The following is a 144,179-nucleotide window of genomic DNA, read 5'->3' on the forward strand; positions in this document are numbered from 1 at the left end:
TGCCTATTGGAGGGTTCTGGGTGTCACCTAAGCCTATCAAGCCACCTGCTTTATAAAGAGTTTGCTTTACTGCCAGTGTGCTGTGATTGTGAAGTTTTCCCTGCAGCTGCCAGCCACCAAACAGTAAGTGCATGTTTAAGTGATGAATATATGCAAGCAATCAGTGGTTACATGTGTGTGTGTGTGTGCGCGCTTTATTGCTTGCACAAGGTGGGGAGTAGATATGTGAACCTATATCCCCCCCCCTTTTTTTTTTTTTTTGTGGTGATGTCTTTTTGTGGAAAAACAAATGCACCCATATAAACAAAGGGAAAACTGATTGTGTGAGTGTCCTCCTAAAAATCAACTCTCCTCTTCCCCATTTGGATCAGCAAAGCATTGCAACTGTGATCAGATTCAATGTTCTGGCTTGTGCAGATTATTCCTGCAGGTCTGTACAGGTGTATGGGCCTTTTAGTTGCAGAGCTGGTGGAAGTGCGGTGATGTCTTTACACTTGTCATCCAAAAAAAGTCTTTCTGTTGTGGATATGCATTGCTGTGCCAAATTCAAATCCTGGCAGGAGCCAGTAGAGAGAAGTATTTGTTAAAAGGAGGGGGGACATTTGGCGATGGAGAGCCGCATAGTGACCAAGTTTTTGTTACACCTTTAAAAAAATATATATGCTTGCCATAAAGACAGCCTTGCCTTTTTTTTAATGACGGTGGAACAGTTAAGTGGGAAAATTCAAGTTTCTCTCCGGAAGGCCTTTAGTGGAAAATGGGCTCTGTGTCTTTTCTGCACTAAGCTTCTTGCTGTCCCGTTTCACACTAAGGCACCTGAAAACTGCTTCTTATTCATTTCAATGGATGCTTTTACACTGGGGCGGTGCACAGGGGGGAAAAAAGTCCTGCAAGCAGCACCTTTGGCGCACTTAAAGGCCCTCAAAGAGCCCCTCCCCATTGCACTTCAAACAAACACAAAATGTTTTAAAAGCGCTGCAACAATTATTTATTTATTTTTTTTGGACAGGTTGAGTGCTTCAATGTGAAAGGGGTCTTCTTGGTGAGTCTCCAAAGATTGTACATCCAGCCAAGCTTGAGCATTTCAATGTACAATCAATGGCTTGGCATTGTAATACAATAACTCTAATGAACATGTGTTGTATGGCTGAAGATGCCAACCCTGGAAGGAAATGGGGTGAAGATAATAGTGCCACTGGTGCCTGTGTATGTTGATTTTAAAAGCCCAAACTTCAGGAATGATCTATATTTAAAACTTACATTGGTCTAGCTTGGTGCAGTGTAGGTATACATCTCATACCTGAGTGTAAGCAGCAAATCACTGTAGCATTAGGGCACTTTCACACTGAGCAGCGCCGGGTGTCCGCTGTAAAGCGCCACTATTTTTTTTGCCGCTTTTAACCCTCGCTAGTGGCTGAAAAAGGGTTCAAAGCAGTGCTTTGCTGGCGCTGTCCATTGATTTTAATGGGCAAGAGTGCTTTAAAGCGCCTCATAGATGCTGCCTGAAGGACTTATTTGAGTGTCCTGCCAGTCCACCGCTCCAGTGTGAAAGCACTCCGGCTTTCACACTGGAGTGAAAGGAGAGGCGCTATTTATAGCGCTATAGAGCTTGCGAAAGTGCTCTTACTATAGTGACTGCCACAATCTTCAGCTGGGCACCCCACTGCATCCAGGGGGTCTTCACTCACAGAACCCCCCCCCCCTTAAAAAAAAAAAAAAAACTGTATGAAAAAGCTTTCTTTGATTAGACAGGAGGGGCAGTCTCATCACTATCTCCTCCTCCTCCTCCAATTGGAGAATGGGGTTCGTGTGTGTGTGTGTGTGTGTTTTTTTGTTTCTCAAATCGCCGTTCAGGGCAACCCTGGAGAGAGCGCAGTTCTGCCCCTTTTTTTTTTTTTTCAGGAAACCCTTGCAGACCTTTAAATCCCTCCTTCCACCATGGCTTCAGTTATTGTTTGTTCCGCCATGGTGGAAGCACTTGTGGGAACCATAGGGCTGCGTTCTCTCCAGGGTGGAGTTGAAAGACCTTACCTCGGTGAGGTGCTGTGTAACAGCGTACGACCATCCCAGCTCCCTCCCGGTACGATCGAAGGGCGCTTCGGAGCCCCCAGCCTTTTCCAGCTCAGGGAGCAGTGGCCGACAGGAGGTCGAGGCGTCTGGTGTCTTCTCAAGGATGCAATGGACAAAAGGGCAGCACCCCTCTTGAAAAAGGCGTGAGATTCCGTGTCGGCTAGCCTCAAACCAGCTATGGCATCCACAGTTAGGGAGGATCTTCTGGAGTCTTTTCCGTTTTATTTTGAAGGCTGTAAAGTACATGGCCGACGCTTCAGCCAAGTCTGATAAGATGGCAGCCAGGTCTTCGGCCCTAGTAAATTCTGCTAGATGGGCTGTCTGGTTAAAAACTTGGTCGGGCGATACAGCCTTCAAAATTAGGCTGTGTGGCTTATCCTTCTCGGGATCTCCTTTTCGGTCCAGATCCAGAAACCATTCTGGATAGAACAGCGGACAAAGGCTTTCCCTGCCAAAAAGCGGGCAGCTAGGAAAAATTTTCGTGCTTTTCAGCAGCCCTGAAAGGGTAGGGAGGACAGCAAAAGCCGTTGGGTCCCCCAAAAGGATAAGGGTAGAGGGGTTCTTTTTAGATCCCCTGCTGATCCCCCCCCCCCCCCCACCAAAAACCAAATGACAGTCCAGTTCCAGTAGGAGGGAGGTTGTCTGCCTTCCTCCTGAAGTGGAGCAAAACCTCTTCGAGCCAGTTTGTGAGGAAAATTATTGCTCAGGGTTACAGTTTGGAGTTCCTGGAGCCCCCTCCAAACAGGTTTTACGTTACGGCCCTCCCAAAGGACCTGGACAAAGCCTCCAACGACCATCTGATCCAGCAGGAGGTAGTGGTCCAGGTCCCGAAACATCAGGAGGGCAAGGTTTTTATTCACACATTTTCCTGGTGAAAAAACCCTCAGGAAAGCATTGATTGATTCTAAACCTAAAGGTCTTTGAACAGGTCAATCTGCTACAAACATTTTCGCATGGACACAGTCCAGTCAATAACAAAGCTGTTAGTCCCAAACCTATCTACATGTCCCGATTGCTCAGGCCTCCCTTTTCGGTTGGTAGCCAACCTGGGGACATCGACCTGGCACCTTCAGTTCAGGGCCCTGCCTTTCGGGCTCTCGTCTTCCTCCAGGATCTTTACAAAGATCATGGTGGAAGCTCTGGAGCTGCTGAGGTTGAGAAGGATTCCTGTGATTCTGTATTTAGACAACCTGCGGGGGTGTTTTTTTTTTTTTTTTTTTTTTTTTAGATCTGAAAGTAGCTCATGTACACCTAAGACTTAGGATGGCTCCTCAACTTGGAGAAGTCGAACCTAGATCTAAGTCAGGAAGTGACCTTTCTGGGCTATATAAGCCATTCTGTCCTCCAGAAGGTCTTCTTACCGTTGGCAAAAGTCCAGATGGTGTTAAAGCAAATTCAAACGAATTATGTAGTTTCAGTCCACTCAGCCATGGCAGTGTTGGGGCTTCTCACGGCCTCGATCCCAGCGGTACAGTGGGCCAGGTTCAACTCCAGACCACTTCAGTTGTGTATCTTACAAACTTGGTCTCATCAGGTTTCGTTGGAGAAAGAGATCAGGCTTGCCTCAAAGGTAAGACGAGCTCTGTGGAGGGATTCAGCCAATCTAACAAGAGGCCTCCCTTGGGTGTTTCCGGTAGACAAACATCTAACAACGGATGCGAGTGCCTGGGGTTGAGGCGCCCATCTGGATGGACTAATGGCCCAGGGGATTTGGTCCAAGGCAGAGTCCCGGAGATTGGCAAACTCTGGGCCATTTTCCTAGCCCTCCTAGCTTTTCACCATACGGTGAAGGGACATGTCCAGATCCTTTTCAGACAATATGACTGCGGTAGCATATGTCCTGAAGCAGGGGGGAACCAGGAGCAAGGGTCTTATGGATCTAGCCAATCAACTTTTTCTGTCGGCAGATCACCTAAAGGGCTCCCAAAATCTGTTAACCCATCTGCTCAGCAGAAGACTGATAGAGGCAGAGTGGTGCTTGAATCAGGAGGTTTTTCTGATGGTTACCAGAAGGTGGGGGTTCCCTCAGATACTTATTTGCCAGTCAACAGAACACCAAGGTCCACAAGTTCTTTTCTCTTTACTGAGAGGACCAGGCCTTAGGGATAGATGCTCTAGCGCATCCATGGCACTACCACCTGTTATGCCCCCCCTTCCCTCTAATTCTGATGGTCTTAAAATTCAGGGAGGAGGGGGACCAGTTTGATCCTAATCATGCCGTTCTGGCCAAAAAGGCCTTGGTTTGCAACACTTCTAAACCTGGCCACAGAGCCTCCATGGAAACTATCATTCAGGGAGGGCCTTCTAACACAAGGATGAGTGGTTCATCCAGAGACAGACCGTCTACACCTAACTGCTTGGTTTCTGAGGAAGATCTTCTAAAGGTTTATCTGACAAGCTAGTAAAAACCCTACTCCCCCCAGCAGAAAAGATTTGACTAGGGCCATATGACCAGAAGGTATGGAAGAAATTGAATTCCTATTGTACCTCCAAAAGCTTTCAGGTGAAAAGTGTAATTTCAGTCCTTCGAATTTCTTCATGACGGAATGGAGAAAGGACTGGCAGCCAGCACCTTAAAAACTCAGGTGGCGGCTCTTTCCGCTTACTTCAAAAAGACTCTAGACTCTAGATTCTAGACTTTGGGCATTGGCACGAAATAGGCCAGTGCCCCTCAAGTTTTCCCAGTTGGGATTTATCTATTGTTTTGCAGGGTTTCATGGGGGTTCCGTTTGAACCCTTAACCACTTCGCGCCTGCGCTATAGCCAAAAGACGGCTGCAGTGCGGACACTATCTGCCAGGAGGCTGTCCCTGGATGTCCTCCCTTGAACTTCCCCTTGGCGCACATTGGAAGTTCTGTGCTGGCCGTGTCCCCTGGACACAGCCAGTCGCAGATCGCTGTAAACGGCCAATCACAGCGGCCATTTACAGCGTGATCGGTGTGCCCAATGAGAGATGATCTCCATATGTAAACATATGAGATCATCTCTCAGACTCAGAGCTGTTCTCCCTCCTCATGCAGACAGCATGTGAGAAGGGAGAGATGAACCGCTGCAGAGGTGTGTGTGAAGTCATTGTCCTGGTGCTCCAGGGCCTTCAAAAGTGTAATGGGTAGTCAACAAGTTAGATGTGTTCTAGTAACATAAAATTACACATGATGGCGCTCCCTGCATGTTGGGCCTCTCTAGGTCGCCAGGCTGTGGAAAAGTCCCACACGTGGTATCGTAATAGTCAGGAGGAGTAGCAGAATTGTATTTTGGGACATTATTACACATGCCACGTGAGAGAAATAACCTATTACAGTGACAATTTTGTGGAAAAAATTTAAATAAAATCTTAATTTTGCAAAGAATTGTGGGGAAAAAATGACAACTTTAAAAAGCTCACCATTCCTCTTACTAAATACTTTGGAATGCCTGCTTTCAAAAAAGGGGTCATTTGTGGGGTATTTGTACTTTCCTGGCTTGTTTATGTCACAAGAAATGAGGCCACCAGTACATCAGATGTGATCAATTTTGTGTGATTCCCACCACATCTTGTAGACTCTCTAACTTTCACAAAGACCAAATAATATACACTAATTTGGGTTATTTTTACCAAAGATATGTTGCAGTATAAATTGTGGCCAAAATTTATGAAGAAAAATTAAAATTTTGCTAATTATTATCACAGAAACAAAGAAAAATGTGTGTATTTTTATTTTTCAAAATTTTTTTTGTTTTTTTTTTCATTTATAGGGCAAAAAATAAACCCAGAGGTGATCAAATACCACCAAAAGAAAGCTCTATTTGTGGGGGGAAAAAAGTACAAAAAATTCATTTGGGTACAGTGTTGCATGACTGAGTAATTATCATTCAAAGTGTGAGAGCACTGAAAGCTGAAAATTGGTCTGGGCAGGAGGGGTGTTTAAGTGCCCAGTAGGCAAGTGGTTAAAAGATGCTTGTTTGAAAAATTTAGTTTTAAGACAATATTTTTGGTGGCCATTACGTCGGTAAGGCAAATCGGTGAACTTCAGGCCTTGGCAATTACGGAGCCTTTTCTCAAAATCTTTCCAGACTGGGTAGTTCTCCAAACAGACCCAGCGTTCCTACCCAAAGTCTCCTCAAACTTTCACCGCTCTCAACAAATAGTGTTGCCTACGTTCTCCACGGCTCCTGCTAATGCAGGTGAGGCAGCTTTGCATACCTTGGATGTAAGGCGGTGCCTTCTTCAATTCTTGTCGATTACTAAGAAAATTGAGTACTGTCCGTGATATTTTTTTTATTTGCACTAACATACAATTTTTCAGGACAAGCTTTCGGGGTATGTCCCCTTCTTCAAGGTCCAAGCAGTACTGATTTACAAATTTTTAAAGCAGAATGTAAAAACAAACCGAAAACAACAAAAAAAAAACACATACAAATCAATGGCAATAAAGATAACAGAAGAGTTAGTGAGCTAAGACAGAGGGGGAGCTATGGAATGGAGGGGGGGGGGGGGGTGCTAGTCACAGAAGGGGTTGTAAAACTTTAGTATAATGGGTAAGGAAACCTATATCTAAATTCAGGCCATTATTTTTTGTCAAAAAGAATTCATTCTTAGTTCAAAGGTTTTCTTTTCCTGGATAGTTCTGAAATTCCCTTTTTAAGAACTAAAACATTGAGGTCTTCTATAGTGTGGTCTGGTTGTGAGAAGTGATGTCCCACAGGTGTGCATAGACTGTCTTCTTTATGTTCCTTGATATGTCTGTGTAAATTCATCCTCGTTTGCAACTTCTGTCCGGTTTCACCAACATAAGATCCTTTGCTGCACCTTTTGCATTGGATGAGGTACACAACATTACTGGAGGTACAGTTGTAAGATCCCATGATATTGAAGGTCCCGTTTGTGTTTGTGTGTGTGTGTGACACTTTTGGATAGATTGATCTGGTTGCATAGTTTGCAGCACTTTTTATTGCAGGGTTTGCTTCCATTATTTGTGACTTCATAATCAGAGTGAAGTTTCCTGCTGATTAGTTTGTGTCTGAGGTTGGGTGGTTGTCTGAAAGCCAGTAATGGGGGTTGTTGGAATATTCCTTTCAGAGTGTCATCCTCTGTTATAATGGGTTGTAAATCTTTGATTATCTTTTTGATCCCTTCTAGTGCTGGGTTGTATGTGGTGACTAGAGGTACTCGGTTATTTTTTTTTTTTTTTCTCTTTGGGTTTTCAAGGCTGTGTTTACGCTGTTGATGGATTTTCTCTTTGTAACCTTTCTTGTGGAAGGAGTCTGCCAGTGTTCTGAAAAATTGTATGTTAGTGCAAAAAAAAAAAAGTATCACGGACAGTACTCAATTTTCTCTGTCACAATTGCACTAATACGGCTACAATCACATTAAGTATGTCAGTTACTAAGGAATTCAGAAAGTCAAATGCCCTCTTCGTAATCTCTTCAGGCCCTCATAAGGGAGAGAAAGCTTCTAAAAGCACTCTGGGTAGGTGGCTCAGAGGGGCAATTAGAGGCCTATGGAGCTAAAGGAGAAATGCCTCCCTCAGGGATCGTGGCTCATTCCACAAGAGCAATGGCATTGTCCTGGGCCAAAAGGGCTGGAGATGCACCTGATCAGATTTGCAAGGTGGCCACATGCTCAAGCTAGTCGACCTTTCTCCGACACTACAGGTTGGACTTGTTGTCCAGCTGCGGATCAGGCTTTCGGAAGGAAGGTGCTGCAGGCAGTAGTCCCACCCTAGGGTAAGCTTCTCGGTTGTCCTGAAAGGCGATTTGAGAACGACTCAGTTAGACTTAACGGTGATGGTATTTCTAAGAGCCTTTCAGGACAACCCTTAGTTTCCCTCCCTTCTTCTAGAATTGGTATAAGTATCTATCATGGTGGTTTGTGGTTTTTCTGTTCTTTGTTTTCCAGTATGCCGGAGGCCACAATAACTGAAGCCATGGTGGAAGAGGAGGGATTTAAGGGTCTACAAGTGTTTCCTGAAAAAAAAGGAGCGGAGCCGTGCTCTCTCCAGTGTTGTCCTGAAATGGTGACGTCATTTTTAAGAGCCTAAGTCTCTAAGGGTGTTTTTTTAACCAGCAGGTTAAATTGGGGGGTGGGGGGGGGGAGAATGACCCAATTTTCCCCATCTACACACTTTATGTGGATAGAGGAATCAGAGTGTAGGTTTCCCCAACATCAGAATAAACTGATCAGTGCTGCTAGCTTTAACTGATCGATAGTTGTTTCAATCTAGTTGTTGTATGGAAGTCTATTGGGACAACAGGCTTAGCCATACATGGCTCTGGTATCTTGTATAGAGTGATACTGAGGGGAACAAAAGGTTGCTATGGTCTGCTGCTAGCTTATTGTATTGCTTCCCCTCTGGGCCTCATAACTGTACTGGAATGTATAAGGAAGGCCAGCTAGCCCCCCCTCCTGGCAGAGACACCAGTGAGTATCTTGACTAGTGAGACACTGAGGTGAACAGAAAACATTCTGACTAAGAATGTTGTTCAAGAACACTGCTACTGTACTGCTACTTTGAAGCCATATTGTTTTACTGTGCCTGCAAAATTTTTTTTTTTTTTTCAGTGCCTGAATACATTATCATGTATTTCAATGTCAGAGGTAAGTAGAAGTTCTTTAACCCTTTCATGACTAAGCCTATTTTTGGCATTTGGTGTTTACAAGTTAAAATCCATATTTTTTGCTAGAAAATTACTTGGAACCCCCAAACATTATATATATTTTTTTAGCAGAGACTCTAGAGAATAAAACCGCGATTGTTGCAATATTTTATGTCACGCGGTATTTGCGCAGCGGTGTTTTAAATGCAACTTTTTGTGAAAAGGGACACTTTCATGAATTATAAAAAACAGTAAAATATCCCTTTTTTATTTATTTATTTTTTTTATTTTTTTCATAATGTGAAAGATAATGTTACGCTGAGTAAATAGATACCAAACATGTCACACTTTATAATTGCACGCACTTGTGGATTGACGACAAAGTACGGTACCTAAAAAATCTCAATAGGTGACGCTTTAAACATTTTTTACGGTTACCAGATTAGCGCTACAGAGGAGGTCTAGTGGTAGAATTATTGCTCTCGCTCTGATGATCGTGGCAATACCTCACCGTTTACATACGCGGGTGCGACTTCCGTATGCGTTTTTTTTGCTTCGCGGGGACGGCGGGCGCTTTAAAAAAAAAAAAATATTTTAAAATTACTAAATTTGTTAAAAAATTGTGATCACTTTTATTGCTGTCACAAGAAATGTAAACATCCCTTGTGACAGTAATAGGCGGTGACAGGTCTTTATGGAGGGATCTGGGGTCTAAAAGACCCTCCACCCCTCCTTTACACTTCAATGTATTCAGATCGCCGAAAACGGCGATTCTGAATACCGGATATTTTTTTTAAACCGGTGTCATTGGCAGCCGAGTAAACGGGAAGTGACGTCATGACGTCGCTTCCGTGTTTACTATGAGGAGACTGAAACGAAGCCGATTACAGCTTCGTTCCAGTTCCTCCCCAGCAGCCGGAGGCAGCGGAACGTGAATCGGTGCTCCCGCTCGATCGGGAACAGCGGCGGGAGGGGGGACGTCCCCTCCCGCTCCTCCGGCATAACAGCCGAGTGGCTTTTGGCCGCACCGGTTGTTATGGCTGGATAGCCAATCGCCTGCTGAAAAAAAAAAGGGTACCGGGATGATGCCTGCAGGTGCGGGCATCATCCCGGTATACCCCCCCCGGAAGCCGAGTACGCACATCTGCGTACGCTCGGCGGGAAGGGGTTAATGGAGCTGGTTCTCAAACAAAATCTCTCTCATCTCTTGTGTAGCTGTCCTGGAAGATGACTTGGGAAATGGCTTATTGCATCACAGAATTTGTTTTTGCCATGCTACTTCAACCTTAAAGGATAGGGTCACCTTTTTGTTGCATAGTAGGTGAGGTCGAAAAAAGACTCAAGTCCAATCTATGTGAGGACTGTCGGTAAAATTCCATTCTCTCACTGATCAGTCAACTCCGGTCATGTTGATTAGAAGACAGATTTATTACAAATGTGCCAGTACAAAGGGGTTATAGAACTCTTACAGCAAGGAGTTCCACAGCAGAATTGCACAGGGAATCTGTACACAGTTATTTTATAGCAGTATTTGGGAACTTGGCTAAGGCACACAAGCCAATTTTGGGAATGGATCATTAATACCAAAGTTTTCTGCTAATTCAGTTGATAAAGCTGTCAATCCTTCACGGGCTCTAGTCACAGTTCCTCCAGGAGCTGTATTGTTAGGAATAAAGGTGCAACACATACCGCCAAATATTTTAGACCCCTCCTCTTTCTGCTAGGACCATATCTAATGCCATCTAATTCTGCCATGCCATTAGAGAGGTAGGGGCTATTTGTTCTGCCAATCCCTTAACTGCATCCCTGGTGTAGTTTACAAACCTTTGTTGGTTATAGCGTGTAGATATATAGTTAATCCAGTCAACCTCCTTTTTTTTTTTTGTTTACTGTCGCCCACCAGAGAAGAGATTCAAATCCAGCTGCCACTTGGTTCCTAGCCTTAAACTCGCTCGGCACTCCATGCGGAACCCCAATCTTATCTATGTAGATCTGGGGGTCAAAAGACCATGCAGGAGAGATGTCCCTTCTGCTCCTCCAGTGACCCTTCTTCAAGGGGACTCTGACAGTAAGCGCAGAGGCATTGCCAGCTGTACCAGGGCCCAATCTCCTCGGAATTGGCTGTGATTCTCGCTCTAAGCCTCTTATCTCCACATAACCCAGACGTCCGCCCTCTGGGTGTCTCAACCCAGTCGTCACCCTCTCCCTTTACAATTTTGCTAATCCTGTCCATGCAGTCATCCAGTGAAGACCCCAAATCTGTGCCACTCTCATTCCCCGGAAGTGCAAAACAAGTAAAGTTGCCAGGGTATGCCATGACAGCAGGGGGTATCTGAGGTCTCTGAACCCAGGGAAACAACAAACTTAACGTGTGTGTGTCAGCTTTAGCATACACCCTAAACCATCTGGATCTGTATCCTTGTTTAAGGGAAAAGGCACTGTAGCCAGCTGGGGTCTGGCCCCTGCATAGACCAAGGAGTTAATCTATTCTTTAAATCTCCTGTTGCTGGATTCTCATATCCCAAATCCTGGGCTGCAGTTGTGCACCCGGTAGTTCCAGCCAGGTAGCGCAGGTATTTGTCTGCCAAGGTCAGCTTACTTGCTTCTACCTTATCTCCACAATCATTGATCAACCGGGGTCATCGGTTGATGTCACATGGTGACAGTCCCAGTATCCTCCGGGACTGTGACATCGTAAGGGGGCAGAGTCACCACATGACATTAACCAATGACCCCGCCCCTTGTCCCTATATAAGTCGCCACGCGTCCCTGGCATTGCGGCCGGAGAGAGCTTTGAGTCAACATCTCCAGGAGAAGAACGGAAGGTGGTGGCGACAGAAGACGGGGCCACCGCTAGTAAAAGAGCTGGAAGAAAAGACCCCCAAAGTCGGAAGAAGAGGGCGGCGACTAAGAAGAATGCCGGGCTCCTCCGCATATGGTCAGACCTTCTCGCACAAGGTCTAGTATTCCATCCTACCTTACGGATGCTAAATTTAACAGTTTGGCTATTGAAACCCACTTTCTAAAGGATCGTGGCTTAACGCCAGAAAACCGGCTTCCAGAATCCTTTACTATAGGGTCTGGAAGGCATATGTTTCTTGGTGTGGATCCAGGGGTTGGCACCCCCCCCCCCCCCTCCACCTCTAAATCCTTGATCTAAATTTGGTCTTATTGGCTTTGCAGAGTCAGCCTTTTGAGCCTTTGTGGGAAATTCCCTTGGCTCTTTTGACGAGAGAATTTTATTTTATTTTTTATTTTTTTGCCAGTATCAGAACTAGCGGCTCTATCTCGTGAAGAGCCATATTTGATCATGCATCAGTGTGGATGGACAATACCTCGTTGCTGTCAGAAGAATGAGCAAGGTACCAAGGTATATGCACTATCCATCTCTGAATGCCCAACACATCAAACCTTGAAGCAGATGGGCTACAGCAACAGAAGACCACACCAGGTAACACTCCTGTCAGCTAAGAACAGGAACCTGAGGCTACAATTCACACAGGCTCACTGAAATTGGACAATAGAAAGATTGGAAAAAACAATGCAGAGTCTCACTTTCAGATGGTAGGGTCAGAATGTGGCATAAAAATGAAGGCATAGATCCAGCCTGCCTTGTATCAACAAGTTAGGGCACACTTTTGGGCCCCTTAGTACCAATTGAGCATCATTTACATGCCACAGCCTACCTGAGCATTGTTGCTGACCATGCCCATCCTTTTTATGACTACAGTGTTCCCATCTTCTGATGGATGCTTCCAGCAGAATAATGCACCTTGTTGCTAAGCTCAAATCCTCTCAAACTGGTTTCTTGAACATGACAGTGGAGTTCGCTGTACTCCCAATGGCCTCCAGTCACTAAAGCGCAATCCAATAGAGTACCTTTTGGAATGTGGTGAAATGGTAGATTTGCATCATGGACGTTCAGCAGACAAATCTGCAGTAACTGCGTGATGCTATCGTGTCAATATGGCCCAAAATCTGAGAAATGTTTCCAATGCCTTGTTAAGGCAGTTCTGATGGCAAAAGGGGTCCAACCCAGTACTGGCAAGGTTTATATAATAAAGTGACCAGTATATTGTGCCTTACTCCTGCATGGTGTGTATTCCCAACTTGTATACAGACTAATAAAACTTGCGTTTGGCAGGGGGTTGTGTCCGGATATGAACAGAGGCGGACGTCTCAGTGAAGAGCTCCAAGAATCCTAGGCTCTCTCCTCGGCCATCCTTGTACACAATCAAAACTAGCCAGTCTACGTGTCTTTTTGTTCTCCCTTCACTAACTGCTGCAGCCGGTGTGATTTATTGTGAAGGATTTGGCCCGGGAACCAGCGATTTGCACACCCGAGGCCGCCGCCATCTTCTCAGCCTGTGCCTTATGGGTGCAAGCCTCTCCTGGACTGGTATTGAGGTAAGGGGCCCCTCTCTATTCAGTGTGCCCTCTCATATTCCTGGTGGTCCGTGGGGCCGCTGATGCCACACGTTGAGGCTGCAGTCTAGTGAGGCCACCAGCCCAGTGCTTTCCTATGCTGGTGGACGAGCAACGTGGCTGGCTTAGACTCGGGAGCGCGGACGCTGTCACTTCTGGCCACCTTGCCAGCACCCCATCCTCCTGCTAGAACAGCTGAACAGACAGGCAGAGGCTCTGTCCCTGTTCCCAGAGCGGCGGCCATCTTGGTCCTCCCGATGGCAGCTCTGGTGCTCACTCCCGGCCTTTCTGATCACCCTGGGGCCTGTTTCCTCCTCAGGCAGTGACCCAACTCCACAACTGGCCAGCCGCTGCCTGCCGTCCACACTGACTCTCTGCACAATAGAAAAAGGGAATGTGGCTGGAAGAACCTCCAATGTATATGGCACCTCATCCCTATTGGCTAAACAATTTTATATATGGAAGAAAAAGATGAGGAAAGGGATTATAGCGGTGCCAAGAACTACAGGGACACAATTATGTAAAAAAATTTAAAAAAAATTACACAATATTTTATTTGGATACACATTACAAAAACAACTAAAAGGACAATGACCCACAGACAAGGGTTGGTACAATTGGGTACTTGGCAGATAAATTACGATTTTGTTAAACAAGAAAACACAGGGGGCACATATCTTGTATAAGCACGTGATTTGAGATATCGGCTCCTACATGTTTCGCCAAACCATTGGCTTTTTCAGGGAAATGATATCTGCTTGCATTGGAAATGAGTAACAAACAGTGTGAAATTCGAATACATACTACTTCAATTTAAACAGAAAACATAAGTTTAATTTAAATATCAATTCAGAATGCATTGAACTTTTTTTTTTTTTTTTTTTTTCCCTTCAGCTAATTGACAACACAATTGCCTCTGCGGTTGCGCAAATTTCACATTTGGTCCCTGATTGTGCATGCACAATTGTCAGTTTGCTTTTTTGCAAAACTAGGTGAGCTTTTTGGTGATTTTTTTTTTTTTTTTTTTTTTTTTTTTTTTTTCTGTTACATTTTATAACTTAAAAAAAAAATAAGATGGCATAGTCGCCTTACGGAGATTTATAATCCCCTTCCTCATCGATTTGTTTGTTTTTCTTCCCTATATAAATTGTTTCTCCTGCACAATATTCTGGAGGACAAGTCACGGATCTGGCCTGGTGAGTAGCGGACATCTTGCTGCACCCAGACGCTCACCCGATCCTCCCCTGCACCTGCTCCAAGCCCCTGCCCACAGTGCAGGGCGACCATCCCCATCTGCAAACAAGCTGCGGTCCTAACCCCTGACTCCTGTCCCACATGTGGCGGCCATCTTGCGCCACCCAGCTGCAGTGCACACACTCAACTTTGGTTCCCCTGACCCCTTTACACCTAGCTCACTGCCACTAGAGCTGCCTGGCCGGACTGTCACCTGCAGCCTTCATATCAGTACTCCCCTATTTTCTGTGGCCACCTGAAAGGCATTGCATATAGCAGCCATCTTGCTACACCACAGCACTCGCTCCTGGCCCCCTGTCTCCGCTGTCCCTGACTCTTGCTCTACCCCAGCTCCAGAGTTTTCTTGCCTGACAAGGAGTCGTCCGATGCCTTCAAAGAAGCAACCCAAGGCTAAGCGACAGTCCAGCGCGCACGCTGCAACACCACCCACACCTTACTCCAGAAACTGCAGGCCTTGTTGGTGGATATGGAGGACAGCTCCCCTGCTGACATCCCTGCATCTTGGCAGCGAAGCAAAGCAGCAGGACATCTCTATTGTTACGGATTGATCATCTGGCAGAGGAGTGAAATCTTATCTGTAATGATCTGGACAAAATGTGGGGGCGCCTCTTGGAGTCCGAACACCGGATCTCAGGGGGAGGACCCCCCCCCCCACATATGTGGTAGAACGCGCTCAGTGTTCTGATGGGTCCATTCCTGGTATGTTTTCTAAACTGAGATCGTATACTCTCAGACCAGGAAGCACCCGAATCTGAAATTGGGTAATGCACATATCATGCTGTTCCCTGATTTTTCTCGAACTTTAGAAGAAATGGCTGACCTTCACTGGGATGCTCTAGTCACCTGCAAGTTCAGCATGAGGGTACTGTCAAATTTGTAACGGCTCCCCTAATATAAAGGGGGTTAACGCCGTTTACGATGTTCCCTCTCCGAGACACACATCCACTCGGTACCAATATCCACAGCTAAACGACCCTTTCCTATAGGAGCCGATCCCTCTGGCAAAAAGACGAGACGCACTCTGTCTCTGCTGTAGTAGGAATGACTTTATTAAAAACCAACATTGAACTTTATACACAATTCAAGGCACATGCTTTAACATGAACAAGAGCCCAGCTCCACCCACACATCCCAAGATGTCTGCTAGGCTTCAAACGATCCCACCCAATACACATCTTTTCACAAAGGGTTAGCAGCCAGTCTGTCTGGCACTTTACAATACACACAAGGACAGGCTTAAATGAACAATAGAAATGCAAAACAACTTAATTCCTCACAGCAATGACACTTAACCCCCACATACAGTATACAATGTATTATACCGCCTTGAATATGGCTATCACAGACCATATCGGGGGTTTCTTTTATTCACCCTGTGTCCAAAGTGACCCCACTGTCACAAAATATAATCATTTTTTTTTCACACTGGCTGGGGCGGATGCCTGGCTTACTGGGCTGTGTTTAAAGATGCATGTTCTACTCTACCATGTGGGCTTCAGGGGCAGCTGAGGTTCACCAGGGGGGGAAAAAAACAAAGAAAAAAACTCCCATGTTTATTGCAGGCCTAAGTACTGGCTTATCCTTCCATGTCTGAGAGATCCTACGTTAAGTGATCGATTTACACAGAGATAACTTCCTTGCTCCCTCCCTTTGGCTTGTCGTGGTGCCTAGGATGTAACTCTTCATCCCGGCTGGAATCACTCTGTGGCCTGCCTCTCCATCTCCTCTTCAGTCTATCATGAATGCTGCTGCCAGACCTTACCAACCGCTCAGTGTCTGCCAAGCCTCTCCTCCAATCCCTACACTGGCTCCCAATCACCCAGCGAATTAAATTCAAAATGCTAACCACAACATACAAAGCCATTCACAACTCTGCCCCGAGCTACATCACCAATCTTGTCTCCAAATATCACCCAAATAGTCCCCTCCGTTCTTCTCAAGACCTCCTACTCTCAAGCTTGCTCGTCTCCAGAACCTCTCCAATCCTCTGGAACTCGCTACCTACACTGGTCCGGCTATCCCCTACTCTGGCTACCTTCAGGCGATCCCTGAAAACTCATCTATTCAGGGAAGCCTATCATGTCCCAAACTAATCTCCTACTACTTCCATCAGCTCATTCCCGACAGTTATAACCTTTTTGTACCACCTGCCCCACCCTATTAGATTGTAAGCTCTTCTGAGCAGGGCCCTCTTAATCCTCTTGTATTTTATTGTATTGTCTCCTTTTTATATTGTAAATTGCTGGCGCTATATAAATCCTGAATAATAACTTGGTATAGCACGGCGTGTTATTGCTAATTTGCACCTGCTTGCCCCCTGGAGAACTTCCACAAGTTCATTGAACTGTTGCTGAGAAAAGTTTAAGGGGTTAAATTGTTTTCTGGGTATAAGCCCAATCTGATCGCTCCTAAGTTCCCAGGGATGCCATCAGATAAGGGCAGGGTTGACACCTTGCTGTCAACAAAGGTGTGTGTGTGTGTGTGTGTGTGGGGTGGTTTTTTTTTTTTTTTTTTTTTTTTTTTTTTTTTAGGCCTTCACTAGGAGTCAATCCATCTCCTCAATACTGGGACCTGTAGAGAACAAGCCGCTACCGTGACTGAGCTAATCTCTTCCTCCATCTAACAGAACTTACTAGACTAGATCTCTACCATGAGCAAAGATTTTTCGAACTGGGGAACCGGGACGGTTGCCTCCTGGCAATGTTGGCACAACATGACCTGCCCCTGACAGTGATACCCAGCATAGTGTCTCCTTCGGGTGAATCGGTCTCTTCTCTCCCAGACACATTAGACGTATTTCGGCAATACTATAGCTCCCTTTACACCTCCGTGTTGCCCCCGGATTTCAGGCCACAAGACCTGGAGCCTTGGCTGAACCCCCTGGCACTCGGCTGGCTCTCAGATGCTGAGGGGGAAAACTTGGTGAGACCCATTCCCCCGGAGGAGGTTTTGAAGGCCATTGGCTCCTTTCCTGCCGGAAAATACCCAGGCCCAGATGTTCTCCCTATAGAGTTCTACAAAACCCACGGGGACCTGCTTGCCCCCAAACTGGCCCAGCTCTAGTCCAACTGTCTGACAGAGGGCGCCCTTCCCACCTCCCCATGATTCATGCACATATAATACTAATCCACAAAGCCCCGAAGGACCCCACATCCTGTCTATCGCCCTAATTAACAGACTTCAAAATTCTTACCAAACTGCTCACTATGAGACTGCAGCCCCTACTGCTGTCTGTGATGGAGACTGACCAAACTGGTTTTATGGCTAACAGAGCCTCTGATGTCAACCTGCGACTCTTATTTACCAACATACATAACGCCTTAATGAGGGTTCCTTAGACATAGAGAAGGCCTTCGACATTGTGGAATGGCCTTTTTTCTGTGGGAGGTCCTCCGTATGATGGGGTTCCCCTTGGTATTACATGGTTACAGATACTCTACAAGCACCCCACATCAGCTATCAAGTTTGGGGGGGGGGGGGTGTCTGTCACAGCCCTTCCCTCTGCCTAGAGGCACGCGCCAGGGCTGCCCTTTTTGCCATCACAATGGAACCGCTGGCGGAGGCCCTGCACAAGGGCCTGCGCGTTGGCTGGTTGGAGAAGAGGGCTGCCCTGTATGCGGATGACCTCCTTCTCTTCAGTGATGCAGCTCAAAGGGGCACTATAGATTCTGAATTTAATTATCCATTATCCACTGTCACAGGCCTCAAGGTTAACTGGTCAAAGTCTCTTTTGTTCCCTATAGACCCTGCAGCTCGTACCACCGCCCCCTCCGATATATCCCTATAGTGGGTTGAGAGCTTCAGGTACCTTGGGGTGGTGGTCTCAAGGCAGGCTTCAGATTTCTTGCTCCTGAATCTATCCCCAGTGGTTCAGGAGACATGTCTGAGACTGAAGGCATGGGAATCGCTACCCTTATTGCTAGGTCGGATAAATCTGATCAATGAAAATCCTACCCAAACTTACCAACTTACTTCGCCAATCTTCACAAAGTATTCCCAAATCCTTTTTCTCCTAAATATATTATATTTTATATATATCTATCTCTATATATCTCTATATATCTCTATATCTATAATCTCTCTCTCTTATTTATATTTTTATATATATATATATATATATATATATATATATATATATATATAGATCTTTTTTTTTTTGGGTAACTACACCTCTCCCATGCCTTCACTCTTAATTATTTAATCCCTAAACATCTGAGTACCCCAACATTTTATACACTACCTAAAACTCACAAAAATCTTGCTAAACCACCAGGGAGACCAATTGTTTCTGGCATTGGTTCCTTGACGGACACAGTAAATTTGTGGATAGTTTCCTATTTCCTCAAGTTTCAAGCTTGCCATCATATATTCACGACACATCGGGACTTCCCAGACATCTCGAGGGAATCCGAGTCGCAGCGGCTAGACAGTTCCTGATGGTGCAGGAGCACACTTCATGGCCCCTCTATGAGTTTATTTTACAACTTTCCAAAACGACTTTCAGGACAGCCACCCAAGAGAGATCATGGCTCCACCTCCCACAGGAAACTCCTCCATCAGAGCTTTTTAAGGGAAGTCTCCACGCAGCCTCAGTTTTTGTTTCCTCCAACCTGGAGGAACACCTCCGATGGGAGCCATGATCTCTGAGGTGGTCCTGGAGGTCATAGTTCTCTCACCTGAATTTTCTTTTTCAGGAGCTGGTCCTCCCGGTGTGGATGGTTACATGGGCTCTCTCTCCTACTTCCGTGCTCGGAGAGCCAGCACGTCTTGGTTTTCTGTCCCCTGGTCAGTGGCGGCCGCATCTATTTTTGAATCCTCCGCGTGCAGCACCCGCTGCATCGCGGGAGAGCCGTCGTTTGGCTCAGATGGCCAAGAGAGCTCGGCCGTGTCTGGGAGTGGAGGCGGGACTTCTGGCGGTGTTCCGCGTCATTTCCTGGCATTGGAACGCAGAAGGAGAGGGGAGGACCAACTGGCGCCTTATTTCTGGTCGGTGCAGCGGCGTTTCTGAATCCGGGACCAGCGGCGTTGGTTTATGTGCGATGGAAAGTGATACAGACAAGGGGGCAAGGAGCCAGCAAGGTGAAGGTAGGAGCGGTGCTCTGATGCTCTGGATCCTATGCTCCTGTGGGGGGGGGGGGGTTTACCCTTTCTTTTCCCCCGCACACCCCTCCCTCCCTTTCCAGGTGTTGCAATGGTGGAAGTTCTGGGGGTGTCGGCTTGCTAAGGGCACTGGGGAATGGTTGTTACTCCCTTAGCTGCACCTGGGTGGCTTTTTTTTTGGTCTTTGTTTGTTAGGCGAAGAGCTCTGCCCAACCTGTTAAGAGAAGATGTCCTGTCTGCAAGGAAAAACTTAGCAAAACCTGGGCCAAGACGCTTTGTGCAACTTGTATCGCAAGCCTAGTCAGGGAGGAGTCCCCGTCATTATGTGGTGACTTGGTATCGTCCATTAAGGATGAGCTTAAAGCTACCTTTCAGGTCTAAGCCCTTGTACACACGGTTGGACAATCCGACGGATTTTACCCACACGGTCGGACAAAGTTGTCTGGAAATCCGATCGTACATAACGTTATGACGGGACTACGTTAAGGCTAGTAGCCAATAGCTTTGGTCTAGGAATTTGATCTGAGCATGTGTGGCCCTTTGTCCAATCGGAATTCTCTACACACAATCGGACAAAGTCCGATCGGATCATGTTGTCGGAAAGTTTTATAGGCCAGCTCCTAAACTTTGTCCGTTGGAATATCCGGTTGCTCCCGCAAGTAATGTTGCCATATAATTACCTGTGGCAGCTCCACCCCCTCTAGCGGCATTCCTATTGGTTTATCCGGCCCATTTCATTCCTGCCAAACATTTAAAAAAAAATAAAAAGCACACACCACACATTCTGTAAGGGAAATATGTGAATCTGGCCTCACTGTTAGTCTCTGTGACATCCTGTGAAGCCAAGTCTTGGCTCTTGTACACGCGGTCGGACATTCTGACGACAAAATCCATTGGATTTTGTCCGACACTTGTGTTGCATACACACGGTCGGACAAAGTTGTCGGAAAATCTGATCGTTTGAGACGGGATGACGTTATTTCATTATGACGGGACTACATTCAGGCTAGTAGCCAATAGCTTTGGTCTAGAAATTTGATCTGAGCATGCGTGGCACTTTGTCCGATCGGAATTCTCTACACACAATTGGACCAAGTCCGATCGGATAATGGTGGCGGAAAGTTTTATAGCCCAACTCTAAAACTTTGTCCGTCAGATATTCTGACTGAAACAGTCCGATGGAGCCCACACAGTCAGATTATCCGACAGCACGGTCCGATCGGACATTATACGTCGGAATGTCTGACCATGTGTACAAGGGCTTAGAGGAGCCTGGAACATCAGGGGAGTCTAGAGCCCAGCAGTTTCCCCTGGAACCGGGAGGTTCTCAGTTGCAGATGGGGGAGGTTTGTCCCAGGATGCCTCACAGGATTCCTTTTTCACTAGTCCTAGAGGATTTGGACTCTGAGGAAGAAGACGCAGCTTCCAAATACAAGTTATCATTGGCAGAAGTGTGGGGGGGGGGGGGGCTCCTTAAAGTGATATACGCCACTTTGGGGATTGAAAAGGAGCTCTCCTTGCACGATTGAATGTATGCGGGCTTAGGAGATTCCAGATCTTGCACCTTCCTGGTGCATTCCCCGGTGTTTGACATGGTTAAAAGAGAATGGTTGGTTGGAGCCGGAGAAAAAAAAAAAAATATATATATATATATATATATCTATATATATATATCTCTATAATCTCTATTATATTATATCATATTATATTTATACATTTTTTTTTTTTCTTTCTTACCCAGGTCACACAGGAGAAGGTTTCCTTTTGAAGACAGCCCAGACCTAGTTTGGAACAAGGTTCCAAAGCTGGACTCGGCCTTTTTGCAGGTATCAAAATCAATGGATCTAGCTTTTGAGGATATGGGCACACTAAAGGAACCTATGTATAAGAAGATGGATTTGCTTCTGAAAAGGTCCTGGCAGTCGGTGATGATGAATTTTGAAGCCAGCCATGGCAACAACCTGTGTGGCAAGAAATCTGGACCATTGGGTTAACCAATTAAAATCTCATATTGTGCTGATTCTCCTAAAACAGGAGATCCTGGATTCCTTTGCTACTCTGTCTGTTGCTGATGCCTCGGCGGAGTCTGTCCGCATGTCGGCCAGGTCAGCCACCCTGACCAATTCGGTTAGAAGGGCTTTGTGCCTGAAGACCTGGCCAGGGGATGCAGCCTCGAAAAATAGGTTATGCGACATATCCTTTTTTTCGGGGGATTTATTGTTTGGTTCAGAGTTAGACTAAATTTTGGACCGAATGGCGGATAGGAAGAAATCCTTTCCCATAAAGAAAAAGCCGGCACAGGCACATAAATGGTTTTTTTTTCGGGGGCCTAGTGGACAGGCTGAGGATAGGACACAAAACGGGAGGAAGTCTTGGGTGCAGAAGCCCAAGGCTAAAGGGGAGTCCTCCTCAATCATCCTGCATCCACCACCAAGCCGCAATGACTCTCTAGTCAGAGTAGGGGGGAGACATTCAGGAGTTTCTCTCTCAGTGGGAGGCCATTACTTAGAATCAATTTGTTTTGAGGATGGTTTCCCAGGGTTACAGGCTCGAGTTTATAAAGTTTCCCCCTCAAAGGTTCCTGGTCACCAATGTTCCCAGGGACCCAGTCAAGACCCTTGCTATGAAGTCCTTAATTCAGGATCTGATGATTTAAGGGGTCGTTTGGCCGGTCCCAGCAGAGGAACTAGGCCAAGGTTTTTACTCCCATGTGTTCCTGGTCAGGAAACCTTCGGGAAAGTTCCGTCTAATTTTGAACCTCAAGGGTCTAAACACGTCGGTGCGGTATGAGAGGTTTTCGGATGGATTCTATTTTTTTCAGTAAGAAACCTCCTGAGCCCGGGATGCTATATGGCATCCATAGATTTACAAGATGCGTATCTGCATGTCCTGATTTGGAGCGGGTCTCAGATATTTTGGGTTGGCACTAAAGGAAGGGGGCAGGATCATTCATCTTCAGTTCAGGGCCCTTCCTTTTTGGTCTGTCGTCATCCCCGAGGGTGTTCACCAAAATTATGGCAGAAGCATTAGCTCCCCTTCGCCTGGAGGGAATCTCGGTGATCCCCTATCTGGACGATTTGTTGTTTTTCGCCCAGACCAGGGAGGGGTTGCAGAGGGATCTTGACAGTGCTTGCGTTCACCTAAGGGAGTAGGGTTGGATCATAAACCTTCAGAAGTCAAATTTGGTGCCCGCTCAGGAAGTGACATTCCTGGGGTATCCAATCCGTTCCATAGACCAAAAGATCTTCCTGCCAGAAGAAAAGGAGAAACTGGTTCAGAGGGTAGCTCCTTTACAATGCAATCGGCCCCGGCCCATCAGGAAGTTTGTCGGTACTGGGGACATTGACTTCCTCCATTCCGGTGGTCCAATGGGCAAGGCACCACTTCAGGCCTTCCTTCTAGAGGTCTGGGACCATCAACAGCTCTCTAGACAATCTGGTGAGGGTCCCCGCCTCGGTAAGAAGTCTGTGGTGGTGAAGAAACCTAGAAATGCTTTCGGAAGGCCTGTTGTGGTGCTTCCCGGTCCAGGTGCAGCTGACAACCAACGCCAGTGGTTGGGGGGGGGGGGGGCGCGGCGGCCCCATGTGGACACCCAGTGGGTCCAGGGCGCATGGTCCATAGAGGCGCAGAGATCCTCAAATTGAAGGGCACTGAAGGCAGTAGAGAAGGCAATGTTTGCCTTCGCAGACGTGGAAGAAGCAGCACGTCCAGATCCTGTCACACAATGCTACGGTTGTGGCATACGTGAACAAACGGAGGAACCAGAAGCAGGGCGCTTCAGGTTCTAGCAAAAGGCATCCTGGACTGGGCAGAGCGTTTTATTCGATCCTTGCCAGCGATCCACCTAAAAGGGTCCCTGAATGAAAAGGCAGACTGCTTCTAAGACCTGGTTCCTGCTGAGGAAGAGTGGCAGTTGAATCCGGAAGTCTTCAGACTGATCGGGGAGAGATGGGGGTCAGCCAGAAGTAGATCTCTTTGCCACTTAGGAAAATGCCCAGGTCCCTCTATTTTTCTCACTGAACAGGCACGAGAGGTCATTGGGAGTGGATGCCTTAGCACACAGCTGGAATTTTCGTCTATGCTATGCCTTTCCCCCGTTTCAGTTGATTCCTTGGGTGTTAGGAAAAATCAGAGAAGAGGAAGTAGGGGTAATTCTGATCACCCATGGGCGTCCGCAAATACGGGCAAGGTGGGGCAGTTGCCCCCCCGGGAATCATTAGGTGTTGTTGGCTACTTGGCTGTGTCACCTGGCTGTGTTGTGTTTAATGTCCGCCGCGCCCGAGCTGCAATCGCGGCCGCCACTGACTTTTTTCCTACATCTGTCACGGTTTCTCTGCTGGCTGCTCCCTGCTGTTTTCACTGTCGAGTGTACACTGCTCCGCAGGGCAGCCTTTCCTCCTCTTCATTGATTGACTGCCTGTGTAGTGTAGGTGTGTCACTCTCACTCACATCGTGTTGTGGATCCGCCCACTCAAGCTGCAGACGAGCCGAGTGATATGCTGGCCAGACACTGGCATTCTGTGAGCCGCCCAGCCCAGTTATATTCTGCTACCTGCTGTGCCTGTGCATGCCTAGGCAACAAGAACAGCAAGAAACCACAGGTAACATCAGTTAGCATGATCCCAGTGCTCTCCACTCTCCCAGTGCTCTCCTCCACCACACTCTCCCGCCTGCTCTCCCCATCCTTCTCTAGCCACCATCCCAGTGCTCTCCACTCCTCCCAGTGCTACCCCCCCCCCCGTTCTCCCCACCACAGTGATGTGCTCTCACCCCCCCCCCCAGTGCTCTCCACTCCCTCCAGTACTCTCCCCCTTGTTCTCCCCCCAGTTCTCTCCCCCCTGTTTCTCCCCCCCCCCAGTGCTCTTCAGCTCTCCCATCACTCTCCAGCCCCCCCAGTGCTCTCTAGCCTCCGTGCTCTCCACCCCTGTTCTTTTTGGCTCCCCCCAGCACTCTATGCTCTCCACCCCTGTTTTTCTGCCCCCCCCCCCCAGTGCTCTTCACCACCCCACACTCTTAGCCCCCCCAGTGCTCTCAGCCAACTGTGCTCTCTACCCCTGTTCTTATTGGCCCACCCAGTGCTCTCAAGTTCCCCAACCCCCCCCCCCCCAGCGCTCTCCGCTCCCCACCCCTGTGATCTCCACTCCCCCTCGCTCTTTGCCCCCACCCATGTGTTCTCCAACCCTGCTAGTACCCTTTGCTCCCCCTTCTCTCCAACTCCTACCCAGTGCTCTCCACTTCCCCAGGACCAGAGGGCAGGCTGACTGGGGCCGGAAAATGAGGACGGCTGAAGGTGCTGGTGGCCAGGGACCACTTCATCTCACAGCAAACAGATCCTCTGGAAGGAGCACCCTCCCCATCCAAAACGAGAACAGACCCTGCCTGCTGCTGGCCGTCATGGATATCCTGCTGGCATGCAAGCTACCATACCGAGCATCAACACACCTTCCCACAGACAGGGACTGCAGACTGGGACATGGGGCACAGGAGGGGCTGCATTTGGTGGACACAGTGAGGCTGCATTTGGTGGACACAGTGAGGCTGCATTTGGTGGACACAGTGAGGCTGCATTGAACTCTTGCATCAAGTCTGCAGTCTCTGACCATCTCCTGTAGCATGTCTGCAGTCTCTGAGGGAGTCTAGAGAGGAGTCAAGAGTGGGAACACCGCCGGGATGGGGTTCATGGGAGAAGTCAGACTTGTGTGGACTGTGCACAGGAGACTATAGGATAAAACCAGAGCCACCAAGCTGGAGCCAACTGACTGAGCCCTGCACAGTGCACCTGAGAGGAGGTCGGTGAAAGCACCGCCAGGCCAGTCGGGGGTCACTGATGTAAGGGGGGAGTGAATACGATAATGTAAGGGGCACTGATATAAAGGGTTTCCTCCTTATATTAATAACCCACCCCCCTTTACCTTAGAGTATTCTTTCTGCAGAAGGTGCCCCCCACGTTCTGAGTTTCTGGGGTCCTCCTTGATGATTGATCACTTACCACTATTAACTGGAATTTGTATGTATGTCCGTCCCTACGTGATTTAATATCTATATCTAATACTCTCTCCATCAAATGTGCTTTAAAATGTATGGGGTTTTCCCTTTCATGAACAAGAAAATAATGACGTTATGCTGTTGGGCTGGTATAATAATGTTGTGAGGCTGGTATGAAATGTTTTCCAGGGCTGGTTTTTGAAAGCATGGGCATCCGCAAGGTTACTCAGGTGGCTGCGTACCATGCCCATATAGCCTAGAGAATGTACATCTTTTTACATTGCAATACATCTGTTGCCATATTTTTATCTTGATGAAAACAGCCTATACAGTGACAGTATGAGATCAAAATATGGCCACAACAGATGTATTGCAATGTAAAAAGATGTACATTCTCTAGGCTATGTGGGCATGGAACACAGCCGCCAGAGTAACTTCCAATACAAAGTGAAGATGAATTATCTGTTATAACACATATGTATTACCAGTGGAAAGATTTTCATGAGATTGTCGAAAAGGGGCGGAGCATGAGTGGCCTTAAAATGGTGCCCCCCCCTGGAAAAAGTTCTGCGGACGCCCATGTGATCACCCCCTTTTGGCCCAAACGACCATGGTTCTCGGCCCTCCTACAGATGCAGCAAAGACCATTCTGGCATCTCCCTCTAAGATGGGATCTCCTCCGGCAGGGCCCTCTCGGCCATCAAGACCTAGCAAAGTTAAGGCTTACAGCTTGGTTTCTGAGGAGCAGCTCTTGAAGGGTTTCTCAGATAGGTTGATTGCTACCTTGTTGTCCAATAGGAGGAAAGTCACCAGGGCAATATATTTCAAATACTGGAAAGTGTTTTAACTCCTGGTGCAGGACTTCAGCTAGATCACGAGACAAATTGCTTTGGTTCTGGAATTCCTACAGGAAGGAGCAGATAATTTAGCAGTCAGCACTCTAAAGGTACAGGTAGCCGCTCTAGGGGTCTTTTGGGAAAAACCTTTGGCATCAGACCCTCTAGTAGTCAGATTCTTTAGAGCTCTTTCTTGCACTAGGCCTGTCGTATCTAAAAACTGCCTGGGCTGGGACCTGTCTACTGTCCTACAGGCCCTGACCAGGAGTCCATTTGAACCTCTTTTCAGCTTCCCTGAGATGGATTACGCTGAACCCCCCCCCTTTTTTTTTTTTTTTTTTTTTTTTTTTTTTTGAGTAGCCATTATTTCAGCTCGCAGGGTCAGTGAGTTGCGGGCATTATCATTCAGGGAGCTGTTCTGAGTTTGTTTTTGTTTTTCCGGACAGGTTAGTCCTTGAAACAGACCCTAATTTTTTGCCCAAAGTGGCATCATTTCAAAATCGTTCTCAGGAGATAATTCTCCCTACAGTCTGCTCTGATTCTTCGGGTAAGAAAGAGGATTTCCATACCTTGGATATTAAGAGGGCAGTTCTAAGTTATTTAGAAGCCACTAAAGACTTTAGACGGATGCTCTTTATTTCTTTTTCCGGTACTAAGAAAGGAAAGCAGGCGTCCAAAGGACCATAGCCAGATGGCTGAGAATGGCAATTTCGGAAGCACATTCCTGTACTGGTCAGAGGAGCCCAGTGAACGTCCGGGCTCATTCAACAAGGGCTACAGCGGTGAGTTGGGCAGAGAAGGCTGGTGCCACCCCCGAATAGATATGTCAGGCTGCTACCTGGTCAAGTCTAACGACATTTGCCTGCCATTATGGACAATCTTTTATCGGCTGGGGATCAGGCTTTTGGAAGGAAAGTCTTACCCGCCCTGAATGGAGTAAGTCTCGGTAATCCTCTCGGGTGGCTGTCCTGAAAGTAGTTTTGGAAAATTCAAGTTAGACTTACCGGTAACTTGTTTTCCAGTAGACTTTCAGGACAGCAATAATCCGCCCTGTGGTGTATGTGATTGGCTGTAATACTATGATATAACTGTCACTTATGTGTTGCAGCAGGGGTTGGAGCATCTCTACAAACTGAGGCTGCATGGAGACTTCCCTTAAAAAGCGCTGCTGGAGGTGTTTCCTGTGGGAGGTGGAGCCATGATCTCGCTCGGGTGGCTGTCCTGAAAGTCTACTGGAAAACAAGTTACCGGTAAGTCTAACTTGAATTTTCATACTTGCTCGCAATATTTTTGTGTTTGGGGATCTGCAAACCCAAGGCATTGCCATGGGCGCATCATGTGCGCCATGTTACGCTAATTTGTTTCTTGGTGCATGAAAGAGAGTGAAAATTATATATAATTATAATTTTTTATTTAATGACCGGTACTCTCCCCATTTTAGTGTCTATACTCTGTTGGTTCAGATTTATCGATGACTGACTTTTGATCTGGACTGGGTCTATGAATTTATTAAATCAATTCATTGATGCCATCAATCATAATTCCATGAATCTGCATTTTACCATTATATTCGATCAAACGCAGATTCCCTTCTTGGACATATTGATTGTTTAAAAACCTGGATGGCACCCTAGAAACTAATCTTTACCAAAAATCAACAGCAGGTAATGCGTTGTTGCATGCTTCAAGTGCCCATCCAATACATCTTGTCCGCAGTATCCCTTATGCACAGTACTTGCGACTGCTCGAACTGTGCACAAGAGGAGGATTTCTATACACAATCAGCCACTTTATGCGACCGATTGCTTTTGAAAGGTTATACTAAAACCACCCTGCGTAGGGCTTTCAATAAAGCCCTAGCCCGTACAAGAATGTCTCTACTTTCTCCCTCCCCACGGCATCCAGCACCAATACTGTTAAAATTATTACCCAATATTCAGCACGCCACAGCCAACTTGGGAATATACTTTCGAAGCATTGGCGCGTTCTTACCGGCCATCATATACTTAATCAGTAGTACACCTGAATTGGTTTTCCGTAGGGCGAAATCCCTAAGGGATCGTCTAACAAGCAGTCACTATTGTCCCGACGCAGGTGGCACATTGAATCACAGGGGTACCTTCCCCTGTGGTCAATGCCCCTGGATCATGACCGACAGTTTGTTTTTGAGCTCCCAAATGGAGAGCAGCACACCCCTCATACTTTGGCCCATTGTGGCACCACTGGTATTGTATACTTGATGGTATGCATTTGCAGAGCTTTTTATGTTGGCAAAACGGTTATGGAGTTCAGAGTTGGAGATCATGTGTTACCATTCTACCAATGGTAAACTTGCCACCATTGGCCGACACATAGGTCTGCATCACAAGTTTTGACCTCCAAGCAGTTAAATTTATGGCATTTGAGGTGGTACCCCCAGATGTCAGGGGAGGAAACCGTGACAAAACGATACTTCAGAGGCAAGCCATGGTACCACCAGGCTTGAATGAGGTCCAATTCATTTTTTTAACTCCGTATTGACCCTCTGTCTGGACTCGCTCACCGATTTGCTGACAAGTTCTATCTGTAAATTGTTGTATAATGTTTATTTTCATGAATCAATGAGTACTAACATCAACCTTTAATCATTCTTCCTGTAATGGTCATTTTTGGCTCATGACGTTTGTCCTATTGCTATAGCTCGTTGTCTGAGGAATGTATTATACATATCCTCCATGTTATGTATTTAACAATTTCTGCTTTTAATATTCAACTTTTGTATAATGTAGTTCACGATAGTTTATTGTATATGTTTGCGGTGGGTTTCTTTCCCCTATTCTGGTAAGTATCGTGGCCTTGGGTATCCAGGGTCACTTTCACATGGCGACTGGTTGGGTCCCTGGGGGTTAAAGGGGATCTTGCGCCCCCCCCCCCCCCCCCCCTGCACATGTTTCCAGCTCGTATTTAGAGACGTTGACGTTGGAGTGGCGTTGAGCGTATTGTGGGACCTATGACCCTGTGACGATCTTGCCGGCGTTTTGGCGCCAATTCGAGTCACAGGGTTGGAAGGCACACATAAAAGCAGGCATATCCCACTGTTCAGGAGGTTGATGGCAACCTTAGTCACTGTACTGTCTGTTGTGGACGGTAAGATATATTTCCCAAGGCGTCTTTCAGGACAGCACCTGAGAGATAGCGACTCCTCCCTCCTCGTTAGGAAACACCTTCTTCCTCCAGACTTTAAAGGGAGGCACCTCCCTACCACACCTCAGTTATTGTTTCCTCCGGCCCGGAGGGAACATCTTTTGGGAGGGAGTCAGATCTCTTGGGTGTTCCTAAGGGACCATGCGTCCTTCCCTTTTTTTTTTTTTCCCCTCCTTAAAAGGGACCCGCTGTCCTCCCGACCTACCCAGGCCTCGGCAGCGGTAGCAAGCGGGCTCCTCTTCCCCCCTCTTGGTGCTCGGAGAGAGCCAAAGATTCAGTGGCCCGCACGTCCGTAGGCGGCGCGTGTGCCGCCGCCATGTTTTTTTTTTTTTTTTTTTTTTTTCAGCGCCGGAAATGACAGAGCGGGTCACTGGGTCGGCTGAAACGTTGTTTCCGGCGTGGACGCAGGGGCTGGAGGGAGGACAGGAGCTGGTGCCTATTTCCGCTTCCGGTCCAGTGCAGATGCATTATGGGAGTCCGGAGGCGGCGTGTAGCCACAAGTGGAATTCTGCACACCTGTTATGGAAGATTCAGCGCCTGCAGCGGTGGGGACAGGCACAGGCACCAGCAAAGCCCAGGTAGGAGGCAGCGGTTAAAGTCAGCCTTTTTTTTTTTTTTTTTTTTTTTTTTGCCTTTCTTCATAGGCTAAGAGCTCTGACCCAAAGAAGAGATGTCCTTCTTGCAGGGCCAAGCTGGGAGAAAATTGGAAGAAAACCCTATGCAGTGCCTGCATTACTACTTTAGTTAAAGAGGAATTAGCCTCTGTATGCGAGGATCTGGTTGTCTCTGTAAAGGAGCTATATGCCACGATTCAGAATTTTCGTGACTCACTAGTAAACCCGGCTGCTAGTCAGCCTTCCACTTCAGAGTCTTCCCAGGGGTCATTCTCTATCCCGGTATTGGAATCTCTGCCTGAACACCCTTCAGCTAGGGAAAAGCAGTCCACTGCTCTTTCCGTTAAAGATTCAGAAGAGGAGTTTGAGGCGTCTGAGGTAGCCCCCTCTAAATTCCAACTGTCCCTTGAAGAGGTAGATGGGCTCCTTAAAGCCATTCATGCTACGCTTGGCTTAAGTGAGGAGAGAAAGGAATTATCACTCCATGACCGCATGTATGCTGGGTTGGATGAGCCTAAGGGCCGAACGTTCCCAGTTCATCCGGTCATCTCTGAGGCCATTAGGAAAGCATGGCAGGATCCAGAGAAAAAGCCATTTTTCTCCAAAGCCCACAAAAGGCGTTTTCCTTTCGAGGAGGACCCTGCAGCAGTGTGGAACAAGGTGCCCAGACTGGATGCCGCCTTCTCCCAGGTCTCAAGGTCCACGGATCTGTCCTTTGAAGACATGGGAGTTTTGAAGCATCCGATGGACAAACGCATGGATCTTTTTGCTCAAGAGATCATGGCAATCAGTTGTGGCCATTGCTGGTTTTAAATTGCTCATAACGTGTGTAGCCAGAAATTTAGAATACTGGATCAACCAGTTAAAGTCGCATATAGCTGCAGATTCCCCCAAACAGGAAATCTTAGATTCTTTTCCTACCCTGACTGCGGCAGTTGCTTATATTGCAGATGCCTCAGCTGAGGCAATTAAGATGTCAGCCAGGTCAGCAGCTCTAACTATTGCTGCAAGAAGGGCCTAATGGCTTAAAACCTGGCCCGGTGATTCGGCATCAAAGAACAAGCTGTGTGGGTTACCCTTTTCGGGTGACCTTCTCTTCGGCCCTGACCTCGGTAATATTCTTGACAGGACAGCCGATTAAAAAGATGCTTCCCGGTCAAAAAGAGAAAACGGGTAGCAAAACGTCTTTTTCGACCTCAAAAAACTCAGGATCATGACAGCAAGTTGCAGGGGAGAAGGAAAAATTGGTCCGCCCCGAAGCCGAAAGGTAGAAGCGGAATTCTCTTGCGTCCTCCTACACAGGCCGAAAAAAATCACAATGACTCGTCTCTGTAGGTGGGCGGAAGACTACAAGAATTTCTTGCGCAGTGGTCAGGGATAACTTCAAATCAGTTTATTCTGACCACTCTCTCACAGGGTTACACACTCGAGTTTGCCAACAACCCCCCCAAAAAGGTTCCTGATTACAAACACCCCGTGGGACTCGGTAAGGGCCCTGGCCATGAAGTCCTCTCTAGAGGAACTGATGCAGCAGGGTGTAGTGGTACAGGTGCCCCTGCAAGAACAGCAGGAGGGGTTTTATTCCCATGTTTTCCTAGTAAAAAAACCGACAGGAAAATTTCGGTTGATTCTCAACCTAAAACCTTTAAACGAGTCCATCAGGTACAGAGGGTTCAAGATGGACTCAATTTTTTTCAGTCAGGAATCTGTTGATGCCAGGATGTTTTATGGCGTCAGTGGATTTAAAGGATGCATACCTACATGTTCCGATCTCTCCCCAGTCTCAGAGGTTCCTCAGGCTGGCGGTGAGGTTGGGGGGTGTGGTTCATCATCTCCAGTTCAGGGCCTTACCCTTCGGTCTGTCATCATCATCTCCACAAATTTTTACCAAAGTAATGGCAGAAGCTTTAGCTCCGCTGCGACTTCAGGGAATCGCAGTTATTCCTTATTTAGACGATCCAGCGAGGAATTGCAGATCAATCTAGGCAAAGTTCGCAGCCATCTGGAGGCTCTGGGGTGGATTTTGAACCTCCAAAAGTCGTCCCTAAACCCATCCCAGGAGATTCGGTTTTTAGGGTATCTAATAAATTCGGTGGATCAAAAGATCTGGATTTCCGGTGCAGGGTCTCTACTGCAGACCAGTAAAATCTGACAGTAAGACAGGTTATGTCAGCTTTGGGGGTTCTAACCTCAACAATGCCGGAAGTCCAGTGGGCAAGAATGCATTTCAGGTGTCTGCAGGCTTTTCTTCTAAAATCTTGGGATCACACAGAGGTAAGAGTGCCAACCCAGGTAAAAAGGTCCCTATGGTGGTGGAAAAGACAGGATGTCTTATCAGAGGGGTTAGTCTGGGCTTTTCCAGTCGAGAAAAGACTAACAACCGACGCCAGTTCCTGGGGGTGGGAGCCCACCTAGGAACACGTTTTACTCAGGGATCCTGGGCCAAAGAGGAGGCAGTAAGGTCCTCAAACTGGAGGGTGCTCAAGGCGATTGCTTTTGCTCTGGAATTGTTTGTTCAGGAGCTTCAGTCCCATCATGTTCAGGTCCTAACAGACAATGCCACGGCGGTGGCTTATTTAAACAGGCAGGGGGGTACAAGAAGCAGGTCACTTCAAGTACTGGCCATGGAGATCCTTCGGGGGGCGGAAATGCATTTGTTGTCTCTATCAGCAGTCCACCTAAAAGGGATCTAAACAGGTTAGCAGACTTCCTAAGCCGAAACCCTATTCGGGAAGCGGAATGGTCTCTAAACCCGGAAGTCTTCGCAATGGTTGCCGGGAAATGGGGGGCTACCAGAGGTGGACCTGTTCGCCTCAAAGGAGAGCGCCCAGGTTCCCCAGTTCTTTTCCCTGGACAGTCGCGATGGGTCGCTGGGCACAGATGCGCTAGCATATCCATGGGAATTCCGTCTTTGCTACGCTTTCTCCCCATTTCAGTTAATCCCGTTAATTCTAAGGAAAATTCAGAAGGAAAAGGTACCAGTTATTCTAATCACGCCCTTTTGGCCAAAGAGGGCCTGGTTTTCGACAATTCTAGGTCTGGCAATCAAGCCTTGTTGGCATCTGCCCCTCAGGCATGATCTGTTGTTGCAGGGCCCAGTAAACCATCCAAGAGTGGCCAGCTTGGCCCTCACAGCCTAGTTTCTGAAAGGCAGCTCCTTAGGAGCAAGGGGTTTTCCAGCCGTTTGATCTCTACCCTTTTGGCAAGTAGGAAAAGGGTTACAGGGGCCATTTATTCTAAGGTTTGGAAGCGTTATAAAACGTGGTGTTTTTCAGCCGCCCAGGTGCCAGGGAGCCTTGTCTCCATCTTGGAGTTTTTACAAGATGGAGCAGACAAGGGACTAGCAGTTAGAACCCTGAAAGTGCAGGTAGCAGCTCTGACAGTGTTCTTAGAAAGATCTGTGGCCTCAGATCCGCTGGTGATCAGATCATTTAGAGCCCTTAAAAGGTCTAGGCCAGCACCTATTAAGGTTTTTCCTAGATGGGATTTGTCGGTAGTCCTACAGTCTCTAACAAGGGGTCCTTTTGAGCCCCTTGAGGAGGCGCCCCTTAGGTTTCTCACATTAAAGACCGTTTTTCTGATTGCCATTGTCTCTGCACGCAGGATCAGTGAGCTAAATTCTGTCAGTTAAAGAACCGTATCTATCCATTTTTCCTGACAGTTATTCTTAGAACAGATGCAAAGTTATTACCGAAGGTAGCTTCAGTTCAGAACCGTATACAGGACATAGTACTTCCAACCTTTTGCATTAACCCAAAAGGAGATAAGGAGACTCTTTTCCACATGTTGGACGTCAGGAGGACTCTGAGTTATCTAGAAAGGACGGAGTCCTTCAGACGTTCAGATTCACTGTTTGTACTTTTCTCAGGAAGTAAAAAGGGTTTCCAAGCTTCTAAAGTTACTTTAGCTAGATGCCTGAAATTATCTATCTCAGAGGCATATTCCCAGGCAGGATTATCCCCTCCAGCAGGAATTTGTGCACACTCAACCAGGGCTCTGGCGTCTACATGGGCAGAGAGAGCTGGTGCCACCCCTGAGCAGATCTGCAAGGCGGCGACATGGTCGAGTTTTCACACATTTGTGAAACATTATAGACTGGACCTCACTTCGGCCAGCGATCAAGCGTTTGGCAGAAAGGTCCTGCAAGCTGTTGTCCCGCCCTAAGGGGTAAGTCTCTGTTATCCTCTCAGGTGCTGTCCTTAAAGACGCCTTGGGAAAGACCAAGTTAGACTTACCGGTAACTTGTTTTCCAGAAGTCTTTCAGGACAGCAACATCCCGCCCTATGGTATTGTATTATGCTACACTGTGACTAACGTATATGTTTGTGTTCCAGCCGGGGCCGGAGGTTCTCTTCTACAACTGTGGTGTGGTAGGGAGGTGCCTTCCTTTAAAGTCTGGACGAAGAAGGTGTTTCTTAACGAGGAGGGAGGAGTCGCGATCTCTCAGGTGCTGTCCTGAAAGACTTCTGGAAAACAAGTTACCGGTAAGTCTAACTTGGTCTTTTTACCCTTGATTGAGATGGTTGTCCTTCAACCCTTTTTGCCATACCCTAGGTTCTATATTTATATAGCACCTTATGTTTTGTCACTCTAGGTATATCTCCTATTGACTTCATTGCAATGGGTTTGCTTAAAGCGGTAGTAAACCCGCTTTTTATTTTTATTTTTTTCCATACCTGCAAGGGAAAAGGCATAATGAGCGAGTATGCACCGCATACTCGCTCATTATGAAATACTTACCTTAGAACGAGGCCCCGACATCTCGCCCGATAAAAGCAGAGGGAGCTGACATGTTCCCTCGGCGTGTCTTCCGGATGCTGCGGCGATATCATCACTCCTGCGGATGCACGCAGGAGATTTATTTCGGGCAGGGTCTGACGTCTACTGGACTTCCAGCCGAGAAACCCCTGTGCGCATGCGCCGCTGCAATCAGCGGCTCGCTGCCAGGGGAATATCTCCTAAACCATACAGGTTTAGAATAATAATAATAATAATAATAACTTGCCTGTAAGTTAGAGACTATACAACCGCTTTAATTGCCCTGCTTGTCCACCATGAGATGCAGACCCCTTTATCTATCATCAGTAACGTTGTACCCCCAACCACCATGCCCTCCTGGTCCTGTATACTTTATTTATACCTTGCTAGGTGGGTTTTCTATGTTTTTTATGTTTGTGTTTATTGCATGATGGGATGGTTTTTATTCACCATATTATGATGATCAAATTTAAATTTTTTTTGCACTTCCACAATCACCTCTTAGCCCTTGTACACACGGTCAGATTCCGACGGAATGTTTCCGATCGGAGCGTTTTGACGGATATTCCGACTGTGCTTGGTTCGCATCGGACTGTTTCCGTCGGAGTATCGACAGACCAACTTTTCCAACTTGCCGGTAAAATTTTCTGACAATGCTCCGATCGGACATACTCCGATCATGTGTAGCCTACTCCGGACAAGGTGCCACGCATGCTCACAATAAAATTCGGACACGGAAGCGCTCGCTCAGGTAAAACTACTGCTCGTAATCGATATAGCACATTCGTCACGTTGCAATGTTAATTCTTTAATGAAGCGCATTCTCTTGTTCTTTACAATGCTGCAAGAAGGAACTTTTTTTTTGATGCTCATAGTCACACACTTCTCCCAAACATATTTCCTGAGTCTTATTTTACTCATTTCAGCAATACATTTTTTTTTTTTTTTTTTTTTTTTTTTTTACTCGTCACATCTACACAATTTTTTATTTTTTTTCATAAATATCTCCTTTTTTGACAGTTTGCTCATCTTTGCATTTTTTGGGGTGTATTTTGTGTCAACTTACCACAACATCTTTTTTTATATTTTCTTTTTCAATCTACAGGAGGTTGTTTAGTGTTGGTGCCCCTTGTTCATTTCACTTTGTATTTTTGAAATGTACCTGCCTGCTCACAAACTGGCCTTTTTGAAGTAAAACACGTACGCAAGTATTTCTTCAAACAAAAAAAAACCTTTCTTTAGGTGTCAGTAACAGATAAAGAGGGAGGCAGCGATGGAGAAACTGGGGAGATTAGCTAAGCCTTTGGCCCCCAGGGCACATATCAACTATTTAAATGCAAAACTTGGTGGCCTGAGGAGTACATGTCTGAGGGAGAGAAGTCTGGTCCTGAAGTCCAAGAAACCCGGAACAGCAGCAGATGACATCTATGTTCCCAGGCTGTGGTACTACAAGAGGCTGCATCTTCTGTCAGACTGAACCCAGGTCATCGCACTCTGGTCTTCCTTCCACGCTTCCTTCCAGGCTGTGGTGCTGGGGGTGTGGCAGAAGGAGGGGCATGGGCCAAATCACACAAGTGTGGTGTTTGTGTCATTTGGCCCAACAGACCCTTGTTGAGGGTGTGTATAATTATCTCCTCACACAAGAGCTGTTGCCCCCTCCTCCATTTTCTCCAGTTTGCACGCAGCAAAGGCCTCTTGATAGGTGGGTTTAGCTTTAAGGGCCGCGGAAGCCTCCCCGATCAGCCTCAGAGCCGATTCCTCCACATTTCCCCCCCCCCCCCCTTCTCGCCCTTTTGCGTGGAAGGCGGAGGGAAGGGACCTGGCATTCTGTCAGGCTCCTTTGCCCACCTGGCTGACGCTTACCCCTGGCTGCCACTTTCCACAGCCACCTCCTGGCTGCTGCATTCCACACCCTCCACCTGGCTGATGTCTTCCTGTGTATGAAAAAGGGACTTAGTTTTTGGTTCATCAAACATGCACAATTTTCACATCAAGACTGTTGCAAATTGTTAAGCAATACAAAAGACTATCATTCTGAGCCCAGCATTTTTCTTGTCCCAAAGGTTTTGGCCACTACGGTCTATTGATATGTGAAACACTTTCTAAAATCAGCAATTAGTGAGCAAAAATCAGTTTTTACTCCCAAAATATGTACAACAATACTACACCTGGCTAAAGTTGGGCTCCCGCAGTTCTTCCTAAGTGGAAGGCACAGGTTGGGCGTCAGACTCGGCAGGTGTGGAATGTAGCATAGGACGCGTGGAAGGAAGGGTAGAGAGTGATTCTCTGACCTCAGCTTGGTCTGACAGAAACTGCATCCTGTTATAATACCACAGCCTGGGGACATAAACCTCATCTGCTGAAGCACTAGATTGCATGGACTGCAGCACCATCTTCCTCTCCTTCAGATATGTACTCCTCAGGCCACCGATTTTCACTTTTAAATAGTGGATTTCTGCCTTGGGGACCACCGGCTTTACAAACTCCACCAGTTTCTCCATTGCTGCCTGCCTCTTTTGTCTGTTACTATAATGGGGGTGTGTCGGTTGGCACAGGCAGGGCAGCTCCCTGTATTTATCGATGAACAGAGGGAGGAAACTATGATCGTTGAAACCGTCCATAATCTCTGCAAGACACAACACAAGACCAACCCTAATGTCAGGCTAAACTGCACTAATGCAGGTCTCAATCTAGAAACAGTATAGCCTAGTGATGTACCAAGTTCAAAATGTTACCTTCGTTTGCACGATTGTCGCGTCAGCTTTTTGCTCTGTTCACAGATCGTATGGATGACACACACGTGTTGCGTTTTTATATACAGTGCGCTTGCGTGAAACTCCGCCCACCCCTGACGTTCTTTCTAGACTATTCCCCTTCGATTTTGGCGCAGTGGGGAGAGCACATGGCGGAGAGAACGCAGGTGTGCAATCATAGTTCCACTAATGAGGAGGAGGGTGAGGAAAGCCCGGAGCCTGAAGCGTCCCGATCCAGAAAGAGAAGATTTAAGGCCTCAAATATGTCTTTTGGAGAGATGTTGGAGATGGTGGACATATTGAACAAGACCGACTATGATGGGATGTATGGACCTTACCCAAACCCAAATATCAGAAAGGCCAAGATCATGACTAAAGTTGTGAAGAGTCTTCAGAAGAATTTTGGGGTATGCCGATCCATGGCCCAACTGAGAAAACGCTGGTCAGACCTGAAACTGAGGGAGCACAATCGGTACAGAAAGATCAAGCGTGTTCTTCAAAAAAGTAGTTGTCGTGTGTTCATATGATTATTCTTGCTTGCATACTGCTCCATGTGCTCTGATTTCATGTTGTGCAGTTTAAAATGGCCACTTTCAAGTTCATGGTTTCATTCGTTCGTATAATGTTCTCACTGTTGAACTCTGCCAAAAAACACAATTGTACAACACTTCCAAGCAATGTTTCATATTCCTATTTCTGCCCTCTGTGTGCTAATTTATTCCTTTTTTACATTCTCATAGGGGACAGAAGACTCGGGAAGTCTGAGGACACCAGGGACCCCACCCCTCACAAAGAAGGCGAAATTCCAACACCAGAACCAGAAACAGAGGAGCAGCAGCAGGAGGAGGAAGGAGAGATTGTTGAAGTTGGACAAATTGTCACCACAACAGGTGAGTGTCGGAAACTCATCAATGTATGTCGTCATATATAATACATGGTGTGGGTGAATTATTTTTTTTTTTTTTGCTTTGTAGGTGATGTGGAAGAAGAATCCCATTTTACCAGTAAAGGTGCCCAGATCCTGATTGGGGAAATAATGGGGTGCAATCCGGATTTAGAAAATGTACAGCAAAACATCAATGATGTTAAAAATAAAATGAAGAACATCATTGATTTGGGGAGAGTGTGAAACGCCACAAACTAGCTCGTGTTTTTTTTTTTTTTTTTTTGCTTTTAAACAAAAACTTTTGTCTTTTTATAAAAATTTGGAAGATGCACACAGTGTCAACATGCACTATCTCACATCATGGGGGATCAATGCACGTGTTTTGTGGAAAGTGGCTGAGATGAAGGGGTTGCAGCCCCAAAACATGTACATTGATCCCCATGATGGGAGATGGCACATGTTGACACACTGTGTGCATCTTCCAAATTTGGCTTTTCCGGGGGGTGACACCCCATGTGATGAAGGCAAGATTAGCCCAGTTTGTACATGCTCATGTCTGATATTGTCTTCACTTTTCAAAGTTGAACTTTGTAAGTTCCTGTGTTCTGTATGTTACGCTTTGATACATGCCTGTTTACACAAAAACACCAAGTTACAAAAAAAATTACCTGAAATAATGTTTTTGATACACCCAATTTGTTGGTTTGTTGTAAAACCCTTTTCTAAACACACATGTGAATGTGCTTTGATTAAAAGGTTGTTGTGAATTTAATGTGTGGCTTCCTTTTTCAATGCGCAAAAGCAGTATTTGTAGTAAAATTGTTATGGGTGATATTTACTAAAAGTGTTTCAGGTGTACTTTTGCAGTGCACTTGTAGTGCATAGTGGATGTGCCTTTAGTAAATAACACCTACAGTGATGTGTTAATTTTCACAATCATTCCATTTTCCTGAGCCCACATATTTCTGTCATGGTGCTGAAAATGAGCAAGTTTTTGGTCAGTTATGCGTAGTGCATAACTGACCAAAAAAATACATTAGTTAACAAAAACGAGGTGTGTGTGTGTGGCAGACCTACAACATAAGATTATCTGAAGACTGTCTCCTCATCTCGCTCAGAACTTGGGTTTGCACTGTTGTAGAAAAAGGCACAACAAGAAAAAAACATAAATTTACCTAGGAGACACCTAAAGCCAAGCAGTAAATGAAAACAAATATTGGAGTTTCAAGGAAAAATCTATTCCAAAAATGCCGCTCATTGTCTGGCATATCAATGGCCCCCCTACCCACAAAGTATTCCATGTATTGGTTTCTAACCTCATGGGTGCTTTGGGGGGGGCAAGCCAGGACGAGCAGCTTCAAGGCCTGCGAGGTTCTCATTTTCAAGCAAGTCTGCTTCTTGGCCAACTGAGACCGCATAGTTTGCAGAATGTCTTTTTAGGAAATTGTGAAGAACACAGCAGGCCAGCACAATGTGATTTATTTTGTATTCCGCCATGTGGATAGGCGTTAAAAAAAGGCGGAACCGGCTGGCCAGTATTCCAAAAGTGTTCTCCACCACTCTTCTGGCTCTGGACAGCCGGAAATTAAAAATCCTCTGGTCCAGGATGATGGTCCTCATCGGGAAAGGCCGCATCAGATGGTTTGCCTGGGCAAACTCCTCATCCGTGACGAAGACTAACGGGAGTCCTTCCTGATTCTCTTCTGGGGGTGGCAAGCCCAGACTGCCACTCTGGAGACGCCAGTAGAACTCCGTCCGTGTGAACACTCCACCATCTGGCCATTTTGCCCCACGTCCACATACAAGAAGTCATAGGTCGCAGACACCACCGCCAACATCACGATACTATTAAACCCCTTGTAGTTAAAATAGTACGACCCCGAGTTGGGTGGTGGGACGATGCAGACGTGTTTCCCATCAATTGCACCTCCACAATTCGGAAAGTCCCAACGACTGGTAAAGTGGGAGGCCACAGTCTGCCATTCCTGTGGCGTTGAAGGACGCTGGAGTGAAACCAGACAAAAAATTAGTAATTTTGCAAATCAACATTGCAAGCAGATTAGGCAAACATTTTTGGCCAAGATCAGTGTAACATTTTGGGAACTGAGTATTTAAAGCCTAAAGTATAAGGTCCCCTTATGAGTCATCACCCCCCCCCCCCCCCATCTGATGGGCCCTTGCTAAAAATGAGGGGGGGGATGTTTTGGACAGGTAACCCTCTCCAATTGATTGAGAGCTGAATGCCTAAATGTGTGATACTTTGGGAAGCCCCTCCTTACTTACACTATTGGCAGCCCACTGGACAGGTAAGAAGTGTCATAATACCAAAAATAAAACAAAATGGAAGTGCATTTTCACATTCTGCTATTGCATATCAAGATAATAGGGGAAAAACGAAAACAAAATGATAGCATTTGAAAGTATTGAGGCAGGCCCTTGCACTACATGCTTTGGTGAATTCATCCATAAATGTGACCATCAAAAAGGTAGATATAGTGTGTATTGGGTTTGGTAAAGTCAGCAGATAGAGGATTGCTATCAGCTGACCTAGCAGTTGGGGGGGGGGGGGGGGGGGGGAGGGGGGTTCTTAATGAATTTGGCACAACCAAAAAAAGTCACTCTGCATGAATTGAAGCACACACATAACATTTGTAGACATTTTAGGGGGTGTTTAGGGGAAAGCAATACTATGGAGCTGACAAAAGACATTGCTAAGTGACTAGACTATAGTTTTATGGGCCAAGAAGAGCATGATGGGGAAGTTAGTGAGGCAAATATGCATGAGGACAAAGGGGCAGAGCATATAAATTAGAGCATATTGCAATAATGGTAATTGTGGAAGGAGGAAAGAAATGCAATACATTAGCAATCATTACATAGAATGTGATGTTAAAGGATAAAACTTGCCTTCATATAGTCCTTTTGCAGGACCTGAATGATGGCAGAACAGGTCTCTGGAATAATGATCCCCAGAGCCTGGGGGGAGATGCCTGTAGAGAACTTTAGTTCCTGAAGGCTTCTCCCTGTCGCCAAATAGCGCAAATAGCCTCTGCTCCGGAGTGATGGCTTGCCGCATGCAGGTATCCTGCCTGGTGATATAAGGGGACAGCAAAGCCACCAGACGGTTAAAAACGGGGTCTTTCATCTGGAGATAATTCCTGAAATCATCAGGATTATTCTCGCGGAGCAAAGGCATGTGCGAGAACTGGTCACGCTGGCGCAACCAATTCTTGGTCCACAAACGCCTCCCCTCCCTGTTCATGGACTGGGCTTGTGTCAAAGTAAGAACCCCAACACGAAGCCCCTGCACAGCACAAACTCTACGACGAGTACGTAGATGAAACAAGGTTTGAAAACGGTCAGCTGGTCAGAACGGACAACAGAAAGCACCGATGAACAGCAATGCCTGAAAGAACGACCTGAATAGCAGAAGCAAGCAGACAATAAGCAATGCAAATCAAAGCATACTATACCAAGATCTAGTCCACAATGAGAAACAAATACTGACTGCACGCACTGATTATCAGATACGCAAAGACGAGCAGAAACGGAAGAGCAGTAGCGAACTGAATCACAAATCTGAAAAGCGCGAATCGTCTCTCACCAAACTTCTACTAACACGCGATACACACGAGATCAGCAGAAGGAGCCCAAAGGGTGCCGGACGTGGTGCTGAACTTCCCTTTTCTAGGCCCATTGTACGAGGCATACGTCACCGCGTTCTTGGCAACCCGAAATTCCGACAACTTAGTCCGACCGCGTATATGCAACATCACTTCCGGACCTCGCCCGGAATTAATCCATCGGAGTAACTCCGGATTTGGTTGTCGGAATCTCCGACCGTGTGTACAAGGGCTTAGTATTGATACATCCTGTATCATGTTCAATTTGGAGGCCTCTTCCAAGCATTACAGTCACTAGGACTATTGCCTTTATTCAAACTCATCAGTTAGTATATTTTGATTAGTCATTTCTTGTGGGTGGTTTGTATTCACATTCTGTTTTTGTAGTCACACAATTTCCATTCTTCAATCACATTTTTGTCTTTATATTTTTATTTTCTCTCCATAAATGGTGTGTGTGTGTTTGGGGGGTTTACAACTGGTGGATATCATATTTTCCCATTGTCTCAATACGGATCAACTACCTGGGGGGCCTTTGCTCTTGGTTATTGGGTTTTTCATTTTTCTGCCCACTTAGCATATTTATTTATTCCATCCAGACACCAGCCTCCTTGTGTTTGTGTGGTGTGTGGTTTGGTTTTTTTTTTTTTTTTTTCTCTTCCCCAGTCTCTGTGGGAGGCTTTGCTGGATGGCCTTTGTACCCTGATGCCGGATCGGGGGGGAAGCGACCTACTGTGGTAAAAATATTTTGTTCCCCATTTATATTGTTAATATATTTTAAGTAAGTTGTTTTTGTCTTAGCGGCCAACGTGAGGAGCGCAGGACCGGAGATCCGTCTGTAAGCAGCAGATCCTGACTTAATCCTAGGCATGCAGTGATCAGATTGTGCTTAATTCTGCTGGGGATGTGTGCAGAGACCCCCTCCCTGAGAACCTCCGGGGATGGTGAAATATGGTCCCACCCCCCCCCCCCCCCCCCGGCCTAAATCTACCAGAGAGCGGCTGGCAAAGTATGCCTGGGGCTCCCAAAATGGCGCCGGTACACAGCATGAGGCAGAGGAGGAGGAATTGCCACCGCTACTGAGAGCTGAAGACCTTCAGAAGCAAGCGTCCCCCTCTCCAGACTGGGTGAGTCCCAAACCACAGAGGCCTGACATGCTGAGAAGGGGGAGATCCCTAGACGGGCTCTGTTTCCCTGTCCAGTCTGGCCCTGGAGTCTGAGGGGGAAGAGGAGCCATCTTTGACTCGGTTTACAGCTGAGTCAAAGGTGGAATTTTCCTTTATGAAACATGACATGCAGAAGCTGAGGGAGAGAATCCACACTACAGACCGCAGGGTTGCCTCTTTGGAGGACACTGTCAGACTGTTAACTACAGCTGCACAGGTGATGAGACCCTGTCTGAGCACACTTTAAAGATGGCCGACATGGACGATCGCATGAAAAGGAACAACATCAGACTGGTGGGGTTCCCAGAGGGAGTGGAAGGCAGACACCCGGAGGAATGCTTGGAAAAGTGGCTGATCACATGGCGCCAGATACTTTCACAAACCTATTTGCCATCCAACAGGTGCAAGGTATCCCTGGCCAGCCACCACCTAAGGGAGCCCCCCTAGATCCATGATGGCTAAAGTGTTGCACTTCCAGGACCAGGAGAACCTACTGAGAGGGGCTAGGACGGGCCCTGAGCTAATGATCAATGGAAGTCTCATATCGATATACCCTGATATTTCTGCTACCACACAAAAACAGAGGGCTTCCTTTCATCCCATAAAGAAGCGATTGAGGGATTCATCCTTGATGTACAGTATGATATATCCCGCCAAGCTACATGTAGTGGAAAATGGGAAATCATTCTTCTTCCCTAACCCCACCGAAGCTTCTGAATGGCTTGACACCAGAGAAACAGGGCCTCGCCCCGTCCACCCTGACAAAGCTCTGTGAAGGAAATTAGGAGGGTGTGTGCCTGTACAGATAAGAGATGAAATTATGAGTACTATCTTCTTCTTCCTTTTTTTTTTTTTTTTTTTTTTTTTTTTTTACTACCTGAGACTGTTTGCTGACATTTGCCACTAACATAGCCTGAGGCTGTAGATGACTCCAGGCTATCTTCAGGAAAGAGGGAGACGTATTTTTGCTGACTTTTTTTTTTTTTTTTTCCAGTACTTGGCATGTTGAGGCTTGGTGCAGGGAGGGTGGGGGGCAGCCCTTCTGTTTGGGATCACATCTGTTTTGGATTGGGAATGTCTGCGTTTGGTGTATCTGCAAGGGGATGTCTGCATTGACACGGGAGCTGACCTCTATATGTATGTGGGGGAACCCTGGGGCCCGTTTCTAGCCCTAGATACTTTTCAAAGGGGGGAGGGGGACTCCCTATCGTACAACATGCTGTGATGGGGGGGGTCTCAACATTTTGACCTGGAATGTAAGGTCCTCAATTCAAAATTGAAGCTTTCTTCCCCCTCTCCCCCCCTCTTCTTCATAAGAGTCATTAGTGTTTGTCACTCTTTGGTAGTTGACAAAAACTAGGTATATCTTGAGACCGGATGGCCAAAGGTTACATCAACATAAGCATTGTATTGTCAGATAATAAAACAGATCTATAGGAATGGACGTAATGAGACATATAAGATTGGACAAACCAAAAACGTCAGAAGAATAAACAAAGACTGAACATCTTGAAAGCCTGAGGGGTACCTCAGGAAACCCAGGGTGTGAACCTAGGTCAGGAGGGTCGTGACCGAATGCTCACCAGAGGAAACCGTATGGAAAGGTCCATCTGCTCACCTTATGAACTTGTAAACCTTCAAAATGCATTAACATATAGTCATTGGTAGGAGAAAAGCCCCATGGGGCGGGGAAGTAGTCCTACCTAATATAACCAGTGCAACAGGTTCATTTATTTTAATTTTCAAAAGAAACTGGAATGCAAACAGCGTTAAGGACTGGACCACGTGGGGGGTTGCTTGGAGAACCGTGGATGTTGTGGTGTGGAGAGGTGCTTCCTAGGTTTGTTCCTCATTGGTGTCCAGATGTGGCTTGGTGTTGGGAAGCGGGCGAGACTGGACATCGGCAGAGTGTTTGTCATCTTCAGGGAGGGGAGGCAGTCCAAGGGTTTTTTTAGGAACGATTCACACTCTGGAAGATCTTGTAGGGTGCACTGGGCTCCATTTTTAGACACTAGAAGACGAAAAGGAAACCCCCAGTAGTATGGAACCTTATGATGATGTAAGTAGGAGGTGATTGGACGCAGGTTCCTGCGATTGGCCAGGGTGATGGGAGAAAGATCACTAAAAATATGCAACTTCGCCCCTTTGTATACAATTTGGGCTTTATTGCGCATTGGACTGGATCAGTGCCTCTTTGCTTTCAAAGAAATGAAACCGCACAATAACATCTCTGGGACTGCCTCCAGCAGGAGGCTTGGGGGGGGGGGGGGGGGGCAGTGATCGTAGGCACTATTAAGGCGCCAGTCTATGTCCACTACCGTGAGAGCAAGGGTGTTGAAGAGGCCTAACAGGCACGTAAATCAGGGTCTCCACTGTCTCAGGGATACCCCTAAAGCATAGGTTCTGGCGTCTCTCTCTCTCTATTTTCCAAGTCCTCCCGTTGTAGCTGTAGTTGAGACACTGAAAGGCGCAAGTTGTGGTTTTCCTCCTCCATGGTCTGGACATAGCTGACTATCTCGTCAAATTTATTTTTTCAAGTGTATCTGTGCGCTCTCCAAGTTAGTTAATTTTCTTTTTTAGTTCCACAGCTAATTTGTTCACCTCAGCCGAGACATTGCCGTGATTTGTTGGAGCAATAGATGTAATTTAGCATCTAGTTTAGCGTTTAAAATATCCGGGGTGAGGATCTCCCGTGGGGAGAATGGTTCTGTGTCAGGGGCTTGAGAAGCAGTAGCTGGAGGATTACCAAAATTCTCCATTCCCAGGGGTAGGTCCATACTGGAGAAAGGGTCTGGGGGAGAATGAGGATGGAAGCTGAGATCTGGTAACCACAAAGCGGTCCATATTCTTTGATTTTAGTCGTTCAGGCAGGGGTTTATAGTATTGGCCAATTTTGCCCATTGGGTGGTTTAGTAATGAACAAGGAAGCTTTAACAGGCTAGTATAGCCTTGCAGAGCTGATAGGACCTTGAGCTCATTTAAGTGTCATGTTTGGTATTGTTAATGGGGCTCATAGCGTTTTTGTATTACTATTGTACTCCCCTTTGCTCAAATAAGCTGTGGTGGTGAAGTATGGGGAGTACTGGGAGTAGCAAGATGGCCTCCGGGGTGGGCTGAAGGCAGGGCCTATCCTAAAAAACTGCGGCCGTGTGATCCCGGTTTTGTTTTTTATATTTTCAGGGCCCACCTAGCCGATGGACCGCCCGGGGATATAGCACTCTCCCAATGGGGAGAAAGACCAGAGGGTAGACCAGAGCACAGCCCCTCAGAACTCACCGGGGGTGTAGTGGGGCCTGGATGGCAGACCGGGAGGTGGCACTTTATCCCGGAGTCTGCCGATCGAGTGCCTGTCCTCTGCCGCTGTATCCCCAAGGTCTCTGGCAGGATAGGTGGAGAGTGGCAGGCTCCGCCGGATCCCAGGCCTCAAGATGGCGCCAGCAGCTCCGGCCGGGATGCAGGCCTCAGGCTGACACGAATGGCCAAAATGCAGCTCCTTTTTTTTTTTTTTTTTTGACCGGGATGCACCAGGGAGAGCCCTGATGCTGGTGCCAGGTGAAGCTGGGTCTCGCCGGGTCGAAGATGGGAGCGGATTCAGTTGCCAGATCGGAGCTCAGTTCCCATGCGTCCTTCTCTGTGGACGTCCGGACACTCCAACTTGTTACATTTTACATGAAGTTCACATCTGGGTAATATATAATCTCCCATGTGTTATACAATATAATTGTGCAAAAAAAAAAAAAGATTCCAAATGTGTCAAGAGCTTGGCAATTATGTTTGCGTGTCTCCCCCTCCCCACCCTTCTAACCAGTACACCTCATCCTGGGTGAGAAACCTGGAGTACTCAAACTTTTCATATTGCCCCCTTAAAGGGACCATAACCCAAATAATGGGGCCTGTAAACAATGAATTTTTGATGTTGTAAAAATTGGTGTGTGTGTGTGTGCATTAGATCCACCTTTTTAACACCACATTTCCGGTTTGGAAAGAATGCAATAGCTACCGACTACTGGGAACTATGACACACCACTCCCAGGAGGTGCCGCAGGAAATGCCCTACGTTGCTATGGCCCTAAAAAGACACGGACATCCTAGCAACAAGCCACACACAGAAATCCAAAATTAATTTTTACCAAACGTTTTACTGGCAATGCACTGATTCATATAAAGATTTAATTATTGGTGGAACTCCGCCCGCTTTAAATTTTGGGCAAATGTATTTTCAACAATTCCTTAATGTCTTTGTGTCTCAGGTCGCTGTGAATCCATTCGTATGCTAATGGATGACCAGTGTGTGGATTGAAAAGAAGAGATGGTGCTGTCTGATACTTGGATGAAAGGATGAAAGGAGACCTCAAAAAAAAAGCTGTAAGTTTTTTTTTTTTTTTTTTTTTTTTTTTTTTTTCAGGATTTGTGTAGTGCAGTGCTTTGCATCTGAGGGCCCTGCTTGTAATCTCTAATGCCACGTATACACGACCAGACTTTTTGAGGGACTAGGTCCGACGGTCTTTCCGACGGACTTTCAGCAGAGTTCCGACAGACTTTCCGAATGAACGGACTTGGCCACACACAAGCACACAAGTCCGACGGATTCAAACGTTATGACGTATGACCGGATTAGAATAAGGAAGTTCATAGCCAGTAGTCAATAGCTGCCCTAGCGTCATTTTCTCCGCCGGACTAGCATACACACAAATGGATTTCTCGGTTCGGCGGAGTTGGCAAGCAAAGGTCTGGTGGAGCCCACACATGCTCGAATTGTCCAGACTCGTTGCGTCAGACCTTTGCTATCAAAGTCCGGTCGTGTGTACGCGGCATAAGAATTCCTATTCCTATTTTCATGGTGAGGCAACGAGGAAATATGGGTTCGGCACAAAACAACTTTGTACACCTTCACACTCCATAAATAAAAGCTATTTCGCCATTGTATCCAGCTCACCGATTTGCCTCAAAGCGCACAGCTACTTTTGGAGACAGATTTTGCATAACCTCACCCTTATCCTCAAAAAAAAAAAAAAATGGTCTTGTGAAAACTAAAAAAAAGTGCTTTCTTTGAATACCAAATGGTGCAATGGGAAATTAAGATTTATTGCAGTTTAACACTGCACTAGTCATTTCTTTAGCAGCCTGATCAGATCAATTGTGTCCTTTCTATAATCCCTCAGATCAGTGTCCACCATGCATTGTATGGCAGCAACTTTTAAATTCCAGAACTGGTAATTCTCTTCCTCCTCCTTCGGGAGATGTCTATATGGCCAAATGCCACCCCAGACCAGTTTTGAATTTTACTTGTTCAGGTGTTAAAGTATTAAAGCCAACTACCAGGGGTGTGTTTGTGTGTGTGTGTGGGGGGTGGGTTTTGGTTTTTTCCCACCCCACCCCCCAAATGAACATATATTAATTGGTTTGCGCAAAAGTTGTAGAATCTACAAAATGGGGGATCATTTTATGGCATTTGTATTATTGGGTTTTTTATCGGGACTGTGACATTATTTACTTTTTTTTTTTTTTTTTTTTTTTTTGTGGCACTTTAGGAAGCCAGCTGTTTTTATAATGGTGGGAATCTGTAAGTGAAGCAATGCTGGAGCTGAAAAGGGACAGTCTATTCCCTTGTCTACAGCTATCAAGTCCTATATTGATAGCAATTTAACCTCCTACCCTTCTAAATGTTTGTATGGCCAACATCCCTTTAAGTAGGAAAAAACAACATGGTTTCCCGTTTATCAGTTTGACTTTACAGGCATGTGTGTGTGCGTGTGTGTGTGTGTCACGTACCTGGTGTTGGGAGCGGCCTCTTGTAAGCCTCTGGCTCGAGAACCCCTGGTAGTGGAGACAGGGACTCAAGAGTTCAGAGGGGCACAAGTGCCTGATGGCAGGTGTGGGACTAGGCCAGATCTCTGAAGTAGCTGAAGAAAGGCAAGCAGGAACAGCGAGCTGGAACACTGCAGACTACTGGGAGGAGTTCTGTAGCACGGAGGTGTTCTGTAGTGCAGCAGGATCTGCAGGCTGCGAAGAGGTGCACAGGAACAAAGGCACAGCAGTCGTACAGAGGTGTTTGCGCTTGGCAGGAACTCCGGAACAGCTGATAGCGAGGTGGTGTCCTGTAGTACAGCAGGAGGGCTGGATCGGCAAGCTGCAGGAAGGTACTCTGAGGTCAGGCAGGAACACAGGCAGTCAGACAGGCCGGATCAACACTAGCAGGCAGAGCAGGTATCAAATGGCAGCAGGAGGGTAGTCTAGGTACAGGCCGGGTTGGTAACAGACGGGCAGCGATCAAACCAAAGGAAGAGGCAGAAGAGTAGTCGGACAGGCCAAGGTCAGGCAGGAAGCAAACAGACGTCGTCAGGAACAGGCTGGGTAGCCAGGAATCATGTCAACTGGTAGAAAGGTCACAGGAAAAGTTGTAGACTGGACAGCAAGAAGGCACAGTGACAGATTCCCTTAAATAGACCTCCTGGGCGATAAGAACAGTCACGCAGCACGTCTGCACGCTTGTTGTCGTGCACCCGTTTGCTCCACATATAGGGATTCTGTGGACAGGTCTTCCACATACCGCCGGATTACACGGACGTCTTTCTTGACATTATGTATGAAATAGATAGATGGGATAGATAGATAATATATCTATCTACTCTCATCTATCTATCACATTTCAGGGGGAAATCTTAGCTTCTTCCTCTAGAGTTTTTGCAGTCTCAAAACAAATAAAACGTTTATAAGACCTTCCTCAAATTATGCATGAGATGGCAATCACTAGGCGCATGGTTGTGGTACTTGCAATGTACTCAGTGCTGAATCGTGGCTCTGATCAAAGGGTTAAAAACCAAGGAGAAAGATGTGTATAGTGGCCATCTAATAGGGATATGCGTGAAGAGCCCAACCGTGTGTTTTTATTTTAAAAAAAAGATGAAGGTCTCTGGCGGCACGATGAGGAGGCCCAACGCCGTGCACACTGGGACCAAATTGCGTTGCTATGGGGAGAGTAGAAAACCAGGCCTAGTGTGTGGTTTTATATATGTGTAACATAAAGCATATATGCCTACAAAGGTATGATATTCTGGCAGGTTGTATAAAGACAGAGTGGTGCACAGATGTTAATTGCCAAGGGCCACATGATGCGCCCACTTGGGCATGAGACAGTTTCTAATGATTAAATGGAAAAACTGATGCACATTTGTCAAAGTATTTATTACACTATGCAGTGCTGTGATTACAGCTGTAGCAGATGACATTTTGGACAAAGTGTCATTCAGGTGTAAATTTAGTTTTTGCCTCAGAACAGTAGGGGTTCTGAGGGTTAATTATGTAGGTTAACTTTGACATCAGTTTGGCTGGGCTGTGTTAGAAGTTCTGCTTGGTCATGTGGATAGTGAGGTGCACATGACAAGCCATAACCAGGCCTGGTTGGACGCTTTGGGTATCCGCCTTCTCAGAACCAATCAGTGGGTGCGCCGGGCCCCGTGAGGAGTCTGGGAAGGGGTACTTAAGATGTTGAGGTCACGTGTTCAAGAGGAGTTTGTGAGGCCCCTGTGGTCTGTTCTTGTTTCCAGGACCGTGGTAGCCCCACGAGGGGTCTCGGGGTGTTCGACATACCGCAACATGCTTCTATGGGTTAACTCCCCCCCCCCCCCCCAATAGACCCGCCTGGTCTGAGGTAGGGATCCGTCTGTTCCAGAGTCTTGGAACCAGCTGGTCCAAGGCGCAGTAACTGAGGGAGGATTCAAGGTGTCCGGGTGTGCTCTCGGCTTGGAGGGGCACCACAGCTCGTGAAAGTGACTGGGGGAGGACTCTTCGGAGGAGGGCTGACAAGTGGCGTCCGGAGAAGTGCCTAGTTACTAAGTTGGGAAGGACATTGAGGAATCCATGTTTTTCCAGTACTACCAAGGAAACTGAGAACATTCCAGGTACTGAGGAAAAAGGTTCCTGTTCACCTTCAGTTATAACTTGTCCACGTTCAGAGATTTTACAAGTTCTGAGTCAACGTGCTTATTGCCATGATCTCTGGCTAGAGATCTGTTCAGCCTTGAATTGCCCAGCTGCGAGTGGCTACTCTCTGGGTGGTATTAGAGACTTTGTAATGTCTGCAGTTCAAGGTGCCTGAGTTCTTCACCCTTGCCCTTTGTTCCTATACGAGACTGTTAGATGTTAGCCCTGCAAAATAAAACCTTTCAAAAGGACTTTATTGGTGTCAGCATCCAAGTTGTTGGGTATCAACCCTTGGAACCCCTAGATGTGGAAGAACAAGCCAAGCGGAGGTAACCGTTAAGCCCAATAATTTAAGACTGCCCTACAAAGGGTTATGGCTGCTACACAGCATTAGCTTGTTGGCATGTCCAAAAACCTACCTAGATTCCCAATCCAAGGTGTAAAGGCACAGATCTAAAATAAGTGTAGGATGGGCCATAACAACTTTGATAGGGATTAGGAATATGGGATGCCCATAGGATAAGTTATTGCCATCGTATTTAAGGATTTAGTACATTCTGAACAAAGTTAGAGCCAGAAGATTGAATGTTCAAATTGAATTGGATATGAATCTCCTGCATCTCCATGCAGACTGTTGCTCCTCCTGTGGCTCGTTCTCCACAGACTATACTATCTAGTTCTCTTCACATTCAACCATGTGGTGGCAGAGACATCACTAATGACCATGTAAAAGCAATGTTCTTAGATCTTTCACCTCTTGCCGATTAACTTGTTTCTTCCTGCACACACTTGAAGTTACTGTAGTCAAATCTGACACATCCTCTTCTATTGAATAGTTGGGGGCCACTCTGAATAAGCCTCCCTACTGTGGCTCTGGTTGCTTGCTGACACTAGGCCTGTAGTACCTCTCCCTGGAGGCCCAGTGGGTTAGCGAGTCCCTGATGAGGAACCTTGACTGGACCATGCATACCAACAGTTTTACCTGCTCCAGGAGTTCTCTGCCTCTACAGTCATTGGCAATGTCTCTGCCACCACATGGTCGGATGACGTTGTTCCCTCACAGCTCTCCCAGGGCCTTCTCCTGCAATCGGCGCAATTTACCTGTGCTGCATAACCTAGTAATATAAATCTTACTAGCACCTACTTATTGATAGAGGGTGCTACACGTGAGTAGCACCCACATATGAAAAGGGTGTTCAAACCAAACATGAGGTATCGCCGCAATCGGTAGAGCGAGAGCAATAATTTTAGCCCTAGACCTCCTCTAACTCAAAACATGCAACCTGTTTTTTTTTTTTTTTTTTGTAAGGATAAAAGTTTGTCACCATTCCATGCGCGGGTGCAATTTTGAAGCATGACATGTTGGGTATCAATTTACTCGGCTTAACATTATCTTTCACAATTTAAAAAAAATGGGCTAACCTTTTTTTTACTTTGTGCACTTGTAAGACCACAGCGTAAATATGGTGTGAGAAAGTATTGCAACAACTGCCATTTTATTCTCTAGGGTGTTAGAAAAAAAAATGTTTGGGGGTTCCAATTAATTTTCTAGCAAAAAACCCTGTGTTTAACTTTGTAAACAACAAATCTCAAAGGGGCTCGGTCCTTAAGTGGTTAAACAGGTGCTGTGTTTAGAGAATGTGTTTGTTTGGTTCCAACGGAGGCCACACCTTTCAGCATCTTCAGCTCACCAAGCCTTGGGTGGAATTGGTCTCCCGAACCTACTGCAGAGCAGTGCACCTTACCAGGATAGTGGACTAGCACTCTTATGGTGCCAAGGAACAGTGGATAGCCATGGAACTTGGGGCTATCTCGACAGCTTATGGAATTGAACGTATTTGCCACAGGAAGAAGCTGATCTAAGAGTTCCTGATGCAATAGGGTGAGCTTGGGTTCCTTTAAAAATTGGAATTGGACTTTGAAACCAAATTCACTGACTCTGAGGGAGAAGATTCTTCACTTTCCTCCATTGCTACTAAAATCCAAGAGACTGGCTACAAGTATTTGACTCTCTGGTACAGGGTCACTGTTGCTCTATAGTTTTTAACCTCAGGTCTCCAGTACATGCTGGAGGTGTGCTGATGCGGAGGGAACAATGCTCCACATCTCTTGGGAGTGTTCCAAACTTGGACCCCTTTGGCAAGAGTTGATTCGGTATTATCAAGCACCTGACTAATGTCGACCTGGAAGGGAACCCCGTGGCTTGCCTGCTGCATCTCTAACCATCCATTCAAGTGTAAGGATTTTCTCACAATTCAGTTACTGAATGTGGCTAAAGCATGCATCCCCTTATGCTGGAGTTCTGCAAACACTGTCAATCCTTGTGGCTGTGAACCCGATTTTGTATGTTTGAGCTGTTTGTGTGTTTGAGCTGTTTGTGTGTTTGAGCTGTTTGTGTGTTTGTGTTTTTTGCCAAGTGAAGAGGGCCCTGCGGGACCATCGGTCCGTGAATTTTTCTGCAGAAGTTTTTGCTTTTTGCACAAGACTAAAGATCCTGTGATCTGCCATCAACAGCCGGCTGGGTGACAGGCTGGATACCCTTATCCTTGTAGTCTTTCCAGCCTGGCCAGCGAGCATGTGCAGACCAGAGCTCTGTGCTGGGTCGGCCACGACAGGCCCCCAGCTTCAGTGGCGGCCGGTGGGCGTAATGCCCCGGGGAACACGTATGACCAGGCTACTGATGTGTGCGTCAGTGTGCCGGGCCAGCAGCCTCAGTGATGGAAAGTCTCCCAGCTCTTCAGGACTGGTAAGTACAGCTCTCCCTGCCTCGGTGTGGCTGAGCAGCTGGGCATTGCCTGGGAGGTCGATTTCAGGGGTCCCTCACCTCCCCCTCTCCTCTCCCTGTCTTTCTCCCCCCCCCCCCCCCGTGGGAGATGCTGCGTGGGCTGCTGAGGTGTGTGTGTGTGTGTGTGTGTGTGTGTGTGTGTGTGTGTGTGTGTGTGTGCGCCATAGACAGGGGCTCCCTCGGGGGGGCTCTCACCGGGGGGGACTGCGCTAGATAGCTGTGCCCTGGATGTGTGTAGGTCTCTCCGCTGAGGTGTCTGGAAGCTGTGTCTGCTGATTGCTGTAGCGCTGTTTTACCACCATTTCTCTGCCTGTTTTTTCACGGTCTTCATTGCATACAGTGCTCGGTGGCCATGTTTTGTGTGACCAGGGAGCAGCATGCTGTCTCCATTTTCCTGTAGTCCGGCAGCCATTTTCCCTGTGATTATGTTCTTTATACTGGAAACTCGGTGGTCATTTTGTTGAAGCCTGAACACAGTGCTGTTTGATCTCCTATGCATCTGGGAGCTGACACAGGCACACCAAGCTGGACGACGCAGAACTCGGTCAGGGTGGTGAGTCCTGCGGGAGGAGCCCCTCAGCCAGAAGCAGTTGGACTTAGGACAGTGATAGTCCCACCCTCCTAACAGGTGGCAGACAGGGTATGGTCAGCATGGCTTCAGAAACTGGTGGTTCTTCCCCCGAAATCCAGGCAATTGCAACCGGTTCACCTGCAGACAGTGCAGTGCCGCTGGACGCTTTGTCGGCGGTCCTTAATTTGTTTGTTGCCAAGATGGAGGCGGTGCATGGGCGCAAAGGTGGTAAAAAAAGACCCTGTCCTCCGGGGAGAGCTCTGACGCAGGCTCGGGCCCTGCTGAGGCTGGTGACCCCTGTTCTGTCGTTTCAGACGATGCTGACCAGGACCAATTGGACAGTGAGGATGAGTCCAAGTCTGGGACAGTGTGCGACAAATCGCTTGTTGGAGCACTTATCACAGCTGTGCGCGATACCCTGAAGATTCAGGAGCCAGCAGATCCCTCTGCTGATGTAGCGGTCCCTTTTGGGTCCGGTCGTGGACCCCTCAGTATCCAGGTTAAACAAAGTAACCAAGCCCAATAGAGGGGACTTCTGCTTTTAAGGACCCCCACGGACAGGTAGGCCGAGGCAGTAGCTTGTTCCTTGTTTACGGTTGTGGGGTCAGCAATACGACCAGTACTGGCATCTGCACTTGTCAGACACTTACTGAGTGGGCAAAACTTTTGCACCGTGAATAGGGGGTGCAACAGGCTTCCCCTGTCTGCGTGGAACAAGCAGACCAGTTAGTGCAAGGCCTTAAGTATGTTTTACGCAGCCCTGGATACCCTTCCTCTGTTATCCAGGGCTTCAGTGTCAGCAGTCGTGCTGAGACGCCTGATTTGGCTAAAATGCTGGTCAGCTGACCAGGCATCTAAGAAAGCCCTGACGGATCTACCCTTCCTTGGCGAACGGCTCTTTGGAGCCTCATTAGATGACGACATTAAATGCCACAGGTGGTAAGTACGCTTCTCCCACAGGCCAGGAAGGCTAAGGAGCCACGCCGTAGGCAAGGGCTCTCCATTTCCGCTCACAAACATTTTTTCCGTCCGCCCGGGGCTTTGGCTAAGCGTCCCCAGCCCAACAGGATGACTTCTGAAGGACAAAAGCATCCCTGGAACCGCAAGCCTGTGAGCAAAAGTGCTACCGCATGAAGGTTTGCCCCCGCCTGCACCACGGGTGGGGGGTTGCCTTCGGGAGTTTGCAGCCCGGTGGGCTTCTCGGCTGTCCGACCATTGGGTCTGCGATCTGATTTCCTCAGGCTACAAGATAGAGTTCCTCTCTTGGCGACAAAACTGATTCTTTCCCTCCCAGCATACCCATGCTCCCGACTCTCTGGGAGGCCCTATTGGGGCGGTAAGGGACCTGCTGAGTCGCGGGGTGATAGTAACTGTTCCGGAGTCTGAGCGCTTCCAGGGGTTCTACTCAAATCTTTAGTCCCCAAAAAGGTAGGGGTACGTCCCATTTTGGACCTAAAAGCCCTCAATTACTTTGTAAAAGTACAGAGGTTCAGAATGGAATCAGCTCAGTAGTCGCTGCACTCCATCGGGACTCCCTGGTATCTTTGGACATCCAGGATGCATACCTGCACATTCCCCTTATGCCTTCGGCATTGGAAATTTCTGTGATTTGCAGTCGGAAGCCGACTACCAGTTTGTGGCTCTATTTTTGGCTTCAGCCCCCAGAGTCTTTACCAATGTATTGGCTCCTGTTTTGGTGTTGCTGCGACAACGCAGGATCGCAATCGTAGGTTACCTAGACGATATCCTCCTGAGAGCATCTTCCACCTCAGAGTTAGAGGAGGCTGTGGCAATCACCATTCAGACCCTGCAGGAATTTGGGTGGCTGTTGAACCTAAAGTCAGTGATTGTACCGACTCAGCGTTTGGATTACCTAGGCTTACTGCTGTACTCCATGGAAGCGACAGTATTTCTCGCTGCAGACTCTGAGCCATGGTAAAACTCCTGATGAACCGCATGTGGTCATCGCTACGCTTCTGCATGCAAGTCCTGGGACTCGTGATGGCCTCCTTTTTTGAGGCAGTACCGTATGCCCAGTTTCACACCAGAGTCTTGCAGAAGAATTTGACAAAATGGGACAAATCTCCCTTGTCCCTGGATCGGCAGATTCAGGTGAGTCAGTTAGTCAGGGATTCCCTGCTCTGGTGACTGAGGTCCCTGGCATTTTGGTCCGGAAAGTCGTTCCTACCTCTGAAATGGACAGTGATCACAACAGACATCAGCCTAACCGGCTGAGGTGGCGTAGTGGGAGTTCAGTCGACCCAGGGCCTCTGGTCGGTGGAGGAATCCAAGTTGCCGATCAGTGTGCTCGAGCTGAGAGCTATCAGGCTATGCCTCTCCACATGGTCGATAAGACTTTGAGGGCATCCGATCAGGATCCAGTCAGACAATGCCATGGTGGTGGCATACGTCAATCACCAAGGAGGAACCAGAAGCTTGGACGCCGCATGGGAGGTCGCTCACATCCTTCAGTGGGCAGAGCGACATGTACCGGCCCTATCGGCCATTTACATTCCGGGAGTGGAGAACTGGCAGGTTGACTAAGTCGCCAGATGCTGGACCCAGGAGACTGTGTGCATTGCATCCGGAGGTGTTCAGGGACCTGGGACCCAGCAACACTACAAAGTTAGTCTAACTGTGTGAAGTGCCGTATTAGACTTCTGGGCAACAGCCCTCTCACCACACCAGGTCCAGACAGATGTATGCCTCCGCTCTTTGGGTTCCCAGTCCTGCCACAGTCAGCTCTGTCATGCTGCACTGCTCTGCAAAATGACTGGGACCTCTTTCTGGATCCGACCACAGGCTGTAGTGTAGACTGTCTCCGGTGACTTGAAATGTTGCTCTGCACTGAGCAGGCTGAAGTGCTCTTGGGACGCACACCCACAGAGCCCTGTGGTCAGGCCACACATCCCAGCAAGAAGAGACAGAAGATGGCCGCACAGGGCCTTTTTATTACCTACCCAGCATGCAATTCAGCCACTCGGTGTTCATGGGTAAAGGAATGGGCATTCTGGGTAGGCGAGTCCTTTTCTCAAGAGAAAACAATTTATAGCATTGTGCATTATTTAGCATTAGAAGGCAAAAAATACCAGCTCTACACAAGAGAGCAGCCAACTCTGATACTCTTGCAGAAGATATGGCAACCAAGAAAACTCTTCCTCATAAAGAGGATCAAGGGAATATCTCGAATTGGCTCAGGTGACTGATCTTGTAAAGCCGACAGGACTAAATTTAAGTCTCGGGGGTGATCTAACTTGGGGATTAATCCGAGTTCTGAACCAGAGTGTGACGCAAGTGGATATTTAAAAAATCGGGCTGACACCTGGCCCATAATGGTACTCAAAGCCGGCTTCATCTCTAATTCCATCGGTAGGAATTCAAGGATCTTACCTATGACATAATTTCTGGGGTGTCAACCCCTGGATTCACACCAGGAGATGTGTGATTCAGGAGGCTGGCTTCTTGGCATTAACCAAAGTAGAAACTACTGAAGTTGACAGCCCATGGTCCTTTTTTAGAATGTGTGGGTCATAACATGGCCCATAACATTTTAGAATTGGTAAGGTAGGATGGAATACCGGACCTTGCGAGAAGGTCTGGCCAGTGGTAGGGTCCCATCTTTATAATTTCCGCAAACCAAGATCTTCAGCAGAACAGGAGGGAGCGCATAAATCGGTGAGAACTGATCCCATGGAAAAACAAAGGCATCTGTTCTGCATGCCATTGGATCCCTTGTCCTTGACCCAAAGTTGTCGCTCTTGTTGAACCTGGACGCAAACAGATCCATGTCCAGAACTCTCCATTTTTGACATATTCACAAAGATGTCAGGATGAAGGGAACGTTCTCCTAGGAACAATTGTTGGTGACTCAAGTAGTCCACCTGCCAATTCTCTATCCCTGCAATGAAAACTGATAGGCAAGGAATGTTGCTTTCTGCCCAAGAGTGATTCCTTTCCAGGCCGCACAACTTCTCATGCCCCCTTGGTGATTGATGTAGGCCACTGCTGTGACATTGTTGGATTGAATCCTGCCCGGATAATTCTGTAGTCTGAGTGTCCAGGCGTACTGCCCGAATCTCTAGAATATTGATGAGCAAGATCTTCCCTGATTTGGACCATTTCCCCTGGACAGATGCTTCTTCCAGGACTGCTCCCCTGCCTAGAAGGCTGGCATGTTGCCACCTTCCAGGTGACTGGTAGAAAGTGTTTCCCTTTTTTTGAAGATTCTTGGATGTCCACCACCAATTGAGGCTCTGATGCACATTAGGGGATAAATGCATTGGGAAGTCCAGAGCTTGGACCTTCTTGTTGCAAGTAGACAGGATACTGTTTTGTAGCAGTATAGAATGAAACTGTGCATAAAGAACAGCCTGAAGCCACCATCTTTTCCAACAATTACATACAAAGACGAATAGGATTCTTTGTTTTGACCAACTGCATCAGTTCCTTTATGGAACTGATCCTTTCCTGGGGCAGAAACACCCTCTTCTGAGCTGTATCTGTGATCAGCCCCAAGTACTGCAATCTCCTTGATGGTTTTAAGGAGGATTTCTCTAGGTTGAGACTCGAGCCTAGGTCTTCCAGGTAGATGACTGCTGTGACCAAGTTTTTTTATTTTTATTTTTTTTGGTTAAAGGTAGGCTACCGATTGATCTATCAAGAGTAGATCGTCTAACTAGGCTAGTATTCTACCTTTTGGCCCTTAACCTAGCTAAGGAAGGAGCCAGGACCTTTTGTAAACACTTGAGGTACAATAGCCAGACTGAAAGGTTGAGCCACAAACTGAAAATGAAGATTTTCTACCTCGAAGCGTAGACATTTCTGATGAGCAGGGAAAATCGGCACATGGAGATGAGCATCCTTGATGTTACTTTGATGCCAGAAGTTCTGCCCCCTGTAGGATGAATACTACTGATCGGAATTAATCCATGCAAAAGGAATGGATATTTAAACTGGTTTAGATGTTTGAGATCTAAAATGAATCTGACATCCCCATTTGGTTTTGGAACCGTGAACAGGTTTGAATAAACCCCAGGCTTACCGGAGGTCTTGCTGCTGCCCGGAGGTGGAAGAACTTCTGCTTCCTGGATCACATTGTGGCTCTGAGAAGCATGAGATGCAAGTGCTCAATACAGCCCCCAGTGGTGATTACTTAGGCATGATGACATATTTACAAATTTAAAGGAGACATTCATAAGAATTTTAAAAATGTCTTAGCAAACCCCACTTGCCTTTCCTGCCTCAGGGAACCCACAATCCTGGACCTGTAATAGCATCCCGCCAGTAACTTTATGGCCTTATTACCAAGTACTGGATCCCGGGGTCCAGCTCTCTCCAGCATTACAGGCAAGACCTAATTTCTTCGGATACGTGGCCCAGGTACCATTAAATTTTGCCAAAAAGACACTTTGAATGGATCCGATCTGCATGGCTAGCCCCAGCAAGGATTGCTCCAGTGGAGCTCGGCACAGCACATCTTCACCCATGACGACACCTTTTAGACACTTGCAGAAAAAAACGGAGGCACTCTCAGTTGTGGGAGGGGTTGTATAGGGAGTGCACTTTTTTTGTCTTGGGGCGTACCAGTGTCCATCACCTGAAGGTGGCCTATAACCCACATTATTGTAACTACTATGGCTCTGCATCCCGTGATGTACGATAAGAAAACACACTATGCAGTTTCTGGTTAAATCGCTTTTCTTCTAATTTTAGTGAATAGCCGTGTCTTTTTAAATGCCCTTTAGTGGAAAGTTCTGTGGTCTCACACTCATTGCTCTGCTTGGCACCGTCCACAAATACTAAGATTGAGCTATTGGTCCCAGAACAGAACCCTAAAGGACCCCACTTTCCACTGGACCATTCCAAGTACTCGCTTTATTATTACCCTCTGAACTTGCCCTTGTAGCCAGGTTCCACCCAAGTACCCATACTTTGCCAACAGACATTAGCTTGTACAGTAAATGCTTGTGGGAAACGGTTTTAAAAGCCTTTGCAAAATCCAGATGCACTACGTCTACGGGCCTTCCTTCATCTATTTTGCAGCCTCCTCATAGGTTTAATCGATTTGTTTAGAACAAATTTTTCATGAATCCATTCTAATTACTGCTAATGACACTGTTGCCATTACTAAAATCTTGTATATAGTCCCTTATCCCCTCCAAGAGCTTGCATACTATTGATGTTAGGCTAACTGGCCTGTAGTTCCCAGGGCTATATTGTGTGTGTGTGTGTGTGTGTGTGTGTGTGTGTGTGTGTGTGTGTGTGTTATACACATGGCCAAAATTTGTTGGCACCCCAAAAATTCCAGAAAAGTATTGCAGTAAGACATGCTTTTGTGTGTGTTGGGGGGGGGGGGGGCAAAAAAGGGAGGGGAAAAAAGCTAATTGGACATAATGTCACACAATTCCAAAAATGGGTTGGTCAAAATTCTTGGCACCCTTTTAAAATTGTGGATAAATAAGATTGTCAAGCATGTGATGCTCCCTTTTTAAACTCAACTGGGGCAAGTAACCGGTGTGGGCAATATAAAAATCACACTTGAAAGCAGATAAAAAGGAGAGAAGTTCACTTTGTCTTTTCATTGTGTCTGTGTGCCACACTAAGCATGGATAACAGAGGAGGAGAAAACTGTCAGAGGACTTGAGAACCAAAATTGTGAAAAAATATTAACAATCTCAAGGTCAAGTCCATCTCCAGAAATCTAGATTTGCCTTTGTCCACAGTGTGCAATCTTGGCAAGAAGTTTGCAACCCCTGGCACTCTCGGGGTGTGGATGGAAGAAAAAAATTGACAGGTTGCAACGCAGGATAGTCTGGATGGTGGATAAGCAGCCCCAAACAAGTTCCAAAGAAATTCAAGCTGTCGTGCAGGCTCAGGGAGCATCAGCGTCAGTGCGAACTATCCGTTGACATTTAAATGAAATGACACTCTATGGCAGGAGACCCAGGAGGACCCCACTGCTGACAGACATAAAAAGCAAGACTACAGTTTGCCAAAATGTACTTGCGTAAGCCAAAACCCTTCTGGGAAAAAGTCTTGTGGACAGATGAGACCAAGATAGAGCTTTTTGGTAAAGCACATCACTCTACTGTTTACCGAAAATGGAATGAGGCCTACAAATAAAAGAACCCAGTACCTACAGTGAAATATGGTGGAGGTTCAATGTTTTGGGGTTGTTTTGCTGCCTCTGGCACTAGATGCCTTGAATGTGTGCAAGGCATCATGAAATCTGAGGATTACCAAAGGATTTTGGGTTGCACTGTAGAGCCCAGTGTCAGTAAGCAGGGTTTGCGTCCAAGATCTTTGGTCTTCCAGCAGGACCATGACCCCAAACATATGTCAAAAAGCACCCAGAAATGGATGGCAACAAAGTGCTGGAGAGTTCTAAAGTGGCCAGGAATGAGTCCAGATCTAAATCCCAGTGGAGAGATCTTAAAATTGCTGTTGGGGAAAAGGCGCCCTTCCAATAAGAGACCTGGAGCAGTTTGCAAAGGGAGCATGGTCCACAATTCTGGGTGAGAGGCGTAAGAAGCCCATTGATGGTTATAGGAAGGGACTGATTTCAGTTATTTTTCCTAAGGGTGCCAAGAATTTTAGGTAAGACCATTTTTAGAGTTGTGTGACATTATGTCCAATTGGCTTTCTTTTTTTTTTTTTTTTTCCTCCCTCTTTTGTTTCAATACACAAAGGCAATAAACGTGTGTGTGTGTGTGTGTGTGTGTGTGTGTGTGTATACCAAAACATGTGTTGCTGCAATACTTTTCTGTGAGAAATGCTTGCTTTTCTGTAAAACATTTCTGGGGTGGCAACAATTTTGCATATGCATATACATTTTTTTTTTAACTATCCTCAGCTGTGTGCCTTTCGTGTTCTATTACACCCTTACATCTTCCTATTGCATTCTTTGTACAGCTGGAAAACGTGTGTGTGTGTGTGTGTGGTTGGTTTTTTGTCCTCCCCTCCCTCCTGCGGCTGACAGCCAAAAGCTATACAGGGAGATTGGTGCGGCTGGAGGGACAGCTGTGATCACCGGTCATCTCCAACTTCTCTGTACTCGCTCCCTCTATGTCCTTCTTGGTTTACCACCTCCCTGAAAATGAGTTTACAGGTTGTGACATCTGTTTTATGCAATGTTTGATGTAATGCCTACTATACACACAGTTTAGGTGTTTTGTGCGGTAATATGTACCACTTCCAACCCACACTATCCAACAAATGGGCTTAGCTGCCAGCTAGGGCTAGGGCTCACTAATGGTGACCAGGGTGACAAAGTTGTAAGTGAGCTGCTTCCATATACCAAGGAACTCTTGTATTCTCACACATTTTTAAAGGAACCAGCATTAATGTTTCAGAAAGTTGAGCTATAGTAACTCTTCTATTGGATAGGATTACACGTGCCTTCGCTCCCCAAGCCCATCATGTGTTTGCTTTCCTTTTTTTTTTTCTTTTTTTTTTTTTTTTTTTTTTGTACATCCTGACCACTGCAGACTGGGAACAAACCACAAGAGCTGCAGTTTGGAAGTTGCTCTGATCCACTTATAGCAATTGCAAATTGGCCTATGCCCAAGTAATTTATTAATTTTATTTTTATTTTTTCTTTAACCACTGTCAGCTGAAATGGAACACTGCTTCTTTCCTAGGTCTGTATGGGAAAACTCCAGTTGAGGCTGCACAGATAGACATGGTAAATGATGGAGTGGAGGATTTCAGGGTGAAGTATGCCCGTCTCATCTATCAAAACTATGTAAGTTATGACTTGGCAGTACAGGTTTTCAACACTAAATCTTCACTCTTAATTGATGTATTTGGGAAATATAATTTACCCCTTTCAGGAAATTGGAAAAGAAGATTACATAAAGGCTCTTTGCAATGAACTTGGTCATTTTGAGCGCATACTTTCTAAAAATGAAGGAAAAGGCTTTCTTGTGGGAGATCAGGTGAGAATCTGTAAGATGATCAGTAATTTCACTAGTCCTTTATTTTGTAACTCTAGCAACAGGAAAACAGAAAGCTGTGTGGAAAGTGGTCTTGAGACCAAAGATCTTTTTTACATTTTTTTTATTTTATTTTTTTATCTTGAAGAAACTAGCCATATTTCTCACCTCGTCTTTCTTTCAGGACCGCACCTGGAGAGAGTGCAGCTCCTCCCATGTTCCCAGGAAACGCTGCGGTCGGTTTCTTTTATAGACCGGTCACTTCCATGGCCTCAGTTGTAGTGTTTCCTCCACTTTGGTGTAAGCGCTGCTGGGAACAAAGGGTGTGCTATGCTCTCTCCAGGTGGGGATAGTATGGGGGCAAACTAGTGGTGTAGTCTGTGATTCAGGCCAGCCCAGCATCCCCCCCCCCCACTTGCTCCGGTGTCTCCTCTTCATACCCGGCAAGGATTCCGGCTGCTGGGGGTCCCCGTTCTCCTCTTCCGACCAGCGGCTGCGGGCTGGAAGGAGAGACTGAGCCCCACGACGGTGAAAGCAGCGTCTCCTGTTTTCAGCCTCCATGCTTTCTGGGTCCAGGGTGCAGGAAGCGACCTTAAACTGGTGTCCTTTCCAGTCCTCGCAGCTGTGAAAGGACCAGGAGCATCAAACTGCAGCCAGACGCCACTAGGATCTTTGCAGCAATGGATCCAGAGGAACTAGCCACTAACACCAACCACTTACCCAAGTAAGCAGAGGTCCCTGTATGCCCCCGATGTCTTGTTTTCCCTCTTACTCCCCTGGGGGGGGAAGAAAGGGAGCCTGCCTCAATCACCTTGGACTAAGGAGAAGTGTGATGTTTATGGCATGGTGACTCAGAGATTTGGGCCTGCACTCTAATGAACCCCTCTGAATTGGCTCAGTCCCCTTGACACAGCTGTGGTATAATACGATATACCTGTATTGTAAACTCAGGATCCACTGGCTCCACCTGCTGGGAGAAAACACTCCACACAACTGGATACTTAACCAAATATATTTTACTGTGAATGTTTGAAAAGGTTATTACAGTAATTGTGCTGTCTCATCTAATCTTTTAAAGCTATGCGTGAGATCTCACTTAAAGTAACTCCTTGTGATTTGTAATCCATAGGTTAAAGTAAGTTAAGTTGAGGTAAAGGTGCTCCTGGTGTAACTTCAGTAACTATATTACGAGGCTTAAAGTGGTTGTAAACCCTTACAAACCACTTTGACCTACAGGTAAGCCTAGATTAAGGCTTACCTGTAGGTCCAAGAAATATCTCCTAAACCTACACGGTTTAGGAGATATTTCCTAAAAGACAGTCGCAGCTGTCTACGGCGCATGCGCCGTAGAAAGCGGCGCACTGTCGCTGTTAGAAGAATGCCGCTGCTAACGGCGATATGCCATTAGTGGCGGGTCCTGAAGAAGACGGACGCTCCGGACTACAGGGGAGAGCGGTGACATCGCTGGCTCCTGTGTCAGGTAAGTGACACATAATGGGCTACTATGCGATGCATAGTAGCCCATTATGCTGTACCTTTGACGTCTTAAAGAGGAAGTAAACCCTGATGGGTTTACTTCCTTTGCCTCCCTGCAGAGTAGATGGGCCTCAAGTCTGCTCAGTGTTGGTTGCTCTGCTCTTCCATGGAACTGTAAATCCCAGTGAAGCCTGTGTATGAAAGTTAACAAACTGTGGGCCGTAACCCGCGCAGCAACTGGATCGGAGCTCCATGTAGTAGCTTTGGTTCGGTGACTGCAGCTTGCTTCTCCGTCAGCTGGTTTCGTCGCTCCGTTCCACTCTGCTGGGTGAACCCGGTCCTCTGATGCTCAAACGAGTGTCTCTGGATCTCTCCAATCCGGTCACTGTGTGTCTGGCACCGTCGGGTCACTCACACAAACTGTTGAAGTTGCGCTCTGCGATGGTTGTAGGCCCCTTCTTATGGGAGGCATCCTCACAGGCAGGCCATGCGATCCCAAGAGCCCTAAAATGGCCGCTCTGGCTCTCTTTATGTCCTACCCAGCATGCAGTGCAAGAGAGGGTGTCCATGGGTAGGTCACCGAGCATCCTGGGTAAAGTCAACCTTCAAATGTAAATCAGTCACTTCCTATATTCAGTCTTTGTGCTTTGTAAAAGCAATATTTGTTTCCGTTCACTACCTGTGTTTGGCTGCTAGATGGCGCCAAATACGAAGCTATAGAATTGTCCATAGGCAAAAGTTATCAGCGCTACATACTCGCCCTACTTTTAGTCTTTGGTCCCCAAAGATATATTTAGACTCTTGGTTCTAGCAAACATTTTTGCCTATTACATGCTATCATTTACATGCGGAGAGAACGGGTTAGTATGATAACAACCAAGTTGCATTTCCATAACCAGTGTCTGAACTCAAATGGTTCATCTTATAAAACAAATCTGACAGAGGAGCTTCCCACCAATTCGCATATGATGGGGAGCTGTCCTGTGCACTCACAGCTGACACTATAGTGTCTGGTACAGATGTGGCAAGGGGTGAGCTGGGGTTGTCCCTTACTGAATCAGCAGTAGAGGAACCAGGTACCTCAGGATTTCTCTTGCTGGTAATTTGAGTCGCTTCCAAGCATTCACCCAATGTATTATGTCAGTCTTTTTGGTGGGTGAATGTCTTTGTTCTTTGTATTTTTGGTGTGTCCACCACTATTGGGCAAGTATCCTCATTCCTCATCTCGGATGCTGGTAGTGGAGAGTAAACGGGAGGTATTTTGCTCTTCTGTGTGATGGCTTATCAGCACAAACTCTGGGGCCTCTGCCCTAAGTCCCATTATCTTCCCCTGTCTTTGGGGGGGGCATCAACATCTGTCTCTGATGCCTCAGCAGGTCACAACCAACTAATTTCTGCTTCTTCCTCCTCATTTGCAGAGGGTGTAAGCTGGGACCTAGTTACTGGCCTGCGCACAACCGTGGATTTTTCTGACTTCTGGCTTCTGTCAGGGGTAAGAGGTGATGCCGATTCTTACCGGCCCAGTGTTTCCTTCTGGCTTGATTTCATAGACTAGGAGCCCTGGGAGTTTCCTGCACACAACATATGGCTGTGATCTCCAGCGGTCAGCTAACTTATGTTTGCCTGGAATACCTAGATTCCTCAGTAAAACCCGGTCACTAGTTGAAGATCCTAAACTCCTGTTCGTAAGCCATCTTCAAATTCCTCCACGGTCTGTCCACATACCCTCGATGAGGTCTCTGATGTGTGATCCAAGGAAGTCCCAAAGGCTAGATCTATTGGTAGCCTGGCTTCACGGCCAAACATTAATCTGTAAGGCAAATACCCAGTAGCATCACTCTTGGTACTATTGTAAGCATGGACCAGTGCAGTGATATGCTTGCTCCAATGAGGTTTCTGCTCTGCAGTTAACGCCCCCAACATGTTCAGAAGAGTCCTGTTGAACCTCTCCGATTGAGGGTCCCCTTGTGGGTGGTAGGGAGTAGTCCTGAACTTTTGTATGCCTAGTAGATCCTATAGTCTTTTTATCAGCCTGCTCTCAAAGTCTTGTCTCTTGGTCTGAATGTATCCGTTGAGGTAAGCCATAATGGACTAAACTTTTCTACAAGAGTCTTTGCTGGTCTCTAGTAGGGAACGCCTGAGCATAGCGGGTGAAATGATCTGTAACCATTAAAATGTCCCCCTGCCCACTCAGGTCAGGTTCCAGGCACAAAAAAATCTATTCAGACTAGATCCATCGGCCCTTGGCTCTCTAGGTGGCCCATTGGAGCAGCCCTCTGAGGCAGAGTCTTCTGTTGCATGGACCTGAGGCAGGAATGACAATAGCTCTCCACTTCGGTCCTCATTTGAGGCCAGTAGAATCTGTCTCTTATGAGTTGAAGAGTCCTCTTGGCTCCTAGGTGACAATGATGGTCGTGCAGGGCCATCAGCACCCTCTCTCTGTGCTTTTCCAGCAAAAGCAGTTGCCACTTCTCTTCGGGATCTTCAGAGGGGCCCCTTCGGTAGACCACCCCTTGTTGTAACTGCAACTGATCCCACTCTTTCAATAGTAGCCAGGCTCCACCTTTCCCTTGCTGGCTTGTCCCTTCACAGAGGGCTCTTACTCCTTCCAGGGTAAGTTGAATCCAGTCTGAGGGGCTTTGGGAGTCATGGGGCCTTATTGACAAGGCATCCGCATCTCGCTTACCAATCCCTTGTCTGTACTTCAGGCTGAAGGTAAATGCAGAGAGAGCAGCCAACCACCTGCCACCGGTGGCGTCCAGCTTCACAGCGGTGAGCAGGTATGTGAGGGGGTTGTTGTCCGTCTTGACTAAGAATTCAGCCCCGTAGAGGTAGTCCTTCAATTTGTCTACCACTGCCCACTTCAGAGCCAGAAATTCAAGCTTGTGAGTCGGGTAGTTTCTTTCGGCAGGAATTAAACTTCTACACACATAGATGGGCCGCAGGTGCCCATCATACTCTTGGTAGCACCCCTCCAAGGCTGTCTCGGCTGGCATCTATGTGTAATTTGTAGGGTTTGGCAGGGTCTGCATAGGCCAAAACCGGAGCAGTAGTAAGGCTCCACTTCAATTGTCTGAAGGCTTCTTCGCAGTCTGGAGTCCACTGGTCCTGAAGGGACTCCTTTTTCTTCCTGGGCCCTTCTTTTGGCTTTCCAGGCCTATTTGGGTCTATGCCGGTTTCCTCTTGATTCTTCAATAGCTCCAGTAAGCGGGTGAGCTATCTTGGCAAACCCTTCTACAAACCTTCTGTAGTATGAACGGAAGCCTAAAAATGATCTAAGCTCAGTCACATTTGTGGATCTGGGCCAAGAAGTGACAGCTTCCAGTTTCTTGGGATCTGTTGCTACTCCTTCAGACACAATGTGTCCTAAGTAGTTCACTGAGGGTTGGTAGAATTGGCATTTCTCCATTGAGATTTTCAGGCCTTCATCATGAAGTCTCTTCAGGACCTTCTCCAGGCGTTCTTCTTGTTCTTCTTCTAGCATTCTTCCAAATACTGACATCATCCAGGTACACCAGCACTTCAATCAGGTTCATGTCACCCACTGTCTTAATCAGTCTCTGGAAGGTTGCTGGGGCTCCAGACAGACCTTGGGGCATACGATTGAACTCGAAGAAGCCCATAGGGGTGATAAAAGTGGTTTTCTCTCTATCTTCAGGGCACATGGGGATCTGATAGTACCCACTCTTTAGGTCCAGCACACTGAACCACTTCGCCCCCGAGAGGCTCTGTAAGGCATCCTCTTTCCGAGGCATGGTGTACTGGTCAGAAATGGTCCTCCGGTTCAGGGTCCTATAGTCGCAGAGACCTGTTTTTTTTTTTTTTTTTCCTTTCTTACCACCACTTTTGGGGAGTCGTAATGACTCCTGGACTCTCTCATAATGCCTGTCCTTCTTCTTCTTCTTCTTTTTTTTTTTTTTTTTTTTTTCTTTTTTTTTATATTCCTTTTATTAAATGCAAGAAAAAAATAACAGAAGCATGCACAGCATTGATAGAACATAAACAATTCCAAAGCACAAATATTCTGGTAGCACCTGGGTGGGAGATACAGTAAACAGTCCCAAGCTTGGGCCGAAACAAGTGTAGGCGCTCCTGAGTTGGGGGCTAGATTCTACTCCAAGACCTCCAATACCAGTCAGGCAATTTATGCCAACCTAAGTGAGCAGTAATCATCACATAACCATACATTGCAGTAATATACACAGATTTTATTTTAAAGAGGGAGGGGGGATGAGCGAGGGGTCGGACCTCTAGCGATCAGGGCTTACATTATCGAATACAAGCAAATTCCGGGGAGGCCCACCACCCATCCACATCCTCCATAAACTGACCGACAATGTCTGATAGAAAAAAAAGAGAAAATGGGGGGGGAAAAAAAGGGGGGGGGGGGTTTATTTGAAAAGGGGACTACAAAGGTGGACAGGGGGAGAGGGGGCCGAGGTGGGAAGGGAGAAAAGGCAGAATATAAAAGAAAAACAAGTATAAGAAACAGAAGGAGACTCTAAGAGGGTTATTGAAAGAAGACAAGGCACAGGAATGAGCGGGATAGTGACCGTGGGCGTCACCCAGTCGCAGAGGTGGGGGGAGGGGGGCGAGAACCAGAGAACAGGGACCCTCCCTTATTGGGCACCTGGTGCCACCACCCGAAGGTAAGCTTCAGTGTAGGTGAAATGTTGCCATGGTCTCCATGTCTCACAAAAGGCCTCCTCCCTGTTGTGTAGCGTCACCGTGAGGGCTTCCATATCTCTCAGTTCATTCACCTTAGAGAACCATAGAGGCTTAGCTGGCGGGTTCTCCGATCTCCAGCACAAAGGGATGCAGGCCTTCGCTGCATTCAGCAACTGAATGGTTAAGGAGTTCCTGTACTTTTTGATGGGTTGCTCCGTCAGGTGCAGCAGGCAGGCCGCAGGGTTCCCCTCCAGAGAAGCACCAGTCGGGTGACCAATCGTGCCGGTCACCTCGCAGCAGAAGGGAGACAGTTTGGGGCAGGCTCAGAAGACATGCAACATTGTTCCCTCCGCATCCCCACAACGCCAGCAACAGTCAGGCACCTGCGGGAAGATGCGGTGGATAACGGATGGGACCCTATACCACCTGGTTGTAATTTTGTAGCACGTCTCCTGGACTCGGGTGGCCATAGAGGATTTTCTGCTGTTGATCCGGGGTAAAGTGGGTGCAGAGCTCCGCTTCCCACTTAGCCACAAATGGGGGGACATACCCCTCTGCCGAACGGGTCAGGGCAGAGTAAAGAAGCGAGAGGCAGTGCCGCACCGGTTCCCTCCGATGGCAGATCTGCTCCAGCTCCGTGAGGGGGTGGGAAATGCCCGGCGTCCACAGCCATTTGCGCAGGAAATTCCGTAGTTGTAGACCGCTCCAAAAATCCAGTGAAGGGTCCGCTGCCAGCGCCCCCGCCTCTGGAATGAGCCGACCATCCGGGCCTATAAAGTCGCATAACTGCCGCCTGTCGCTCATCTGCAGACGTTGGAAGCAGGGACTCTGGAGGCCCGGTATAAATTCCGGGTTGCCCAGGACCGGCACCATAGGGGAGGGCACCGGAGACACCGACGCGCTTCGGAAGGCCTTCCTCTCCACCCGCAGGGTACTACCCAATGTGGGGTGGTCTAGTATAGCCCTCGCCTTTACGCAAATTTGTCAGCAGCTGCGACTGAATGCCTGTCCTTTTTGAGTTCAGCCAGCTGCTCCCTCAAGTCTTCAAGATCCCTCAGTGGGATTTGCCTGACTCTCCCGAAAAGGCTTGTCTTGTTCCAAACAAACTTTATGTTCGGCACTCTTTGCAAGCCCCACATCAAACTCACTCTGGTCTATGCAGACAATGAAGGCCGATGGCTTCTCTCCTCTCATCTGATGGGTATGCTCAAACTGATCAGATCAGATAGTTTTTCCACTCTTCCATAAATGGCATAAAGGACTTTGACGTAATCCTCGGCTTCACAATCTGGTTTTCCCTTTCTAAAGTTTCTGATGACATCGGCTGCTGGGCTCAACAGGCTTTCACTAATTTGCCGTCTTCCCGCAAGCTTTGGCACATTCCAGTCTTCTAGAGCTTGCATGGCCTGATCTATCCAACTCTCGAATCCTTCCTCCCCTTCAGGTCTTGGTATCTGACCTGAGGACGGCAGCTTCAGATATCTCTCATTGGTGGACATCTGGTGGCTATGTACTAGACTATCCACAAGGCAGCTCATGTCCAGGTAGAATAATGCCGGTGGCATAGACTTTCCCCTATCAAGCTTCTTGCCAGAGGACTTTCTGGTTGTGTACCCAGTGATTTCTCCTCTTCCTCCACTGACTCTTGTACTGGAATCACCTGACCATCGAGACCCCCTGTTAAGCTCAGCACTCCCTTTTTGACCTCTACTGGAGTGTACTCTTTCCATTCTAGGAGACTGTGTGAAATCCTCCTGCACGTCTTGTTTCAGGTCCAAAAGGTAGGACCCCTGGTCTGGCACCGCCCTCCTTATCAACTGCCACACCTTTCTCAAACCACTGATCTCCTGGCAACCTCCAGAACTGTGGTCCTCTCCAATTTACTCCCATATTCTTGGCTCCATTGGGTAGCCGTTACTGAGTCCATTCTGGTGCTGTAGGGGTGTCCTCTGGGGGGGGGGTGTAACTGCAGAGCGAGTTATCTCGGACGAGCCCCCACATGTAGCACTAACCCCAAAAGGAGCTGCCAAAATTTGATTCAGGCCTGCACTCTAACGAACCCCCCCGAATTGGCTCAGTCCCCTTGACACAGTTGTGGTGCAATACAATAAAGTACAAGATAATATAATATAATATACCTGTATTGTAACCTCAGGATCCACTGGCTCCACCTGCTGGGAGAAAACACAATTACAGTAATTGTGCTGTCATCCCAACATAGGACGACAGTACAATGGATTTCAACATAAACAATTGCAAACAATATATATTTATACCCGGAGTTCCTCCTGCTTTTAAAGCTATGTGTGAGATCTCACACATAAAGTACATAGTCGTTGATCTTCTTGTCTTCGCTAGCTAAAGTAACTCCTTGTGATTTGTAATCCATAGGTTAAAGTAAGTTAAGTTGAGGTAAAGGGGCTCCTGGTGTTACTTCAGTAACTATATGGACGAGGCCCTTCCGGGGGAGGAGTCTGTAATGGTGCGTGTCTGCACCTAGCGTCCTGGTGCTCCATGGCCCCCATCGCACGGACAATGCCGCCGATAGCGGCTACCTGTTGATCTCCCCCTTCCGACCCGTCCCCCTGGCTGTCTCCCTCCGCAAGGAGTATCTCCCCTACCTTCCCCCTTCGTTCCTTCCCCTCGGACCGGGACGCAGCACTACGGGCTGTGCGGTTCCCTCGGTGGCGACTTGGACCCCCCTGTGAGGCTTTGGAGATCCCATCGCTGGAGCGTACGTACACCGGCGTGGCCGGTCTATTGGCACTGCGGGCAGTGCAGGGCTGCGCTCGGTAAACTTCGGTAAGCCTCGGAAGGTTTGCTTAGAGCTCCGGACGCCATCTACTGGATAAAGTAAGATACTGCTTATTGAATATATGAGTGTACTGTGCTTAGAAAAAGGAAAAAAAATAAAAATAAAAAGCCTGAATCTGCTGAATCTTGGATAGAACCTAATAGGAAGATAAAGCCATACCCCAAATAATTACGGGGTAAGTGGATATACAAATATAAAGTATTAAAAGTACTCCGTAATTGTATTCACTGTCAAATATTGGGACTGTTTGGTAAATCTGCTAGATCAACATTAACAAATAACCAGGAACATACATTTTCTGTGGCGTAAATGTATTGGCAAGTAATTAAAGCGGCATAGTAAAATTAAGTGATCTACCTCAATAAAAGGACATTTTTGATACCATGCGATCTTGCTAGATCATCAATAAAAAAAAAAAAAAAAAAAAAAAAACTGTGTGGAAAAATGAGTATGTAGAGGCTGAAATAAGGGTTTATTTGGGCCACACCGAAGGTAATGCAAAAAACACAGTGATAATAAACTTTAAAACCATATCGCAGTGGCTAAGGAAGATCGCTGACACCCGTGGATATTAAATAAAATATTTAAAAAAAAAAGAGTAAGAAGGGGGAAGAGGCACATTTAACAAAAGCAATAGAGGCGTTTAACTATTGCTGTGCTAGATGAAGGGAAAAACAGCAAAAGCAGGGGGCTACCCTGAAATCCCCACGCCGGAGCTTAGTTGCCAGCCCAGGTGCTATGAACAAATATGTTACACAGACGGCAGTCACAGAGAAACAGCAGGCAGAAAAACCTCAATCCCAATACATAAAAAACCAACAGACAGAAAGTACCGAAAAAAGGGAAAGAGAAAAGAGCAGAAAAGAGAAAAGAAAACTTCAAACACAAAATATCTCCGCACAAGACATGGAAGTATTACTTGACGTTCCACCAGAGGAAGGAACAGGCTTAATAACTGAACCTGATTATAGTGTTGAATTTTTAACATCCCAACAGACACAACAAGATAACCTTCAAGTATTGCCCACTAAAAATGAGATAATCTCTATGTTCGCAGCTCTGGAAAATACCATGAAAGCGGAAATGGAAAGATTACATCAGAACCTAGGACATATACTTGAAAGGGTGGTAGAGGTGGAAAAAAAAGTGGAAAAAGACACGAATACAATAAAGAACTTGGAAGCAGAAATACAAAGTTTAAAAATGACACAGCAAGATCAAGCATTTAAGATCGAAAATCAAGAAAATAGACACAGAAGAAAAAATCTAAGAATATGTGGTGTCCCAGACGCACAACAACGAGAGGATCTAACGGATATAATCAGGAAGATCTGTAATCCCTTAATGAACAAAGAAAGTACTAATGAAATAAAAATAGAAAGGGCGCATAGAGTAAGGAAACCTAAAGGTCTCCCACAAGAAACGCCACGAGACATTATAGTGCGATTCCAAAATGAAGAAGAAAAACACCAAATATGGAAGAATATAAGATCAAAAGCACCACTAAGATATGAAGGAAATGGTATTCAGATATTTCAAGATATCTCACTGGAAACTTTGAAGAGGAGAAGAGCCCTAAAACCGTTACTGACAGTTCTGGTTGAGAACGAAGTGCAATATAATTGGGGCTTTCCGGCAAGTTTAATAGGGAGAAAAGATGGCCGCACAGCAAGACTATGATTTTTAGAAGAAACCGCAGAATTTTGTGGAAAATTGGGGATCCCGGTTCCGGGGGGAGGGGTGGAGGGGAGGGAATAGAGACGAAAATTAGTCCCGCCCCTTCTTGTGAGGAGATAGGGGGGAGGCGAGAATGATAGAGACATAAATTAGATAGAGGGGGGAGTTCCACTCCCAGCAGGGTGTGACGTTTTCCTTTCTGGTCGAAGAGGGGGAGGGAGGGTGCGGTGGGGGTAGGGGAGCCCCTTGTACGAGGATTTACCACCCCGCCAAAGAAAGACGGGATGGGCGATGGCACCATTGAGCAGAATTCCACCCTAGGGCCAAGGGATAACTGGAACGAGGACGTCCCAGATAAAAGGTCCCGGACCATTTGGTCAAATATACATCTAATGGGGGGACGGGGAGGGGGGGAGAGGGAGGTGGGCAGAGGGAGGGGGGGAGGATTAAATCTATTGACAAGAAACCACTACTTCTACTAAAAAAGGATAGAAAAAATGTTAAATACGTATAATGTCAGAAATCAAAATAGCAACATACAATGTCAGAGGAATGAATTCTCCAAAAAAAAGGTATAATATACTAAGGGAGCTGGAGGGTTATTCAGTAGAGATTGTGTTTTTACAAGAAACGCATTTAGCTCTAGACTTAAGTATTAGATTAAATACACAGAATTTTCCAACGTGGTATTATGCAGACACCCCAACCAGGGGCTCTAGGGGAGTGGCAATTGGGATCTCTAAAAAAGTCAATTGGAAAGTAGAAGAAATAAAAACGGATCCACAGGGGAGGTTCCTATTCGTAAAAGGACTAATAGAAAGAGTTAGATACACATTGGTAAATGTATATTGTCCCAATAAAGGCCCAAAGAAATATTTAAACAAAATGCTGAACATTCTAGAAACATGCAAACAGGGCCATATAATCTTGGGAGGGGATCTAAATTTCGCCATGGATCCGTATATAGATAGCACTTCACTGGGTATGGTACACGAAATCAAACAACATAGAACCCTGAAAAAGAAGATGCTGCAGCATCAATTAATGGACACCTGGCGAATACTCAATTTAAGGAAAAAGGATTACACATACTATTCCACAGTACACGACATGTATGTTAGATTGGACTATATATTTGTAGATCATGAACTACTAGAAAATATATTGGAAGTTAAAATAGGATCTATAACCCTCTCGGATCACGCACCTGTAATAATAAAATTAAAAGATCTAGGAAGAGAATATAGTAAAGGATTATGGAGACTAAATGAGTCCCTTCTGGAAAATGTGGAAACAGAAAACACTATTAAATACGAAATTGAACAATATTTTTTAGCCAATGACTCAGAGGAGATCCCAAGGGCTACACTCTGGGAGGCCCACAAAGCTCTGATTAGGGGGAAATTAATATCCATAGGATCCTGGGTAAAAAAAGAAAGTGAAAAGAAGCTAAATGATTTAAAAAAAGAACTTTACTTATTAGAACAAAAACATAAGTGTCAACTCTATAAAAACATATATAAAGAAATAATACATAAACGTACTCAACTAAACAATAGATTGGAGCAAGAAGTAAGAAAAACCTATAAACACGTAGCTAAAGAAAGATACATGTGGGGTAATAAACCGGGGAAACAATTGGCCAGAATAGTAAGGGATAAAAAAGCTATTAATTATATAGAAAAAATCAAAAACGCGAATGGTGAAATAAAATACAGAACATCAGAAATAGCAAACGCGTTCAAAACATAGCGCCCTATACTCAACTAGGAACAAGGAGACTGAAAGTCAGAAGGAGACTAGGAAAATTAAAATACAAGAATATCTGAGGGAGGCAGACCTACCAAAGATAACCCCCGAAATGTCTAATAGCTTAGAGGCCCCAATCACTCCAGAGGAAATTGAGTATGCAATAAAGGACATGCCCAACGGGAAAAGCCCAGGACCAGATGGTTTCACCATCAGGTATTATAAAAAATTCAAACAGCTGTTGGTCCCACAGTTATGTAAACTCTGGAATAAACTGGCAGAGGAGGAGCTCCTGAGGAAAGAATCACTTCTAGCAAATATCATACTAATTCCAAAACCCGGTAAAGATTCTTCGAGTTGCTCTAATTACCGCCCAATTGCACTGTTGAATACAGATATTAAATTGTATGCAAAAGTGTTGGCAACGAGGATAAAAAACCTACTCCCAGAATTGATCAGCGAAGATCAAGCAGGATTTGTACCAGGGAGGGAGGGCCGAGATAACAGTCTGCGAACGCCGTTATTAATGGGGAAGGATAAGGAAACCAATCCTCCAATGATTTTGGTCTCGATCGACGCAGAAAAAGCTTTTGACCGAGTCGATTGGAGCTTTATAATGGAAACAGTACAGTCAATGGGACTTGGCCCAAAAATGCTAAAATGGGTAAACAATCTATATACATATCCATCAGCCAGAGTGGGGGTAAATGGGAGTATGTCGTCCGCCTTCGATATGCAAAATGGTACAAGACAGGGGTGTCCCCTCTCGCCATTGCTATACGTGTTAGCTCTGGAACCCTTATTAGCAAAAATTCGTAACAATCCAGTCATAGAAGGAATAAGAATGGGGGGGGGAGAACATAAAGTGGCGGCATACGCGGACGACATACTCCTATATTTGATCAACCCCCAAACATCTTTATTAGGTATGATGAAGGAGATCAGAGACTATGGGGCCCTTTCTAATTTTAAAATAAACCCAATTAAAACAGTTATCCTGAATATCGGACTAGATCCGCACGAAGAAGAAAAGATACGGCATAAATTCCCTTTCACATGGGAAAAAAAAGAAATAACATATCTAGGGATCAAAATAACAAAGACAATTCGGGGGTTATATCAGGCTAATTATATCCCGTTGATAAACAAAATCAAAGCGTTATTAATGAAGATGAATAAAGGAATAATATCTTGGATGGGAAGAATCAATGTGTTGAAGATGGTGGTATTACCAAAAATTATATACAAAATGCAAATGCTTCCGATAAATATCCCAATAGGTTTTTTTAATATACTAAGAACATTATTTTTAAAATTCATTTGGCAAAATAAAAAACCCAGGATAAAATTTTAATTTATTAACTAGGAAAAAAAATAGGGGAGGAATGGCACTACCAGACATTCACAGATATTTAGCAATTATTTTTACGAGATTGGTTGAATGGACAAATCAAAACACGAAAAAGAAATGGGTAAAAATGGAGGAGATATTGACTGGGTCACAATAAAAAAAAAAACATATGGATTCCACCAAAATTTAGAGCAATTAGTAGTAGGACGCACGAAATCACTTTAACGGCACTAAAAAAATGGGACACAACACAGCGTAAAAATAAATGGCAATATAATTCACCATTAATCCCTCTCGAGGGAACGAGTTTTTTTACACCAGGTCACGACACATCACTAGGGAATCGAATGAGGGATTTACAATTAAAAGACATCATAAGGGAGGGGAAGTTAATGTCAAAACAAGATTTAATGACGAAGCACAATTGGCAAATATTGAAAGACTGGGAATACCTCCAGATTCAACACTTCGTTAATTCCATCCCAAAACCAATAAGAAATGAAAAAAGGTTAACAGCAATGGAAAAATTATGTATAAAGAAAATAGCAGTTAAACATTGTGTCTCACAGCTATATGACTGTTTATCGGAAATAGAAGGCCAAGGAAATATCCCATTTATAGCTAAATGGGAGAAGGACTTGGGCTATAAAGTTGATGAGACCCAAATGATTAACTCAATATATCATTCTGTATTTGATATAAGATCAATGGAAGTAAATTATAAGTGCCTAATGAGATGGCACTTAACACCAGATAAATTACACAGAATGGAGCCATCCAACTCCAAGTTATGTTGGAGAGAATGTGGGATACCGGGAACGATATTCCACTTCTGGTGGGAATGCCCAGTAATAAACCAATATTGGAGTAAAATAACAGAATATATAGAGAAAATAACAGGGCAAAAAATACCTTTAACCCCAGGGGAATGTTTGTTTTTAGGGGTAGATGTAAAAACGAGTAAGCAGTTCAAAAGAAGTATACAAAACTCATTAACACCCGTTTTACTCAACGCCGCAAAAGCTATAATACCAAAAAATTGGTTACAGGTGAAACAACCCCTGATCAGAGATTGGATCCAAAGAATAGAATATATCAATAATATGGAATACCTAAGAAAAATGGAGGAAAATAAAATGATAAAATACCGCAGAACGTGGGAAAAGTGGAGAATATTTAAAAAGACAAAGCATTATACTCAAGCATTAATGGAATAAAGAGTAGTGGGTATGGGGAAGGTCAACAGACGGGAGAGAAGATGGTAGGGTGGGTGTGGAAAATCTAATTAAATAAGGAGTTAAATAAATAGATAAGGCAGTAAGAATAAGATGGCAATGATAACCAAGTAGATGTCAATTTTATTGTTGGTTTATTTTCCTTTTCCCTAAATATGTATGGTTTTCTCTTTTTAATGGAAAATATTAAATTGAATTAAGCTTATAAAGGAAAAAAAAAAAAAAAAAAGAGAGATTGGGAAAAGAAAACAAAATTTTTGCCACAATGATGTTAAGAATACAGGATAAGATTCATACAGTTAATCTGATTAGAATCCATAAATAACAAATCTTACTGAGTGGTAAAAAAAAGAAAAAAAAAAAAACTTCAGTAACTATATTACAAGGCTTAAGACACCAGAGTAGATAGGCCTCAAGTCTGCACAGTGTCGGTTGCTCTGCTCCTCCGTGGAACTATAAATCCCAGTGAAGCCTGTGTATGAGTCTAACTGCGTGTGGAAGTTAACAAACTGTGGGCCGTAACCCACTCACCAACTGGATCGGAGCGCCGTGTAGTAGCTTTGGTCCAGTGACTGCAGCTTGCTAATCCTTCAGCTGGGTTCGTTGCTCCATTCCACTCTGCTAGGTGAACTCGGTCCTCTGATGCTCAAACGAGTGTCTCTGGATCTCTCCAATCCGGTCTCTGGCACTGTCAGGTCACTCACACAAACTGTTGAAGTTGCGCTCTGCGATGGCTGTAAGTCCCTTCTCATGGGAGGCCTCCTCACAGGCAGGCCATGCGATCCCAAGAGCCCTAAAATGGCCGCTCTTGCTCCTTTTTTATGTCCTACCCAGCATGCAGTGCAAGAGGGTGTCCATGGGTAGGTCATCAAGCATCCTGGGTAAAAGTCAACCTTCAAATGTAAATCAATCCCTTCCTGTATTCAGTCTTTCTTTGTGCTTTTTGAAAGCAATATTCGTTTCCATTCACTACCTGTTTGGCCGCTAGATGGCGCCAAATACTAAGCTATAGAATTGTCCATAGGCTTACATTGTAAAACATGATCATTACATTAATAGGCAAAAGTTATCAGACATAGATATAGAGCGTTGGCCTGCCAGGGTCTAAAAGGGGGACGTGACCCCAGATGGGGCTCCAGGGAGCATGTAACATGAAGCGGAAACTGGCCTTTGTTTCCTGGGTGTTTTCTAAAGTCCACTTTGGGACCTGGAGCTCAGGGATTTCTGAGAGATCTGGGTGGGATGGAATCCCTAGTCCTGGGTCCTGAGTTTGAGAACAGCCAGGCATACTGATTGGTCAGGGATGTGCTGGGGTTTTAGTAGTGACCTGACCATGGTTCTGGGCTCCACCTTGGCAGATGGGAAGTCTGAGTACCAGGAGTCAGGAGGGCTCCACGGGGGAGCCAGTGCAGCAAGAGGCTGCTAGCTGTGTGCACCAAGGTGGTTGGTGAAACAGTCTGTATGAAACAGACAAGGGCATGGAGTGTAAGGCCAGAGCAGCAGTGCTGCAAGTGAGAGCCAACTAGGCCGAATGTAGTTTTGTTGATGAAAAGGAATGCTGAAATCCATGCGAGGGAAACATCTTTGTTGAGCTTTCTTTTAATAAAAATGGGCAAGCAATGCCCTTAAAAAAGGAACCAGTGAGTGTCGGTGTCCTTCAAGCTAATGAGGTTTTCTACCGAAGGTTTCAACAGTATTTCATAAGTCACAGGAAATGGTTCTCCCAACCTTTTTGCCCTACAACATCCGGCACTAAGGAAAGCGCTTTTCATAGTGCAGTATACACCTTCGTACATCCAGGCTATCTAGAAGTCAGATGATCAAATTCACTGTTTATATTCTTATGGCCATCAATGAAGTCTGCAAAGCTTCAGGGGTAGTGGCCCATTCAACACGGGCAGTAGCAATGTCCTGGGTGGAACAAGCAGGGGTTTCTCCAGGATGGATCTGCAAGGTGCCTAGGTTGATGCGTTTTTCCACCTTTACCCACCACTAAAGGGTTGGACTTGCTCTGTGTCGAAGCAATTGTTCGGCAGGAAAGTCCTGCAGGCAGTGGTCCCACCCTAGAATAAGTGCTCTTATCTCCAGGTGCTGTCCTGAAAGACTAGGTGAGAAAACCTTAGACTTGCCGGTAATGGTATTTCTACAAGCCTTTCAGGACCGTGTCTAATCCGCCCTGATTGTGTTATACGATGTGGTGGTATTGCTATGTTTCCTGGAGAAAATGGGTGAAGCTGTGAGCTCTCCAGGTGCTGTCCTGAGACTCTTAGGCCGCGTACACACGGGCGGACTGTTCGTCCAACTTTGTCCGCTGAACAGTGTTTCAGTGGACAGTCCGCTCGTGTGTGGGCTTCAGCGGACAGTTTCAGCGGACAGTCTGACGAACAAAGTTTTTCGGAATTTCCGTAAGACTGTCCGCTGAAACTTGGTTTGAGCGGACAGTCCGCTCATGTGTAGGCTTGTTCGTCAAACTAAGTTCCGCGCATGCTCAGAAAGGATTTACACGCCGAAGGTTGCATTGCAGTGTATAGGACTTCGAATCTCTCGTCCCATCGTACGTGCCGTTCACGTCATCGCGCAAGTTTTCAGCGGACTGTTCGTTCGTCGTGTGTGGTCAAGTCTGCTCATGCAAATTTTGAACGGACTGTTTGTCAAACTGTTTGACGAACCTAGTTGGGCGGACAGTCCGCCCGTGTGTACGCGGCCTTAGAAATGCTGTTACCAGTAAGTCTAAGGTTTTCAGGCTCTATGCAGTCTGGCTATATAATGGGTCCTACCTGTTCTAACTAGCTATTCTGGTTCATTGTGTTACAAGCTAGACGTGTACATGCCTTCTGTTCTAAGGAAGTGTCTACTGGGCTTTGCACTGCTTTTAATGGAGGGCCTCTGGTCCATTTAGCCACATCTACAACTTTTAGGCGCTGAAGGATTTCATTACCTGGCTGTGTTTGAGCTGAAAAGATGGCACCTTTTTGATACAAGCCTGGCAAGCTGCATTGCAAATAAAGAATAATAATCCTGATTACTGAAATAATTACTGTGATGGATCCGATCCCACACTCAATTGAGTGCTTCAGTCAGATTAGAGGAAGCAGGATATACTGACGATCAGAGAGATATATTCTCATAGCTGCAATGAATACAACTCTAGCCGAAAATAGCTTGTAGAATCTTGAAGTACACCAGGAATAACCTTTTATTTGAGATATCACACAAAATATATACAGTGGGGTGACTAAAACCTAACTTAATTAGCATGAGCTAATTATCTAATCAACACTGGACTCCTTCATTCAATTGCAGGTTAATTGGCACAAACAACAAAACAATTGGTGAAATATTCTTTAGAATCTGTGTCAAGCCAGGCTAGACTCATTTACATTATACAAGAGAACAGACAGGTGGATGGAGGTAATATTGGCATCTGAGAGCTTGTGTCCCAATAGTGTGATTCAGCCTATTGCTAATATGGCAAATACATATCCAGAGTCTGTGTGTCCTGGGGGGGGGGGGGGGGGGGGGGGCACAGACCTGAATCCAAGTAAAACCACCTCAGGTGTCCCCAGGAATACAGCTCACAAAGAGCACCGTTCCCCCAAATTCGAGGGCCCATAATCACAAGGCAAGAGGCTTGCATTCAGTCCCCTCCAAGAGCCTCGGTCCCAGCTAGGTCTGTCCATTGCTATTATAGCAAATGGCATTCGAGATTGGTTAGTTTGAGCCACTTGATGTAGTCTTCTCCTTTTTCTCCTTCTCGTTTTTCTCCTTCTCCTTTTTTCTCCTTCTCCTTTTTTCTCCTTCTCCTTTTTTCTCCTTCTCCTTTTTTCTCCTTCTCCTTCTCCTTTTTCTCCTTCTCCTTCTCCTTTTTCTCCTTCTCCTTCTCCTTTTTCTCCTTCTCCTTCTCCTTTTTCTCCTTCTCCTTCTCCTTTTTCTCCTTCTCCTTTTTCTCCTTCTCCTTCTCCTTTTTCTCCTTCTCCTTTTTCTTCTTCTCCTTTTTCTCCTTCTCCTTCTCCTTTTTTCTTCTCCTTCTCCTTCTCCTTTTTCTTCTCCTTCTCCTTCTCCTTCTCCTTCTCCTTTTTCTTCTCCTTCTCCTTTTTCTTCTGAAAAAAGAGGGGCAAAACACTGCGCTATAACTTAATTGAACAAAGAACAGCTGCCAACACTTAAAACAAACAAAGTTCAACAATTTGGGGTAAAAATAGTGTAGCGCTTCAGCAATAGTGAATGTGATAAACACACATAAACAAAAAAATAAAAAAGTGGTCACATAGAAGAGTCCATGATCATATAAGAAAAGTCCAATTGGAATAGGGGAAAGACTCCGTGAAGTGACTGGTGTAAGAGTGATTAAACCAATTCAGGTGGGATGAGGGTCTTGCTAGTCAGGTACACCCGAGTTTATCGACTTGTCTGTAGACTTTAGAAAAATAAATGGGTACTCTTACCGACTGTGTTGGACTCACACGGTCTTACGACGGCTGAGTCTGAAAGGCTTGCGGTCCTGACCTAGGACCAAAGGATGGATCAGTGAAGGTCCGTCAAGTTGGTGAGGAAACTCCAGACAGCTGTGGACCACACGATGTAGCTCACGAATGGAACGCCAGGGTAGTTTCTTGTCCAGCTCAGACGTGACCCGATCAGCACAGATACCCCCAAAAATGGGGTAGAAGATGTTGTGGGTTTTAAGCCAACAGAGGAAAAAGAAAAAGAAAGCTCCACATGGTGCGGGTCAGACGGTCTTAACCGGCAAATTTATTTTGGAAGTCAAATAATTCAGTAAAATTTAAGACTTAGTGATCACATAAAGTAAATAAAAGTATAAAAATAAAAGCAATGTGGGGTGCCAACAGCTAGCTCCTTTTTTTTTCTTTCTTCTCCTTTCTTCTCCTTTTTTCTCCTTCTCCTTTTTCTTCTCCTTTTTTCTCCTTCTCCTTTTTCTCCTTCTCCTTTTTCTCCTTCTTCTTCTCCTTTTTCTCCTTCTTCTCCTTTTTCTTCTCCTTCTCCTTTTTCTTCTCCTCCTTTTTCTTCTCCTTTTTTCTCCTTCTCCTTTTTCTCCTTTTTCTTTTTTTTCTCCTTTTTCTTTTTCTTCTCCTTTTTCTCCTTTTTTCTCCTTTTTCTTTTTCTTCTCCTTTTTTCTCCTTTTTCTTTTTCTTCTCCTTTCTCCTTTTTCGTCTCCTTCTCCTTCTCCTTTTCTTCTCCTTCTCCTTTTTTCTTCTCCTTCTTCTCCTTTTTCTTCTCCTTCTTCTCCTTTTTCTTCTCCTTTTTCTCTCCTTTTTCTCTCCTTTTTTCTTGGACTGACCATACTGCAGTGAACCTACTTTGCATGTGTTTTGATGCAGATAAAAATACACTGGATTGCATGTGGTGTGAACTGGTCCTTATTATTTGAACTAAATCCCACGTGTGTCGGGGGGGGGGGGGGGGGTACTATATCATACTTTCCAATATTGACACCTACATGACCTTTTTAGCCATAATCCTAAATGGGTTTTTTTTTTTTTTCCTCCTAGATTTCCTTTGCAGATTATAACCTTGTGGACCTACTCAGGAAACACCAGGTGTTGGCTCCAGACTGCCTTTCAGGGTCCCCTCTTCTATCTGCCTATGTCACCCGTATCTGTAGCCGTCCTAAGCTTGAAGCCTTCCTTTCCAGTGATGCCCACAAGAACAGACCAATCAATGGCAAAGGCAAGCAGTGAAATATATCCTTTTGATATCGGGGCTGTGTCTCCAACAATAAGCAAAAAAAGTAATATTTTGACTCCTGATATTAGAATTTAGTCATCTGATGCTCCTTATCGAAGAATAAAAATGCGCAATGAAGCTTGTCCTAATTATTTCTTTATTTATTTTTTTTGTGTAAAATTGGTTAGTGATCTGTATTTTTACAAGTCTGGTTGAAGATTCTCCTTCTCTTTTGTAGCATTGGGGTCAACTAATGAAAATTTCCGCAAAGTGTAAATACTGTCTCCTTGGCTGACTTTGATTTAATGCGTTTTTTAGTGTGCTTTTGGAGATTTGACTAAAGCTGACTATATATTGTACGAATTTCCTAAGGAGCCAGCTGAAATTTGCATAGAGGGTGGCCATGTTAGCTAAAAAGCAGTTGCATCCAATTATAAGAACCCAAACGATAACTAACCACCCATTCTAAAAAGGTAGAAAAAAGTTTAAAATAATGACACGAGATAGAACATCCTCATTGGTAAATACTTAGCAAAGAAGCAATAGATTCAGCCAAAGGCCGGCATACTTCATACCCCATTTTAACCACGTCCCACCCAGCCACTGCACATATACAGCTGGGTGGGTGCTCCTTCCTTCTGAGTGGACGTTCAAGAAAGTCTCTCAGAAGGGCTCGAGTCGCCCTGACAAGGCACATCTCCGATCGGCAGGAGGGCTGTGATTGGACACACCCGTCATGTGATCAGGGGGGCCAATCCGAGCCGTCATGTGATGTAAACAGAGAGCTGGTTGCTAGGTGATCGGCTCTCCTCTCCTCACATTGAAGTTGTCAGTGAGGAGAGGAGAGCAGATCGCTGCAGCCAGCTGGTGATCAAGGAGTATGAGCTGTTTTTACACACTGATCACCAGCCCAGTGTCCCCACACAAAGTAAACAGTGTCCCCAAAACATTGTCCCCTCACAGTAAAAACACCTGTCCCCACATATGTAACACTAAAATCATGTCTGTGATCATCTGCACACATGTCCCTGATCACACAAACCAATTATTATACACTTAATGGGATTTATTTTTATTTTTTACCAGACATGCAGCCAAATAAAAAAAAAAATTAATTAAAAATAAAAATTTTGGCTTAAATTTATGACAAAATTAGATTTTATTGGATTCATTTTAAAACAAAGTAGAAAATAATATATAAAAAATAAAATAAAATTATATATATATACACACACACACACACACACACACACACACACACACACACACACACACACACACATATATACACTTTTTTTTTTCTCATATCGTCTTCCAGGAAACACGTCAACCCAATCAAATAAAAGGTGTGGTCCTCCAGGCCCTCCTCAGTTTTTGTGTTTCCTGCCGGACGGGAAGGAGCACGTCGGAACTAGTAAGGGGAGCTCCTTCTTCTCGGGGTTGTCCTGGGGGGAGCACCTGGTGGACCTGACCCTTAGCACCCCTCGGTCCGTTCGGAGGGAGGAGAGGGTAGCTATCAGTCCCCGCTGCCATTTAACGTTCGGAGAGAACGGGACCCCGATGGGCGGCAATCTTCCCACTCTGTAGCGCTAACCGCTCGTACCTGGTCGGTCGGATGGCGGGCGAGAGACGTTCGTTTCACCGGCTGGCGTTCGGGTACTGTGAGCGGTGCGTTTGTAAGGAACGCACGGCGTTGGGGGCGGAGTCTTTGCGATCCGGCATCCGGAAGTGGGAGAGACTCACTTCCGCCGGATTTGCATCATCTGGGGGCGCCGCAGGACCTGTTTCAGTCCTTTGGGCGTGGTGGTGTGACTACAGGGTTGCCTGGAGCGGTGTGAAGGCTCAGAGAGACTGAGTAAGACACTGGAACCATGGAGGGCGCAGTTGTGCAGGTGGACTCCGGTTCAACAGGCTCCAGTACCTCTCAGGTAAGCTTGGTGAGGGCAGACCAGGACTTACACTGGGGGGTGGAGGGGTCACTCTGACCTTAGTACCCTCCCGGGGTGGAGAACCTGCTGGTGAGGGGGGGCACTTCCTAGGCAGACCCTAGAAGCACAGTGGGGTGGTATTTTAATGGGACCCTGTTTTTTTTCTTTTTTAGGTTAAACAGAGCCCAGATACCTTTGCCCAGAAGGAAATGTGCCGTGTGCGGGGCTAAGTTGGGCACCGGTTGGGAGAAGCCGCTTTGCCCGGATTGTGTCAGTAGCCTGGTGAAAGAGGACTCTGTGGCAGCTTGCCACAAGGTTTTGACATCCGTAAAGGATGAGATAGCATCCACCTTCCAGTCATTCAAGAGCATGATGGATAGGATGCAGGGTCCTTCTGTCTCTTTACCCAGGGCCGTGAGTATGCCCTCCTTGTCTGAACCAAGTCAGGAGGAGGAGGTGGATAAGGAGAGGTTACCTAGGTCATTAGCCTCCTCTAGGACAATCTACTTCTGAGTCAGAGGGGGAGGAAGAATCCATTAGATCAGCCAGATACAAACTGTCTTTGGACGATGTGGGTGACCTCCTCAAGGCAATATATGACACTTTGGAGATCAGGGAAGAACAGGTCCAGCTTTCAAAACACGACATGATGTATCAGGGGGTCGAGTGTGCTGAAAGACCGGGTATTCCCCGTCCATAAATCGCTGGTTGAGGCGATTCTACTGGAGTGGGAACAACCGGAAAAAAGGCCATTTTTTTTCAGGTAGCCTTAAAAGGAGGTTCCTTTTTGAGAGGGATGCGGTGCATCCCTGGAACAAGGTTCCCAAATTGGATGCTCCCTTGGCTAAAGTCTCTAAAAACACGGATTTGGCCTTTGATGATATGGGTTAACTCAGGGATCCTATGGATAAGAGGGGAGACATGCTGCTTAAGAGGGCCTGGGATGCCTCTTCCATTGGGCTTAAACCAGCCTTAGCAGCTACCTGTGTGGCCAGAAACTTAGAGTGTTGGCTTACACAGTTACAATCGCATATTTCAGTTTGCACTTCCAGGCAACAGCTGTTGAAGTCCTTTCCGCTACTGTTCAAGGCAGTGGGGTTTTTGGCCGATGCCTCTGCAGAATCAGTCGAATTGGCTGCTAGATCTGCAGCACTAGTGAACGCTGCCAGAAGAGCCGTTTGGCTTAAAACCTGGTTAGGTGACGCAGCTTCGAAATTGAAGCTGTGGATTACCATTTTCAGGGGACTATTTGTTCGGACCCGGCCTGCAGGAGGCGTTAGAGCGCACACAGGATAGGAAGAAAGCTTTCCCAGAAAGGAAAAAGAAACATGAAGGGAAGTGCCTTTTTCGAGGCTCTAGGCAGCAGAACCTGCAGGAAAGGGAGGTTCGCCCCAAAAAACATTGGATGGGTCACAAGGGAAGGGGCAGAGGAGGAATCCTATTCAACCCTCCACTAAAACCCAGTGACTCCTGCGTCCCGGTGGGAGAAAGACTGGGGAAGTTCCTTCCACAATGGGACACTTCAACCGAAAGTCCGTTCATTCGAGATGTAATAAGGAATGGGTACAGGTTGGAGTTTGGTTCAGTTCCCCTCCCAAATTTTCAGGTAACCAGGTTACCAAGGGACCAAGAGAAGGCAAAGGCTCTGGGTCTTCTAATGGGGGATCTGGTGGACCAAGAAGTACTGGTGCAGGTGCCTCCGGGGGAGCGAGGCTTGGGGGTTTAAAGAAACCTTCGGGAAAATTCAGGCTAATACTGAATCTCCGCCCCCTGAACAGGTTCATAAAATACAAGCGGTTCCGTATGGAGTCACTCTTCTCGGTGACCAAGTTTCTGTTTCAGGGCTGTCACATGGCCACCGTGGATCTCAGGGATGCATATTTGCATATCCCGATTCATCTGGAGTCCCAGAGGTTTCTCAGGTTGGCGGTGAGGTTGAACACGGGTGTGTTACACCTCCAGTTTCGAGCTCTGCCTTTCGGGCTTTCAGCCTCACCAAGGATCTTTACAAAGGTTCTGGCAGAGGCACTGGCCCCGTTAAGGCTCAAGGCTATAACAGTGATTCCATATCTGGACGATCTACTGTTCATAGCCCAGTCAGCCCAACAGCTGCAGAAGGATGTGCAGGAAGCCTTGGGTTTCCTGCGCTCACTGGGGTGGCTAATAAACCAGGAAAAATCTCAGTTGACCCCCTCACAGGAAGTCCAGTATTTAGGATACAGGATTTCTTCGGTGGAGATGAGGGTATTTCTTCCTGCGGAGAAGATCAACAAGCTAGAGCAGGCGGTAGCCCAGCTTCAATTAGGTCGGGAAGCCCAGATCAGGGAGGTTATGAGAGTCCTGGGGTTGATGACATCATGCTTTCCAGCGGTGGCCTGGGCAAGGCATCAGCGCCCTTTGCAGAGACTTATGCTCCGTTATTGGGATGGCAGGGAGCAGAGCTTGGATCAGGTTATGCCCCTATCCTTGGCCGTCAGGAGGTCTCTGTGGTGGTGGCGGGCCCAGGTCAACCTAGACAAGGGTCTTCCCTGGTCCCCACAAGCTACGATGGTGGTCACGACCGATGCCAGTGCGCTGGGTTGGGGGGCCCACCTAGAGGGAATCTTAGCCCAAGGTACCTGGTCGAATCTAGAGGCAGGTTGTTCCTCAAACCAGAAGGAGCATCTGGCAGTTTGGAAGGCTATAGAAACCTTCCAGTCCCAGTTACAGGGCAGGGATCTGCAGGTTCGGTCAGACAATGTGGCAGCAGTAGCCTACCTAAACAAGCAAGGGGGAACCAGAAGCCCCGCGCTGCAGGTGATTGCGGACAGAATCTTCTGCTGGGCAGAGAAGAACTTGTCCTCAATATCAGCCATTCATCTGAAGGGAACTCAGAATTTGCTGGCCGACTTTCTCAGTCGCCAGAAGATAGGTCAGGACGAGTGGTCCCTCAACAAGGAAGTGTTCAAGGAGATTGTGTCATGCTGGGGAAGGCCAGAAATAGACCTATTTGCAACAGAAAGCAACAGGAAGGTGACACAATTTTTTTCGGTTCACCCACAGGATCGGGCCAGGGGGATAGACGCCCTTGCCAATCCATGGTTGTTCGGCCTGTGTTATGCCTTCCCTCCTGTAAGGATGGTGGCGGAGGTTCTGCAGAAGTTCCGACCGGAAGCTACGGACCTCATTTTAGTGGCTCCTTTTTGGCCAAGGAGACCCTGGTTTGCCAGCATAAAGAGATTGGCTGTTCATCCTCCGATGTTACTACCAGTCAGGGAGGATTTGCTTTCCCAGGGGCCGATCCTGTATCCTCAGACTCAACCACTCTCTCTGAAAAACCCTGTGATCTTAAGATCTGTTCCTCAGATACCAGGCCGCAAGCTTAAGACCTTGTTAGAATGCCGTAAACCAGTAACTAGAGCAATTTACGCCAAGATAGGAAAGAGGTTTAATTCCTGGTTGCGAGAACAGGGGATTGCAAGTCCCGGGTCCCGGCAGTCCTAGATTTTCTGCAAGCAGGGGTTGAGCTGGGGCTATCTATCAGCACTCTAAAGGTACAGGTAGCGGCCTTAAGTGTTTTCCTTCAGTCCTCCCTCCAACAGAATCCTTTTGTCAGGAACTTCTTCAAGGCTTTAGCTAGATCCAGGCCTGTGAGAATGAAGACCTGTCCTACTTGGGATTTGTCCTTGGTTCTTAGGGCTTTGACCCGAGATCCATTTGAACCATTAGAGGGAGCATCACTTAAGTGGATGGTACTAAAAACTGTTTTTTTGATAGCGATCACGTCAGCTAGAAGGGTCAGTGATCTGCAGGCGTTCTCGGTCAGAGAGCCATTTTTGTTAATTTTAGAGGACAGGGTAGTACTTAAGACTGACCCTAGTTTTCTTCCTAAGGTTGTGTCCACTTTTCATAGGACACAGGATATTATTTTACCAACATTTTTCTCAGCCTCAGGATAGGATGAGGCGAGATCTTTAAGTTTGTTAGACGTCAGGAGAAGTCTATTAATTTTTTTTTTAGAGGCCACTAAGGTCTTCAGGAAGTCAGACTCACTTTTTGTAAATTTTTTGGGCGCCCGCAAGGGCTGCAAGGCGTCCAAATCGTCTATCGCCAGGTGGATACGAATGGCGATAGTTAAAGCCTATGAATTAGAGGGGAAGCAGGCACCCTTAGTAAAGGCACACTCTACCAGGGCGGTTTCCGTATCATGGGCAGAGAGGGCTGGAGCCTCTCTGGAGGAGATCTGCAAGGCAGCAACGTGGTCCAGCTACTCTACGTTTGCAAGACATTACCGTCTGGATTTATGGTCTGATAAAGAACAGACTTTTGGACGAAAGGTCCTCCAGGCAGTGGTCCCGACCTGACAAGGTGAGCTGCTTGCTTATCATCTCAGAGGCTGTCCTGGAAGACGATATGAGAAAACCGGAGTTAGTTAGACTTACCGGTAACTCTTTTTCTAGGAGTCTTCCAGGACAGCCTGGTTTCCCACCCAATGTTGTTTAAGTTGGACTAAGTGGTGAGGATGTGTACTAACGTGATTGTTAGTGTGTTATGTCTTTCAGAGCCTTCCGGCGGTTCTTGGAGTAAAATTGAGGAGGGCCTGGAGGACCACACCTTTTATTTGATTGGGTTGATGTGTTTCCTGTCCCGGAGGGAGGAGCCCTATATCTCAGAGGCTGTCCTGGAAGACTCCTAGAAAAAGAGTTACCGGTAAGTCTAACTCCGGTTTTTTTTTGGTTTTTTTTTTTTGGTTTTTTTTTTTAATGTTCACTCTTTTTATTGATATGTGAAAGCTCTTTGTGTGAACAAAATAATAAAAATTCTATTTGGGTACAGTGTTGCATGACCGTGCAATTCTTATTGAAAGCGCAAGGGTGCTGAAAGCTGAAAATTGGCCTGGGAAGGTAGTGGTTAAAGACTGGTAAATGGAAACCTTTTGCCGGAAAGATTCATCATAGAAAAAACAGGAAAGACCTGGAAATTTTTTATACGCTTCTAAAATTATCTCTACATGTTGGACTAGACCACTGCATAACTCTGGGCACCTTTCTCCCATAAAAGGCTAGTAGGCAGTTGCTGAAATTACGAGGCACTGACCTGCGTCTGTCATCAAATGTTTCTCTGTCTCTTTTATTAAGTCTATTGTCCTCATTAGAAGGCAATAACTAAGGTAATTCAATATATACTCCCTTCCATATCTTCTCTTTAATCGCAACATTTAAGTGTAAACCTAAAGGCGACAATTCACATGAAAGAACTTCTTTCATACACGCCTCTGGTATAAGATGCAGATTTATGGGAAGGTCCTGCCGACAGAGCAGGGGCAGACAAATTTGCATTATAGGAGAATCTAAAGCATTGTGTATATTTTCTCTCCATACATGTAGCACTAACCCCCGAAGGAGCTGCTGGTTTTATTCCAGCTTACCATGCCCTCTTCTACTCGCCTCTTAATCCTAGGGAGGTCCCGTGGAAAGTATCACAAATGAAGATATATCAGACACGTCCTTTTTGAAGATTTATTTAGGGATAACACCAAAGCAAGACACAGTCCTTCAATAGAGGGTTAGAGGATAAGGAGAGTTCAGGCACCTGGTAATTGCGGTTTAGAGGTATCAGTCAGATCCAGAGGACAAATGACTCCACAGACTGGATCCAGCAGTCACTGCCACAGACTTGTCAATTGAACTTAGTGGTTCTTGAGAGTAGATGCATAACAAAGTCTCTGCCACAGACTTGTTAATTTAAACTTAAAGATTCTTGAGAGATTTTAGGAAGAATTATTATACAGTACCAGATTCTTTCAGCCGACCAGGCGATACTGTAAGGATATTGATTCGGGATGCATCCTCAAACTGAGGTTTCCAGGCTCCTCCAGCGACACCAGCCTTGCGCTCGGTCCTCCCCTGGATCCTTCAGCTTTCCTCAGCTTATCCCTGCAGGCGAGACAGCACAGGACCGCCCCTGGATCAGTAGGTCTCAAGACATTCCTGGGCCTACACTCTTAGTTGCAGAGCCTCGGGCAAGCAGGCCCCTGAGGCACAAGACCATGCGGCACAGACCCCAGGCCAGGAGGGCCCTGGGGTTGGGATCACGGACCCCGGAAAAACAAACTAACCCAGAAAAATGGCATCGGTACCTTTTTTATACCCTCTCCCAGAATGTATAGCAGGGAAACCACACCCACTGAACCATTTTTCTGAGCAAGAGGCTTTATTCAATACATGCAGCCTGCTGCTGTTCCACACCCACTAACGGTGACAGCTACACCTACGGTCAGGTGGGAATCAGTGCAACCCAACTGGACTGGTACAGAAACCAGATTTTTTTTAGAGAAATTATTCTGAGCCAAACTACAGCTTCAGGTAATTAAATTTGAAAAAAAAAAACAATAGCGTCTGCTCATCAGGGCCCTACATACAAAAGCTAGTCCTGAAGGATAAGGGGGTGGCAATAACTTAATAATTAATAAATATTTTGACATAGACAAGGCAAATGCCTGCAAAATCGAGTCAGCAAAAGGCTCACCTCTGGATACTTGCAAATCTGACTGTGAAGGGTTAATAACACTTTGAGGAATCAGATCTGTAACAGTGGAAACATTAGCAGACATATGACTTTGTGCATCGCCGGTCACCATAGCAACCACATTATTATCAGGCAGATCTTGTAAGTAATAAACTGACACAAACTGGTTTAAGCTGTCAATTATTTGTCTACCAGCATCCCTATGTGGTGGGTGGGGACAGTTTATGCCCCCCCCCCCCCCACTGTTATTCTGTCAGGACAATAAAATCTGTCATTTCATTCTCTCTGCATTTTTCTCCTACTTTTGCCAATTAAGTGTGAGCTCAGCATAAATGCAAACCTGTTTGTGCTTTATCTAAACAGATCCTCTTACAAAACTTTACAAACACCAGCAAGCGAAGGACAACAGGTATACAGGAATTTCAGGAAAATACTATCTTGTTTTATACCAGTGTTAATCTACAGCCAGGCCTCAGATCGCTTTCCTCTGCTGAGCCACAGCTTGGCAGCTACAACTGTCAGTGTCTCTGCAATGCATTGCTGTTTGATTACAAACTCTGCCTTGTAGGAAGCATCTGCCTCACAGGCTGCTACACTCCACGGTGTGCGTCCTACCAGGTCTGCACAGATAATGAAAACAAATAGTGTGGCACTGCAGAGACTGAGAGTTGTAGCTAGGGTTGCCACTTTTTCTTCAAGTCAAAGCCGAACACTTTAGCAGCGCAGTTACATACTCTGTAGAATTGTAACAGACCTGGGGCACCTTTGGGTGTTCCAAAGCAAATAGTAATGCAAAACGCATAGTGCCCTCTCACCCTTCTGTCAGGCCCTGTTTCGAACCACATTCCTGTCTGAATAATGTGTCTGGGTTTCTGGTGGACTGAAACCCAGATGCACAATTCAAAACCCGAACTCTCCGGGTGAATCCCGGACAGGTGGCAACCCTAGTTGTAGCTGTCAAGGTGCCGCTCAGTGAGGTGCCAGGAAAGACGAGCTTTCCATGGGGCGAAGGGGTTCTGAAACTCAATTGTGCCCTGGGCCCATCAGTGTAAGGGGACACAAGTAGGGTTGCCACCTCATCCCTTTAAACCCGAACGCATAATAATTACACAGGTTCTGAGGCTAATTTAATGAGGATAAGGCACCAAGTGAGTTGTATTATCACCGTAATCAGCCACAGAACCTGTGTAATTAATATGTGTTTGGGTTTCAGAGGCGGCTCTAGGCTTTGCGAGGCCTTAGGCAAATCTGACACAAGGCCCCATTCACATCTATAATGGGAAAAATAATTCACGCGATAAAAATTAACTGTATAAATTGCATATATTAAGAGTTTTAAATTCTATGAACTATGAATTCACTGTTTTATAGAATTTTTCTCTAACCAATTCTTCTTTAATCAAATATATATATTACATATAACACACATTTTTCCTTTGACCTAAAGGTCAGGTTAATATAACCCAGCCAGCACAGAGTTCCCCCATGTATCAGAGTCTGCAGGATTCCCCCTTACAGTGCAAGGGAACTCTGATATAAAGGGGAATGCTGCGGATCATGATCTAAGGGGCAACCTGCAGACTTTGGTGTAGGGTTGGGGGGGGGGGGGGGGGGTGTGTGCAAACAAACTGAAAAATTCAACAACAAAAAAAAGAAACCTCAAATGCAGCCACTGTGCTCATCAAATGCATGCCAACCCCTTTGTGGCAGACAGCATCTGTTTGATTGGGGGGAGGATATGTGCTAGGGGGGGCTTTGGGAGGGGAGAAGATATGTGCTGGGGGCAGTGGATTTCATATCCAAGCCCCCTTGTAGCACAAGTCCTAAAGTCCCCCCAGCACACAGTGGTGCCACTAGGGTTGGTGTCACCTGGTGCGGTAGAACATGGTGTCACCCCCCCTGCACTTAGCAGGCTAGTGTGCTGGTGTGGCTCTCCCTCCTTAACCTGTCACAATGGATGGAGATGGGATGGGGGTGGGGGATGGATAGAGCTAGGATGGGATCGGGTTGATGGAGGGAGCCAGGATGGAGAGAGCAGAGATGGGATTGGGTGGATGCATGGAGTCGGGATGGAATCTGGGGAATGGATGGAGACGGGATTGTGGTGGGTGGATGGAGCTGAGATGGGGGGTGGGGTGGATGGAGCTGGGATAGGATGGGGGGATGGTATGGAAATTGGATTGGATTGGGGGGGTGGATGGGGATGGAATTGGGGTGGGGTGGATGAGCTGGGATATTACGGGGGATGGATGGAGCTGGGACTGGATCGGGGGGATGGATGGAGCCGTGATGGGATTGATGGAGCCGGGATTGCACCGGGGGGGTGGAGCCAGGATGGGATTGGGGTGGGGTGGATGGAGCTGGTGATGGATGGAGCTGGGATTGGATTGGGGGATGGATGGAGCCGGGATTGGGGTGGGGTGGATGGTATGGGGGGATGGATATCCTCTCCCCCCAAATAGCTCCAAGTTCCCTCTGCTTGTCCCCCCTCCCTCACCCTCTTTTTTTTATGCCCCCTTCCCTTGCCCTCTTCTTTATGCCCCCCTCCCTCGCCCTCTTCTTTATGCCCCCCTCCCTCGCCCTCTTCTTTATGCCCCCCTCCCCTCCAAGGCTAATGTTTAGATTACACAGACCTCAGACCAGCATGGCTCTCGGGGAATGCTGTGACTCGTTCCCTCCTCCTCCACTGTGTACAGGAAAACATCACAGCACAGGAGGAGGAGGGGCGGGTTCAGTACGCTCCGCTCCGCAGTGCATTGTGTGTCAGGCAGCTGGGGAGAGATCCTTGCTGCAATGCGGAGTGGAGTGGAGTTTGCGGCGCATGGGAACGGAGACACCCCACACAAGCCGCGGGAATCTGATTCGCCGGGACTTCGGGTCAAGAATGCAAGGTGGTCCCGGCGAATCATGGAGCTTACGGTATGGGCAAATTAGGTGGTTGCAACTTGCGAGGCCCCTGCGGGGGGCGAGGCCTAAGGCGACCGCCTAATTTGCCTAATTAGAGAGCTGCCTCTGTGGGGTTTAAAGGGATAAGGTGGTAACCCTGGACACAAACCACCAGAATAAGGGGGGGTATAGCGACCACCAGTAAAATACCTCATTCACAGGGGTTTACTGATCAGAGGGCTGTATTTACTACGCATAAATAAAGTTCTAGAATCCTCTTTCGTGTGTGTGTGTATATATAGTGACCATAACCCTTTGTAGGGCGGCCTTAACTTTAAGGGCTTACCGGTTACCTCCGCTTGGCTTGTTCTTCCATGTCTAGGGCTTGCCAGGGTTGATACCCAACAACTTGGACGCTGACACCAATAAAGTCCTTTTGAAAGGTTTTATTTTGCAGGGGTAACCTCCAACAACAGTCTAGTATAGGAACAGAAGGCAAGGGTGAAGAACTCGGGCACCTTGAACTACAGACATAACAAAGTCTCCAGTACCACCCAGAGAGTATCCACTCGCAGCTGGGCGCTTTAAGGCTGAACAACTCTCTAGCCAGAGATTATGGCAGTCAGCACTTTGTTTTAGAACTTGTAAAATCTCTGACCTTGAACAAGTTGTAACTGAAAGTGAACAGGAACCTTTTTCCTCAGTACCTGGAATGTTCTCTGTCTCCTTGATAGTACTGGAAAAAGCGTGGATTCATCAATGTCCTTCCCAACTCAGTAACCAGGCACTTCTTCGAAGAGTCCTCCCCCGGTCACTTTCACGAGCTGTGGTGTCCCTCCAAGCCGAGAGCACACCCGGACACCTTGAATCCTCCCTCAGTTACTGCGCCTCGGACCAGCCAGTTCCGAAACTCGGGAACAGACAGATCCCTACCCCAGACCAGGCGGGTCTATTAGGGGTAACCAACAGAAGCATGCTGTGGGATGTTGAACGCCCCGTGACTGGGACCCCTCGCGGGGCTACCCCGGTCCAGGAAACAACAGGCCCCTCGGGCCTCGCAAACTCCTCCTGAACACGTGACTTCAACATCTTAAGTACCCCTCCCCAGACTCCTCAGCAGGGCCTGGCACACCCCCCAAAAAAAACACTATATAAAAAACAAAGTAGGGACAAGAGTCCCAAGAAAGCAAAAAAGGAAGAATCAACCACGGCTTGCCAAGACGTGGTTGATTCTTCCCTTTTTTGCTTTCATAGGACTCTCTTGTCCCTACTTTTTTTTTTTTTTTTACTTTTTGGGAGGCAGAGGTGGCCTGTGGGTGTAGTCAGCCTTTTCAAATCATATTTTCAATGATCTCCACACATGTGCACCTGTGTGGGACCAATGCATGGCCCCGGATGCAGACAGGGTGCTCTGAGCAGTCATTGATTTCAGCAGGCTGATTGCATCCGGCTGCACAGACCCCCTGTGCCTCACATGCACTTAAAAACAGCCCTCTGCATGGGTGAACTCATAAGCATGCCTGTGTGAATGAGGCCTAAAAAGGAAGAATGACTATCGGCATGATGGGCACGATGATCACCAATGTAAAGGAGCATGTTGACCACCAGTGTAAGGGGGCACACTGATCACCAGTGTAAGAGAGCACACGGACCACAAATTTAAGGGGATGCAACGAGCACCCATGTGAGGGGACACACTGAGCACTGACCACCAATATAAAGGGGCATGCTGAGAACTGACCACCAATGTAAGGAGGCACATTAGGCACTGAGCGCCAATGTAAAGGGGGGTAGACTAAGCACTGACCACCAAGTAAAGGATTGTACTGACCACTGAGCACCAGTATAAGGGAGACATGCTGAATAAGCGCACTGACCACTAACATAAAGAGACACTTGCTCCTGACCACTGCACTCTGCAACTGGTATTGTGAAATTACATAGTCATACATAGTTATTAGATACTATGATAGTATAATGTATGTAATTTATTCATAAATTGGATATGAGTAATTGGAAAAATGAATTTGATATTATATAATAAAACTGACATTAAGGGTATGCAACAGGTCATAGAGTGGTTTCGCGGGGTAACCTAACATCATGCTTTTATGTTATGTTAGCCCCTCTCACCCCCCCCCCCCTAATATTTACATATTTACCTGAGCCCCATCTCGATCCAGCGATTGTTGCACAATAGACTTAACTGTCTGGCATTTTCCCTCCTCATTGGCTGAGATGGCAACAAAGCACCTATGGTTCCCGCTGCTGTCAAAGTCAGTGAGCCAATGAGGCAAGAGAGGGGCAGGGCTGCGGCTCTGTGTCTAAAGGGACACACAGCGCATTGGCTCTGCTCGTGTGCCCCCACAGCAAGCTTGCTGTGGGGACACTCAATGGGGGGGAGGGACCCAAGAAGAGGAGGATTTGGGCTGCTCTGTGACAAACCACTGCATCTTTAACAAAAAAAAACACAAGACTTTAGTATCACTTTAAATATGCCTTCCTGTGTTCTGAAGCTGGGCAACTGGAAGGTGAAGAAGGGGACAGGGATAGAAATTTTATTTTATACCCCTTTTAAAATGATAGATTGGAATAAAGGTAACATTTCAGATCTAAAGGGGCACAGACACCCCCCCCCCCCCATCTCCATTTCCAAGGAGTGGGGGTACATTTTCATTGTAAAAAAGCCTTCTGGTTTTGATGTTAATCCCTTTCTTGATGAGGCATATAAGCTATAGGGGATTTGGGCTTTTCCAGTTATTTTCTTGATAAATCTCTGAATGGATTCCCCAAAGAGGGGTTCATCAGATGACATGCTTAAAATACATTTCTTTTAAATGGGTTCTGAAGAGCTTTTAGCCACAAAATTCTGTGCCTATGCAAAGAGAAGGGAGGCGATTGAGACTTGGCATATTACTTTCTCAAGAGCATCAACACAAAACAATAGGGCTAAAGGCATCAGCTGTAATTGTTCTAAAAAAAAACAGGGTCTTCAAAGACAGGTTCCTGGTTTCTATTATTTGTCTTGACCAGTTTTTTGATGACAAATAGTCTGACAAATAGATATGGCAGCCATTACCAGCTGCAGGGCTGGACCTGAAAGAACAAATAAATAATCTCCAATCCCAGTTGATGCTTCTTTAGGGGAAACATGTCGGAAGGAGCCAGTTGTAACGTCGAAGAGCGAGGTCCGCACTGCAGGCGGCCATGTCACAATTTTTTGCTGTAACAATTTTTAGGTGCCTTTTAAATATAAATATAGTGCATTATCTGTGATAAAAAAAAAAACAAGTCTTCCTCTAATCTTTCATTATCCATCATGAGCTGTTAATCAGGGATCCACCTGAGCTCTCTGAGGAAGGTATAGGAATCCATTTTGTCAGCCGCAGATGAGCATCCATGCTTACTCATCCACCCAGGTCTGCTGGGAGCTGTTGTCCATTGTGAATCTCGGAGATTTGGCCGACAGAGGAATGCATCCCTAAGCTGTGGATCAGCACACACGCTTTTGACCTATGTGGGTCTGGTAATCAGCCACTTTAGTATGAAAACACCACCGTGCTCAAAAGTAATAACAAAGTGTCCATACACCTTGGGATCGGCATCTGTTCGATTTGGGACTCACAAATTAATCAGAAATGTTTTCAGTTCAGCCCATTCACTCTGCTGGATTTTATTTGTTTCTACAACATCCCGAGAGAGACTGTTGATATATATTTACTCTCTTGTCAGTTTTTCCCTTTTCAGATTGAATGCATTGCTTATTTTTTGATTATGTACATACAGTGTTAAGATATTTTGTATATCCACATGTGTTACGGGTCAATCCAGATCACACGTAAAATTAATCATTTAATCAGCGCAAAAGTATACTAATCAAATAACTAATGCAGTTAGTACAAAAAGATCATCACATAATCCAAATACAGTATTGCAAAACAAGGTGCAGTGCATAAAAAAAAACAGTTCAATAAAAAGTCCAAATTAAAAAATATGAAGAGGACTAAGGATCCCAGCAAACACCCAGAGAATTTCACGTGACAGGCACAATTCAGGAAACGATGGTGACAGACCCTCCACCTCCAGAGCACTCGCTTCGCTCACCTCTATTAATGGACCACTGAGATAACAGATGGTCAAATGCACAGTGTCAGGTCACCTTGAGGCGAGGTGACAGATGCACACTGTAGGGATCAGGAGTGCACCGCAAGGTTGTGGACCCTACGACTGACTGCTGCGGACGGGAGACAGGTCCCACCAGGGTTAGAGCGTAAGATTCCCTGGGGCGCGGAATCTAAAAGCCTGCAGGTGTTCACCAGAGCCTCGAGTGGTGAGGATGGACTGGCTCCAGGTCGCGACCCCCAGGGTTCCCCAGCTCACACCCACAGTAGGCAACAGGAGGATAGGGATGGTGAGGGACAAAGCCAAGGTCGGGGCCACAAGCAGACAGGAATAGTCAGGGACACGCCAAAAGGTCAGGATCACAGGCAAACAGGGATAGTCAAAGACACGCCAAAGTCGGTAATGGTACAACAGAAGAGCACACGGCTGGTAACAGGAAGCTAACACACAAAGGAATACACAATGGTTGATCAGCGGGGTTGGCCTGCAGTGCACAGGTTAATATAGAGTTCTCTGATAGGAGCTAGGGTGGAGTCATGCCAGAGGATGGATTACAAAAGCAGTCAGGTGAGGGTCGGCTGGTCTCTAGAGATGAACACATGGAAACAGGTAAGCGGACCAACTCTATTGCATAACCATGACACACAGGTCCCAAGCCAGGAACTCCACTTGATTTTCCCAGGACATGGATAAAGTGGGACAAGAAAGGATCAAAGTGCTCGCTGTTATGCTCATAAAAAAGGCTTTATTATGCTTAAAAATGTATTCACGAACATCCTCATGATATGCGCTTTGTCAGATATCAACACAGCGGTGTCTGAGAAGCAGGTCAGCAGCGGGTGACGTCAGTGCATGGCTCCTCCCCCATACGCGTTACGTTCTGTGAACTTAGTCAGTGGGGCGGAGCCTAACGTGCATCACCAGTCCCCCTTATAAGCACCACCCTTCTCTCCTCCGGTGTGTTCTGTGACATAGGAATGATGATGTCTGGATAAAGTGGGCCTTGAGAGGAAAGGAAGTCCTCCTCTTCCTCCTGCTGCTCTACCTCCAGTGCCCTGTCCATGATACCATGCAGAGTCTGCTCCAGCAGGAACACAACAGGGATTGTGTCACTGATGCATGCACTGTCACGGCTCACCATCCTTGTGGCCTCCTCAAATGGTGAAAATACAGTGCATGCATCCTTAATGATGAGCCATTGCGTGGGGAAAAAAAGCTGAGGCGGCCTGAGCCTGTCATTGTGCCATACTGGCACAGGTATTTGTTGACATGCCTTCTGCTGCATGTATAGCCGCTGCAGCATTCCCAAATTTGAGTTCTACCTGTTGGTCATGTCGCAAATCAGGCGGTTTATTGGCAGGTGGAATTCCCACTGAATTTAAGCCAAACAAGGACTGCCCGCCTGAAATGGCTACAGACTCTTCTGGCCTGCTTTAGTACATATTGAAACCCTGGGTACATACTTAGAAAACACTGCACCACCAAACTGAGGACATGTGCTAGGCATGGCACATGTGTCAACTTTCCCTGTCTGAGGGCGAACACCACTATTCCTGACTCCATCTGCCATGGTGTGAACCACCTCTGGGCCTACCCCTGCAGAGCTACAAGAATCTCTGCTCCACTGTGGTTCCTGCCCCCTAAACACACCAGCTGAAGCACTGCATGGCATCTTTTAGCCTGACTGCGGGAATAGCCCTTTGAGTGCTTAGGGGGTACCTGATGTTCATAGGACAATTCTGCAGAGGAAGGCATTTAGGCTGGGGAGGAGGAGGGGGTAGAGCTCACAGATCTGGCATTATCACCACCAGCTGTATGGAAATGTGGGGGCACAACAAATTGCAGCACCAAGATTTGTCCTGCATCCTTTCAAGTTGCAAGCAGCGTTACCCAGTGTGCTGTGAACAAAATATATTGTTCCTGCCTATGCTTGCTGGACCACATGTCAGCAGTAAGGTGGATTTTACAGCTGATTGCCTTGCCCAATGATGCCAGAACATTCCATTCCACATGATGGTAGAGAGATGAAACAGGCTTACATGAAAAGTAGTAGCAAGTGGGAACCTGCCATGTGGTATAGCACATTGTGTGAATTAACGGAAGGGGGCATAATCCACCAGGCTGAAAAGCAGAAGTTGGAGAGCCAATAGCTTTGACAAGCTTTTTTTTCAGAGGCTGGGCATGTGGGTGGCAGGGACTGGATTTTTCTTTCCGCTGCAGCAGATGGGACAGAGAAATTTGCTGGCTACAGTCTACAGCTGGTGGTGTGCTGCTGGCAGATGTGCTGCTAGGACCTCGGACACCCTGTGCTATACCATCATCCTTCTCAGTGGAGGCTGCTGAGAGGTAATGACTCGGTATTGCAGGGGCAGCTTGCAGTGTCTAAGGAGGAGAAGGGGGGACATATTTGTGCCCCTTTTGTGTGGCTTTTAGGTGCTCTTGCCAATGGGCTGAGTGGTTGGACATTAAATGCCTTATTAAGCATGTGGTACCCAAATGGTTGGTGTTTTTGCCACGTTTGATGTGCAATCTGCAACTGCAACAGTGCAATCTGCTGCAGATGTGCTGAAAAGGTCCAGACAGCTGAGCTTTGTGGAGCTGCAGAATGTGATGGAATGGGGTGGCTGCTCTCTATTCTTTCTTGATGCCAGCCTCCTTGGGGTTGTGCTACCTCACCTTCGGTTTCCTCCTCTGCTCTATTTAGCACCCAAGTCGCATCAGTGACCTCATCATCATCATCATCTCCATCTCCTCCATCTTTATCATTACCACTGGAGACAACTTGGCAATATACTACGGCTTGGGGAACATGAATGTCAATTTGTCTAATAGTGTTCCTCCCTCGATCTAGGCTCATGTTCCTGTCATCGTCAACCTCAGAACCAACATCTGAATCCAGTAATGGCTGGGCATCATCAAGAAGCAAGTGGCTGACGCTGTGGTCCAATAACTCAGCTGACTCCTCAATGGCTGATATTGGGACTATGGCAGAAATAGATGTGGACAAGGAGGCAGGTTTATCCACTCTGGCAACTGCAGGGGACTGCACACTTGTCTCTGCTTGCGTGACTGAGGAGGAGGAAGGTTTAGTAAGCCAGTCCACCACCTCCTCTGCATGCTGTGGCTGGATAGCATGAGCAAACTCACTAAACAGAGGAAATGATGCCCTACCCGAGGACTGACCACCACGTTCACCTTTACCTGTGGACACATTTTTTTTTTCTGGCCCCCTTACAGTGCCAAGGGAACGTCTGCCTCTCCTTGTTGTCCTCCCAGACATTATTGGGAGGGAGGGGGCAGTGCTTATAAGCAACTGTAAAGAAGAAGTTGAAATCTGTACGCAGATGCACTTTAATCAATGTAAAGAGGTGTTTGGTGCACTGTAATTTGAGTACTCACACTACACAGACACACTTCACGGATACACTGAAGTGTATCCGTGTATCTTTTGGTTGAACTGGATGGACTTGTGTCTTTTTTCAACCTGACTAACTATGTAACTCTGTAACTATACTGCAATATAATGTGCCAAACATACAGTGACGCACACAACTATATGGCGTTAAACTGGTAGTAAATGCCCATTGCCCATTAAATGGTGTTCAGTGTCGTTCTTCCCCTCCCCCTCTTTTAAACTGATGGGCCCTGGGTGGGGGGGGCCCTGGGTGGGGGGGGGGGGGTCAGATCTGGGGCATTGAGGGCACAGTGCTCAGCAATTCCCCCATGGGTGGCTTGCATTGCTCCTTACCTGCCACAGGGAGGTCTCAGCCTGGCTGTTGACAAACACTGGACTAAAGCATTATTATTATTATTATTATTATTATATAGGATCTATATAGCACCAACAATTTGCGCAGTGCTTTACAATGCAGTGGGAGGACAGTACAATTACAATACAGTTCAATACAGAAGGAATAGGATACATAATAGTATTCTTTGGAATTCCCCTTTAATTAGCTGTATATCTGTTGCCCTGGTAACTTGCTGGTGCTTGTAAAGCTTTGCTGTAGCTATGCAAAAAAAATTCTGTTTTGATGAAGCTCTAACATGGATACATTTATGCTGAGCTCACACTGAGCTAGCTGAAGTAGGACAAAAGTCCACAGAGAGAATGAAATAACAGATTTTTATGTCCTGATAGGCAGGGCCGGATTAACAGTTTAATTAGCTATTGGAACTGCAGCTCCAGGCCCCTGCCTTAAAATCGCCCAGCCCAGCCAGCATTATAAACGTCTATGGGACCGAAGAAGCTGTGTGTAAATGTAGGGGTGTCTGGCTGTGTCTGTGTTGGCTCACTGTGGTTATTACAATGTCACAGTGTACAGTTCCCCCTGCACAAATGGGAGAGAGAGGCTGGGTCTGCTTTGCCTTCCCCTTCCCTTCTCTCTCCCCTCTCCCTCTGTAAAGTCCATGCAGTGAAGGAGCCATGTGGGTGGGAAATTATGAACAGAGTAGCTGGCAGATAAGGTGAACACCATATCTGGGTGATAAGCTTCCAACCATCCAAGTGTGAGCTCAGTGACTGGACTCTTTGATCTCTTCTCTCCCCCTCTTTTTTACACTTTTTACTTCAGCAATAGCTGTTATAACTGCAGCCAATATGTTTAGACTTGGGTCCTTGGGCTTTTAGGTGGGTTCACACTGGTTTGCTATGTTTTGGCCCATTGCTGGTGTATCTGCAGTTTTCCTGCATTTTACCCACAGTCCTATTGATTTCTATTAGGTTGCATGGTTTTTCTGAAAGTGCATCAAAATTCCTGCATGCTACATCTTATCTTTGGCACACTGTTAGAAAATAAATCAAAAACCTGCAACCTAATATAAATCAATAAGACCTCAGCTAAAACTGCAGATACACAAGCAGCACGCCAGTGTGAGCACAAAGGCTTCTACACACCCCCCTCTGTAGAACTTGGTCTGATCAATACTCCTGGTATTCATTTTACACACCACCATACCATCCCAGCTCAGGATGGGTGGGGGCTCCAAGGATTTGTTTGACTTTGCAGGCCCTGTCCCTTCTATCCATCCAGACAGAGTCCTGGAGGGCATGTCAGGCTGCTGGTGGCAAGTGGCACACTGTATCTGGTAGCAGGCTGCTGGTGGGAAGTGGCACACTATATGGTGGCAAGTGGCACACTGTATCTGGTGGCAGGCTACTGGTGGCAAGTGGCAGACTGTATTTGGTGGCAGGCTGCTGGTGGCAAGTGGCACAATGTATCTAGTGGCAGGCTGCTGTTGGCAAGTGGCACACTGTATCTGGTGGCAAGTGGCACACTATATGGTGGCAAGTGACACACTGTATTTGGTGGCAGGCTCCTGGTGGAAAGTGGCACACTGTATTTGGTGGCAGGCTGTGGGTGGCAAGTTGCACACTGTATCTGGCATGGACCGGGAGGGACCGCATGTCGTTTTTGGTCTTGATTTTTTAATAGCCTGGTGCCAGCATTTGTAATCACTACACTACACTACACTACACTATTATGCAGGTCTCAGTGTACTTAGCACAATGGCTTGGTGGTGTGCACTGATATCTATAAAGCACTCAGGTTATGAGTTCTAATCTCAGCCAACTTACCACCCACCTAAGGTAGCTGTGTTGATTTTTTCAGTGCACAAGCAAATTAAACCCCCAAAAAATAAACTAAAGGAAACTAACACCTTGCATGTTAACTAGTGTGTGATTTTTGGAGTACAAAGTTTTCAGCAGGTGATACCATCAGTGGTATTCAAACCCATGACTTAAACCTTTGAAGGTAGCAGGGCACACCACTACACTATTGAGCAAATCACAATCATACATAGGAAATGTGTGTACTAATGTTTGATTCTTTTAATTTTATACAATAATGTTTTGCATTTATGGCATTAATATTATGGTAACAACCATGGTCATGTGGCATTGGCTATTAGGCATTCGCCTATTGTCAGCATATGCTGCTGATTAAGATGGAAGCTATGTGGTTTTTATTTTCACGGCCGGCTGCCACGTCCTTAACAACCAATGAGTCATCAGCTGTCAGCGGTTTCCCCACTGACAGCTGAATGTAACAAAAAAATTAAAATTGTCAGCAAAAGAAAAATATGTGAGAAAAACCAAAATTGAATAAAAAAAATGGTGTGGGGTCCCCCCCAAAATCCATACCAGGCCCTTATCTGAGCATGCAGCCTGGAGGTCAGGAAAGGAAGGGGATGAATCCTGAACCATACCAGGCTACATGCCCCCAACATTGGGGGGTGGGTGCTTTGGGGAGAGGGAGGCTCTGCCCCCCGCCCCAAAGCACCTTGTCCCCATGTTGATGGGGAAGAGTGCCTCTTCCCGACAGCCTTAGGCTGTGGCTGTCGGGGTCTGTGGAAGGGGCCTAACAAGGGGGCCCCCAGGTACCGCCCCCCATGTGAATGGGTACCCATGGGCTGTGACAGGTACTCAGATATACTGTGACAGGTACTCAGGTAATCAGAGGGGCTGTGACAGGTATTCGGGTACTCAGATGGGTGATAACAGGTACTCAGGTAATCAGATGGGCTGTGGCAGGTATTCGGGTACTCAGATGGATTGTGACAGGTACTCAGATGGGCTGGGACAGGTACTCAGATACTTTGATGGATGGTGACAGGTACTTGGATGGGCTGTGACAGGTACTCGGGTACTCAGATGAACTGTGACAGGTACTCAGATATACTGTGACAGGTACTCAGGTACTCAGATTGGCTGTGACAGGTTCTCAGGTACTCAGATATACTGTGACGGGTACTCAGATGGTAAAGTAAGGTATCTCTGTGCCAACCAATTAGATAGGGGAACGTGAATATTGCTGCATGCACTGAAAGGGGGTATCCAGACCCAAGGAAAAAACAGGATTTTTTGTACTCACCGTAAAATCCTTTTCTCTGTAATTCACCAACCGATACAGCTCCTCTCTGTAACTAAATGGGTTGTATAGCCTGTGTGGCAGCAGGCAGGTAAAGTCACCTGGTTGTATCCAGGATGGTAAATATGTGTGTCCTAGATTCAGGCTTTATGCAGACTTTTACAATTAGAGGGGAAGAGTTAATGAGCCCAGCTGAATTAAGTGGGCTCATTAAGGCCTCTACAAAAAACCCCAGCATGCATAGGGAGATGCTCCATCCTGGAACCAGTTTTGTGTGTATAGACTGGGGAGTCTGAGATCTGTTCTGTGCGGTGAGTTAACGCCTGTGTGGCAAACCCCTACAATAGAGACAGGGACTGGGGCAGCACAAGGCTGCACCCAGTTGTTAGACAGGGAGTCTACGTGTGTAGTTAGAGGTCAAGCTGACCAGGATTTATTTTCTTGTTTTATTTTGTTTGGCTGTTATATGTATCACTGCATGTAGCCTAAATAAACCGGATCTTTTGTTTTTTTGCACCTACACCGCTGTCTGCTGTGCCTGACTTTGTGTTGTGAACCCATCCAGGGGGTCACACACACCCGCTACCGAGCGAACCCCCTCACAGTTGGTGGAGAATTTTGGCAGTTTTTTTTTTTTTTTTTTGTTAAGGCCAGCATGGAGGAGATACTGAGACAGCTGGCTCTAGCAAATGCAAACCAGCAGCAAATAAATGCAGGTTTACAAAAGAGCCTTGCAGCTCAACAACAAGCCCAGCAGCAGGCAAATGCAAATCAGCAGCAGACAAATGCAACTTTGCAGCAGAGTTTGGAAGCCCAGCAGCAGGCAAATGCAAATCAGCAGCAGACAAATGCAACTTTGCAGCAGAGTTTGGAAGCTCAGCAACAAGCCCAGCAGCGATCTGAAGCCCGCTTCATAGACCTGTTGCAGAAGCAAGAGCAGAATTTTCAACAGAAAATAGAGACATTAATACAGCAACGTCCGCAGACCAATGAAGTAAGTGGTTACAATAATACCGCATCCTTTGGTGTGAGCCGTTTACTGACAAAAATGACTGGAGAGGATGATCCGGAGGTGTTTTTGACCACATTTGAAAGGACTGCTGAAAGGGAAAAGTGGCCTAAGGAGCAATGGGCTGGACTGGTGGCCCCTCTGTTAACTGGGGAATCGCAGAAAGCTTATTATGACCTAGAGCCTGACCAAGCAAAAGACTATGTGGTGCTAAAAGCAGAAATATTGGCATGGCTGGGTGTCACCCTGGCAGTCCGGGCTCAGCGTGTGCATAACTGGACTTTTCAGGTTGGAAAACCCCCCAGGTCTCAAATGTATGACCTCATTCACCTGAGCAGGAAGTGGCTGCAGCCAGAGACTTTGACCGCACCAAACATTGTGGAACGTGTTGTTATGGATCGTTTCCTGAGAGCTCTTCCTACTGCCATCCAAAAATGGGTAAGCCATGGAGACCCAGAAAATGCAGATAAACTTGTGGATCTGGTTGAGAGGTACTTGGCTACAGAGAACTTGACCACCTCTTCCAGGGACTCACAGACTTTCCCCCCTAAGACCAGATCATCCCCAGTGGCGGGTAAGATGACTCCACGGGGTGAGGGTGGAGAGAGTGAGAGGGTGGGAGTTCTACCTAAGGTCTGGCGGGAGCAGCCCAGGAAGCCCATGCTGCAAGAGGCAGCGAAAAAAATTATTTGCTACCGCTGCCGGCAAGAGGGACATATTGCAGCCAAGTGCCCAGTTGTGGATGAGCCTATGCAATGTGACTTTATAAGGGAGAGACGTCAGTCGCTGTTTGCGACAGTTGCATGCACTGCCATTCGGAGACCTGAGAAACATTTATGTAAAATGTGTATTAATGGTAGACATGTTGATGTGTTGCTAGATTCAGGTAGCCTGGTAACATTGATAAAAGCTGAATTAGTTACTACAGAGGTCTCTGGGAAGAACAGGGTGGCTGTTATTTGTGTGCATGGGGACACCCGAGAGTATCCTGTAACTTCAGTGTTTTTTGAGACCCCCAAAGGTAACCTCTCTCATCAGGTGGGGTTAGTGTCTCAGTTACCACATGATGCTAATGTGGGAAGGGATTTTCCAAAATTCTGGGAACTCTGGGATTGTCCTGAGGCCCCCATTGGTGCCCCTATAAACCAGGAAGATGACCAGAATTCCTCTGGGAGTGGTGAGGACTCTCCTGAATTTCCCTTGTCAGTATTGGCGGGGGAAACTCGAGAAACTGGGGAGGAGCCAACATCCTCAGATGAAAACATGCCGTCTGTGGAGTTTTCGGATCTTGAGGTTCACAGGGAAAATTTTGCCACAGAACAGTTAAAAGACCCCACCCTAATAAAGGCACGGGAAAATGTGGTGAAAATAGATGGCGAGTTAGTGAACCCAGATAAGACTTGCCCTTATCCTTACTTCACTATGGAAAGGGACCTGCTATATCGAGTGGCTCAAAGGGCAGAAGAAACCATTGAGCAACTTGTAGTGCCCAAACCTTACAGGAAGTTGGGGTTAGAATTGGCTCATGGACACATTCTGGGAGGTCATCTGGGGACAGAGAAAACCAGAGAGAGGGTATTGCAGAGATTCTATTGGCCTGGGGTCATGAAGGAAATAGAAAAGTATTGTTCCTCCTGCCCTGTGTGTCAGAAGTCGGCACCTATGCCACATTTCCGTAACCCACTGGTACCTCTTCCTATCATTGAGGTCCCCTTTGAGAGGATCGCAATGGATTTGGTAGGTCCGATAATGAAGTCTGCTAGGGGGCATCAGTACATTTTGGTTATATTGGACTATGCCACCCGTTATCCGGAAGCAATTCCTCTCCGAAATACCTCGGCCAAAACCATAGCCAAAGAGCTATCCCTTGTTTTTAGCCGCGTGGGTATTTGTAAGGAACTGCTTACGGACCAAGGTACACCCTTTATGTCCCGGGTTATGAAAGAATTATGCAAGTTGTACAAAGTGAAGCAATTGCGTACATCTGTGTATCACCCCCAAACAGATGGGTTGGTTGAAAGATTCAACAAAACCCTAAAACAAATGTTAAAGAAGGTGGTGGATAGAGATGGAAAGAATTGGGATTGTCTAATACCCTATCTGATGTTTGCCATTAGGGAGGTACCCCAATCCTCTACGGGTTTCTCACCCTTCGAGTTGCTCTATGGGAGACACCCAAGAGGGCTGCTGGATATCGCCAAGGAAACTTGGGAAAATGAGAGTTCTCCTCACAGGAGTGTGATTGAGCATGTCGCCCTGATGCAAGATAGAATTGCACAGGTAATGCCAATTGTAAAGGAACATTTAACCCAAGCGCAGTTAGCACAGCAGAGAGTGTACAACCGTGGGGCCAAGACACGTACTTTTTCCCCGGGGGATAGGGTCTTGGTGCTAGTCCCTACGGTTGAAAGCAAATTTCTGGCCAAATGGCAAGGTCCATATGAAGTAATTGAAAAAATTAGTGAGGTGAACTACAGGGTTAGACAGCCAGGAAGGCGAAAGCCGGAGCAGATCTATCACGTCAATCTGCTGAAAGCCTGGAGGGATAGGGAATCCCTAGTCGCAGAGACTTTGTCACAAGTACAGCCTGATTGCTTAGTTCCTGAGGTTGGAATAGCAGACACCTTATCGAAACCCCAACAACAGGAGGTTAAAGAGTTTGTACTTCGTAACAAAGAGATTTTCTCTGAGCTTCCGGGACAAACATCTGGCGTAGAGCATGACATTATCACCCCGCCAGGAGAAAGGGTAAAACTAAAACCTTATAGAATACCAGAGGCCCGACGGGAGGCAATACGTGGGGAGGTTCAAAGGATGCTGGAATTGGGTGTGATAGAGGAGTCCCAGAGTGACTGGTCCAGTCCTATTGTACTAGTGCCCAAACCTGATGGGAGCTGGCGGTTTTGTAACGATTTTAGACAATTAAATAAAGTTACAAAATTTGACACCTACCCCATGCCACGTATAGATGAGTTGATTGACCGGCTGGGAACAGCCCGATATATGACAACTCTTGATCTCACCAAAGAGTATTGGCAAATTCCCCTGGCCAAATCGGCCAAGGAGAAAACTGCGTTTGTAACCCCAGATGGGGCATTCCAATATAAGAGAATGCCGTTTGGGTTACAGAATGCACCGGCAACATTCCAGCGGAAAATGGATAAGATTCTGAGGCCCCATCAGAAATATGCTGCAGCTTACCTGGATGATGTGATTATCCATAGCACAGACTGGGTCTCACATTTGCCAAAAGTACGAGCAATCCTAGACTCTATCCGGGAAGCTGGGTTTACGGCCAATCCAAAGAAGTGTACCATTGGACAGGAGGAGGCCAAATATCTTGGGTACACTATTGGGAGGGGGGTGATAAAACCCCAAGTCAATAAAGTCGAGGCCATACAGAGTTGGCCACGTCCCAACAGCAAGAAACAGGTACGAGCCTTTCTGGGAATCGCTGGCTATTATCGACGATTCATTCCCCATTTTGCTTCTCAGGCTGTGCCCCTCACCAACCTGACAAAAGGGAAAGAGTCGGTTATGGTTAAATGGTCCCCAGAGGCTGAGGAAGCATTTCAGTCCTTAAAAACAGCCTTATGTAGCCAGCCAGTGTTGTACTCACCAGACTTCTCTAAGGACTTTGTTGTACAAACTGATGCATCAGACGTTGGGTTAGGAGCAGTGTTATCCCAGGTCTGGAACGGGGAAGAGCACCCAGTCATTTACCTCAGCAGGAAGTTAAAGTCCCATGAGGTAAATTACTCCACGATTGAGAAGGAATGTTTAGCAGTGAAGTGGGCTCTAGATTCCCTTCGGTACTATCTGCTAGGTAGGCACTTTGACCTGGTGACTGATCAACTGCAGGGGACTGCACACTTGTCTCTGCTTGCGTGACTGAGGAGGAGGAAGGTTTAGTAAGCCAGTCCACCACCTCCTCTGCATGCTGTGGCTGGATAGCATGGGCAAACTCACTAAACAGAGGAAATGATGCCCTACCCGAGGACTGACCACCACATTCACCTTTACCTGTGGACACATTTTTTTTTTCTGGCCCCCTTACAGTGCCAAGGGAACGTCTGCCTCTCCTTGTTGTCCTCCCAGACATTATTGGGAGGGAGGGGGCAGTGCTTATAAGCAACTTTAAAGAAGAAGTTGAAATCTGTACGCAGATGCACTTTAATCAATGTAAAGAGGTGTTTGGTGCACTGTAATTTGAGTACTCACACTACACAGACACACTTCACGGATACACTGAAGTGTATCCGTGTATCTTTTGGTTGAACTGGATGGACTTGTGTCTTTTTTCAACCTGACTAACTATGTAACTCTGTAACTATACTGCAATATAATGTGCCAAACATACAGTGACGCACACAACTATATGGCGTTAAACTGGTAGTAAATGCCCATTAAATGGTGTTCAGTGTCGTTCCTCCCCTCCCCCTCTTTTAAACTGATGGACCCAGGGCACCCCCCCCCCCCCCGGCATCAGATCTGGGGCATTGAGGGCACAGTGCTCAGCAATTCCCCCATGGGTGGCTTGCATTGCTCCTTACCTGCCACAGGGAGGTCTCAGCCTGGCTGTTGACAAACACTGGACTAAAGCATTATTATTATTATTATTATTATATAGGATCTATATAGCACCAACAATTTGCGCAGTGCTTTACAATGCAGTGGGAGGACAGTACAATTACAATACAGTTCAATACAGAAGGAATAGGATACATAATAGTATTCTTTGGAATTCCCCTTTAATTAGCTGTATATCTGTTGCCCTGGTAACTTGCTGGTGCTTGTAAAGCTTTGCTGTAGCTATGCAAAAAAAATTCTGTTTTGATGAAGCTCTAACATGGATACATTTATGCTGAGCTCACACTGAGCTAGCTGAAGTAGGACAAAAGTCCACAGAGAGAATGAAATAACAGATTTTTATGTCCTGATAGGCAGGGCCGGATTAACAGTTTAATTAGCTATTGGAACTGCAGCTCCAGGCCCCTGCCTTAAAATCGCCCAGCCCAGCCAGCATTATAAACGTCTATGGGACCGAAGAAGCTGTGTGTAAATGTAGGGGTGTCTGGCTGCGTCTGTGTTGGCTCACTGTGGTTATTACAATGTCACAGTGTACAGTTCCCCCTGCACAAATGGGAGAGAGAGGCTGGGTCTGCTTTGCCTTCCCCTTCCCTTCTCTCTCCCCTCTCCCTCTGTAAAGTCCATGCAGTGAAGGAGCCATGTGGGTGGGAAATTATGAACAGAGTAGCTGGCAGATAAGGTGAACACCATATCTGGGTGATAAGCTTCCAACCATCCAAGTGTGAGCTCAGTGACTGGACTCTTTGATCTCTTCTCTCCCCCTCTTTTTTACACTTTTTACTTCAGCAATAGCTGTTATAACTGCAGCCAATATGTTTAGACTTGGGTCCTTGGGCTTTTAGGTGGGTTCACACTGGTTTGCTATGTTTTGGCCCATTGCTGGTGTATCTGCAGTTTTCCTGCGTTTTACCCACAGTCCTATTGATTTCTATTAGGTTGCATGGTTTTTCTGAAAGTGCATCAAAATTCCTGCATGCTACATCTTATCTTTGGCACACTGTTAGAAAATAAATCAAAAACCTGCAACCTAATATAAATCAATAAGACCTCAGCTAAAACTGCAGATACACAAGCAGCACGCCAGTGTGAGCACAAAGGCTTCTACACACCCCCCTCTGTAGAACTTGGTCTGATCAATACTCCTGGTATTCATTTTACACACCACCATACCATCCCAGCTCAGGATGGGTGGGGGCTCCAAGGATTTGTTTGACTTTGCAGGCCCTGTCCCTTCTATCCATCCAGACAGAGTCCTGGAGGGCATGTCAGGCTGCTGGTGGCAAGTGGCACACTGTATCTGGTAGCAGGCTGCTGGTGGGAAGTGGCACACTATATGGTGGCAAGTGGCACACTGTATCTGGTGGTAGGCTACTGGTGGCAAGTGGCAGACTGTATTTGGTGGCAGGCTGCTGGTGGCAAGTTGCACACTGTATCTGGTGGCAAGTGGCACACTATATGGTGGCAAGTGACACACTGTATTTGGTGGCAGGCTCCTGGTGGAAAGTGGCACACTGTATTTGGTGGCAGGCTGTGGGTGGCAAGTTGCACACTGTATCTGGCATGGACCGGGAGGGACCGCATGTCGTTTTTGGTCTTGATTTTTTAATAGCCTGGTGCCAGCATTTGTAATCACTACACTACACTACACTACACTACACTACACTATTATGCAGGTCTCAGTGTACTTAGCACAATGGCTTGGTGGTGTGCACTGATATCTATAAAGCACTCAGGTTATGAGTTCTAATCTCAGCCAACTTACCACCCACCTAAGGTAGCTGTGTTGATTTTTTCAGTGCACAAGCAAATTAAACCCCCAAAAAATAAACTAAAGGAAACTAACACCTTGCATGTTAACTAGTGTGTGATTTTTGGAGTACAAAGTTTTCAGCAGGTGATACCATCAGTGGTATTCAAACCCATGACTTAAACCTTTGAAGGTAGCAGGGCACACCACTACACTATTGAGCAAATCACAATCATACATAGGAAATGTGTGTACTAATGTTTGATTCTTTTAATTTTATACAATAATGTTTTGCATTTATGGCATTAATATTATGGTAACAACCATGGTCATGTGGCATTGGCTATTAGGCATTCGCCTATTGTCAGCATATGCTGCTGATTAAGATGGAAGCTATGTGGTTTTTATTTTCACGGCCGGCTGCCACGTCCTTAACAACCGATGAGTCATCAGCTGTCAGCGGTTTCCCCACTGACAGCTGAATGTAACAAAAAAATTAAAATTGTCAGCAAAAGAAAAATATGTGAGAAAAACCAAAATTGAATAAAAAAAATGGTGTGGGGTCCCCCCCAAAATCCATACCAGGCCCTTATCTGAGCATGCAGCCTGGAGGTCAGGAAAGGAAGGGGATGAATCCTGAACCATACCAGGCTACATGCCCCCAACATTGGGGGGTGGGTGCTTTGGGGAGAGGGAGGCTCTGCCCCCCGCCCCAAAGCACCTTGTCCCCATGTTGATGGGGAAGAGTGCCTCTTCCCGACAGCCTTAGGCTGTGGCTGTCGGGGTCTGTGGAAGGGGCCTAACAAGGGGGCCCCCAGGTACCGCCCCCCATGTGAATGGGTACCCATGGGCTGTGACAGGTACTCAGATATACTGTGACAGGTACTCAGGTAATCAGAGGGGCTGTGACAGGTATTCGGGTACTCAGATGGGTGATAACAGGTACTCAGGTAATCAGATGGGCTGTGGCAGGTATTCGGGTACTCAGATGGATTGTGACAGGTACTCAGATGGGCTGGGACAGGTACTCAGATACTTTGATGGATGGTGACAGGTACTTGGATGGGCTGTGACAGGTACTCGGGTACTCAGATGAACTGTGACAGGTACTCAGATATACTGTGACAGGTTCTCAGGTACTCAGATATACTGTGACGGGTACTCAGATGGTAAAGTAAGGTATCTCTGTGCCAACCAATTAGATAGGGGAACGTGAATATTGCTGCATGCACTGAAAGGGGGTATCCAGACCCAAGGAAAAAACAGGATTTTTTGTACTCACCGTAAAATCCTTTTCTCTGTAATTCACCAACCGATACAGCTCCTCTCTGTAACTAAATGGGTTGTATAGCCTGTGTGGCAGCAGGCAGGTAAAGTCACCTGGTTGTATCCAGGATGGTAAATATGTGTGTCCTAGATTCAGGCTTTATGCAGACTTTTACAATTAGAGGGGAAGAGTTAATGAGCCCAGCTGAATTAAGTGGGCTCATTAAGGCCTCTACAAAAAACCCCAGCATGCATAGGGAGATGCTCCATCCTGGAACCAGTTTTGTGTGTATAGACTGGGGAGTCTGAGATCTGTTCTGTGCGGTGAGTTAACGCCTGTGTGGCAAACCCCTACAATAGAGACAGGGACTGGGGCAGCACAAGGCTGCACCCAGTTGTTAGACAGGGAGTCTACGTGTGTAGTTAGAGGTCAAGCTGACCAGGATTTATTTTCTTGTTTTATTTTGTTTGGCTGTTATATGTATCACTGCATGTAGCCTAAATAAACCGGATCTTTTGTTTTTTTGCACCTACACCGCTGTCTGCTGTGCCTGACTTTGTGTTGTGAACCCATCCAGGGGGTCACACACACCCGCTACCGAGCGAACCCCCTCACAGTTGGTGGAGAATTTTGGCAGTTTTTTTTTTTTTTTTTTGTTAAGGCCAGCATGGAGGAGATACTGAGACAGCTGGCTCTAGCAAATGCAAACCAGCAGCAAATAAATGCAGGTTTACAAAAGAGCCTTGCAGCTCAACAACAAGCCCAGCAGCAGGCAAATGCAAATCAGCAGCAGACAAATGCAACTTTGCAGCAGAGTTTGGAAGCCCAGCAGCAGGCAAATGCAAATCAGCAGCAGACAAATGCAACTTTGCAGCAGAGTTTGGAAGCTCAGCAACAAGCCCAGCAGCGATCTGAAGCCCGCTTCATAGACCTGTTGCAGAAGCAAGAGCAGAATTTTCAACAGAAAATAGAGACATTAATACAGCAACGTCCGCAGACCAATGAAGTAAGTGGTTACAATAATACCGCATCCTTTGGTGTGAGCCGTTTACTGACAAAAATGACTGGAGAGGATGATCCGGAGGTGTTTTTGACCACATTTGAAAGGACTGCTGAAAGGGAAAAGTGGCCTAAGGAGCAATGGGCTGGACTGGTGGCCCCTCTGTTAACTGGGGAATCGCAGAAAGCTTATTATGACCTAGAGCCTGACCAAGCAAAAGACTATGTGGTGCTAAAAGCAGAAATATTGGCATGGCTGGGTGTCACCCTGGCAGTCCGGGCTCAGCGTGTGCATAACTGGACTTTTCAGGTTGGAAAACCCCCCAGGTCTCAAATGTATGACCTCATTCACCTGAGCAGGAAGTGGCTGCAGCCAGAGACTTTGACCGCACCAAACATTGTGGAACGTGTTGTTATGGATCGTTTCCTGAGAGCTCTTCCTACTGCCATCCAAAAATGGGTAAGCCATGGAGACCCAGAAAATGCAGATAAACTTGTGGATCTGGTTGAGAGGTACTTGGCTACAGAGAACTTGACCACCTCTTCCAGGGACTCACAGACTTTCCCCCCTAAGACCAGATCATCCCCAGTGGCGGGTAAGATGACTCCACGGGGTGAGGGTGGAGAGAGTGAGAGGGTGGGAGTTCTACCTAAGGTCTGGCGGGAGCAGCCCAGGAAGCCCATGCTGCAAGAGGCAGCGAAAAAAATTATTTGCTACCGCTGCCGGCAAGAGGGACATATTGCAGCCAAGTGCCCAGTTGTGGATGAGCCTATGCAATGTGACTTTATAAGGGAGAGACGTCAGTCGCTGTTTGCGACAGTTGCATGCACTGCCATTCGGAGACCTGAGAAACATTTATGTAAAATGTGTATTAATGGTAGACATGTTGATGTGTTGCTAGATTCAGGTAGCCTGGTAACATTGATAAAAGCTGAATTAGTTACTACAGAGGTCTCTGGGAAGAACAGGGTGGCTGTTATTTGTGTGCATGGGGACACCCGAGAGTATCCTGTAACTTCAGTGTTTTTTGAGACCCCCAAAGGTAACCTCTCTCATCAGGTGGGGTTAGTGTCTCAGTTACCACATGATGCTAATGTGGGAAGGGATTTTCCAAAATTCTGGGAACTCTGGGATTGTCCTGAGGCCCCCATTGGTGCCCCTATAAACCAGGAAGATGACCAGAATTCCTCTGGGAGTGGTGAGGACTCTCCTGAATTTCCCTTGTCAGTATTGGCGGGGGAAACTCGAGAAACTGGGGAGGAGCCAACATCCTCAGATGAAAACATGCCGTCTGTGGAGTTTTCGGATCTTGAGGTTCACAGGGAAAATTTTGCCACAGAACAGTTAAAAGACCCCACCCTAATAAAGGCACGGGAAAATGTGGTGAAAATAGATGGCGAGTTAGTGAACCCAGATAAGACTTGCCCTTATCCTTACTTCACTATGGAAAGGGACCTGCTATATCGAGTGGCTCAAAGGGCAGAAGAAACCATTGAGCAACTTGTAGTGCCCAAACCTTACAGGAAGTTGGGGTTAGAATTGGCTCATGGACACATTCTGGGAGGTCATCTGGGGACAGAGAAAACCAGAGAGAGGGTATTGCAGAGATTCTATTGGCCTGGGGTCATGAAGGAAATAGAAAAGTATTGTTCCTCCTGCCCTGTGTGTCAGAAGTCGGCACCTATGCCACATTTCCGTAACCCACTGGTACCTCTTCCTATCATTGAGGTCCCCTTTGAGAGGATCGCAATGGATTTGGTAGGTCCGATAATGAAGTCTGCTAGGGGGCATCAGTACATTTTGGTTATATTGGACTATGCCACCCGTTATCCGGAAGCAATTCCTCTCCGAAATACCTCGGCCAAAACCATAGCCAAAGAGCTATCCCTTGTTTTTAGCCGCGTGGGTATTTGTAAGGAACTGCTTACGGACCAAGGTACACCCTTTATGTCCCGGGTTATGAAAGAATTATGCAAGTTGTACAAAGTGAAGCAATTGCGTACATCTGTGTATCACCCCCAAACAGATGGGTTGGTTGAAAGATTCAACAAAACCCTAAAACAAATGTTAAAGAAGGTGGTGGATAGAGATGGAAAGAATTGGGATTGTCTAATACCCTATCTGATGTTTGCCATTAGGGAGGTACCCCAATCCTCTACGGGTTTCTCACCCTTCGAGTTGCTCTATGGGAGACACCCAAGAGGGCTGCTGGATATCGCCAAGGAAACTTGGGAAAATGAGAGTTCTCCTCACAGGAGTGTGATTGAGCATGTCGCCCTGATGCAAGATAGAATTGCACAGGTAATGCCAATTGTAAAGGAACATTTAACCCAAGCGCAGTTAGCACAGCAGAGAGTGTACAACCGTGGGGCCAAGACACGTACTTTTTCCCCGGGGGATAGGGTCTTGGTGCTAGTCCCTACGGTTGAAAGCAAATTTCTGGCCAAATGGCAAGGTCCATATGAAGTAATTGAAAAAATTAGTGAGGTGAACTACAGGGTTAGACAGCCAGGAAGGCGAAAGCCGGAGCAGATCTATCACGTCAATCTGCTGAAAGCCTGGAGGGATAGGGAATCCCTAGTCGCAGAGACTTTGTCACAAGTACAGCCTGATTGCTTAGTTCCTGAGGTTGGAATAGCAGACACCTTATCGAAACCCCAACAACAGGTGGTTAAAGAGTTTGTACTTCGTAACAAAGAGATTTTCTCTGAGCTTCCGGGACAAACATCTGGCGTAGAGCATGACATTATCACCCCGCCAGGAGAAAGGGTAAAACTAAAACCTTATAGAATACCAGAGGCCCGACGGGAGGCAATACGTGGGGAGGTTCAAAGGATGCTGGAATTGGGTGTGATAGAGGAGTCCCAGAGTGACTGGTCCAGTCCTATTGTACTAGTGCCCAAACCTGATGGGAGCTGGCTGTTTTGTAACGATTTTAGACAATTAAATAAAGTTACAAAATTTGACACCTACCCCATGCCACGTATAGATGAGTTGATTGACCGGCTGGGAACAGCCCGATATATGACAACTTTTGATCTCACCAAAGAGTATTGGCAAATTCCCCTGGCCAAATCGGCCAAGGAGAAAACTGCGTTTGTAACCCCAGATGGGGCATTCCAATATAAGAGAATGCCGTTTGGGTTACAGAATGCACCGGCAACATTCCAGCGGAAAATGGATAAGATTCTGAGGCCCCATCAGAAATATGCTGCAGCTTACCTGGATGATGTGATTATCCATAGCACAGACTGGGTCTCACATTTGCCAAAAGTACAAGCAATCCTAGACTCTATCCGGGAAGCTGGGTTTACGGCCAATCCAAAGAAGTGTACCATTGGACAGGAGGAGGCCAAATATCTTGGGTACACTATTGGGAGGGGGGTGATAAAACCCCAAGTCAATAAAGTCGAGGCCATACAGAGTTGGCCACGTCCCAACAGCAAGAAACAGGTACGAGCCTTTCTGGGAATCGCTGGCTATTATCGACGATTCATTCCCCATTTTGCTTCTCAGGCTGTGCCCCTCACCAACCTGACAAAAGGGAAAGAGTCGGTTATGGTTAAATGGTCCCCAGAGGCTGAGGAAGCATTTCAGTCCTTAAAAACAGCCTTATGTAGCCAGCCAGTGTTGTACTCACCAGACTTCTCTAAGGACTTTGTTGTACAAACTGATGCATCAGACGTTGGGTTAGGAGCAGTGTTATCCCAGGTCTGGAACGGGGAAGAGCACCCAGTCATTTACCTCAGCAGGAAGTTAAAGTCCCATGAGGTAAATTACTCCACGATTGAGAAGGAATGTTTAGCAGTGAAGTGGGCTCTAGATTCCCTTCGGTACTATCTGCTAGGTAGGCACTTTGACCTGGTGACTGATCAACTGCAGGGGACTGCACACTTGTCTCTGCTTGCGTGACTGAGGAGGAGGAAGGTTTAGTAAGCCAGTCCACCACCTCCTCTGCATGCTGTGGCTGGATAGCATGGGCAAACTCACTAAACAGAGGAAATGATGCCCTACCCGAGGACTGACCACCACATTCACCTTTACCTGTGGACACATTTTTTTTTTTTCTGGCCCCCTTACAGTGCCAAGGGAACGTCTGCCTCTCCTTGTTGTCCTCCCAGACATTATTGGGAGGGAGGGGGCAGTGCTTATAAGCAACTTTAAAGAAGAAGTTGAAATCTGTACGCAGATGCACTTTAATCAATGTAAAGAGGTGTTTGGTGCACTGTAATTTGAGTACTCACACTACACAGACACACTTCACGGATACACTGAAGTGTATCCGTGTATCTTTTGGTTGAACTGGATGGACTTGTGTCTTTTTTCAACCTGACTAACTATGTAACTCTGTAACTATACTGCAATATAATGTGCCAAACATACAGTGACGCACACAACTATATGGCGTTAAACTGGTAGTAAATGCCCATTAAATGGTGTTCAGTGTCGTTCCTCCCCTCCCCCTCTTTTAAACTGATGGACCCAGGGCACCCCCCCCCCCCCCCCGGCATCAGATCTGGGGCATTGAGGGCACAGTGCTCAGCAATTCCCCCATGGGTGGCTTGCATTGCTCCTTACCTGCCACAGGGAGGTCTCAGCCTGGCTGTTGACAAACACTGGACTAAAGCATTATTATTATTATTATTATTATATAGGATCTATATAGCACCAACAATTTGTGCAGTGCTTTACAATGCAGTGGGAGGACAGTACAATTACAATACAGTTCAATACAGAAGGAATAGGATACATAATAGTATTCTTTGGAATTCCCCTTTAATTAGCTGTATATCTGTTGCCCTGGTAACTTGCTGGTGCTTGTAAAGCTTTGCTGTAGCTATGCAAAAAAAATTCTGTTTTGATGAAGCTCTAACATGGATACATTTATGCTGAGCTCACACTGAGCTAGCTGAAGTAGGACAAAAGTCCACAGAGAGAATGAAATAACAGATTTTTATGTCCTGATAGGCAGGGCCGGATTAACAGTTTAATTAGCTATTGGAACTGCAGCTCCAGGCCCCTGCCTTAAAATCGCCCAGCCCAGCCAGCATTATAAACGTCTATGGGACCGAAGAAGCTGTGTGTAAATGTAGGGGTGTCTGGCTGCGTCTGTGTTGGCTCACTGTGGTTATTACAATGTCACAGTGTACAGTTCCCCCTGCACAAATGGGAGAGAGAGGCTGGGTCTGCTTTGCCTTCCCCTTCCCTTCTCTCTCCCCTCTCCCTCTGTAAAGTCCATGCAGTGAAGGAGCCATGTGGGTGGGAAATTATGAACAGAGTAGCTGGCAGATAAGGTGAACACCATATCTGGGTGATAAGCTTCCAACCATCCAAGTGTGAGCTCAGTGACTGGACTCTTTGATCTCTTCTCTCCCCCTCTTTTTTACACTTTTTACTTCAGCAATAGCTGTTATAACTGCAGCCAATATGTTTAGACTTGGGTCCTTGGGCTTTTAGGTGGGTTCACACTGGTTTGCTATGTTTTGGCCCATTGCTGGTGTATCTGCAGTTTTCCTGCGTTTTACCCACAGTCCTATTGATTTCTATTAGGTTGCATGGTTTTTCTGAAAGTGCATCAAAATTCCTGCATGCTACATCTTATCTTTGGCACACTGTTAGAAAATAAATCAAAAACCTGCAACCTAATATAAATCAATAAGACCTCAGCTAAAACTGCAGATACACAAGCAGCACGCCAGTGTGAGCACAAAGGCTTCTACACACCCCCCTCTGTAGAACTTGGTCTGATCAATACTCCTGGTATTCATTTTACACACCACCATACCATCCCAGCTCAGGATGGGTGGGGGCTCCAAGGATTTGTTTGACTTTGCAGGCCCTGTCCCTTCTATCCATCCAGACAGAGTCCTGGAGGGCATGTCAGGCTGCTGGTGGCAAGTGGCACACTGTATCTGGTAGCAGGCTGCTGGTGGGAAGTGGCACACTATATGGTGGCAAGTGGCACACTGTATCTGGTGGCAGGCTACTGGTGGCAAGTGGCAGACTGTATTTGGTGGCAGGCTGCTGGTGGCAAGTGGCACAATGTATCTAGTGGCAGGCTGCTGTTGGCAAGTGGCACACTGTATCTGGTGGCAAGTGGCACACTATATGGTGGCAAGTGACACACTGTATTTGGTGGCAGGCTCCTGGTGGAAAGTGGCACACTGTATTTGGTGGCAGGCTGTGGGTGGCAAGTTGCACACTGTATCTGGCATGGACCGGGAGGGACCGCATGTCATTTTTGGTCTTGATTTTTTAATAGCCTGGTGCCAGCATTTGTAATCACTACACTACACTACACTACACTACACTATTATGCAGGTCTCAGTGTACTTAGCACAATGGCTTGGTGGTGTGCACTGATATCTATAAAGCACTCAGGTTATGAGTTCTAATCTCAGCCAACTTACCACCCACCTAAGGTAGCTGTGTTGATTTTTTCAGTGCACAAGCAAATTAAACCCCCAAAAAATTAACTAAAGGAAACTAACACCTTGCATGTTAACTAGTGTGTGATTTTTGGAGTACAAAGTTTTCAGCAGGTGATACCATCAGTGGTATTCAAACCCATGACTTAAACCTTTGAAGGTAGCAGGGCACACCACTACACTATTGAGCAAATCACAATCATACATAGGAAATGTGTGTACTAATGTTTGATTCTTTTAATTTTATACAATAATGTTTTGCATTTATGGCATTAATATTATGGTAACAACCATGGTCATGTGGCATTGGCTATTAGGCATTCGCCTATTGTCAGCATATGCTGCTGATTAAGATGGAAGCTATGTGGTTTTTATTTTCACGGCCGGCTGCCACGTCCTTAACAACCGATGAGTCATCAGCTGTCAGCGGTTTCCCCACTGACAGCTGAATGTAACAAAAAAATTAAAATTGTCAGCAAAAGAAAAATATGTGAGAAAAACCAAAATTGAATAAAAAAAATGGTGTGGGGTCCCCCCCAAAATCCATACCAGGCCCTTATCTGAGCATGCAGCCTGGAGGTCAGGAAAGGAAGGGGATGAATCCTGAACCATACCAGGCTACATGCCCCCAACATTGGGGGGTGGGTGCTTTGGGGAGAGGGAGGCTCTGCCCCCCGCCCCAAAGCACCTTGTCCCCATGTTGATGGGGAAGAGTGCCTCTTCCCGACAGCCTTAGGCTGTGGCTGTCGGGGTCTGTGGAAGGGGCCTAACAAGGGGGCCCCCAGGTACCGCCCCCCATGTGAATGGGTACCCATGGGCTGTGACAGGTACTCAGATATACTGTGACAGGTACTCAGGTAATCAGAGGGGCTGTGACAGGTATTCGGGTACTCAGATGGGTGATAACAGGTACTCAGGTAATCAGATGGGCTGTGGCAGGTATTCGGGTACTCAGATGGATTGTGACAGGTACTCAGATGGGCTGGGACAGGTACTCAGATACTTTGATGGATGGTGACAGGTACTTGGATGGGCTGTGACAGGTACTCGGGTACTCAGATGAACTGTGACAGGTACTCAGATATACTGTGACAGGTACTCAGGTACTCAGATTGGCTGTGACAGGTTCTCAGGTACTCAGATATACTGTGACGGGTACTCAGATGGTAAAGTAAGGTATCTCTGTGCCAACCAATTAGATAGGGGAACGTGAATATTGCTGCATGCACTGAAAGGGGGTATCCAGACCCAAGGAAAAAACAGGATTTTTTGTACTCACCGTAAAATCCTTTTCTCTGTAATTCACCAACCGATACAGCTCCTCTCTGTAACTAAATGGGTTGTATAGCCTGTGTGGCAGCAGGCAGGTAAAGTCACCTGGTTGTATCCAGGATGGTAAATATGTGTGTCCTAGATTCAGGCTTTATGCAGACTTTTACAATTAGAGGGGAAGAGTTAATGAGCCCAGCTGAATTAAGTGGGCTCATTAAGGCCTCTACAAAAAGCCCCAGCATGCATAGGGAGATGCTCCATCCTGGAACCAGTTTTGTGTGTATAGACTGGGGAGTCTGAGATCTGTAATGTGCGGTGAGTTAACGCCTGTGTGGCAAACCCCTACAATAGAGACAGGGACTGGGGCAGCACAAGGCTGCACTCAGTTGTTAGACAGGGAGTCTACGTGTGTAGTTAGAGGTCAAGCTGACCAGGATTTATTTTCTTGTTTTATTTTGTTTGGCTTTTATATGTATCACTGCATGTAGCCTAAATAAACCGGATCTTTTGTTTTTTTGCACCTACACCGCTGTCTGCTGTGCCTGACTTTGTGTTGTGAACCCATCCAGGGGGTCACACACACCCGCTACCGAGCGAACCCCCTCACAGTTGGTGGAGAATTTTGGCAGTTTTTTTTTTTTTGTTAAGGCCAGCATGGAGGAGATACTGAGACAGCTGGCTCTAGCAAATGCAAACCAGCAGCAAATAAATGCAGGTTTACAAAAGAGCCTTGCAGCTCAACAACAAGCCCAGCAGCAGGCAAATGCAAATCAGCAGCAGACAAATGCAACTTTGCAGCAGAGTTTGGAAGCCCAGCAGCAGGCAAATGCAAATCAGCAGCAGACAAATGCAACTTTGCAGCAGAGTTTGGAAGCTCAGCAACAAGCCCAGCAGCGATCTGAAGCCCGCTTCATAGACCTGTTGCAGAAGCAAGAGCAGAATTTTCAACAGAAAATAGAGACATTAATACAGCAACGTCCGCAGACCAATGAAGTAAGTGGTTACAATAATACCGCATCCTTTGGTGTGAGCCGTTTACTGACAAAAATGACTGGAGAGGATGATCCGGAGGTGTTTTTGACCACATTTGAAAGGACTGCTGAAAGGGAAAAGTGGCCTAAGGAGCAATGGGCTGGACTGGTGGCCCCTCTGTTAACTGGGGAATCGCAGAAAGCTTATTATGACCTAGAGCCTGACCAAGCAAAAGACTATGTGGTGCTAAAAGCAGAAATATTGGCACGGCTGGGTGTCACCCTGGCAGTCCGGGCTCAGCGTGTGCATAACTGGACTTTTCAGGTTGGAAAACCCCCCAGGTCTCAAATGTATGACCTCATTCACCTGAGCAGGAAGTGGCTGCAGCCAGAGACTTTGACTGCACCAAACATTGTGGAACGTGTTGTTATGGATCGTTTCCTGAGAGCTCTTCCTACTGCCATCCAAAAATGGGTAAGCCATGGAGACCCAGAAAATGCAGATAAACTTGTGGATCTGGTTGAGAGGTACTTGGCTACAGAGAACTTGACCACCTCTTCCAGGGACTCACAGACTTTCCCCCCTAAGACCAGATCATCCCCAGTGGCGGGTAAGATGACTCCACGGGGTGAGGGTGGAGAGAGTGAGAGGGTGGGAGTTCTACCTAAGGTCTGGCGGGAGCAGCCCAGGAAGCCCATGCTGCAAGAGGCAGCGAAAAAAATTATTTGCTACCGCTGCCGGCAAGAGGGACATATTGCAGCCAAGTGCCCAGTTGTGGATGAGCCTATGCAATGTGACTTTATAAGGGAGAGACGTCAGTCGCTGTTTGCGACAGTTGCATGCACTGCCATTTGGAGACCTGAGAAACATTTATGTAAAATGTGTATTAATGGTAGACATGTTGATGTGTTGCTAGATTCAGGTAGCCTGGTAACATTGATAAAAGCTGAATTAGTTACTACAGAGGTCTCTGGGAAGAACAGGGTGGCTGTTATTTGTGTGCATGGGGACACCCGAGAGTATCCTGTAACTTCAGTGTTTTTTGAGACCCCCAAAGGTAACCTCTCTCATCAGGTGGGGTTAGTGTCTCAGTTACCACATGATGCTAATGTGGGAAGGGATTTTCCAAAATTCTGGGAACTCTGGGATTGTCCTGAGGCCCCCATTGGTGCCCCTATAAACCAGGAAGATGACCAGAATTCCTCTGGGAGTGGTGAGGACTCGCCTGAATTTCCCTTGTCAGTATTGGCGGGGGAAACTCGAGAAACTGGGGAGGAGCCAACATCCTCAGATGAAAACATGCCGTCTGTGGAGTTTTCGGATCTTGAGGTTCACAGGGAAAATTTTTGCCACAGAACAGTTAAAAGACCCCACCCTAATAAAGGCACGGGAAAATGTGGTGAAAATAGATGGCGAGTTAGTGAACCCAGATAAGACTTGCCCTTATCCTTACTTCACTATGGAAAGGGACCTGCTATATCGAGTGGCTCAAAGGGCAGAAGAAACCATTGAGCAACTTGTAGTGCCCAAACCTTACAGGAAGTTGGGGTTAGAATTGGCTCATGGACACATTCTGGGAGGTCATCTGGGGACAGAGAAAACCAGAGAGAGGGTATTGCAGAGATTCTATTGGCCTGGGGTCATGAAGGAAATAGAAAAGTATTGTTCCTCCTGCCCTGTGTGTCAGAAGTTGGCACCTATGCCACATTTCCGTAACCCACTGGTACCTCTTCCTATCATTGAGGTCCCCTTTGAGAGGATCACAATGGATTTGGTAGGTCCGATAATGAAGTCTGCTAGGGGGCATCAGTACATTTTGGTTATATTGGACTATGCCACCCGTTATCCGGAAGCAATTCCTCTCCGAAATACCTCGGCCAAAACCATAGCCAAAGAGCTATCCCTTGTTTTTAGCCGCGTGGGTATTTGTAAGGAACTGCTTACGGACCAAGGTACACCCTTTATGTCCCGGGTTATGAAAGAATTATGCAAGTTGTACAAAGTGAAGCAATTGCGTACATCTGTGTATCACCCCCAAACAGATGGGTTGGTTGAAAGATTCAACAAAACCCTAAAACAAATGTTAAAGAAGGTGGTGGATAGAGATGGAAAGAATTGGGATTGTCTAATACCCTATCTGATGTTTGCCATTAGGGAGGTACCCCAATCCTCTACGGGTTTCTCACCCTTCGAGTTGCTCTATGGGAGACACCCAAGAGGGCTGCTGGATATCGCCAAGGAAACTTGGGAAAATGAGAGTTCTCCTCACAGGAGTGTGATTGAGCATGTCGCCCTGATGCAAGATAGAATTGCACAGGTAATGCCTATTGTAAAGGAACATTTAACCCAAGCGCAGTTAGCACAGCAGAGAGTGTACAACCGTGGGGCCAAGACACGTACTTTTTCCCCGGGGGATAGGGTCTTGGTGCTAGTCCCTACGGTTGAAAGCAAATTTCTGGCCAAATGGCAAGGTCCATATGAAGTAATTGAAAAAATTAGTGAGGTGAACTACAGGGTTAGACAGCCAGGAAGGCGAAAGCCGGAGCAGATCTATCACGTCAATCTGCTGAAAGCCTGGAGGGATAGGGAATCCCTAGTCGCAGAGACTTTGTCACAAGTACAGCCTGATTGCTTAGTTCCTGAGGTTGGAATAGCAGACACCTTATCGAAACCCCAACAACAGGAGGTTAAAGAGTTTGTACTTCGTAACAAAGAGATTTTCTCTGAGCTTCCGGGACAAACATCTGGCGTAGAGCATGACATTATCACCCCGCCAGGAGAAAGGGTAAAACTAAAACCTTATAGAATACCAGAGGCCCGATGGGAGGCAATACGTGGGGAGGTTCAAAGGATGCTGGAATTGGGTGTGATAGAGGAGTCCCAGAGTGACTGGTCCAGTCCTATTGTACTAGTGCCCAAACCTGATGGGAGCTGGCGGTTTTGTAACGATTTTAGACAATTAAAGTTACAAAATTTGACACCTACCCCATGCCACGTATAGATGAGTTGATTGACCGGCTGGGAACAGCCCGATATATGACAACTCTTGATCTCACCAAAGGGTATTGTCAAATTCCCCTGGCCGAGTCGGCCAAGGAGAAAACTGCGTTTGTAACCCCAGATGGGGCATTCCAATATAAGAGAATGCCGTTTGGGTTACAGAATGCACCGGCAACATTCCAGCGGAAAATGGATAAGATTCTGAGGCCCCATCAGAAATATGCTGCAGCTTACCTGGATGATGTGATTATCCATAGCACAGACTGGGTCTCACATTTGCCAAAAGTACAAGCAGTCCTAGACTCTATCCGGGAAGCTGGGTTTACGGCCAATCCAAAGAAGTGTACCATTGGACAGGAGGAGGCCAAATATCTTGGGTACACTATTGGGAGGGGGGTGATAAAACCCCAAGTCAATAAAGTCGAGGCCATACAGAGTTGGCCACGTCCCAACAGCAAGAAACAGGTACGAGCCTTTCTGGGAATCGCTGGCTATTATCGACGATTCATTCCCCATTTTGCTTCTCAGGCTGTGCCCCTCACCAACCTGACAAAAGGGAAAGAGTCGGTTATGGTTAAATGGTCCCCAGAGGCTGAGGAAGCATTTCAGTCCTTAAAAACAGCCTTATGTAGCCAGCCAGTGTTGTACTCACCAGACTTCTCTAAGGACTTTGTTGTACAAACTGATGCATCAGACGTTGGGTTAGGAGCAGTGTTATCCCAGGTCTGGAACGGGGAAGAGCACCCAGTCATTTACCTTAGCAGGAAGTTAAAGTCCCATGAGGTAAATTACTCCACGATTGAGAAGGAATGTTTAGCAGTGAAGTGGGCTCTAGATTCCCTTCGGTACTATCTGCTAGGTAGGCACTTTGACCTGGTGACTGATCACGCTCCTTTAAAGTGGATGGCTCAGAACAAGGAGACCAATAGAAGGGTAAATAGGTGGTTCCTAGCCCTACAGGAATTTAACTTTACAGTTAAGCATCGCCCTGGTGTTAAAATGGGGAATGTGGATGCTTTGTCTCGGATACATGCGTGTCTGACTGCTGGTGTTACAACCCCAAGGTTGAAACAAGAGGGGGGGGTATGTGGCAGCAGGCAGGTAAAGTCACCTGGTTGTATCCAGGATGGTAAATATGTGTGTCCTAGATTCAGGCTTTATGCAGACTTTTACAATTAGAGGGGAAGAGTTAATGAGCCCAGCTGAATTAAGTGGGCTCATTAAGGCCTCTACAAAAAAACCCAGCATGCATAGGGAGATGCTCCATCCTGGAACCAGTTTTGTGTGTATAGACTGGGGAGTCTGAGATCTGTTCTGTGCGGTGAGTTAACGCCTGTGTGGCAAACCCCTACAATAGAGACAGGGACTGGTGCAGCACAAGGCTGCACCCAGTTGTTAGACAGGGAGTCTACGTGTGTAGTTAGAGGTCAAGCTGACCAGGATTTATTTTCTTGTTTTATTTTGTTTGGCTGTTATATGTATCACTGCATGTAGCCTAAATAAACCGGATCTTTTGTTTTTTTGCACCTACACCGCTGTCTGCTGTGCCTGACTTTGTGTTGTGAACCCATCCAGGGGGTCACACACACCCGCTACCGAGCAAACCCCCTCACACCTGCCATTAGAAGAAACTAGGCAAAATTGTTACACAATACACAGAACTTTAATCCTGCCCCGGGGGGGGGGGGGGTGATCCCCGTGTTATCAACCCTTCCCACTGCTCCTAGCAGCTTCAGTACGTCAAGCAGTATAACGTAGAGAAAGGGAGGGGTGGGTGCTGTGTCGGTCGGTGAATTACAGAGAAAAGGATTTTACAGTGAGTACAAAAATTTTTCTCTTATATTCACCACCCGACACAGCTCCTCTCTGTAACTAAATGGGACATCCCCAAGCAGTGCCAAACGAGGGGTGGAAAAAACATCATAAAAACTTCATCCACCATGGCAAGTGGGAGCTAGTGAAACTAAACCCACAAAAAATCAGCAGTGTGTGAAAAAACAGCACTATATAACCGGGTATCCTCAACAGGTGTCGTTAGAAGTTTTTGAGGTAATTAATATTTTAAGTGCTAAAAGTTTCTGAAAATATATGTAAGTTATATGTTCGGTAGTAAGTGATGGTTTCTGAAGGTCACACAACAGCAGATCATATAGGGAGGAGTGGTTTTGCTGAGTAGGTATTTCTATTTTTGCGTTACTATGTCAGTACAATGGGTGGAGTTATGCTACTTATCTATAGACTGAACCATATTGGGTATATATGCAAATGTGGGAGTTATTAGGATATGCTGACATAACATCATGAAAAGTATAAGATGAAAGTAAGATTAGGAGAGAGAAGGAGATAGGTGGCAAGAGAAGGACGCTATACTCTGAAAATGTAACACCAGAAGTACCACCTTAGAAGCCATCACCATGCCATATGTTACCAGATGTCAATCTTGTCTTTGCTTGTCTTTCTGAACAATAAACGAACTATTGGACGAACAAAGGATTCTTCAATTTCTACTCCTGAAAGTACGTTTGAAATGCCTTGAAGGAAGACATACTTTACTGATTCACATATTACACAAAGACTTTGTTATTCATTAAGAAACGCCCCTGTGAGTGAGTATGTAGAGTTTCCACTACACTACATTTACATTTTACTACTCTACATTCACTTTTAACATTGTCAAGCCAGCCAAAATGATCAATTTTTTTCCCTACTCCTTGACAAAGGGGGGAAATGAGATTTGTCAAGTTTTGGCAACAAATGATCAAAGAACCTAGAAGGAGGCGTTTACGTCAGATGTGGACAACGGTCCAGAGAAAACAGTGGAGGGTGAGTTTTTTTTCCTCTTTGTTTTCTCACCTCTCTGTACACAGAGAAAAAAAAAAAAAGATACAGCCTGCGAAGTTGATTGACAAGGCCAGTTGGACGGTATACTTCAAGTTATTTTTGGAAAATCCAGGACTTTATGAAGACGTAATTTAGTTACGTTCGTGAAGATATCTGCCAAGGTTAGTTGCTAAGAAGGTGAGAGAGTCTCACATAAGAAAATATTGGGTTGTTACCCAAGAAGAAAAAAGTGTTGAATTAGGAACAAAGACTTCACGTTATTTGAAAAAGTCACCATTGTAGGTACAGAAGCGAATGTACACTTTGGGTGAGCTAATATGGAAGTCGGATTTTGATGTTTGAAGATGGAAGGTCCAAGCACAAAGGCAAAGAATAGATCAACAGGCAAGACACTACAGCACACTACAGCACATAATTCAAGGAACAAGGCAAAGAGCTACAAGAAAAGAAGAAAAAAAAGAAAGATAAAGCAACGAACAACAAAAGTTTAAAGGGACATTATTCATCTCTTGTTTTATTTTAAGTACACACAGGACTATCATACTAACAAGGGGTGAGTGTGTCTGTTTATATAAAAGGGTAATATGGCAATGGTTAACATCTCTAGGCTCAGAAGTAAGTCTCAGTATGATCGGCAAATTGATATATTTCATATGTATGGAATATAGGAATACATGCAGTAGTAAGGTAATTCATTCATTTATGCCAGAGTGTAAAGAAGTTCATTAAGAAGAAAATTAAGTTTAATGCTGCATGTATATCTTTATGTATTAAGCCCTGAACAAAGTTTTCAGAGAAAAAATATTGGTTAAAATGTGGAAAAAAACTGTATGAAATTGAGATAATGGAAAAGCATGATGTTTAGTGTTTTACAAAAATTCTACAGATTTGGTTGTAGGAAATAATAAGTTAAGGATTGAGCAATTTTTACAAAAAAATCCAAACTTGGATTTGGTTATTAACCAGTTGCCGACCGCCGCACGACGATGTACGTCGATAGCATGGCACGGGCAGGCATATTGGCGTACATGTACGTCCCTTGCCTCCCGCGGGTCGGGGGCCCGATCGGGCCCCCGCCCGGTGCCTGCGGCGGTCGGTATTCGTGCGGGAGCGATCCCGGACGAGGGGACGGCCATTCGTTCATGGCCACCCCCTCGCGATCGCTCCCGACGAATAGGAATCCCCCGTGACATCACTTCCTCTCCTGTAATGTAAACACAGGAGAGGAAGTGATGTATTCTCTCCTCCGTGTCGGTATTTTTCGTTCCGACACGGAGGAGAGCGGATCGGTGAGTTGCACCAACACTCTACACACACAGTAGAACATGCCAGGCACACTCACACCCCCCCTTTACCCCCCGATCACCCCCCCAATTACCCCTGCCCCCCAGTCACAGTGACACCAATGTCATTTTTTTTTTTTTTTTTTTTTTTTTTTTGCATTGGTGTCATTTGTGACTGTAATAACTGTTAGGGCAGTTAGAGTTAGCCCCCTTTAGTTCTAATGTACCCCCCTAACCCCCCCAATAAAGGTTTAACCCCATGATCACCCCCCGTCGCCAGTGTCACTAAGGCTGGGTTCACATTGCAGCGGTTTATGAGAACGAATGTGATTCGCACCGCACTGCAGTGCAAATCACATCCGATCTCTGTGCGATTCGAGTTCAGCCATTCGCCGCACCCGCCGCACCCGCCACACCCGCCGCACCCACCGCAAATTCGCACGGGACCCTTTTTTTGGCCCGCAGCAGAATCGGATCGCATGGGTGTTCACACCATGCGATCCGAGTTTGCAGATCGCACTGCGATATGCGAACTGATCTGGGGGTGTCAGTAACATTTCACTGACACTCCCAGCAGTTCGCATAGGGCAGTGTGAACTGCCGCCGGGAGGCATGCGATGCGGGAACCCGCCGCGGATTTGCGGCGTTTCCGCATCGCTCCAGTGTGAACCCAGCCTAATAAGCGATCATTTTTCTGATCGCCGTATTAGTGTCACAGGTGACGCTAGTTAGGCAGGTAGGTATTTAGGTTCGCCGCAGCTTTTTATAGCGCCAGGGACCCCCATATACTACCGCATAAAGCCCCCTGATTGCCCCCTAGTTAACCCTTTCACCAGTGATCACCATATAACTGTTACAGGTGACGCTGGTTGGTTAGTTATTTTTTATAGTTTCAGGGCACCCGCCATTTATTACCTAATAAAGGTTTAACCCCCTGATCACCCGGCGGGTGTCATTTGTGACTAATAACTGTTAGGGCAGTTAGGGTTAGCCCCCTTTAGTTCTAAGGTACCCTCCTAACCCCCCCAATAAAGGTTTAACCCCGTGATCACCCCCCGTCGCCAGTGTCACTAAGGCTGGGTTCACATTGCAGCGGTTTATGAGAACGGATGTGATTCGCACCGCACTGCAGTGCAAATCACATCCGATCTCTGTGCGATTCGAGTTCAGCCATTCGCCGCACCCGCCGCACCCGCCGCAAATTCGCACGGGACCCTTTTTTTGGCCCGCAGCAGAATCGGATCGCATGGGTGTTCACACCATGCGATCCGAGTTTGCAGATCGCACTGCGATATGCGAACTGATCTGGAGGTGTCAGTAACATTTCACTGACACTCCCAGCAGTTCGCATAGGGCAGTGTGAACTGCCGCCGGGAGGCATGCGATGCGGGAACCCGCCGCGCATTCGTGGCGTTCCCGCATCGCTCCAGTGTGAACCCAGCCTAATAAGCGATCGTTTTTCTGATCGCTGTATTAGTGTCACAGGTGACGCTAGTTAGGCAGGTAGGTATTTAGGTTCGCCGCAGCTTTTTATAGCGCCAGGGACCCCCATATACTACCGCATAAAGCCCCCTGATTGCCCCCTAGTTAACCCTTTCACCAGTGATCACCATATAACTGTTACAGGTGACGCTGGTTGGTTAGTTATTTTTTTATAGTTTCAGGGCACCCGCCATTTATTACCTAGTCTCACTAGTGTACCCCTAAATTTAGGGGTGTCTACTTTCCAAAATGGGGTCATTTGGGGGGGGTTTGTGCCATCTTGGCATTTTATGGCCTTCAAAACTGTAACGCCCTTAGAAAGCCTGAAGGCGGTGCTTGGTTTTCGGGGCCCCGTACACGGCTAGGCTCCCAAAAAGTCCCACATATGTGGTATCCCCGTACTCAGGAGAAGCAGCAGAATTTATTTTGGGGTGTCATTTCACATATGCCCATGGCATGCGTGAGCAATATATCATTTAGTGACAACTTTGTGAAAAAAAAAAAAAAAAAAAAAAGTTTGTAATTTTCCCGCAACTTGTGGCAAAATATAAAATATTCCATGGACTCAACATGCCTCTCAGCAAATAGCTTGGGGTGTCTACTTTCTAAAATGGGGTCATTTGTGGGGGTTTTGTGCCATCTTGGCATTTTATGGCCTTCAAAACTGTAATAGGTAGTGAGAAGTGAACTCAAAAATTTACGCCCTTAGAAAGCCTGAAGGCGGTGCTTGGTTTTCGGGGCCCCGTACGCGGCTAGGCTCCCAAAAAGTCCCACATATGTGGTATCCCCGTACTCAGGAGAAGCAGCAGAATTTATTTTGGGGTGTCATTTCACATATGCCCATGGCATGCATGAGCAATATATCATTTAGTGACAACTTTGTGAAAAAAAAAAAAAAAAAAAAAAGTTTGTAATTTTCCCGCAACTTGTGGCAAAATATAAAATATTCCATGAACTCAACATGCCTCTCAGCAAATAGCTTGGGGTGTCTACTTTCTAAAATGGGGTCATTTGTGGGGGTTTTGTGCCATCTTGGCATTTTATGGCCTTCAAAACTGTAATAGGTAGTGAGAAGTGAACTCAAAAATTTACGCCCTTAGAAAGCCTGAAGGCGGTGCTTGGTTTTCGGGGCCCCGTACGCGGCTAGGCTCCCAAAAAGTCCCACATATGTGGTATCCCCGTACTCAGGAGAAGCAGCAGAATTTATTTTGGGGTGTTATTTCACATACGCCCATAGCATGTGTGAGCAATATATCATTTAGTGACAACTTTGTGTAAAAAAAAAATTCAATCGCTTGAGGCAAAAAAATAAAATATTCAATGGGCTCAACATGCCTCTTATCAATTTCCTTAGGGGGTCTACTTTCCAAAATGGGGTCATTTGGGGGGGTTTTGTACTGCCCTGCCATTTTAGCACCTCAAGAAATGAGATAGGCAGTCGTAAACTAAAAGCTGCGTAAATTGCAGAAAACGTACCTTAGTTTGTAGATGTGACAACTTTTGCGCAAACCAATAAATATACAATTATTTACTTTTTTTTTACCAAAGACATGTGGCTGAATACATTTTGGCCTAAATGTATGACTAAAATTGAGTTTATTGGATTTTTCTAATAACAAAAAGTAGAAAATATCATTTTTTTTCAAAATTTGCGGTCTTTTTACGTTTATATCGCAAAAAATAAAAATCGCAGAGGCAATCAAATACCATCAAAAGAAAGCTCTATTTGTGGGAAGAAAAGGACGCAAATTTTGTTTGGGTACAACATTGCATGACCGCGCAATTACCAGTTAAAGCAGCGCAGTGCCAAAGTGTAAAAAGACCTCTGGTCATTTACCAGCAAAATGGTCCGGTCTGAAAGTGGTTAAATTAAAAGTAGTAAATTGTTCTAATTTACTTAGAAAAATATTAAAATATGAAAGTTTTTGTTCAATCTAAAAATTTTTAAAAATAACTATTGTTAAAAGTTTTTGTAAATGAGTATTTCTGGTAAAAGTAAGGACTTTTGTTGTGGGAGGAGTTTTCTCGGGGAAATGGTCAATTGCAGGTCATGGGCAGGATCCAATCTGTGAGTTTCACGAGATTGTCTTCTAAACCATTTTTTGTCATTATTATAATCAGGAAAGTCATATAAGATGGTGTACATGATTTCTCGCAGATGTACAAACAAAATATGTTTAAAAAGTGATAAAAAGGTTAAACATTTTAAAAAACGAGAAACAAGATTGTTACCGAATTGTACAGTGTAGGGTGTACAAACCATGGTAGCCAAGACTGTCAGTAACAGATCATTCTCTGAAGAGTATGTGACATGTAAAGAGTTTATTACCAACAGAGAGATGCAGATCAAGTTACAGACTGGTCAGTCATGCCATGACATTTTTTCATTTTTTTGGATCAAAGCACAATAAATTTTTGTGTTAAATTTTCCAGATACTTGGAAGAGGGTTCACTGATGAGGAAAATATATATTTAAAAGGTATCATTACTTACTAAAAGTAATTGTTTTAAAAATAAGATTTTTTAGGCCTTAACAACTTTTTTCGAGAGTTCATTGAGATTTTTGCAGACAAAGTATCTGTCTGAGTAAATTTTAATGAATTATATAGGCTTACTGTAGGGCAAATATATTTTTAATAACAAAAGATAACTTATATACAAACATTTGAAGATCTGAAGAAAGCCCTTATAAATTTAGTATTTTTGGTAAATTATAGAAATCTCTCTCAGTCATTTTACATTTAAGTGTATGTGGATGATGAGAAGATTTCATTGGTATTTATAAATAAATGTGTTAAGGGTGCATTGTCCAATGCTACAGATCGGAGACCATGTGGGTTTAGCACCATTTGTTTTGAAAAACATATTATGTTACACTAAAGGTGTTATTTCAAGGAAAACAGGAGGTGTCAATACACACAGCTTTGTCTAATGGCAATTGGATGTTAAAAAGATCAGTTGTAGTGTGAGGGATAGAGCCACAGTTGTGTAAATTAATCATGAGAATGTCACTTTTTCAACTTTTACTGGACGCATTGAAAGCTGAATTGAAGACTGCCATGTGTTGGTTTAGCAGTCAGTGACAGAGCAGGTGTGGTTCATTCAATCATACTGTATGAGGGGAATGCTGGGTTCTGAAAAGAAACTTCAACATGATCAAATTTCTTTCAGAAACAGAATATTTAGGAAAGCCTAAAAATTTCTAAATTTAAAGAAAACGATTATATTTTATTTTTTTATTTCGTTTTTTAAAATTCTTCTATGACAATGCAACAAGCACAACTACATTTCTATTTGTTACTATTTCTTGTTTTTTCAAAAAAATTATTATTTTTTGATTATGTTATCTAGGACTATCATTTTTTGGTGAACTTGCATCAAAAGCGACATATTGATCGGTCGATCATTATGTGAGGGGGAGCTAGGATGTGCTTCTCATAAGAATTTTTTTATGAATTATCTGAATAATGATGATAGTAATAAGATAATAGGAAAGACAAAAAGGTATAATTAGAGTATATGTAGAAAAGGATTTCAATGTGTCTAAACAAAGTTATTGTTGAATTTAAATAATTTTGGAATGTTTAAAAAATAAATAAAAAAAATAGAAAAAGTTGCTTGCTGGTCATGGATAGATGGATAAATAAATCAAAAAATAAATAGAATGATAGATAGAATATATAAAATATGACAATCAACTAATGGGAAAGTTTTTATGTATTTTGTTTCAAATCTGTATTAGGATTAGAATGAAACAATTTTATAAATTGATTAAGGAAGAAATGAAAAAAAAGGTGAAAAATTATGACAAGTATTTTTAGTCGGAAAATGACTTCTGGTTTATCTGATCCAGTGATTAGCTATGGTACATCTGGAGCAATTGATTCAAAATGTGTATGAAAGGGCGCCATAAATGAAGTGTGAGTGATTTAGGTAATATTTAAGTTGTGTGAATGTCATTTTGGTACCAGTTGTTCTCTATGTCCAGAGTTTATGACTAAAGGTCAGTGGGTCAGTGGTTTCACAGATAAGAATACACATAGAGAGTGTGTCATATAATGGAATGAAATAGTTAAATATTTTTCATAGAAACATCTCAGCATTTTTGAAAATGTTTATGTACAATATCTGACTCACTAAAATGTATTAATGTGTATTGTATTAATGTTTATTGTATTGGAAAAAAAAAAAAAATGAAAATCTGAGACATTTATTATTTAAGATGAATGCACTTATTATTTGTTGAATATAGTGCATTGAGGGGGAATTGTTAGAAGTTTTTGAGGTAATTAATATTTTAAGTGCTAAAAGTTTCTGAAAATATATGCAAGTTATATGTTCGGTGGTAAGTGATGGTTTCTGAAGGTCACACAACAGCAGATCATATAGGGAGGAGTGGTTTTGCTGAGTAGGTATTTCTATTTTTGAGTTATTATGTCAGTACAATGGGTGGAGTTATGCTACTTATATATAGACTGAACCATATTGGGTATATATACAAATGTGGGAGTTATTAGAATATGCTGACATAACATCATGAAAAGTATAAGATGAAAGTAAGATTAGGAGAGAGAAGGAGATCGGTGAGAAGAGAAGGACGCTATACTCTGAAAATGTAACACCAGAAGTACCACCTTAGAAGCCATCACCATGCCATATGTTACCAGATGTCAATCTTGTCTTTGCTTGTCTTTCTGAACAATAAACGAACTATTGGACGAACAAAGGATTCTTCAATTTCTACTCCTGAAAGTACGTTTGAAATGCCTTGAAGGAAGACATACTTTACTGATTCACATATTACACAAAGACTTTGTTATTCATTAAGAAACGCCCCTGTGAGTGAGTATGTAGAGTTTCCACTACACTACATTTACATTTTACTACTCTACATTCACTTTTAACAGGAGTGATCCCCAAGGCTGCAACATTGTGGAAGTAATGCAACAGTGCATTAACCAAAAGGTACTGCGTTTTTATTGAAAAACCAGGAAAAATTCAATTGCAACTATACAGCCGCCTGCAAAACTTTGCGGCCAAAACAGGCATCAGCCGATGCACTGATGTCTACCTTGTAGAACTTGGTAAACGTATGGACAGACGACCAGATCGCCACCTTACACACCTGAGCGACCAACGCTTGGTGTCGAAAGGCCCAAGACGTTCCGATTGCTCTTGTAGAGTGGGCCGTGACTGGAAAGGGAGGCACCTGCCCCTTCAAGGCGTAGGCTTGGACTACAATCTGTCTGATCCACCTGGAAATGGTGGCCAACGAGACCGCCATGCCCTATTAAAGACCAGGCACCGAAATAAACAGTGAGTCTGACTTCCGAAAGGAAGCTGTGGTAGACAAGTACACCTTCAGAGCCCCAACCACATCTAGAGCGTGAAGGGCCACTTCTTTGGGGTGCTTCGGCTTAGGACACAACGATAGTAATACAATGTCCTCATTGATATGAAATGCCAAAACCACCTTTGCGGACACAACACCACATTATCCCTGTGGATGACCAGATAAGGCGACTTGCAGGACAAGGCCGCCAGTTACGAAACCCACCTGGCCGATGTGATGGCCACTAGAAAGACCACCTTCTGTGAAAGGGTCAGCAGAGGAATCTCCCTGATATTCTCAAACGGCGGCTTCTGAAGCACCGACAACACCAGGTTCAAATCCCATGGAGGTAACGGAGGACGCACCGGAGGGCATGTGGGTGGCAGGGACTGGATTTTTCTTTCCGCTGCAGCAGATGGGGCAGAGAAATTTGCTGGCTACAGTCTACAGCTGGTGGTGTGCTGCTGCCAGATGTGCTGCTAGGACCTGGGACACCCTGTGCTATACCATCATCCTTCTCAGTGGAGGCTGAGAGGTTATGACTCGGTATTGCAGGGGCAGATTGCAGTGTCTAAGGAGGGGGAGAAGGGGGGACAAATTTGTGCCCCTTTTGTGTGGCTTTTAGGTGCTCTTGCCAATGGTCTGAGTGGTTGGACATTAAATGCCTTATTAAGCATGTGGTACCCAAATAGTTGGTGTTTTTGCAACGTTTGATGTGCAATCTGCAACTGCAACAGTGCAATCTGCTGCAGATATGCTGAAAAGGTCCAGACAGCTGAGCTTTGTGGAGCTGCAGAATGTGATGGAATGGGGTGGCTGCTCTCTATTCTTTCTTGATGCCAGCCTCCTTGGGGTTGTGCTACCTCACCTTCGGTTTCCTCCTCTGCTCTATTTGGCACCCAAGTCGCATCAGTGACCTCATCATCATCATCTCCATCTCCTCCATCTTTATCATTACCACTGGAGACAACTTGGCAATATACTACGGCTTGGGGAACATGAATGTCACTTTGTCTAATATTCCTCCCTCGATCTATGTTCCTGTCATCGTCAACATCAGAACCAACATCTGAATCCAGTAATGGCTGGGCATCATCAAGAAGCAAGTGGCTGACGCTGTGGTCCAATATTTCAGTGGAGGAGCGTGGCCTGGCCGAGCACCGAGATGGACGCGTGAGAGAACCGCTCCTGCCGCTGACTCTCTTTCTTCAGCTTTTTCGGCGAGATCCAGTAGCAATTACCGGCCAAAGAGATGGGGACAGCGTCCCGCAACACTTCGACGTCTAGATCCCGGTCGCCTAGGGGTCATTCGGGTGGAAACACTCATAATATCCCCGAAATGTTCCGTTCTCAGAGATGCAACATGGCGCCATCCCGCCAAACACACCACCAACCTTCTACACCGCCACGATCGGATGCCATCCTGGTTTCTCGAGAGCCCTCTCAAGTACCTAACGCAAATCATCCCCGCAGCAACCGGTCAGTATCCAAGATCTGAGATGTATAGCAGCCGACATAAAGGACATGCTATCAGCCGCCATTGCGGACCTTCGAGTCGACATACACGCGCTCGCAGACAGAGTTCTTGAGGTGGAAAAAACTTCTGCGCAACATGATAATGTACTGCGTAAAGCCACTAGAAAGATTGATCATCACACACTCCAACTGCGGGAGACACAAAGATGCATCGAAGACCTTGATAATCGCGGCCGCCGCCATAACATTCGGATTAGAGGGTTACCGGAAAGCAATGAACCGGACGTTTTGGAGCAGGAGGTAACGACTCTCTTCAATTCGCTGCTGAACCGGCCTAGAGATACTCGTATAGACATGGAGAGAATCCACAGGGCCTTACGCCCCAAAGGAAAGGAGACTGACCCCCCTAGAGATATTATCTGCTGTATCGTGGACTATAGACTTAAGGAGGAGATCTTACGACAAGCAAGGAGCCAACAACAGCTCCTACACGGAGGTGTAACTATCCAAATATTTCAAGATTTGTCGGCCATCACGTTACAAAACCGCAGAGACTTGAAACCTTTACTGGAAGTTTTGCGCACACCATGGAATACAATACCGTTGGAAGTTTCCCTTTGGTCTCTCTGCCACACATAGGGGTAAATCTGCACTCTTACGATTACCCGAAGACTTACGACACTTCTGCCGATCACTGGACATTCCGCTGGTGGACGTGCCAAATTGGTACGTGGACTTTCGCACCTATTCGTCGAGGCGTTCATCTCCGCCATCCGAAGAACAAATGGAAGTACAAGAACAACGACCCCGTAGGAGATGGTCTTCGTCCGGACACAGAACTCGCTCTTCTCGTCACAGGAATAGCCGAGGTTATAGTCCTGAAGAGTCACCGCGCTCCCGTAGGGCTCGCAGAGATTACTGAGCGGGAAGTCGACGACACTGACTCCTCCATTCGGAGCGGGGATCTCCTCTCTCCACTCTATTATTTTGACTTCAGCTTCCAGTTGCTGCATAGTTGCATAAGCTCGCCCCGTTCGTCTGAGGCTGATATCTCCGACCTCATTCGACATGTTTGATCACCTTCCTCATACTGGCTGACAGGAGGTGACAAATTCCACTCGACCGTAAGAACTGAACGCATGACGTGGTTGTCCGCTTGACGCGCAACGCAGGTACTCGATTGTGGGTGTTTACCATTCCTACAGAATTCTACTCCCATTTTCGTGACTTACACCCGGCACGTCTTCTTTTGACCGCATGGTAGATGATCCGCACACTGTTGTGGCCCTTGGATGCCCGGAATGTATTGCTCTGAATCATCGAGATGAAACCTCGTGAATTGAAGAGACTTACCCAACGCCTCACTCCTGAGCAGCTCGGGGTGTCGACAGCACCGGACCTACGGCATAAGTAACTCCGCTCAAGTCTACCGCATCTCACACAGTCTGCTGAAACGCTTAGCAATCTGATAGAGTTGGTATCCTTTTGCTGTTTCACCCCTTTGTTTTTCCATAACTAGAAATTTGTAGTTTGGCCATTAGCTGATACCTCACCAATTTGGGGTTTCTGACTGTTTGAGATCTGACCATGAGTGAGGTATCTCAACACGAGTATTGCGAAGATCTTAATCTTAATCTTGATTGGTGATCCCAACTGGTTACCTCAAGAACCATACCTGTCAGGCTCATCTTGGTGGGAGTATCTGGTCGTATCAGCATGTTCAGAATGTGATCTAGAGCTCACATAAATGTTAGTTACATTTAAATGTTGATTTAACATAGATAGTATCTTCTGGTGTTACATATGATTAAGTTACTTATTAATAATGTCTTTACTGGGACATACCCCTCTGATGGTTTAGATATAAGACTACTGTTGTTCGATTGGGCGGCTGGGTCTAGGCATCGGAGAGAGAGGTTCATTGTAATGAAACGCCATGACAAGGAATGCTCTCCGTTTGGGGAATCGGCGACTAACCAAACGTCTGGCTTCCAGGCTATTAGTATGCAGCGAAGCGGTTCCCCCCTTTTATGCACAATTGAACCTCTCTTGTCTCCTACACCTACCCTCATCCCACCGGTATATGTGTTTATAAATGTACAGGGGGCTACTCTATACTATAGCCACTGGTTTTACAGAGTGCATAGTCTTTAGTTGGACTCGTGCATATGCCGGCACGATTCGCACCTTGTGTAGGGAAGCCCGGTATTACACTTATGTTTCATGATCTCCCCATAAGTAGATAACGTTTGAGAGTTCAGCGGTAGTTTCGCTGATTTTGAGAATATTGTATTGGTGTTAGGCCCTGGTCGACCCCCCCAACGCTGTCGTGGGTGGATCCGTGTCTTTATTTACAGATACGGATTCGACACACGTCACCGTACTCTCCTGGCCTGTACTGACGAAGTATAGGTCAGAGTAATATTTTTCTATTTTTATCATTACATCTTGTCACTAGACATGTGCATTCGTTTTCGTCCGAATGCATTTTCGTCCGAATTTCAGCTATTTTAGTTTTCGTTTTGACAAACGATAACGAAAGCACAAAATCTGAAAAACGAAAGATCCGACATAAATAAATGCTTTATTTTCGTTTTCATTGTTACAACAGTTGGATATAGAATAGGAGATTCGACATGACTCTGACAATAACAATCTGTCTATAGAACCTGTGGTCGAATGTGCCTAACCTTACCTCTATTAGTCCAAGATTATATAGAGAAAAGATTCGACAGAGAAAAAAGATTTGGCAGAGAGAAAAGATTCTGCAAGTTACTGCCCTAAAAAGTGTTTGGGGACCCGGGTCCTGCCCCAGGGGACATGATTAAAGTGAAACAATAAAAGTGTAATATTCCTTTAAATTTCGTAGGGGGGGGGGGGTGTCTATAGTATGCCTGTGAAGGGGCTCATGTTTCTGGTGCTTAGGACTGTCCCTGCACAAAGTGTAATTTATGCAGGAAAAAAAGTCCTTTAAAATCACTCGCAGCTATTATGAATTGTCGGCTCCCGTAATACAGAGAACACTCATTGAAAGTCATTGATAAAAAAATAAAATAAAAAAAAATTTAAAAAAAAGCGTGGGGGTCCCCCAAATTCAATAACCAGGCCCTTCAGGTCTGGTATGGATATTAAGGGGAACCCCACGTCAAATGTAAAAAAAATTGACGTGGGGGTCCCCCTAAAAATCCATACCAGACCCTTTATCCGAGCACGCAACCTGGCAGGCCGCAGGAAAAGAGGGGGGGACGAGAGAGCGGCCCCCCTCCCTCCTGAACCGTACCAGGCCACATGCCCTCAACATTGGGAGGATGCTTTGGGGGTCTGTGACCCCTCAAAGCACCTTGTCCCCATGTTGATGAGGACAAGGGCCTCATCCCCACAACCGTGGCCGGTGGTTGTGGAGGTCTGTGGGCGGGGGGCTTATCAGAATCTGGAAGCCCCCTTTAACAAGGGGACCCCCAGATCCCGCCCCCCCCCCTGTTTGAAATGGTAAGGGGGTACAAAAGTACCCCTACCATTTCACAAAGAAAGTGTAAAAAATGGTTAAATAAGACAAACACACTTTTGAAAAATTCCTTTATTAAAAATAAAAAAAATAAAAAAAAAGATTCCAGCGGCGGTAATCCACTCTTGCTATCCAGCGACGGACGGTCATCTCTCCAGCGATGGCTCATCTCATCCAGCGCAGCGAATCCATCCTTCTTCTGTCTCCATGGAGGAGACACTGCAGGGATTGCGGCGGCCTGACGTTTCTTATATACGGAGGGCAGGGCCACCCGTCCCCTGACCCCGCCCCCCTCTGACGCAAGGGGAAACCCGGGGTTCCCTGTGACGTATGGGTGACCTCGCACCCCTCTGATGTAACACAGGCAGGTTTCCGTTACATAAAAAAAGTTTTCGGACGAAAACCAAATTTCCGAAACGAAATATTTTACTCTGCACATGTCTACTTGTCACACAGTCCTGGTTTCTTTTCATTTTCTGACTTTCATTACACCTCACGATGTGTACATTCACACTTGTCTTATAGACTAACCTTCACGATTGGCGTCCCAATATCTACACAGT

At 46.2% G+C, this 144,179-nt stretch overlaps 1 long non-coding RNA gene across 1 annotated transcript; it reads left to right on the forward strand.

Annotated features, from left to right (window-relative positions):
* The first annotated feature begins 8,611 nt into the window (after positions 1-8,611).
* On the forward strand, positions 8,612-84,224 carry LOC143998388 (uncharacterized). Its single transcript, XR_013277899.1, has 4 exons — positions 8,612-8,647; positions 47,480-47,594; positions 63,148-63,251; positions 83,923-84,224. It is a non-coding gene; the product is annotated as an uncharacterized LOC143998388 (long non-coding RNA).
* The last annotated feature ends 59,955 nt before the right edge of the window (positions 84,225-144,179 follow it).

Source organism: Lithobates pipiens, unplaced genomic scaffold, assembly GCF_037356315.1.
Source record: "Lithobates pipiens isolate NorthernLeopardFrog02 unplaced genomic scaffold, aLitPip1_a1.2 Scaffold_19, whole genome shotgun sequence".
In the NCBI taxonomy this organism is placed as follows: domain Eukaryota; kingdom Metazoa; phylum Chordata; class Amphibia; order Anura; family Ranidae; genus Lithobates; species Lithobates pipiens.